Below are 122,206 nucleotides of genomic sequence, written 5' to 3'. Positions count from 1 at the left end.
TCTTTGTCTTTGGATGTGGCCACCTATTCCCAGAGAAAAACATCAGCGTTCTTACTCTGCAACCCCTTTGCTCGTTGTTAAATGAGCTTCAAACCTAAAAAAAAAAAACAACCCACTGAAAGTGCAGCGATGCCTGAATTGAGTTTTAAATGAGACACAGGTGTTGACTAGGTGAAGCGATGGGGACATCCCACTACCCAGAATTATAAGCAACTCTTGTTTCTCCACACAAATAGATGGGCCACCGCTGATTTCCTAAGGGAATTCTTTGTCCTTGCTTTGGAGTGAGATAAATCCGGCTTTGAATATCAACTCCACTACATCCTTATTTTGTCCTTGGGCAAGTCACATAACCCTGGGCATTCCAAGGTAGAGCCAAGATTAAAATGTTGGAAGCGTTTAGAAGGAAGTAAGAGCTGTTCAGTCTGGCTGGAGCAGAGAATGAGAGGGGCCAGAGCAAGACGGGGCAGGGACGCCGCACTAGGGAAGCCCACCAGAAGCTGCCGCCGGATCTTAAGCAAGGGTTAAATCCTATGATGACAGATGATGTTTTTCCAGTCTCTCAAGAGTTATAGCAAAAACCAACAACATGCATTGAAGGTTGTATGTATTTTACACATATGAAACTACACATATAGTCCATTGGCAGCATTGTGTCCTATTCGGGTGACCATTATTGGCTCCCATAGGCAGTTTGGCAGGCTTCCTACCCAACCCCACTCTGCATCCCAGTTGCACACATGAGATAATTCCAGTGAGGGTTGTCCCCACCCTCTTAAATGTGTTGTGGTCACATTCACAGCTCAGATGGTCTTTCTTTCTTTCTTTCTTTCTTTCTTTTCTTTTCTTTTTCTTTCTTTCCTTCCTTCCTTCCTACCTTCCTTTCTTTTTTCTTTCTTTTTTCTTTCTTTCTCTCCTTCCTATCTTTCTTTCTTCCTTCTTTCCTCTTTGTTTCTTTCTTCCTTTCCTCCTTTCTCTCTCTTTCTTTTTCTTCCTTCATTCCTTCCTTCCTTCCTTCTTTCTTTCTTCCTTTCCTCCTTTCTCTTTCTCTCTCTTTCTCTCTCTCTCTTTCTTTCTTTCTTTCTTTCTTTCTTTCTTTCTTTCTTTCTTTCTTTCTTTCTTTCTTTCTTTCTTTCTTTCTTTCTTTTTCTTTCCTCTAGATAGAGTTTCACTCTTGTTGCCCAGGCTGGAATGCAATGGTGCAATCTCAGTTCACTGCAACCCCTGCCTCCTGGGTTCAAGTGATTCTCCTGCCTCAGCCTCCTAAGTAGCTGAGATAACAGGTGCGTGCCACCACGCCTGGCTAATTTTGTATTTTTTGTAGAGACAGGGTTTCACCATGTTGGCCAGGCTAGTATCGAACTCCTGACCTCAGGTGATCCACCTGCCTCGGCCTCCCAAAGTGCTGGGATTACAGGTGTGAGCCGCCGCGCCTGGCCTCAGATGGTGTTTCTTAACCTCTGTCTGTCAATCATGCTTAAGCCTAGCCAAGTTGGGGTGAGTGGTAGGAAAGGAAAGAGGTCTTTTTAGCAGAGAGGGACATCTGGGTGCTCAGCAGAGAGGTAATATTCAGAGGTGAGGTCTTCTCGAGACTTGGCACTCCCAGGCATTCACGCTGACCCATCAGAATTCATCATGAAGTTGGAGCATGATATGGTTTGGCTTTGTGTCCCACCCAAATCTCATCTCAAAATGTGATCCCTACATGTCAAGGGAAAGAGATGATTGGATCATGGGGTTGATTTCCCCCATGCTGTTCTCGTGATAGAGAGTGAGTTCTCACGAGATCTCATGGTTTTATAAGTGTTTGGAAGTTCCTCCTTCATGCTTCTCTCTCCTGCTGCCTTGTGAAGAAGGTGCTTTGCTTCCCCTTCACCTTCTGCCATGATTGTAAGTTTCCTGAGGCCTCCCAAGCCATGCGGAACTGTGGGTCAGTTAAACCTCTTTCTTCATAAATTACCCAGTCTCGGGTAGTATCTTTACAGCAGTGTGAGAATGAAGTAACATAGAGCTTCCTTCTCAGACCTCTATTGTGGCAGCTTTTGTTTGTTTTATATATATAAAACAACCATGGTTGTTGCAAGGGTTAACTCCAGCAGGCCTGGAATTGACATAGGCTGATTTACCGAAATAAGAGCTATTCCTGCACAGCACTGAGCCCTGGTCAAGGCATTAAAGATACTCATTAACAGTGCTGTTTTGTAACCATGAGTCTGAGGGATTTCAACGTGGTTTGTACTGGCTTATCAGCAGTGTTTATTTTTATTTTTACTTTGTTCAGCATTGTGTATTGATAACAGTGAGATTGATGATTTGTTCCTGGTCTTGGTGAGACCCCTGGAGGACTGTGCTTTTGGGGCTGGTGACACAGCAAGAAACATGCCTACATGAGCAGAGGGGTATATGACACCCTGCTGGAAACTCCAGCTTGGGCTTCCCAGTTCTGAGGTGTTCTGTGACACACAGGTGACTCTAGAGAGAAGGTATGTCTTGCGTGGCTCTTCCAGAGGTGGAACAATTGGAGCTTGCACCTGCCCTCTCTGGATCCCTTGATGTCTTACTTAACTGCTGTTGCATTAAATGAATGGTTTGCTGCAATAAGCAGTAGCTTTGTAAGCACTGTCAACTTGAACTCTTTGAATCTTCTTTAGCAATCAAACCCTGCCTAATGACCATTGTTAGTGCACATAGGATGTAAGCAGCCCTGGTTTTCTTTTTTTAAAAAATAGAGACAGGGTTTTGCTACGTTGCCCTGGTTTTTAAAAGGTTTAGATCTACACAAATAGCCTGGATAAAGGTTCATAATCTAAGTGAAATGAGTAAGTCGCAAACTAAGATGTAAAACATGATTTCATCTTTATTTCTTTTAAATGTGTGATGCCGTGTGTGTGTGTGTGTGTCTATCTAAATATATTTGTAGAAAATTAAGGGAAAAAACAAAGAAGTGTAAAGAAGTGTGCACACTAAATCATAAATGAGGGTTACCTTGTTGGGAGGTATGTGAAATGAGGGAATAGAATGGACTGGAATGTCTACTTCTCCGATTTGAATGTTTTTGTCCTCTCCGAAATTCATGTTGAAATTTAATCCCAATGCAACAGTATTAAGAACTGTGGCCTTTAGGAGATGGTTGAGGCATGAGAGCTCTGCCCTCATGAATGGGATTAAATGCTCTCATAGAAGGGTGTGATAGAGGGAGTTTGCCCCCCTTCCACCAGCTCTGTCCCTTCCACCATGTGAGGACACAGCGTTTCTCTCCTCTGGTGGACAGAGCAACAAAGCGCCATCTTGGAAGCAGAGACAGGGCCCTCACCAGACACTGAAACTGCCGCCATCTTGGAAGCAGAGACAGGGCCTCACTAGACACTGAACCTGCCAGCACCTTGATCTTAGACTTTCCATCCTCCAGAAATGTGAGAAATAAATTTCTGTTCTTTATAAATTATGAAGTCTGTAGTATTCTGTTGCAGAGGTACAAACAGACTAAGAAATTGGTACCAGAGAAGTAGGCCTGCTGCTATAACCAGTATCTTGAAATATGGAAGTGGCTTTGGAACTGGGTAAGGGGTAGAGGATGGAATAGTTTTGAAGCATATGCTGGAAAAAGCCTGTATTGTCATGACCAGAATGTTAAAGGAGATTCCAATGAGGGCTGTGAAGAGGAAAGTTGTAGAGACAGCCTCAGTGTTAGGGATTATCTAAATGGTTGTGAACAGAAGGCTGGTATTCTAGAAAAAGCCAATCTGATGAAGTCTTAGATGAAAACGAGGAATGTCTTATCAGAAGTTGGAGGAAAGGCTATCCTTGTTATAAAGCAGCAAAAACTCGTCTGAATTGTATCTGTATCCTACTGCTTTGTGGAAAGCAGAATTTAAGATCAATGAACTGGCATATTTAGCAGAAGAAATACCAAAGCAAAGTGTTCAGGGTGTGGATGGCTTCTCTTAACTGCTCATGGTAACATGTGAGAAGAGAAATAATTTAAAGATGGATTTTTTTTTGATGGAATTTCCCTCTGTTGTCCAGGCTGGAGTGTAGTGGCACGATCTTGGCTCACTGCAACCTCTGCCTCCCGGGTTCAAGTGATTATTTTGCCTCAGCCTCCTGAGTAGCTGGGACTACAGGTGCGCGCCACCATGCCCGGCTAATTTTTGTATTTTCAGTAGAGACGGGGTTTCACCATATTGGCCAGGCTGGTCTCCAACTCCTGACCTTGTGATCTGCCCGCCTCGGCCTCCCAAAGTGCTGGGATTACAGGCGTGTGCCACCGCACCCGGCTTAGAGACGGAATTTTTAATTAAAAGGGAAGCAGAATGATTTGGAAAATTCTCAGCATGGCCATGTAAAGAATAAAAAAGCATGTTAGGAGAGAAAGCCAAGGGTGTGGCCAAGTGACCACAGATTAGTAAATCTGTTAATCTGTTGATAAACAGGTTAGTATAGACTGAAGGAAGCTGGATGCTGTTCACCAAGATGATGGAAGAATAACCCTGAAAGCATTTCTGAGATCTCAGAGACTGCCCTACCCATCACAGTCAGGGCATTGAGGGCAAAATAATTTCAAGGGAGGGGCCCAGGGCCCCTGTGGAACTTGGGGTCCCGGGGATCCCGGTCCAGGGCCTCCTCAAGTCTCTGCTAACTGTATTCTGGCATGGTGCTCCTTGGTAGCCCCAGCTGTTGCTCAGGTGGGCCCAGGTGCAGCTGAAGCCACCACTCCAGAGGACACAAGTGGTGAACCTTGGTGGCTTACATGTGGTGCTAACTCCACAGGCATGCAGTGACGAGCTGCAGAGGCAGGGCTACCTCCACCTGGATTTCAAGGGATGCCTCAGAGAGCCTCAGGGCCCAGGCAAAGAAATGGCACAGGGAAGGGGCTGCTGTGGAGAGTCCCCACCAGGGCAGTGCCTAGTGGAGTCCTGGCAGCGGGGCCACTCTTGAGACCCCAGGACAGTAGAGCCTCAGGAGTGCAACCCCAGCCCTGGAGCGCCAGTGGCAGGCTACTCACCCCCAAAAGGCGTCTCCACCTTGTTTTATGTGATTAAAAAGAAGAAATGGGGTCATAGGCCTTTAAAAAAATTAGTAGACTTTATTTATTTATTTATTGAGGCAGAGTCTCACTCTGTCACCCAGGCTAAAGTGCGGTGGCACGATCTCGGCTCACTGCAACCTCCATCTCCCAGATTCAAGTGATTCTCGTGCTTCAGATACCCAAATAGCTGGGACCACAGGCTCCCACCACCATGCCTAATTTTTGTATTTTTGATAGAGATGGGGTATTGTCATGTTGGCCAGGCTGCTCTCAAACTCCTGACCTCCAGTGATCCACTGTCCTTGGCCTCCCAGGGTGCTGGGATACAGGCGTGAGCCGCTGTGCCTGGCCAATAGATTTTAATTTTTAGTTTCACAGAAAAGTTGAGTATAGGTACAGTTTCTATATATTCCCTCTTCTCCACACTGCCTCACCCTGTGTACCGCCTCCCTGACAGTTTCCCCTATTGTTAATAACTTGCATTAGTGTAGTACACTTATTACAATTGATAAACCAAAAAGATACATTGTTATTTAAAAAAGTCTACAGTTTAAGGTTCATTCTTTGGTTGTATAGTTCTATGGGTTTTGACAGATGCATAATATCGTGTATCTATCATTAACAGTATCATAGGGCAACGTTTCACCACCCTCGTAATTCCTTGTGCTGCACCGTTTCTCCCTCTCTCCTCCCTGCAGCCCTGGCAACCGTAGATCTTTTGATGATCTCCCTCCTTTACCTTCTCCAGAATGTTACATAGTTGGAATCATGCAGTATGTCGCTTTTGCAGACTGGCTTCCTTCACTTAGCAAAATACATTTAAGGTTCCTCCCTGTCTTTTCATGGATTGACAGCTCATTTCTTTTCATCGCTAAATAATATTCCACCTTTTGAATATATCATAGTTTATCCATTCACCTATTGAAAGACATCTTGGTTTCTTCCAATTTGGGGTGATTATGAAAAAAGCTGCTATCAACTTTCGTGTGGACATAAGTTTTCAATTCATCTGGGTCAATACCAAGACATGTGCTTGCTGGATTACATGGTAAGAGTAAGTTTGGCTTCATGAGAAATTGCCAAACCGTCTTCCAAAGTGGTTGCACCAATTCTGCGTTTGCACCAGCAGTGAATGAGAGTTCCTTTTGCTCCACATCCTCGCCAGCATTTGGTGTTCTCCGTGTTTTGGATTTCAGCCACTCTAATAGGTGTGTGCAGGTAGCTCATTGTTTTAATTTATAATTCCCTAATGGCATATGATGTTGAGCATCTTTTCATGTGCTTATTTGCCATTTGCGTATCTTCGAGGTGTCAGTGCGGATCTTCTGCCCATGTTTTAATTGGTTTGTTTGCTTTCTTATTGTTGAGTTGTAAGAGTTCTTTGTATATTTTAGTTATAAGACCTTTATCAGATATGTGTTTTACAAATATTTTCTTCCAGTCTGTGGCTTTTCTTTCCAAAGGTCATTTTTAAAAACACTTCTGGGCTTTTCAAGTAAATGTTTAGATTTTAAAAATGAAGGTAAATACGAATGACTTCTCTTAGTTTAGCCACCCCTGCCTGGCTAGACTTCTAGTATAAATTTCCTAGTAAGGAGGAATTGGCTGCAAAATGAAATCCACACCTCTGTGTTATACTTGTGAACAGCTTTTCTATTTATGTAACTAATTTAGTAACTCTCATTGTTTATCTGTCAGTTTATGAGGAAAGAAAATCCCCCTTTTGGCAAATCCGAATGAAAGAACTGCAAGTCCTGTGTGTGGGAGGGGTAGAAACTCTAAGGCCCCACGTGGATCGTCTGCTCCTTGTGCAGGAGCCCAGTCAGGGATGGGGTTCAGCTGCAGGGGCCACCGACCCTCCCACCCACCTGAAGCAGAGCAGGGTCTGGCCCACTTGACCAGGCACCGACCCAAAAAGCCCTTCCCTAAGAAGCTGAATGTTTCACTCCTGCTTGTTTCATGAGCACCAGGAACTGTGACCTTGGACTCCCCTCACAGTTCCCTTCCTTTCTAATGAGGGAAGGGGTGTCTCTGGAGCCTGGGCTAGAGGCCGCTTTAGAAATGCAAAGGTTTCAGCTGCTTGAAGGGAATGCATTTGAGGGAAGTCTCTTCTGGTTTCTTCTGTGCCTTCAAAGAGGAACAGAGCTTTTTCAGTAACTCTGTATGAAGTCAGGGAGTTCAGACGCTCAAGTCCCTGGGCCCCAAGGAGATTTCTTCTCAGGTGGTGTTATGCAAATAGAAGGGTGGACTAAGTCTTTATTTCAAGAAAAGAAAGGCAGAGAAGGAGAATAATTATACGTTTCACATTTGGGCTATAAATACTGCAGTGAATAGGGCTAGAAGGGAAGGATTTGGGGGCTGGCGGGGAGCTGAATCTGCAAAGCCTGTGACTAGCTTTTCAGGATTTCTTCTTTCAGGAAGGGCAGTCAAGCTGGGATTGAGTGTAACGGCACCAATTAGAAAAGCCTCCCTGTGGCTGGGCACGGTGGCTCACACCTATAATCCCAGCACTCTGGGAGGCCAAGGCAGGCAGGTCACTTGAGGTCAGGAGTTCGAGACCAGCCTGGCCAACATGGCAAAAACTCCGTCTCTACTAAAAATACAAAAATTTAGCCAGGCGCAGCAGTGAGCGCCTGTAGTCCCAGCTACTGGGGAGGTTGAGGCAGGAGAATCGCTTGAACCCAGGAGGTGGAGGTTGCAGTGAGCCGAGATGGCACCACCGCACTCCAGCCTGGGCAACGGAGTGAGACCCTGTCTCAAAAAAAAAAAAAAAAAAAAAAGAGGCTCCCTTTGGATGAAGCCACCACTACAGGGATGGCCTCTTGGTCACCTGAAAGAGGCAACTATGAAATGGCCAAGAAGAAAGTGGTTCACGCATTGTTGAACTGACCACTGGGATTGGGGTGGGGGAGGCCAGGACTGCCATCAAAAGACAAAAATGTTGACATGCATGAGAGTGACCCTTGGGGGAACAGAATAAGATGGTCACCAAACCCCGAGGTACACCCAGCTGGAGTGGGGCTTTATTTCACCTTAGAAGGAAATTTACCCGAGCTTAGGTAGAAGTCTCTTGTCGCCCCAGACCTGCCCCAGTCCAGCACTGACCACAGGGACCGGTCTTCCTCCCCGAGAGACTGTGCCCTCCCTGAAGGCAGGGATTTTGTTGGGTCTATATTTGCTTTCCAGCCTGGAAAGAGCTCAGTTACTTTCGGTGAAGTCCAGTGGTGCCAGCTGTGTGATGTTGGACAAGTCTCTTATCTAAGCCTCAGTTTCTTCGACAGTAAATATTAATATAAGACTCGCCTCACAAGAACTCAGCATATGGTTGGTACTCAATAAAAACTAGTACCTGTCCCTTAGTTCCCAAGGAAGCCATCCTCTTAGCTGCAATTATGCAGTTTCTTTTTCACAGCCAGGTAATATGAGTCCATAAACCTTTATAATCATCATCTACCTTTTAGCCTAGAAAACAATGTATCAGGATATTAGAATTAAAGTGTTGTGGCTTTTGTTTGTTTGTTTGTTGAGATAGAGTCTCGCTCTGTGGCTCAGGCTGGAGTTCCGTGGCACGATCTCGGCTCGCTGCAACCTCCACTCCCTGGGTTCAAGTGATTCTCCTGCCTTAGCCTCAGCCTCCCCAGTAGCTGGGACTATAGGCACCTGCCACTATGCCCGGCTAATTTTTGTATTTTTTGTACAGGCAGGGTTTCACCACGTTGGCCAGGCTGGTCTCGAACTCCTGACCTCAAAGAATCCACCCACCTCAGCCTCCCAAAGTGTTGGAATTACAGGCGTGAGCCACAGTGCCCGGCCAAGAATTAAAGTATTGATGGAGACACCAAGGCTTAGATGTGAAGCCGGATCACCACTTGCAGACTGTACACATTTTAAAGAACTTTTTACATAATGATTGGACCCTTCTGCAGTTTGAGGAGATAAGAAGGGCTCCAAGCACAAAGGTCGGGGGGACATTTTTAGAGCAATTTCTTCGAGAGAACCTTGCGTTGCTGAGTCTCTGACTTCCTTCAGGCAGGAGGGAGGGGCTGCTGCCTCCTCTTCTTGAGCCCTGTGAGAAGGAGACCTCCATGGAACCATGTGAAGAAGTGGTTGTTCTGGGCTAAGTCTGTATATCCTGTATGTCTCTGGGCAAGGGACAGAAAATGGGATGTCAAGGGCTTCCCAAAGCCAGCGCTGGACTGTCCTGGGTTCTGTCCAGTAGCGCCACGTGGAGGATGCCGGGATGTACCAGCAAGATGCTAGAAGTGAGAGGCAGTCTCCTGGGACATACAGGAAAGAGGTTCCTGAACATAGAAGCCTCAGAAGAACTCACAAAGGTACCTATGAAAGAAAGGATCAGCTTTATATGTGCCAACTCCAGTGCACCCAAAGCCAGCTCAGAATCCCAACAGGTCAATGTCATGAGGCCATTCCTGCACCCTCGCCACTGCTCTCACCTCCTGCTCCATCCTTGGGAGGGGTCAGAAACTGGCCAGACAGCTTGGGAGGGAGGAAGGGAATAAGGGAGGAGGAGGAGATGGGCAAGGGGAGAAATAGAGAAGAGACAGTGGGTTCTCCCTGCCCCACTGCAGGCCACTAGCCTGCTGCAGGCCCAAGCTAGGGAGTGGGGAAGATTTGAACATTGAATAAAACCTGGGACTTTGAGTCTTAGACTGGAGCTTCTAATTAATAAATTATGCTTAGTATGGCGGAGGACTGTCTGCAGAAAAGCAGACAGAGTGAGCAGAAAAGTTGCTGGAACTTTCATCTGGGGCAAGAAAGGTGATCCTTATTGGGTACATTTCAAAGTGGGGAATGACATATAAAGTTTATTTTAATTTTTCGTGAGTTGTGCATTTGAAATAGCCAACCTTATGGACCATGGATGCCTCTAGCTCTACTGGGTCTTACAAGGTGTGAGTGGCAGAGCAGTTTGTACTGAAGCCTAGATCTGCTACAGAGCCCTTCCTTGCTCTAGGCCCCACTCAAAACTGGCAGGTTGGCCAGGCATGGTGGCTCATGCCTGTAACCCCAACACTTTGGGAAGCTGAGGAGGGAGGATCACTGGAGCCCGGGAGTTTAAGACCAGCCTGGGCAACATGGCAAGACCCTGTTTCTACAAAAAATATCAGCCAGGTGTGGTGGTGTCCTGTGGTTGCAGCTGCTCAGAAGGCTGAGGCAGGAGGATTACTTGAGCCCAGGAGGTCGAGGCTGCTGTGAGCCGGGTCTACACCATGGCACTCCAGCCTGGGCAACAGAGTGAGACCCTGTCTGAAAACAAAACAAAACAAAACACTGGCAGCTTTCCAAGGCACTGACAAATGGGTTAGAGGACCACTCCTTAGTGTGGTATATATGCTGCCTCCAAAATCCAGAGAGGTCCGCTGGGCCCGTGCCTCTTTCTTAGTGATAGGGAGTAAAGTGCAATAACCTGCCCTTTATTTGGAATGAGATGCTTCAGAATGCCTCAGACACTGCACCACTGTAAACATCCTCAGCGTGGCAGGCCCAGAATCCTCATGAGGCCTCCTTGCCCACATCACGTGCTCGTGCGCCACTAGGGCCTCTGGAGCGCTTGCAGCTGCTGCCCTGTAGGTCTGATTAGCACAATGCAGCACGCAATGGGAGCAGGATTCTGTGGAATGTCAAGGAGATCAAAGCTCCTGTGGATTACACAATGTGGGGCAGTAGAAGAGTTACAAATCCTCCACCTGGAGAATAAAAGGGAAAAACATTTATTCACTGTCTCTGCCTCCCACCTCTCAATTAGTCAAGGGAGACCCTACAGGCATTAACTCCCCAAATGTCCAGCTTTCCATATGGGCAAGTGCCAAGGAGGCGGCCACAGAGGCCCCCGAGGACAGGAAGTGGGAGGTACAGGGTGTGCACCTGTAGGGAGGCTTTGTCAGGTTACACCTGTGTAAAGTTGCTCACCTGTTCAGAACTGGTCATAGAACAGAGTCAGAGGATTTTAAGTGGATCAGAACAGGTGTCCAGTACTGACCACCCAGGGGTGTACCCTGCTTCAGAGAGGTAGAGGCTGACACGAACATGTAATTACTTCACAAATGTTCCAAAGCATTAGTAGTTGCTTCTTTAGGAATCACTCAAAGAGTCAGTTTACGAGCTAAACAAAAAAAAATCAGTCCCGGGCCAGGCACGGTGGCTTATGCCAGTAATCCTAGCACTTTGGGAGGCCGAGGCGGGTGGATCACCTGAGGTCAGGAGTTCGAGACCAGCCTGGCCAATATGGTGAAACCCTGTCTCTACTAAAAATACAAAAATTAGCCAGGCGTGGTGGCACATGGCTGCAGTCCCAGCTACTCGGGAGGCTGAGGCAGGAGAATCTCTTGAACCCAGGAGGCAGAGGTTGTGGTGAGCCAAGATCGTGCCACTGCACTCCAGCCTGGGCGACAGAGGGAGACTCCATCTAAAAAAAAAAAAAAAAAAAAAAAATCAGTCTCACAATATTTAGTTTTTAAAGCCAAAACAGTATGTGCACTTTACCTAACCTCCTTATTAACAATAAGTTAGCTATTTCCAAAGAACAAAGATATGCTAGTATGACGAACAAGCTGATTTCAGAATTTCAGAACTATAATATAAAGGAATAGGACCTGCATCAATCTCATTACTTTGCATTTAATGTGTGTCTGCTTGTATCTGTGAATACATGTATTTGTGTATCTACATGTGTATCTGTTTGTTGTGCATGTAACTATGCTTGTGTCTGTATCATGTCACACATCTGTGAGTTTGTGAGTCTGTAGATTATATGTCTGTGTATAGTGTGTGTTGACCTTCTGCTATGTGCCAGGCACCGTGACGGGCACTAGGGATGCACCACACAGGGACTCCATCCTCATGGCACTTACATGGGAAATAGCCTGTCTTGCCTAGTAGTGAGAAGGGTCATATTAGGTTGGTGCAAATGCAATTGCACCAACCTAATAGTTAAGAACCTCCAATTCTGAATATCCTGCTATGGCAGGCAGAATCATCTGCTCTCCAAGATGTCCACCTTCTAATCCCTGGAACCTGTGAATATGTCACGTGGCCAGGGGGAATTAAGGTTGCAGGTGGAATTAGGGTTGCTAATGAGCACACGTTAAAATAAGGAGATTATCTGGATTATCGGGGTAGACCCAATGTTGTCACAAGGGCCCTTAAAAGATGGAATAGGGAAGGTTGGGCACGGTGTCTCACGCCTGTAATCCCAGCACTTTGGGAGGCCGAGGCGGGTGGATCACCTGAGGTCAGGAGTTTGAGACCAGTCTGGCCAACATGGTGAAACCCCATCTCTACTAAAAAATACAAAGAATTAGCGGTTTGTGATGAGGGGCACCTGTAATCCCAGCTACTTGGGAGGCTGAGGCAGGAGAATCCCTTGAACCCGGGGGGCGGAGTTTGCAGTAAGCCGAGATCGTGCCATCGCAGTCCAGCCTGGGCAACAAGAGCGAAACTCTGTCTCAAAAAAAAAAAAAAAAAAAAAAAGGATGGAGAAGGTTGGGAAGAGGGAGGCAGGGAGTCAGCGTCATAGCAATGGGTGAGAAAGATGTGTGGCCATTGCTGGCTTTGAAGGTAGAATGCGGGCAGCCTCCAAAACCTGGAAAAAGCAAGAAAGTAGATTTTCCCCGAGAACCTCCAAAAAGAAAGCAGTCCTGCCAACACCTTGATTCTAGCCCAGTAAGAAGCATTTTGGGCTTTGGACATCCAGAAATGCAAGACAAAATCTGTGTTGTTTTAAGGGATTAAATCTGTGATAGTTTATTATGGCAGCAACAGAAAACGAATATACCTGTCAAAACTGGGTTCCCATCTTCAAAGGCTTCCCCTCTGCTTGCCTTCCAGTCCAGAGCTCCACTTGTAGGCGCAGTACAGTTGGCTTTCGAGCAGGGCTTGGATTGAAAAGTCAGCATGTAAGGAAGAAGTCTAGAGTCCAGATGAACCTTGAACACGCCTTAATTGCCCCTCCCGTAGAGAGCAGGGACCAGGATCCACTGAGTGTAGAGCAGAACAACATTCCTCAAGGTGTCCTCACCCCGGGGCACCCTCCCGCAGGGCTCAACCAGCTAACCTCTTTCCACCCTTTGAATTGTCTCTCTCTCTCCCTTCAGGCATATAATTAAATTTGCATAAATTCAAAGAGCATATGCTGCAATCCCATTGTAATTTCAGATTTGTTTTTATTTCCTGAGTTTGCTAAGGCAATAATAAAAACAAAACCTCCTATTTGTATTGTGGCTTGTTCTCTTTTATTGCAAAGAATATCAAATATACAGAGGAGTGTGGAGAAGATAGCCCACATCTGTGCACACATCACCCACCTCTGAAAAATCCTGTCATTCTACATTTGATGGGGATTTTAAAAAAATAAATGAAATGTTATGTGTATAGTTGAAGTTGAAGTCCAGCGTCCTACTTACCCTTGCAGTGGCATCCCTAGTTCCCTCCTCTCCGCGGCCCTCCCAGGAGCACTCCCTATGACTGATTGTGATATTGACAGCATTCTTGTGCAGGCTTTTATACCTCTATTACCCAGATGTGTGTGTAGCCATAAACAATAAAGTATCAACGTATACATTTAGTTAGAAATATGACATAAGTGGTATCCTTCCGCAGTTCACTCCCCTACCCTCCATCTCAACAGTAGGTTTCTGAGATTTATCCATATTGATACATATAGCTCTGGTTCATTCTTTTTTACCTGTTGAGTAATATTCAATTTTAGGAAAATACCACAATTTATTTGTTCTTATGCTGATCATCATTTAGGTTGTTTTCAACTTTTTAAAAATACAAACAAAGCCATCAGTGAACATTCTTGTACATTTCCTTTTGCCCCTGTGCTAGAGTTCCTCCCAAGACTAGGAGGAAAACTGCTAGGTCAAAGGATGCGTTTAGCTTTAGTTTTACTGGTTATTTCCAAATTGCTTTGCACAGTTTCTCACTGGCAGCATATCTAAGTTTCCTTTAATCCACATTTTTTTTGTTTTGTTTTTTTTGAGATGGAGTCTCGCTCTGTCACCCAGGCTGGAGTGCAGTGGCGCAATCTTGGCTCACTGCAACCTCCACCTCCCAGGTCCAAGTGATTCTCCTGCCTCAGCCTCCCGAGTAGCTGGGACTACAGGCACGTGCCACCATGCCCGGCTAATTTTTTGTATTATTAGTAGAGACAGGGTTTCACCGTGTTATCCAGGGTGGTCTCAATCTTCTGACCTCATGATCCACCCATCTTGGCCTCCCAACCTTTAATCCATATTCTTACCAACACATACTTGTTTCTGCCCATCTGATAGCTAAAGCGTCTTGTCTTTCTCAGGCCATGGTTGCATTCATCAACTCGATTGATTCTCATAGGAACCCTGGGCAGAGGTGGCACAGGTCTTATGTGTGACCACCTGGCAGGAGGGCACACTGAGGCCCAGGGAGGGAATGATGCATCCAGCATGGCTGGTTGTGACCAGTCAGGAGCTGAACAGATCCAGGAGTCTGCGATCCCAGGCATTCATCACACCATAGGGACCACGTACAGGGTCAGAACACAAACTTGGCAGCCCATCTTTACAGAATAAAACATATTTAAATAACCTGTACTATGTAGATATCAATAACTACCGACACTAACAGAGGACAAAATAATTACCATTTTAGGGAGCTTTTATTTCACAAAACACTTTGTATATCCATTCCTTTTTTGATCTTGATAACTCCATAAAAAGACTTGGATTATTACTGTTCCCACTTCACAGATAAGAAAAATGAGGTTCACAGCTAGTCAATAGAAGATTACATCATGAACCCGTTTGCCTTTAAGGTGTGTCTTCTGTGAACACCCTTGGAGATGGTTTGCCTGAGACTTGGGAATTCTTAACATGTACTGTGAGCACAGGTGGGTCTGTGCCATCTCTCCCGGCTTCCTGCACAAGTTCCCTGGCAACTGAGGTCACACCACAAACACATTTTTCCTCTCATGGGGAGGCTCAGCCTCAGGTTTTATGCACCTGAAGTCAGACTGACAATAACATCTTGGCTCTGCCACCTAACACCTGTGACCTTGGGCAGGTTACCTCTTCTGTGTGCCTCGGTTTTCTCATCTGTAATGTTGGAACGCTAGCACCTACCCCCCAGTCAGGGTGCACAAAGCAGTTGAGGTCACACATGCACAGTGGCAGGTGCCCAGAAGAAACTCAAATGCTGGCTCTTGCAATGAAGCCTATAATTGTGACTTCTAGCCACAGGAGCAGCCAGTGGTCCTGGTGAGGAAGGCTCCGCACAGCACAAGTCACTGGTGTGGTGACTTTGGAAGACAGCCCACCTGCACAGGCTAAGGAGGCTCTATTTTGGAGATGCCAGCTCCCGGTGGCCAAGCACAGGACCAGGGAAGCCACAGCCAGTGGCACACGGCAGTCCTGTAAGAACATCCACTAGGTCACTGGAGGGACCCTGGTAAGTCCACTTCATTTTTCTCATGGCTTGAAAAATATCAAAGGATTACAGCGCGAGGGGTTCCTGATGCAGAACTGACACTGCCTCACCTGCATCGTCCGGACCGACAGCCTCAAGACCCCCGAGACAGAAGGCAACCCGCTGCCACAACCTTCTGCCACAGCTGACAGTGAGAGGACCAGGTCCTGTTTCTAGGGCGGGGTGCAGGGGAGTCCACACCAAGTGTGTTGGGTGGAGGGAAACTGAGAGGAGTGAGCGAGGGAGGGATCACAGGTGTGTTAATCACCATTCTCCACTTCTGCCCATCCCAGAAGGCCTCGTCCACAATTTGGGAAGCAACCCAGGTTCACTGCTGTTCTTGACACGAAGTCATCACCAGCAACTAGTTATCCTAAGTCCAGGGATGGAGGAGAAAGAACACATGATTAGAATGCAGGAGTCAAGTTTAGTTGGGTAAACTGTAGCCTTTGCAAGCTTCAGTATACAAGGAAGCTAAAAACACCTCTCCCGCCTTCCTCATGCGTGACATGCCTTGAGAACTGCCGAGTGCCAGGTACACAGCAGGCACTGAGTGAATGCCACTGAGCTGCTCCGGCCCTGGGTGGCAGGGATTCAGCTGTCGAGGTGAGGGGGCAGAGAAGCCATCCACACCCTTCCCTGGGTCAGACACACATTGACCAGGGTAGTTGGTTCACTCTGTGATCATGGGACAACCTGGAACTCTATCCAGCCTTCCCAGAAACTAAATCTATAACTGTGGCCTCATAAGCTTCCTATTCAACCATGAGGACAATCATAGTGGGTTGGTGACAGGAGGAGAGTCACAGGCCTCTGGAGGGAGAGTTCAAACACCAGCTCTATCCCTTGCTAGCTGGGTTACCTTGGATAAGTCGCTTACCTTCTCTGAGCCTCAGTTAAACCATCTGTAAAATGAGAAGAATCGTGCCTAGTTTGTGCTCTTGTGAGAAGGGAAGAGACTATGTCTGCTTGTCACAAAATAAGTCTTCAACAAATGGTGTCTGCGAGTTTAATTCCCTGGACCTCTAATTCGCCATCTGTGAATTGGGGACAAGTGCTGTTCCCTGGCAAGGCTGCCATGAAGACGAAATGAGACAACTTATGGAGCAAGCACAGGATTCACTCCTTACTGGAGGCCCCACAAGGGCAAGACTTAGGTCTGTTTCATCCTCCAGTGAATTCTCAGGGCCTGGCACACACAACAGGCCCTCAGAAAACATCTGCAGAGTGAGCGAACACTCTGACTGCTCTCAAAATAGTAACTGCAGGTGGCTTAATGTCTCTGAGCCTTAGCTTCCTCATCTGTGAAATAGGAGAGCTGTTGTGAAAATGAACAGGCCTATAGCAGAGGCTCCAAACAGTCTCCGACCCTGAGAGGGCCTTGCACCCATTCCCCAGGCAGACACCACGCAAGGCGGCTATGTAAGTAAGAGCAATGTTTACTGAGCGATACAGGACTGAGTACTATGAAGGGTTTACAAGGATGGAAATGCACCCCGCCCCCGCCCTGGCCACCCCCGACACCCAGAGACTACAGTACTTAGGAGTTACACACAACGGCCGTAACTGGTGGCTATCTGTTCATAACAAACAAACCATAGCATATTTATACTGTATCACATCGAGTGATTATAGAAATCCATATATATATTGCTTGTATAAAATCTTTTTTTTTGTAAAAAATATTAAAAAAAAAAAAAAAAAGGAAAGTATAAAAAACATGTGCAGTTGAAAGCCCTGCCAGGACAGCCAGTCTGTAAACATTCGGTGAGTATGTGCTTTGGAAGGGCGCCCGCGCCTCAGTGCCCACAGCAAACTCCAGCAGGGCTGGCGAGGGTGCGCCCGGCTGCCGCCTCCTGGGCAGGGCCGCGCTGGACCGAGGTGGGTGGGGGCATCAGGGCCCCGCAGCACGCCCCTCTCCAGCTTCGCATCAGGGCGAGGGGCAGGGCTGGGGGCAGGTGGGTTGCAGTTTCATTCTGAGTTCCATCCTCAGCCGCGTTTTGGTTGCAACTCATGGCTTTTCCTGGCTGTTCGGAGGTTCCTTGGATGGGTGCCCTGGTGAAGAGGCCAGAGAAGAGCCCAGGGCTGCCTCGTTGGGCGTCTCCCTGGCCTCGGTGCCTCTGTCCTGCCTCCTTCAAGTGGGGCCCCAGGCAGGACAACCCTACCCGAGGGTCAACTTTGGTCTCAGCGCTTGGTCCCTCTGGGTTTCCTCAGCCCGCTCTTCCTCCTGGGTGGCTGATCTGAGTTTCACAAAAAAGCTCGGCTGATGCTGGCTGTGCTGAACCTCATTGTACAGTTTTTCATGCACCAAAGGAAGGGCCATCTGGGGCCCCCCTCCTCCTCTCTCTTCGTCACTTTTCCTTCTCCTCTTCCTCCTCCTCCACCTCCTCCCAGCCCATGGTCACTTCTTCTCGAGCTGCTCGAGCAGTGGGTTGCCTTCTGACTCGGGGGTCTTGACACTGTCGGTCCGGACGATGCAGGTGGGGCGGTGTCGGTTCAGCATCAGGATGAGCTGCTGCCGCTCCTGCTTCAGCTCCTCAATCTGGGTCTTCAGCTCTGCGTTCATGAGTTCCAGCCGCTCGGATTCCTGTATACCAACACAGAAGCACGCTGTGAGTTTCACGGGGACTGGCTCTGGGGAGAGGCTCTGCCTGTGGTTAGGCACAGGGCACGCTGGGCTGGCACTGGCCTGTTTTCTGCAGGAAGAAGCACAGACCCTGCTACTGAGCCCCTGGCTAACTGACTTTCTGCAGGCAGTGCCTGCCACAGCGGTGACACTGGCCTGTGTCATGTCCAGGTTATATTCTAGGGCCAGCCAGACTCACGTCCCACCTCTCTCCCCTCCCTCAATCCACCCCAGCTTCAGTGACCACCTTGCTGTTGCTCAAATATGCCAAATACTCTGCCGCCTCAGGGCCTTTGCACAAGAAAGAAAGGGTGGGCAAAGAAAGGAGGCCAGGTGGACCTAGAGCAGGTCTACGGAGCAAGCATGGGGGGGCCCAAGAGGGGACCCAGATGGCAGTGTAACGGCAACGTGCTTTGATGTGTGACAGACACATGTGGGAGATATCTTGGCCGGTGGGATCAGTGAGTGTAGTGTAGTCATGTCATTCCTCCTAAAACATGTGCTTCCTAGCTATTAGTCTATAATTATTTCAATAGCCTCTTCCTTATCCCTATAATCTGGAAGCTTTGCCCACAGACAGGGAATCAGCAGTCATCCTGCTGGATCCCAAATGAGGTTTCCAATAGACCTTGAGTGAGATTTCCAGGGAACTTCCGGCTCAGCTGGAGAGGTTCCAGGGGAAGGAAGGAATGTTGACGATTTGATTCGGGAGGTGGCGAGGGTTACATGTCCATCGTGTAGATGGGAGATGGGCATATCGATTCAAGGCTTGGGGGATTGAACAGTAAAACAGCATCTGAATGATTTTTCTTGGATTATGTCTGAAAACTTTGAGACTTGGCATTTATTCGAGGGCCAGCAAAGTTTCAGACCAGTGGTTCTCAACTAGGACTGATTTTTGCCTCCCAGGAGACATTTGGCAATGTCTGCAGACATTTTTGATTGTCACAACTCAGAGGGAGCTGTGCTACCAGCATCTAGCAGGTAGATGCCAGAGATGCTCTAAACACCCTTCAATGCACAGGCCAGCCCCACAAGTATTTAGTCCAAAATGGCGATAGCGTAAGAGATTGAGCAACTTGTATCAGTCAAAGAGCAAGCAGTAGTTGCAACTGCGTATGTGACAACCAGAGGGCCCGTAAGCCCATAAGCCTGCCAGTCCTCCTGGCAGGGTACAGGTGGAGCGGCCTCCCCAGGGGGTCCCCAGAACCCTCAGTGGGCCCAACCCTCTCCCTCCAGGGGTCCCGTCTTCCTCCCACAGCTGGTCTGACCGAACTGTTCCTTGGCTCATCTCTGAGGTGGCAGCATGAGTGCCCGGGAACTCTGAGACGGGCAGGCCTCGTGACCAGACGCTGAGAGAAAACAGCCTCACTAAAGGAAAAAAAAATGCTCGGGGAAAATATTAAAAACCAGCTCTGGTGGTTTTTGGTTCCACAGGCTGGGACGTGACTGGGAAGCTGGCCTGGTCCTCTGTTCTGAGAATTCCAAGAGAGGCGCATCTCGGAGGGCCAGGAGAGACCCCTCGTGAATCCATGGAAGCCTGTGAGCCCTCGGGCTGGGGCAGTTAGGTGCCAATGTCAGCCCCCTGCTCACTGGTGACTCTCTGGTGACCTTGGGAACTTCTCACAAACCCTCTGACCATCACGGTCTCCCCAGCCCAAGGGCTTAGTTCCATCTTCAAACTCTCCTGAGCCCCTGCCTCAAGGGGTGTCAGGGTAACCCACCCATCTGTGAGTGTTTGCTGAGGCCCTGCTATGTACAGTGAATGCCCTGGGGAATCCAAGAGCCATGAGCCCCCAACTGGCTCTTGTGGCCTTTCCACTGTAAGGGGAAGAAGCAATCTGTGCAACAAGGCAGAGCTTACTACTGTGTGACCAACAGCCACCCAGGGTTCAGAAGACCTTAGAGAGGGCTAAAGAGCGGGTCTGACCTTGGGCATGAAAGATGGGTTGACTCAGGCTGGGTTGAGAAGGGGAAGGAGGGACTTGCGGGTGGAGAACCCTGAGTGAACAAAGACCCAGGCATGGGAAAGCTTAGGATGGGTTTAGAAGGGAAAACTACTCCACTGTGATCATAGCTCGCTTTAGGACTTAGTAGGGTAGAAAGTGAGAAGGTGGGTTGAGAGCCAGCCTGTAGCTCTGGAAAGCTTGTGGGTTCAGAATCTGAGTCTAGAAGCAAGTTTCTTAACTTCTCTGAGCCTCAGTTATCTCCTCTGTAGACAGGTGAGGCTCTTGGGGATTAGATGAACTCACAGGGAAAAAGCACTCTGTAAACCAGAGAGGCTTACTGTAACTTATAAGCAAGAGAATAGCATAAAGAAGAAAGAGAGGAAGAGAAGGAAGACGTCTCAAAGAAAAATCAGCTGATCTTGGTGACTAGCTGGATTTGGAGAAGGAAGGAGATAGGGCAGAGAGCTGACTATGAACCCAATGGAGGGTCTGAGGAATGAAGCCTGGGAGGGCAGCTGTTCTGGAAAGCGGTGGGAAGGAAAAGGAGGAGTTTGTTTTGGGTACAGTGAGTTTGAAGTTAAAACTGGACATGCAAGGGGAAGCCTCTGACAGGCAGAATTCAACAGCACTGCACACATAGATCTGCCTCCTAGAAATTACCACGTGTCAAACCAACTCTATGTGGGAGCGTCTGTATCACACACAAAGATCAGTGCAGTGTAGGGTAACTTGCTTTACTCATGCAGCTATCATACAAAGAACATTATATTCTGTGGGTTTTAAATGTTAGGGTACATCATTGAATATCCTGAATTCTGACTGTCTGGCTGTCAGAATGTAACTAACTGCTTTTTTTCTTTTGAAACAGAGTCTCACTCTGTCACCCAGGCTGGAGTGCAGTGGCATGATCTTGGCTCACTGCAACCTCTGCCTCCAAGGTTCAAGCAATTCTCGTGCCTCAGCCACCCAAGTAGCTAGGATTACAGGCATGTGCCACCACGCCTGGCTAATTTTTGTATATTTAGTAGAGACAGGGTTTCACTATGTTAGCCAGGCTGGTCTCAAACTCTTGGCCTCAAGTGATCTGCCTGCCTCGGCCTCCCAAAGTGCTGGGATTACAGGCATGAGCCACCGCGCCCAGCCAGAATGTAACTAACTGCCTTTTAGTTTTACTGCCTTCCACACTCAAAGAGTTATTAGTTGGCTCTACATATTTATTTATTGTGTAAATATAAGTTGAGTTCAGAAGAATCTTTTTTTTTTAAACCATGATTGTAGAAGTGGTTTGTGACTTTATAACAACAATTATCTAATTTGTTTTCCTAATTAATGAAGGAACTGAGCGAAGATCTTTCTCACATTAATTATGAAGCATATACCTCCGGCTGCATTTTTGTTTATTGTTTTGACTTCTGTTAGATATTTATTGCCCCAGAGAAAATGAAACCATTTGTTGTTTTAGAATAGAATTAGTGCATATTAAGGTTCTGCCTCCTACACTGTGGTCGGCAAAGGCAGTAGAAAGAATACAAGGTGAAGGGCTGGGTGTCCTGGCTTTTAATCCTGGCTGTGTGAACTTGGCCACGTCACTTCCTCTCTCTGGGCCTCAGTTTCCTCCCAGAAAATATGATGATTGGCCCAGGGGACTTTAAGCATTAAGATTGTTTGAATTGGCTGGGCATGGTGGCTCACACCTGTAATCCCAGAACTTTGGGAGGCCGAGGTAGGAGGATCACTTGTGTCCAGGAGTTCAAGACCAGCCTAGGCAACACAGGGAGCCCCGGTCTCTACAAAAAAACAGAAAATTAGCCAGGCATGGTCGTGTGCTTGTAGTCCCAGCTACTCAGGAGGCTGAGGTGGGAGGATCACTTGAGCCTGGGAGTACAAGGCTGCAGTGAGCTATGACTATGCTACTGCACTCCAGCCTGGGTGACAAAGTGAGACTCTGTCTCAAAAACAGCAACAGCAACAACAAAAGACCATCTGAATCTATATTTTTTAAAAAGCTATTCTAAGGCATATAAAATAGATTTCCACTAAGTTTTTGTAAGAGCTGAGAAGCAGCCTGATATGCCCCTTTGAGCCTGAAAGACCTGTCTGGATTAAAATCCTGACTCTGCTACTTGCTAGCTATGCTTCCACAAACGAGTTTCCTAATTTCTTTTGAGTCTGGGCAACCTGAATATTGTGTGGGGCACAGAGGAAGCCCCAGGTTCTCGTCCTGACTCGGCCACTGGGTGACCTTGAACTTCATCAATGGATAGGACTGCCTTTCCTCTTCCCAGGGCCACTGTGACCATCAGGAGAGAGTGGCTATGAAGACCAGAGGGCACCACGGGAGTGTGAGATAGCATTATTGCTACTAACATCTAGAGAACCTGGGTTAGGACAGCAGAGAGACAGAAGCTGCCAGCATTATACAAGGCAGAAGCCTCAGGGCCACTGCTCCTGACCGCAGATGGAGGATGTACTGAGGCAGCCCCAGGGCCTGTGGGGTGTGGACCTGACCCCTCCCAAGGCCTGCCCCTTCCCCGGGGTTCAGGGCCTCGGCTAGTCTAGGCAGGCGAACTCTGAGATGCAGTTAAGAATCTTCCAGGTGTGGATCTGGTTGTCCAGGGGTCAAGGGTGGGACGGTGGCTTTTTACCTATGACATATATACAGTTGTCTCTCAGTAGCCATGGGCGACTGGTCCCAGGACTCCCCGAGGATACCAAAATCCGAGGATGCTCAAGTTTCTTACATAAAATGGCGTGTTATTTGGATATCACCTATACACATCTCCCGTATACTTTAAATCATCTCTAGGTTACTTATAATGACTAATACGATGTAAATGCTATGTAAATAGCTGCTATGCTGCATTGTTTAGGGAATAAACAGTACAGATGCTTTTTTTTCTGAATACTTTTGATCTACTGTTGGTCAAATCACAGCTGCAGAACCCTTGGCTATGAAAGGCCGCCTGTAGATATTTGTCCCAACTGTATATATCCCCTTACTTAAATAATTACTATTTATTAACAATTAACATATGTATCTCTGAGCCTTGTATTTTACCTATTAAAAATAAACTACAAGAGAATCCCCCAGGTCTGCAGGCACTGACTGTCAACACAGCCGCCTGCATTCATGCCCTAAACTTCACACCAAACCTCTGCTTCCAAGGCTGGGGAGGAGGAGGAGAACACAGGGGTGAGGGGAGGACTGGGCTTGGGCCCAGACAATGCTGCCCAAATCTCCTCCCAGACCCCAAGGCCGCGCACTTCTGTCTCACTGGAACAACATGACACTTCCAAAACTGATCCTTCTACCTCAATCTGTGCCCCACATTGCCGCCAGAGGGATCTTTTGAAGGTGTGCGTCTCCCCTCCTGCAGCCCTTCAGTGACTCTCCATGACCATATAATTCATCATCCTAGAGCAGCACTTGTGAGAGTGAAGGAAGGGGCTACTAATCATTAGGCCAGGACAACAGGCACAGAATGGGCATGCCTCAGGCAACCCAGCATCTAGCATCACCCTATTATGAGGGATCTGGGCCCTGCCTGCCTCTCCACCCCACTACTTGGTACTCTAAACTCCAGCTGGTATCCTTTTCAATGCCTTAAACACATCCTTAAACAGCACCTTTTGCCTTTGCTTGAACCCTTCCATTCCTCATAACCCCCTAGGGCCTCCATCTCACTGCTCCTACTCCTCTTTTATGTCTGAATTGAAGCAGCCTTTCCTTAGCCTAGACCAGGACAGGGCCCCTGCTGTGTGTTCTCACAGCTGGCTAGGCTTGCCCAACATAACGCTCGGCACACGTCACTTTCCTTGTTTCCTGCCTCCCATCCCACTGCCGACACCGCCTGCCTGCCCTCTGTGCCCTAGGCACTCACTAAACACCTACTAAATGGACGGGTGGATCAGCAAAGGATGAATACATCCAAGCCCACCACTCGCTAGCAGTGTGACCTTGGCCAAGTAACTTGACCTCTCTGAGCTACAGGTCAGTCTCTAAAATGGGGATAAATAATATTATCTCACTGGAATATTATAAGGATTAAATAAAACATGGGAAATGCCTGGCACACAGTAGGTGCTCAGCTAGTGTTCCTGGAATGTGATGGGCAGTGAGTGCCATTCATTGGGCACCAACTCTTTATTGCACTGGTGTGTCACTAACATGCTGTCCGCTAGGGCGTATCTTGCCTGGTAACTGGCTGACAAGCTCTTGAAGGCAGGGATCTCACGTGAAGCTTCTCTAGTCCCTGCTTTCTCATCCAGCTCTGCTCATGGCAGGCACTTGGTGCTGGAAATGAGGTATGTGGCACTTCATCCATCTTGAAGGCTCGTGTCTTAGAAACTTCCTGAAGATTCCCAGCCCAATGTTGTAGCACCATCTCTTCCAACGGGCTCCCAGATCCAGGAATCTAACTCTAATCTACAATAACCATTCCCTGCACTGGACACTCACAGCCTGGAGGTAGATACACGGCCCCATGCTGTCTACACCCATGACCACAGAATAGCTCTCTGCTTGTTGCAAGTGTGAGAAGATGCCCATAGACCCTCCAGAGTCCAAAAACACCAGGCCAATCTAGCCTTGTCTCTCCAGCTCCCACAGGAGGACCGTGTCTGCTGCTTCCTGTGTGCCCCCAGTGTACCCAACACACGGATGCACATTTAGTACATGCTTAAAAATACCCGTTGAATCAATTAATGAACAAAAGAGCAAACAAATGAATGAATGCCAATATAGCAGAGATGTGGGCAAATTACTCAGCCCCACACTTCCTTAGTTTCCTTATCTGTAGAAAGAGACTAATGAAGGTACCCACTTCATATGGTTATTATCCCAATAAAATGAGATAATGTACATACAGCATTCAGCACAGCACCCAACTTTACAAATAGTGGCAACTATTGTTAGTTACTGTGTACTTACAGAATAGGACCCGCCCCTATGTTATTATTATACATTATCGTTATTATTATTCAGCAAAGAACCAATGATTAGGGGTGGAAAGACCAGAGACTCCTGGCCTGCACTGATTAGCTTTCTGGTCATGTTCCCTCACTGCCAGCCACCATTTCTGAGATGCAGGGAAGCTCTGAGAGGCAGGACTTGGGAGAAAAAGAACAAACATCCTGCTTGGCACATTCCAAATGAAAGGGCAGGTAGGGCCAGGAGGAAAAGCAACCCCTGGCTGACCTCTACATGCAGAGCTGACCTCTTATTCCCAGAGGTAGCAGCAAAGAGCTTGGAGGTCACCTTCAGTGGAGCTGAGGGGCTGGCCAGATGGCATGCAGGGCTGGATAAGACACCTGCAGCTAAGGGAAGGAGCTTTTCTCTGTGCAAAGTTAGCCAGGCCAGAGGCTGTGTCCAGTGCCCACATGCAGGATGTTACTACCTAGCTTCATTGGCACCCACCCTAGACGACTTTGGTAGCCACCAGGGAACCAAAATAGATAGTGGCAGTCCTGGGCCATCTGGGTCAATCAGCACCAAGGGTCTAACCTCAGTGGAGGGGAATTTGGCTCCTCCTTCCTTCTTGGGCTTCCAGGGGTTGTGTGGGCAGGAACTGCTGAAGGCTGCCCTTGGTTGTCTTGGTTCAGAGATTGGGGAGGAAACAGGAGGTAGGAAAGAGCAGAGGGGCCAAGGCTGCTTTGGCAGCTGCCAGCAGATGCTCATTGACTACAGAGACATCTGATGGCCTCTCCTGGTCCAGAGTACACAAGCTCACTCCAAGGAATGGCAGGCCTCCCCACCCACCCGGTCAGCTCACCCGCTGCAGAAACTCCGTGCGCTCCTTCTTCTTGTTCCGGCATCGGGCTGCTGCGACTTTGTTCTTCTCCCGGCGCCTTTTCCTTCGCTCCTCTTCCTCATCTAGCTGTGAGGGCACAGAGCCACTGATTAGACACTGAGGCAGGCTTGGAGTACAGTTTCTGTCCTGACACATAGACAGAGGGACAACTTCGCCTTTCTAACCCACATCTCGGCAGTGAACAAGTGATCACTTCTGCCAGCCCACTGCCTGGAGAGTTGGAAATACCTCCCAGCCAGTCCAAGGATCCTCTCAGAGCATCCCAGGGAGGAGTCAGTAGCCCAAACGGGCAGGGATTCTGCTCTGGTTTGAATGTGTCTCCCAAACTTCAAGTGTTAGAAACTTAATCCCCAATGCAACAGTGTTGAGAGGTGACACCTTTAAGAGGTGGTTAGTAACAATATTAATGAATGGATTAATGTTGTTATTAGAAAAGGGGATTTGTTATAAAAGGAAATTTGGCCCTTTCTTGCTGTCTTGTACTCTCTTGCTTTCCCACCTTCTGCCCTAGGATGATGCAGCAAGAAGGCCCTCACAAGACACCAGTACCTTGATATTGGACTTCACAACCTCCAGAACTGTGAGAAATAAATTTCTTTTCTTTATAAATTACTCAGTTGGTGGTATTCTGTGATAGTAACACAAAATGGACTAAGACAGATATCCAGGTTCAGATGTCCTGAGGGAGAAGCAAGCCCAGAGACTCAGGAAGCCCCTCGCTTCTGCCCCCAGGGTCCCTCAGCTCTCCCACAGGTGGACATTCTGGGGGAAGAATATGCAAAAGCAGAGAAAAGGATTAAAGCCAGATGAGGAGTTCAGGAGGCCAGGAGCCTGGCAAATCTACTCACACAGAGGTGGCACCCAACGGGCGGTGACGACCTTTTCTTTTGCCCAGCCCAAGCCCTCTGGGTACAATTTTCCAGGCCAGTGGTTCCCAGGCACTTCCTTTAAAAACGTCTTGGGCATGGACACAGGTTCCACATTCCACTGCCACCTTCCCACCTCCTTGACTATCTTTGTCCTCTCCTCTTACCTTCTGTTGGGATTTAAGATCTTCCCCGCTCCTCCATACCCAATGTTCCTTTCTTGGCCCTTTCCAAATGCTGGGATCCATTTCCTCTTGTCACTAACAGTCTCCCCAGCCTCCTCATCTGGCTTTAATCCTTTCCCCCAGGATGCCCACCTGTGGGAGAGCTGAAGGACCCTGGGGAACAAGCAAGGGGCCTCCTGAGCCTCCGGGCTTGCTTCTCCCTCAGGACATGTTAATAAACTCACCATGCGTGAAATACGACCCCTGGAATGGGGGAGAAGGAGACTCACTGCCCACTAGCACAGACTTCGAATCAAAGTTGCTGTTGTTATTGCTCCATTAGTAATAATAACAAGAGGTGCCATTTGTTGCCTACTTTGATAAATGCTTTAAACACATGTCATTTAATCCTCACCATCAAAGTCTTATGAGGAAGTTACTATTACTGTACCATTTTACAGATGGTGAGACTGAGGCTCAATAGTTCAATTTGCCCAAGGCCATACAACTACAAAATAGCAGATTAGGATTCAAACTCAGATTTCTCTGGTTTCAAGCACCCTGCTCCTGACCACCAGCCCTTACAGCCCCAGTCCATCAGGAGCACTTTGATGTGGCACCTCTTGCTGCCTCTTGCCTACCTACCTGGTAGGTGATCTACCAGGAAAATCTGAAGGACACCCAGGACCAGCTGGGCTGGGGACAGACCAGAGTCATAGGCCATTAGAGAAGCCGTTGGATTGTCCTGGGCTTGCCAACTCTCTCACTTCTCCAGCCAGGGAGGAGGGTGTGGGGGGTGACTCTGGCAGCCCAAGGCCTGGAACAAGGTCTCAGCCCAAAGGGCTATAGGCCAGGAAAATAAACAGCCTCTCTCTGCACACTCCCAGCATGCTCTGGGGGCTCAGGACAGAGCGCCTGGGCCCGAGACCAGCACCATGGCCATCGGCACAGGCCTTGGCAGGGCAGCCCCCTTTCTGCCTCCTCACCACCTCTGAGCTTCTCCCTGCCCCACTCCCACCCCACCTGGGAGTCAGCTGCAGAGGCGCCTCGTCAACACCGCCACACCCAAGCACCTCCCAGTCCCTTGGCCTTCTTTGAAACTGAACCAGAAGTGACAGCTCCTCTGGCTGACCTGCATCTGGGAAAATAGAAACCTGGCTGAAATTGATTCCGCCCAACCTTAACCTCACCCCCAACAAGGCCAAGGTAACCGTGACGACAGGCAGAGGGAAGGAACTGGAGGAAGTGGCTGGCGGTGCAATCTCCCTTCGGCCAGGAGGGTTTGCCCACAAACTGCCAAGGTGATGTGTGCAGCCTGGGTACTGCAAGGCCTTGTGTCCTCCCCTGAGCAACCAACCTCTGCCCTCCAAGGCTTCAATCCCTACCCCCATCCTGCACAGGGCCTTATTCCACAGAAAGTCAGAAGCAGACAGAAGCTGCTTTAGCAGCAATGCAAAAAGATTCAGAGCTGGAAGAAAGTTTAAGAGATCAACTGGGCCAGGCTGAGGCCCAGGTCAGGGGCCGCTCCTCCTCCCCTCTCCAGCCACGTTCATCCCCTCCTGCATCACCCTCTAGTCCAAATGTCTCACCCTTCTCCAAGCCAGCCAGGCCCTCTCAGCCTTGAGTGAGATATCCTTCCTTTCCCACTTGGTAAACTCTTAACTGAACCTCGAGAGTAAACATCACCTCCTCCAGGAAGGGTCCTTTGACTCCCCAGATAGAATCAGCTGCTTTTAGCTAAAAACAGAAATACTATTCAATCCAGCAATCTCATTCCTGAGTATATACCCCAAGGAATATAAATCATTCTACCATAAAGACACAGGCATGTGTATTTTCATTGCAGCACTGTTCACAATAGCAAAGACACAGAATCAACCTGAATGCTCAATGATAGACTGGATAAAGAAAATGTGGTACATATTACACAATAGAATATTATGCAGCCATAAAAAGGAACAGGATCATGTCCTTTGCGGGAACATAGATGGAGCTCAGGTTATTATCCTTAGCAAACTACCACAGCAACAGAAAACCAAATACGGCATGTTCTCACTAATAAGTGGGAGCTAAATGATGAGAACACACGGACACACAGAGAGGAACAACACACACTGGGGCCTACTTGAGGGTGGAGGGTAGGAGGAGGGAGAGGATCAGAAAAAATAATTATTGGCTACTAGGCTTAGAACCTGGGTGATGAAATAATCTGTACAACAAACCCTCGTGACATGAATTTACCTATATAACAAATCTGCACACATACCCCTGAACTTAAAAGTTAAAAAAGAAAAAGAATCCGCTGCTTTTTTGGTGCTGCTACAGCACTGTAGGAGTCTCCATCGCATCCTACCACAAGCGTCGGTTTGTGTGGGTGCCTGTTTTCCCTGCTAGCCTGAAGAACCGGACCTGAGCATTCCCGGCACCTGGTACAGAGTGTGGCACTCAGGAGGGGCTCAACAAATGTCACTCAGATGAATGAATGGAATTCAGGATTCCAGAGAGAGATGCTACAGGCTTAGATTCTTTCATTACAAAGTGACTTATCACCCGTTTGCATCTGCATGGCCTTTTCCCCAGCGCTCACGGGAGCTTTCTCTGCCGGGGTGGCCTCTTCTCTCTGTTTGTAGTAGGCCAGCAAAGCTGGGAGCCTGCCTTCCCTAGAAGCACACTGGCTGAAGGCAGAGTTTAGATTTGGGGGCACAGGCCCCTGACAGCTATGGCAAGTCTGCATGAGCCCTAAGCAGGCCAGGAAAAAACTTAGGGTGTGTGCTGAGGCCTAGAGCCCCCAGTTCCACAGCCACCACCAGCTTCCAAGCCCAGCCCCAGGCCTTTCCTGCACCCATGCCCCCAACCTTGGCTGGTATCTCCCAATGAGGCAAGATGTGATCCCAAAGCCCCATCCTCATACCTTCCCCATTGAAACTGTGCTGCATCACCCCTAAATCCTCGCACTGCTATTTAAGAGCTGCCCAGAGGTGTAGAAAACAGCTGTTAAGGCCCTACCAGAAACAAGACAGGCATTTGGCAGATCCCCTCTGCCTTCATGCCCCACAGCTAACATGGCCTGTGCCATCTGTACCCCTAGACAGGGACCACTTGGAGACTCTCCCCAGCCCTTCTTGGGGCTCCTTCGTCCCCAGAGTCAGGGCTGCTGCCTCCTCCTTCCTGGTGCTTCTTGAATTCTCTAAAGCATTTGCCCATGTGTGGGAGAAAGACGGCAGAGAGTATTTGTACCACACATGGCTCTGACATCTGAAACCAGAACCCCAAACTGGGTGATAATGATTTGTTTCCGCAGATACAGCTGGAAGAACCAGGATGTTTGAAGAGGAGGCAGCTTGACGCTCAATACATTTAAAGAACCATGAGATGCGGGCTGAGGGTGGGAGGGGAGCATGCTTTTCCCTGTTCTCAAACTTAGTGTTGGCTCTGTTTTCCTGCAGTTTCCCAGGAAGGCCCAAGGGCAAGGCCATCCGGGTCCTGGCAGTGAGGGGTACTGCTGTGCCACACTTCACATTGGATGGAGAGACCTGGGGACTCAGGACCAAGAGGGCCCTCGTGCAGAGCAGCCCCGCCTCACCCAGACCCCTCCTCAGACAGCCTGCTCTCAAGCCCCTGCCACAGCTGACTGGACGAGGCATGAATGGCTGAGCCGAGCTGTACTCACTCTCCTGGAATTTTAAATTGGACAGGGAGATCCTGAGTGCTGGACTGAGGGGTCATGCAGGGCCGGGCAACCAACTTCACCCCCAGGCACAGGGAGGCAGGAAGATCGGGCTGTGAAGTTTAGGGTGAGCAGAGACCAGAGACCACGTACCAAGAGAGAAACAACCACTCAGCTCCAAGACGGGGTCAGGGAGACAAAGAAACAGGCAAAGAGAGGGAAAGGGGGATGGAGAGAAAAGCCGGGCCTGGAGCAGGGGAAAGCAGGTGGGGTGCCCAAGGCACACATTTAAGCAAGTGCAGGGTCAGCACCAAAGAGGAAGCACCTCCCTACATGCCACGCCCCCGGGCACCTCACCCAGGCTTGCTCACCTCACCAGGCCCTGAGACAGAGCACTCCCGACAAACAGGCAGACAGACAGAGACAGTGGGACAGAGAAACACACAGAACACGGAGATGAAGAAGGGGAGAGAGAGACACAGAGGCAGTGCCACAGGGAGAGAAACATGCAGAGATGTGGACAGAAGCCAACGGCACAGACAGAGGAACAATCAACAGAAGACACACAGAGAAAGACGCTGTCTTGGTCCTCTTGATGCCACCCTGGTGAGGACTGACTATGCTCCTTGTCATTGGGACTATGAATCTGTCAAAATTCCTCCCTTGGCTTGAAGGGAGTTTGAGAAGGTTTCTGCCACATGCCACTGAAAGATGCCTGGGACACCAAGCTTCTACCCTTGGAGGTCAGGTGATGCCAGGGGCTAATGGAGGAGCTGAAGATGGTCCCCAGTGACCAGGGGTGAAATCCCACCCTCAGCAACATTCCTAAAACCGCTGAGAAAGCAGCAGAGCCTGGATGCGGAAGGGCCCTTAAGCAGCCGCCAATAAAAGGCAGAGGTGGGTCACCTCGGTCGGTACCAAAGCCCCTGGACTAGGGGATCCCAGCAGGAAACAGGGGTTTATTTAAAGGAAATTAATGAGGGAACTACTTACAGGGGGTGGACAGAGCTTAGGGAACCCGGGACCAGCAGCAGTGGAGTCACGAACACCTCCGGCCTGAGGCTAGGGTCAGGAGTGATGATTGGAACCCAGGGAGAGCTGTCACTTAGCCATGGCAGAGGGTCACCAGACAGGAGCTGTGCTCTTTGGTAGAGGAACACACCACTGCCCAATGGGTGCCCAGCAGGGAGGGATCAGGGGAATGAATATCCCAAATTCTTTTCTAAGGCTGGTACCTCCTAATGGCCAAGTTCAACCAGAAGCCAGAGTGGAAGGACTCCTGGGTAATGTGGTCCATTGAGATGAGCCACCTGGGGCACAGAGCAGGGTAAAACGGGAATGGATCTGATAGGCAAACAAGACTATCTCGTGTATGAATCTATCTCTGTGATTTACATAAGTCCACCCCCAGTCCTGGACCCAGTCACGGCCTGCAGGCAGGAGTCAATGACAGCAACAGTTGAGAGATTCCTACAGGGCTCGTGGTCATCCCCACAGCGAGCACTTCCTGGACGTTTGCCAGGAGTCAGGCACTGTGGAGTGTGGTTGGCCAACAGCACAATCAGCCTCACCCAAGCTCTTGTTAGAAATGCAGTCTTGAAGGCCACCCAGACCTACTGAATCAGGATCTGTATGCAGTACATGCGCACGCAGATTTGTGTGCCCAGAGAAGTTTGCCCTGGAGCCGATTAAGGACTCACACAGTCCATTTAGCAGGTTGTCATGATTCCACCTGCAAAATACATCTCTAAGGTGTCCACCACATTCTCCATCCCTGCTGCCTCCAGCCTGGTCCAAGCCCTCGTCGCCTCTGCACTGGACGGCTGCAGTGGCTCCAAAGGGCTCTCCCTTGGCTAAAACACAAGTCAGCTCCTCTGCTTGCAACCCTCCAACAGCTTCCAACACATGTGGCCCACAGAACCGAGAAAACCTGGCTCCTCCTGCCTCTCTGACCTTCCACTACATCGCCCTCCTCTACCCCTCAACTCCAACAATGGGCCTTCTTCCTCTCCCTCAAAACGACAAGTTCTTCCCTGTCCCCCGGGTTTGTACTTGCTGCTCCTTCTTGACGTCTTTACTGACCACCCCAAACTAAAAGCCCTGTCCTGTTACTATCTCCCTGTGTATTTCCTTCAAGGTGCATTCACTAACAGCACTTATCTTTTTCACATGCATGTTTGCCTGCCCGTTGTCAGTTTCCCATGAGAACCTTAATCTATTCATAGTTAATCTATATAAATATCTCAGTCTATCATCACCTTCACCACTGTCACTCAGCCACCAGAGCTGAGCATGGCACAGAATGGGTGTTTATTAACTAAATTAACTACATTTAATTTGCCATCTCAGTAAGTCACCCAGCACAGCTCTATTCAGCTTCCCCACTTTTGCAGATGAGGAAACTAAGAACATCAAGGCTGCGTAGATGCTCAGTGACAGCGCAGGACTCGTATCCAGGTCTTTGGGCCGCAGGGCCTGAGCACGTCCTGCTCTTCAAGGGGTGGGTGGTCTGATCATGATCACTGCCTTTAGAGTTAGAAGTTTTTAACATGTTTTAAAAAACGTTATTGCACAATTTACATGAAGGTGTAACATTCAAGCTCCATGGTTTAAAGGAGGGGACGTCACCAGCTCCTCTCGGGCCTAACCCTCACCCATTTCCGTGTTTCTCAGGCCCCGTCTGCAGGTGGCGCGGCATTTCCACTGTGACAAACAGCAGCCCAGATGTGATTTTGAATTCTGACTTTTCATAAGCGTTTTCAAAAACATAGCTTGCAGGACCCACAGAGAGACAGAATGAGAAAGAGAAATTACATTCTCAACCCAAGGCGCTGAAAATACAGAAACTCTCACATGGACAAAGAAATAAAGGAAGTGATAAGCAAAAATGGACACAAAAGAAAAACCAAAACCCCCAGCACTAACCAGAGTAGCCCAAGTCTGAGGGTTCTGTCTCATACTAAGAATTGTTGCCTGGGCAGACAGAACCAGGCTAATCTGAGACTTGTGGCATCAGAGTTGACAGTGTGAGCTTTGGTTGGTGGGGTTGGGGGGTGGTCTTTAAGACCTGAGTTCCTCCAGAAGCTCTGCTGTAGACCAGCTGTGTGCTCCTGGGCAAGTTACTTGGCCTCTCTGAGCCTCCATTCCTCACTTGTACAGGAAGGTACTGAGCCCTGCCGCACATGGTAGTAATGAGGACTGAGTTCCAGCCCAGAGCCGGGAGCACAGGAAGAGTTCCGTGATGCCAGCTTCCCTGCCTTCCTTCGCAGGCAAGGCGGAGGTGGTGCTATTGCAGCAGCGGCACACTGGCCTGCCTCCGGGCAGAATGCGGCACAGAAAGGAGTACTGCGGAGAGGGAGGAGCAGGCTGGGGAGTTCAGGGCGTGCTGAGTTGTCAGTGAGCAGGCCTGGAGTAACAGCCCCGCAGCCTCCAAATCTAGCCTCAGGCCTCACACAGCCAGCCAGGCCCACCAGGGCCCCCCCTGCATGGAGGAGCCACATTTCAACACCAGGGACCCATGAGCACCCTGGGAAGTAAACACCCAAATACCAAACATACCAGACATTCCCCTACATAAACAGGGCTGCACTAAGCCAGGGGCTGCAGTCCCTCCCCACTCCCCCACCCCCCATCAACAAAGTAGGGCAATTCAGGGACAAGATCTCAGCCTGCCCAGCCGGCTAGGCCCATAGCCTCCTCCCACTCCAGGAGGGAGGAATGAGGAAACCCCAGGGGCCCTCAGCCAACTCCCTTGCTGACCCCCGGCAGCCTGCAGGGGCCAGGCCCTCCCAGCATCCCCCATGGGGCTGAGCTGTTGGAAACTCTCTGCCCTCCTGTCTCTCCCGTCATCTCTTGCCAGGCCTTCTTACTCAGTGGCCAAGGTCTGGGCCTCAGCTGTGAAATATTGAGCTGTTTCAGTGAACAGCGGGCAGGGCTTTAGGAGAAAATTCAAGACAAATGGTCAGTCTAAGGCTGGGGTTGCAGACTCACATCACCTCAGGGGTCAAGCAAGTAACTCACCATTAGTGAGGGGGGAGGGCTGGATGGGGCGGTGGCCACCCCTCCTGCCATGGGAGGGGACACTAGCCCCAGTGGGATGCAGGCTCAGTGCTGCTAATTCTTCCAAGTTTTCAAGAAAATATAAATTTTTGAAGTAAAATCTCCCACTTTTGAATGTCAGCAACAAATTCCATTTTGAAAGGAACACCGCATGAGCCAAACAAAACACATCTGTGGGCTGCACTGGCCCACGGCTGCTGATTTATGACCTCTGGCAGTCAGCTGACCCTAGTGGGCTTGTCCTCAGAAGCCTGGGCTCTGGTCACCACAGTGCCCTGCTCTGTGACCTCGAGTCAATCAGGTCACCTCTCCGGTCCTGGGGCTCATCTTTAATAAGCACAAGTAGCTCCCATTTCTCACTGACCTTCAAACACATCTGCAAGGTGGGTCTCAGGGGCCTTATTTTACAAGTGAGAAAACTGAGGCTCAGCGAGGTGGAGTGTCTGCCCGAGGCTGCCAAGCTGGGAAAAGACAGGGATTGACTCCATTCCATCAGGCTACCTTCCACACGGTGGGCTGGACTAAAATCTCCGCAAAGTCCTTTCCAGCTCTGACTTCTCTGGGTTTTCATTCATCCAGCCTTCAAGGGCAGCGTGGGCCTGATTGAGGGATGTAGGAAGGGTGCCCCCTAATTTCTTATAAGAAGTTTCTTAGCTGGGCACAGTGGTGTACACCAGTAGTCCCAGCCACTCAGGAGGCTGAGGCTGGAGGATTGCTTGAGCCCAGGATGTTGAGACTGCAGTAAGCCATGATTGTGCCACTGCACTCCGGCCTGGGCAACAGAGCAAGACTCTGTCTCGAAAAAAAGAAAAAAGAAGTTTCTGCTTTTACAGACGCTTAGTGCCAGGGGCTCTTGGAAGCACCAAGGCTAATCCCTAGATTTTAGATGAGGAAACTGAGTCCCAGAGAAGGAAATGGCTTGCTCTTCAAGACAGGGATTGGGTCTTCACAGACCAGCCCAGAGGACACTGCTTGGTCCATCCTCCTGGGAGGCTCTGCCTGACTGTGCATCATCCCTCTTTCCTGAATTTTCCATGCCCTGGACCCACTCCCCTGCACCTGCCCATCCTCTGACCTTGCCTTTCCAGTCTCCTGCTATTTCCCATCCCTTCCGGGCTGTTTTCCAGGTCCCATCCTTGGCCTGCTACTCTCCTCACTCGATACGCACGGCCTGTGGATCTCCGTTTGCATCTACTCACGTGGTTTCAGCCACCACCCATACACTAATGCCAACCAAATCTGGATTTGCAGACCCAAATATCCAAGTGCCAGCTGGGCCAGACGCTCAACGTGGATGTCCCTGAGGGCTCACTACCTGCCTCCCCACACCCCCGTCCCTCTTGTTATCTCCAATTTTGATCACGCCAGCCATCCAATTCTAGATTTTAAATCTTCGTCAGATTTGCTCCCCCCATCCACCCCCACTGTCACTTTCCAGGCCCACTGTCTCTCCTTGACCACTGCCCCAGTCCCCCAGGAGGCCTCCAGATCCTGCACAACCATCCTCCATCCCAGCCATCGGAAGGATCTTTCTAAAATGCAAATCTGGCCCAGTTACTGTGCACCTTACCCTCCGGATGAGGCCCAAGCTCCTATGTCAAATGAGGTTGCTGGGACTTGGCCCCACCTGCTGTGGTCTTACCACCTGTTGATCCCAGGGTTCCGCTCTATGCTCCTGAAACACTGAGGTGCCATATACCATACACTTCCCTGGCCTTCATGCCTTTGCCCTGCTGTCCCCTTGGCTTACTTCTCATGTCTCCTGTACATGCAGCTGGAGCATCACCTCCCACTGGAAGCCCTCCCTGATTTTCACACCCTGTAGGCTGAGGAGGTGTCCCTCTGCTCTGAGCGTATCCTGGCCCCTACTGTATTATATTCTATTCACAGTTTCTGACTCCTCCATTAAACTGGGAGTTCCACGAGGGCAAAGTCTGCATCTTGTTGACTTTTTGTGTGCTCAGCACCTTGCGTGGTTAGGGAGGAAGGGAGGCCTGATCCACAGAGCTGGTGACCTGGGCAAGAACCCAGACACTCCTGACTCCAAGTCCAAGGTTCTTTCCACTTCACTTCAGCTGCCCCCAACAGCAGGATGTAATCAAGCACATTCACCTGTGAACAAACCCACACACTGGACGCTGTGCTCACTCAAATCAGCTCAGCCAACCACCAGGTGAAGGCTCTGAACAAGAGCTGGCAGAGGCAATGGCTCCACCTGCCAAGATGAGTCACTCGGCTCCCATGGCTGGGGGCACGGGTGGATAAGCCATTGCCCTGTGTGCACAGCATCTGCAGGAAACAGTGTGGGAAGCAGGGCTGCAAACTAAGCTCCAGCCTTAGATTCTGCAACTGAGAAGACCCAGAGACCCTAGATCCTGGCTGCATCCTCAGGCCAGGAACTCAAGGTCAGAGAAGGGGAATGAGTGTGCCCCGGTCCTGGGTCGGACAGTGACAGGACCAACTGGAAGGCTACTGCTTTCTGGGAAGAGGCAGGGGACACCTTCTGTATGAACTGAAAGCCTGACACCCTACAATCTTTGTGGGGCATCAGAGCCCACAGGTGGATCCTTCCAAACTGACTCCTCAGTCTCCTCGTATCTCAGCCAGATGCAGCATGTCTCTGACCAGGGCCCTCCCAACTCCCCTTGTCCATAGTAAAAACCTTCTTTTGCATTAAGAGAACCCCAAAAACAACAGGCCGCCGAGGTGTGAGGCTGGTTTATATGAACAGAATAGGAAAAGGCCATTCTCTCAAAAACCAGTGGAGAACAGCCCCATTTCCACGGCTAAGAAAAGACAGCATTGTGTTTGGAACAAAGCCTGAGAAAGCCAGCTAGGCAGGGTGACACCCATTTACAGCCGGTTTTGCTAAGGAAAGAGCAAACACTGTTATTACAAAAGTGAGAAAGAATCCAGGAGACACAGGAAAAATCACCTTGGCACAGACAGAAAACCTAACACTGAAGAGAAAAAGAGATGATGATTGCTAGGAAATCCTTTTGCTAGAGAAGAGCTATTTGGGGAAGGATGTCTTTTGCTGAAATATGTCTATTTCAGGCCCATTTCATATTTATGACTTAGTGGGGTCTAGTTTCCCACTAGGCAATCAATCTGTTTTCTTGTCCAATTGACAGTCACTTCAAAAGATGAGAAAAGGAGAGAAATGGTGGCCCCCACAAGACCCTCATCACCCCCAAAAGACTGGTGAGAAGCAGAATGCATCTGGCAGGGAAAAATCTGTCTTCTTCTCAAAGAGTTAATAATACAGCTGAAACTGACTCTTTAACAACAACAAATGGTGTAATATGCCTTGATTACACTGGGTCAAAAATGGAGACAAGAGCTCCTGCAAAATGACTCTATCTACAATTAAATGAAAATGCAGTCGTTGCACAGAATATTTATGAACAAGGCTGTTCTGAAAGTCCCAAGCTGGCCAAAGTAGGAGAACATTTCAAGTTCCATCTTATTAAAGCCTTTGGAAGTCATTTGTCTTTCATCATGAAGGTGAAAAACAAGGTCCTTGGCTTAATTATTCTCTACCAAGGCAGTTCCATTTAATCTGTATGCAGGGTGTGTGGCTAAAACATGCATTTCATCCAATTTCTTTCAAGCACAAGGCACAGATAACAGACAAATCTCCCGGCAAAGGCAACCTCCCCATCAAGAATACTGAACACCAGCTAATATAAACCCTACCGAGGTGAAAGGGCCAAACCGTTCACAGCCAGGGATATCTGGCCCGGAGGATGGAAGAGGGGTTTTACCAAGAGTGATTTATTTAAGGAGATGGATGCAATTTAGGTGCAGAGAGAAGGTATGGAAGGGCTTTGCCACACTGAGGCAGATAGAGTGGGACACAGAGCTCCCCATTGCCAGGGCTATGGAGTGGATCCTCAGTTATCAGACCAGAACTGCTGAGAACTCTGGGTCAGTGGCAGCAAATGAGGGTTCCTTTGGCATGAGAACAGCTTCTCTGATTCTTCCTTCTAAAACAATGAAGGAACCAGCCTATTGACAAGCTCGGCAGCGTAATTAATTGGGAAGTCCCTTAGGGCGTGGACGTGGCAATGTTGAGCATCTCAAGACATGGAAATAACTGGTTTGGAAACGCTAAGGTATTTGCTGATTCAGAAAGCAACCCCTGCCTTACACAGATTCGGGGAACCATAAGCATTAATGAGTATCCAATGGCAGGTGGATCCATCTAGGAAGCTTGAGATAGGTGTTGAGAAAAATGTGGTTTTAGATCCTTTAACCATTCTCAGATAGAATCATGGCCAGTCAGAGCTGGAAGGGGTGACCATGGAGACATGCTCTACATGTGCAGAGAGCATCAGAATCCCCTGGGGGGCTTATTGCATCATGGATTTCTGGGCCCCACCCTTCAGAGAGTGTGCTTCAGTATGTTTAGGGTAAGACCCAAGAATCTGCACTTCTAACAAGCTCCCAGATGCTGACCCCACTTTAAGTAGCATCTATTGGTTTCAGCAACAGAAACATCTTGTTCAAATGATACCACAAAATACTCAACAGGTTAAGGCGGTATATATTTTACTTAAGGGCTTACAATTGCATCATATCCTTATTATAGTCATTCAATGAGAACAAAAAGATGTTTTGGCTGGTGCAAAACCTTTAACTCAGAGGTTATCTGAGATAGTTGCAGGTTTCTGATAATCTCGTATCCAAATTATTCCTGTCTTTTGTTTTTCTTGCGCATTCAGTTTAGTAGTTAGTTACAAATGGTAGGTAGGTGATAGCTAGCTAACTAGCTAGCCGGGCACAGTGGCTCACGCCTGTAATCCCAGCACTTTGGGAGGCCAAGGCAGGTGGATCACTTTGAGCTCAGGAGTTCGAGACCAGCCTGGGCAACATGGCAAAACCCCATCTCTACTAAAAATACAAAAATTAGCCAGGCATGGTGGTACACACCTGTAATCCCAGCTATTCAGGAGGCTGAGCCAGGAGAATCACTTGAACCCCAGAGGCAGAGGTTGCAGTGAGCCGAGATCACGCCACTGCACTCCAGCCTGGGCAATAGTGAGACTCCAACTCAAAAAAAATAAAAAACATAGACAGATAATAGATAGTGCCTCATCAGCTTGCTTTCCACTCTCAGGATGCTCATCAGTTAATGCGAAGTAGCAGGAAGAGCTTTGTGCTGAAGTCTATGTAAAATAGATTAACCTGGCACCAGCTGTCACCTTGGCAGTGCTCTCCAAGGTGTTAGGTCTGATAACTAATAGGTATGAGCATGTGTGTGGATCTTGCCTTTTTTTAATAATAGATAAAATTATGCTTTAAAAAATGAGACCCTGGCAAGTGACTTAATCTTCTGAGCGTCAGCTCTCTAACAACTCATACTACTAACACCACCTCATAGGGTTGTTGGAACAGATCAGAGATGACGTCTACAAAAGAAGTTTGCAAACTATAAAGTGCATTGCTTGTGTATGACTTCTGACCTGAACACAGATGTCCTCGCTCCTTCAAAGAACTGGGCTGGTTTCTTAACTGGATTACCAGGTTTTCAGCTAATGGCTACAGGTTAGAACACCTGCCAGCCCCACTCAGACCAGCTGAATCAGGATCAATATTTTTGAAAGACTTTCCGGGGAATTCTAATCAGTAGTCAGAGTTAGAAACTGCTATTCTATACCATATATCCTCCCTAGTTCTATATTAAATCCTATCAGATTGTTCTCCTTGCTCCTGGATAGATACTAGCAATAAAAAGGAAAAAAGGCTTCTTCACTGCCGCTGGTCTAAAAGGGGGTTTTAATAACCCTAGCTACTAATTCTGGAACATTGTTACATACTGGGGGATTTGTATACATTATTCCTTTTCAGCCTCCCCACAACCCTGTAAGGCAGATATTATTATTCTCCATTTTTAAAAGCACTTTATTGAGATCAAACTCACACATACCATACAATTTGTCCATTAAAGTATACAATTCACCAACTTGTATTATATCCAGAGTTGTGCAACTATCACTACAATTTTAGAACACTTTCATCACCCCCAAAAGAAACCTCATATCCCTTGGCCATCACTCCCCACTCCTCCCATCTCCCCACCCCTAGGTAACCACAGTACTGGCTCTACTTCCTGTCTCTATGAATTTGCCTATTCTGGACATTTCATCTAAATGGACCCACACACTCTGTGGTCTCTTGTGGCTGGCTTCTTTTACCCAGCATAATGTTTCCAAGGTTCATCCATATTACAGCATGTATCAGTTCTTCATTCCTTTTTATGGCTAAATAATAATCCATTGTATGGATAGACCATGTTTTATTTATTCATGCACCAATTCATGGACATTTGAGCTGCTTCCACTTTGGAGCTATTATGAATAATGCCACTGTAAACTCTCATGTATGTTTTTGTGTGGACATGTTTTCCTTTCTGTTGGGAAAGGAAATATATGTAGGAGTGAAATGGCTGGATCGCATGGGAACTCTGTTTAGCCATTTGAGGAACTGCCAGACTGTTTTCCAAAGTGGCTGCATCATTTTACATTCCCACGATCAATTCATGACGACAGCTTCTCCACATGCTCACCAATACTTGTTATTATCTCTTTTTTTTCACTATAGTCATCCTAGTGGGTGCAAAGTAGTATCTCATTGTGGTTTTTGACTTGTATTTCCTTGATGGCTATGATGTTGAGCATTTTTTCATGTGCTTAGTTGCCATTTATATATTTTCTTTGGAGAAATTAATATTGAGATCTTTTGCCCATTTTTCTACTGGGTTATTTGTCTTATTATTGAGCTGTAATCATTCTTTATATATTCTAGATACAAGTCCCTTATTGGATCTACGATTTGCAAACATTTTCTCTCATTCTGTGGATTTTCTTTTTACTTTGTGTCCTTTGAAGTACCAAAGTTTTTAATTTTGAAGATGTCCAATTTATTTTTTTTATTTTGTTGCTTTTATTTTTGGCATAAAATCTAAGAAACCACTACCTAATCCAAGGTCACAAAGATTTACAGCTGTTTTCTTCTAAGAGTTTTCTAGTTTTCACTCTTACATTTAGGCCTTCGATCCATTTTGAGATAATATATGTATATGGTACTAGGTACTAGGTAGGGGTCTATTTCCCCTATTTTTACAAGGGACGAAACTGAATTTCAAACATCTAGTGAACTCTCCAGAGCCAAACTATTCCAATGCAGCAGTCCTGCTTTGCTACATTGCCTCCAAAAAGGCAAGGGTTTTTATTCGCGGGGACTGGGGAGTTGGTAGGGTGTAGGGAGGACTACAGAGGCAAACCACGGAGGAGTTTGTCAGAGCATACACATGCACTACGCTCAGTAAAAGGGGATCCTGTAGCCACAGAGCAGAGCACAGTCAATGAGCCCCAGCATATGGCAGGTTGTACACAACCTGGAAGGGTGGCTAAACCCAGAGGAGGCCCAGGCCCTCACTCCCAGCACTTTCACATCCCGCCTGAATCCATCCATGAGTTCCTCTAGATCTCCATGCTCCAACCTCAGGCCAGGTTGCCTTGTGCCTTTTGGGCACAGTAGAAGGAAAACAGACTTAAATGGCTTCATAGTTGTTCAGCCAGATGAGCCTCACCCAGGAGAGGACTCAGTTTCCCAACTCTGAGTCCATGTTGCCGGTGGACCTGGAAACATCAAAGTAAGATGGTAGGATTGACAGAAGACTTGACAGCCCTTCTTAAGGCTGCTAAAAGATTGTTGGTTGATGGGAATACAACGATGACATTAACACCACAGGAAACAAGATAAGGGGTCACAGAAGGCAGCTTAGGGGAAAACAGAGGCTTGAAAAGCCTTCTCATTTATAGTTTGTTATGATAATTAAAACTCCAGCTGCGTCTAAACTGCATAAACAACCAGAAACTGGAAAGTCTGCTTGCTTCCCTGAAACCCAGGTCATAGGCTAATACTTCAGAAAGGTTAGTGCTGTCAGAATAGGTAGTTCACTACACATGGAATCAGTCTCTAACAAAGGTAATTTACGGACATACTGCACTGCAGTCAAGGTCATCTTTCACACAGCACCTCACTTAATCTTCGCGATGAAGCTCTGTGATGAGGATGTGGATCCAGTCACCATGTGCAGTATGTGCAGGAAACTGTACTACTTTGGAAAGGGCAGTTTGGATTTTCTCCTGTTACAGATGAGGAAACGAGCTAACTTTCCCAAGGTTGTGCTGGGAATGAGCGAGAGAGCCAGACTTTGAACCCAGAACTTGCACCCAAGCCCAGAACTCTTCCCAGGCCCCAGAAGTAGCCCCTCTGGTTAGGAAGCCTGGATGTGCCCTGCTCCTGCAACGCCTCAGACCACCCACCATCTCCGAGGACAAAATACCCTCAGGTCAATACAAGCCCAAGAAACAGGTTTTTGATTCAATTATAAAAACTACTTTGCACGATCAACACATTTGAAAAGTGAGTCACAAGCCTACCTTATATCTGTGTCTTACTAAGTGCCAGGCATCATGTGAAACCTTTAGCAGCATTAGTTCATTTCATTATCATAGCAGCAACAGGGGTTGGTGGCTCACGCCTGTAATCCCAGCACTTTGGGAGGCCAAGATGGGAGGATCGCTTGAGCCCAGGAGTCCAAAAACAGCCTGGGCAACATGGCAAAACCCCCATCTCTACAAAAAATACAAAAATTAGCCAGGCATGGTGACATGTGCCTGTAGTCCCAGCTACTCAGGAGGCTGAGGTGAGAGGATTTCTTGAGCTCAAGAGGTCAAGGCTGCAGTGAGCCAAGATCATGCCATTGCACTCCAGCCTGGGCAACAGAGTGAGAATCTGTCTCAAAAAAAAAAATTCATAACAACACTAAGAGGTAGGTATTATTATTATCCTCACTTTAAGATATTAATAGAAAACCTAAGAAGCTGTAAGACTTCCTGAGCTTTTCAGAGGTGTCTGATTTCTGCTAAGGACATAGAGATCCAGCCACGTCCTCACCACCACCTCTCCAAGGGACCCTGTGCTAGGATAACAGTGGGTGTGACCGACTTCTGATTTTAAATAAAAGCTTCAGAACCCTTGTGAATGCTCTGGATATGGTATCAAATAAGACTCAACACCACAGGGGCCAATGTTAAACACACTCATAGCTGCCTTTAACTATCACTCATTCTCCCTCAAATTTAATTTTTTTTTTTAAGCTAACAGCTTTCGAAAATGTGCTAACAAAGTAACGGAACTAAAGTGGAAATTACGGATTTCAAAGATGAGTTGGGAGATTCTGTTCCAAGAGAGGACAGATTGGACCTCTCTGCCAAACAAGTATGAGACAAAAAAAGCATCTGAGTCAGGGGGAAGAAGGCCAATGCTATTCCAAAGAGCCACAATTAAAAACCAATTATGCAAAGCTTGCTAAAAAATGTCAGTGGGCTGCCTTTACGTTTCAAATCACTAAAAACACAAGCATGCTTAGGCCAACATTTACCCAGCACATCAGCTGGTTTGGGGCAACTTTTTCTGCTCAGGCTAAACATGGATGCACGTCTTGGTCTCTGTTATGAACAAAGTCTGGGAAGACCACCTGGGGCTGAGTGAACATGGCTTCCAAGGCCGCTCTCTGGTCCATGGATTCCTATTCACACTTCATCCAAAACGGGAAAACCCTCTCAATGTTCTCCAGGGACCCTGGAGAAGATGGGAAATCGCCAATGTGAAATCCACAGACAGTTAAGTCTCCTCTCCAGCTCTGAAAATGATGAGGACACGGATCCGGTCCCCATGTGGAATACACACAGGAAACTGCCCTACGTTGGAAAGGGCAGTCCACAATGATACGTATGCACCGATTCCTCGGGGTGACACCCCCAGAAAGCTCCCTGACAAGGATCAGAAGAGCCTGAGGAGAGGAAGAAACCGCAAAGAGTCACATTCCCAAAAGTAGCTGAGTCATCTCTGAGCCTACTAGCTATACAGCTTCCCAGGACTCTACCCTCAGATATTCTGATTCCATGGACCTTGGGTGAGGTCTAGAAATTTATACTTTTTAAGAAGTTTCCCAAGGTGTTTTGATGACCAGCCACGTTTGGGAATGATTGGTTTGATTTTTGTTGTATTTTGTTTTTTTCTGCCTGAAGTCAACGAAATTTGGAAATAGCAAAACCTAATGAACAATGGCTGGAGATAAGAATTGGGAGGTAGAGCGATCAAGGAATAAAGTTTAAGTGACTTGCCAAGTTGACACAGCTCATAATGTTCAAACAAACAAGCAAGGTCTGTGGGACATAAACATGGGACACAGACTCAAAATCAGGCTGGCAACACAGATGGTATGAAGCGGGCTGGGGGTAAGACATCAGTGAGTAGTGGGGAATGCGGTGAACTCAAGGCTGTATACAAATACAGCAGGCATCTGCCCCTCAGCTCCAACCTCTTGTTGTGTATAAGGGTGTGGCCTTAAGTGGGTAGATATTCTGGTTTTTTAAAAGAAGCCAGAGAGTCCACATTTCCCGGCTTTTAAATATGGCAATTCATTCAATTTTTTAAAAAAGAAAAAGAAAACCACACTGTGATTTTGTTAAAAAAGAAAGAAAAAGCAAACCACCCTGTGAACAAGATTCATCTGTAGGCCGACTCCTGCCCCTTAACGACAGTGTGCAGCCTCTTTCCTGAAAGGTCATCCAGTTTAGCCTCCCTTGAACTCTTGAGTCCCCTCTAGAGCACCGAGACGTGGCGAGAGGGTGAGGGGTCCTGTCTAGCAGGTTGATTAGTAAGTGTCTGGTGTGTCTATGTGTGTGTGCAAGGGTGGGGCTTCAGGCCTCCCTCCCCTCCCAACTGAAAATGCATTCCAGACCCAGAGGCAGGGTGTGACCACCACAGCCACAGCTCGCTGGGAGATGACCTGGGAAGGGCCAAGATCTTCAGGCCAATAGGGACTGGTTGGTGGAGGAGTCCAGCTGTGAGGGGCTACAGAGGAAAAGTCAAGGAAGGAAAGCTCTGGAGAAAGCCAGAGAGCAAAGCTGTCCTGAAAGCGAATACTAGAAAAGAAAGGAGAAAGAAGCAACAGCTTTAAAAATCCCACAACCCAGGAAATGACGTTCCCAGGGTCCCTGGCCAACCATCAGAATGAGCAGTCCTACCACTGCCACGTCCTTGGTCTGCTTAATTTTTCTTCGTGGTGCTGACCACTAACTCACCTTATATATCGTGTATTAATTTGCTTACTTTTGGATGCCGTCACTGCAATATACGGTGCCGAGAGATGTAAGGCTTTGACTGCTTTATCTGTAGCTCTGTTCCCAGTGCCTGGTGCAGTGCTCAGCACATAGTAGATGCTTAACAAATATGGCTTGAACAAAGGGACTGCAGGCAAGCAGTTGGCACCAAAACAGTTTAACGTCATGTGTTGACCATGTAATAATAATGACATCAGCACAAAGCACTTTATAATTCACAAAACCTGTCGTTGAACTTAATTCCTCCCATTTTCTTTTACTGAATTGCTCCATGCGTTTGGACAGAGCCCAGGAGACTGCTGGCCTCTGCAAGGCAAACAACCCAAGAACCAGCTCTGACAGAGCTGCCCGCACAGCGGCTCAGCCGGCTCGCTCTCTCGCTCTCTCTCTCTCTCTCCCTCTCTCTCTCTCTCGGAACTAGGAGACAGTAAGGCTGCAGGACTGCAGGGCTCAGCACTCATCAGACAATGTCATCAAAATGATCGAACATTCTGCGGCCAGGTTCATCCAGCCTCCCCAGCTCAACAGAGCTCTGGTTAGAAGCCTGGAAGGGGTATAGAGGCATGGGAGGCCACACGGCATGTGGTTAAAGCTTGGGCTCAAGGCAGACTGCCTGAGCTCATTTCCCAGCCAGTGACCTTGGACCTCCCTCAGCCTTGTTGACCTCATCTGTAATGTGGGTATAACAACAGCAACAACACTAGTTACTTCAGAGGGTACTTGTGCAGGGTAAACAAGGTACTTCACAAAGAGACCTAGTACCGTGCCTAGGGCTTAGCTCAGCACAAGTGAGACCCGGCTGTAACGGCAGCCATCGTCCACCACACCAGGCCCCAGCGCTATCACTTCCCAGCAGTGTGACCCTGAGTGACTGAACCCCCTCCCTAGACCTCAAACTCTTCTCTACTATGGGGGTAACCTGGACTCCAGGACTGAATAAGGAATGAATGAAGTCATGCATGTTAAGCACTTTGTGCAGGTCCTGGGACATATTAAATGCTTAATGAGCTAGTATCTGATTATTATTAAAGAAACTTTTACTAGTCTAAAATGCCAATATGAAAATCCGCTCAAGGCAGTTTGCCATATGCAAATAGATCTTCAGACCATAGATTCTTCAGCTGCAAGTTTCTTTCCCCACCCCGCTTTAGGTTTTAGTTACTCCAAGAATTAGCTCTTCCCGCCCCTGGGGTCTGACCTAGGAAGCATTTGGAGGTCGGTTCGCAGTGCAGGGCTGGCATCTCTCTACATCGGTACAATCTCGCAGCTCCATCTGCCTCTTCGCCCCCACAACACTGCAGTCTGACAGCGAGGGAGAGGACATGCAAATATGCCCTAAAAACGGCTTGTTATTTTTGCGGCCTGGATGGTGCACGTCTGTGGGTGCCTGTGAGGACAGCACGTCACTGTCGGGTACAGGGCAGATGCCACCAATTTGGGGGTGGCTGTAAAATGTAAAAATACCCAACCCAAATAAAAGTGGCTTTTCCAAAAATAAAAAATAAAAAAAGGGAAGAGTTCCTCCAGTGCCTTTTGCAGAGGAGAGAGGTGTTAACTCAGCCCCCCAGGCGAATCCCAGCTTGACGACCTCTGCCCAAGACACCTGGCTCTTCATCAACCCCATGCGCAGCCTTAGTGCCCCCATGAAACTGCTCAGCTACTGGCTCTAAATGGCAATTTTACTGTGGAATGATCCAGAAACAGATGCTCTCAAGTTACAGACCTGGGAAGGTGAGGAGCAGAGGGCCAAAAGACAAGGACCCTCCATCGTGAAGACAGAACACTATATAAGCCGGGATGTGCCCCAACGACACATTGGCTTACAAGATCAATTCAGAAGAATGTAATCACCATCAACTCACAGCTTGTAATCCACAGTCTTTAGTAGGCACCTATGATGGACCTTATCCACGTGTCTTGAGCACAAATGGCTAACAGGGACCAGGCAGTAGAGGTAAATGAAGGCAGATGGTAGTAGCAAAAGCAAAACCAACAATGTAAGTAGGATCACGAATAACAGGGAGGTGCAGGGGCCTGTGGCCCACTGGAAAGAGGAAACAGTGAAGTGCCTCTGTCCACCCCACTTAGCCATTACCATGCCAGAACAGGGTAGTGTATGATGAGATCTTACAATTTTTTAATCAAAATTTTCAAATGAAATGGGGGTTCGCGTTTCTTTTAAAACACTGAGCCGGCCAAACAAAATACATCTGAGAGCCAGGTCCAGCCTGCAAATGGCCAGTTTGCCACCACGGCCAGTTTGCCACCACAGCCAAGCCCCCAGCAGTCCTCTGCAGTTTTTAGGTACCTATCAGGAGAAGGGGAGCTGAGAGATAGTTGCCTAATATCCCCAGCTCTCCCCTACGGGTACCCAGACACCCTTCTCCACGAAGAAAGTCCTCTCTCCAGCACTTCCAGCACTTCAGCCCTCCGAGCTCCCCCCAGGCTCATCTTTGCCTGTGAACTCTCCCTCCAAGCAGAGCTACCATTCCCAGATGCTCAGCTGCTTCCTGCGCCCTCCCGATCCCAGCCTCTTCCCCACCTCCCACCACAGGCTCCTCCTTTCCAGGGGGCAGCTACTCTGGCAGGCCTCTGAAGAAACGGCGCTGCTGGGAACCTTGCTGGGACAGGCCTTCAGAGAAACGGCCAGCCCTGGGCAAGTCGCCGGGGGCATGCCCTGCACAGATCCTCAGCCATGCCGGGGACTGCTGCTGCTCACCAGTGCCCCGAGAAAAAGGGCTCATGAGAGCTGCAGGTGCAAGGGACCTGAGGAGGAATTCCTTGCAAATGCCACATGTGGGTGCTCCACGTGTGGGTCCCGGGCAAACGCCATCTAAGGCGGACACTGCTGGCTGACCGAGGCCATGCCTAGCTCTGGCAGCTGCTTGGGAAGGGAGGCCACGCTACTCTTCCTCCAAGTTCCCTGGTTCAGCTGCAGAAAGGGCCAAGAGGGGTGGAGGTCACGATGTGACTAATGATAACAATTTTAAAAGATAACCTAATATTGGCATTCTCTTGTCTACTTTTCAAAACATGTACACATTCCCATTCCCATTATCTCCCCAATCCTCCCACCACCCCAGAGAGATGGCCAAGATATTACTATTCATTACTGTCATTATTATCACTCTTCCACCGCCCCCCAGAGAACCAGAGACAGGTTAAACATCCTCCCCTGGCCCAGTGCTTCTCAAGTGTTAATACGTCCACGAATCCCTGGGGGATCTTGTTAAGATGCAGATTCTGATACAGAAGGCCTGGGGCGAGGCCTGGGATTCCACATTTCTGATAACCCCAGGGTGGTACGGATGATACTGGTCCTCAGACCACACTTTGAACAGCAAGGTTAAGGTCCCATGGTGGGTTTAAGGCCAGACCTGGAATCTGCCAGGGGTAAAAGGCTCGCTCACCTCACTTTTCACGGGCTGGGGCCTCTTGCCCAGTTTCACCTCCAGGAAGTGCAAGGGTGCAATCATGGCCCCGAGGTTGCGGATGTCAGCGTATTTCAGCTCCTCCACAGTCAGGGCCGAGCTGGGGAGCCCGGTCAGGGGGCCAAGCCCTGGCAGGGAGCCTGTGGTCACCGAAGGGTCCGGGATCTGCCCAGGCATCATAGCAGGAGGAGTGGCAGGCCAGCCTGGAGTGGGCAGGAAAAGAGCAGGACAGTCAGCCAGGTTGGGGGCTCCAGGAGGGCTCAAGTCCCTCGTCTTGCCAGGACTGTGGCTTCTTTCACCAATGTTCCCCTGAATCCCTTTCCCACCCAGCTGCTCTTCCTGCCGTAAAGTCCTTCCTGTTATAGAGGAAAAGTTGCTCAATTAACTCACACCAAGGTCACCCTTGGCACTGCCAGAAGTGTCTGCCTTTTTTATTTTGAAGGCAATGCTTGACCCAATCATAGGCAACATGTATTCAGCCTTTGGTATGTGCCAGGCCCCATGGTAATCCTGCAGTCCCATTAGGCTGGATCAGAGGTCATTACACAGAGGAAGTAGCCAAGCTTAGAATGATAATTCGCTTAAGGTTGTACACAGTTAAAATTGGTGGAGCTGGGATTTCAATGGCAGCATACAGTCTCTGAAGAGAGCGAATTATAACGGCAGAACCTCAAGCACCTTCACACCTGTTTCAGAGGAAGCTATTTTTGGTCTGGCATGGTGCCTCCCCTCCAATCACACATCCTATTCTGCATATTTGTTAAGACACCCTGAGTAGGAGATGAAGCAAATCTAAGTTAAAGGTGAGTGTGTGTGCTATCTATGAGGAAGGGACTGAGGCAAAGCAGGTGGAATTAATTAGCATGTGCTTTCCCTGTGGAACCCAGTACCAGAAAACTCCTCCATGCTTTTTTTTTTTTTTTTTTTTGCCCAGGCTGGAGTGCAGTGGCACGATCTCAGCTCACTGCAACCTCCGCCTCCTGGGTTCAAGCAATTCTCCTGTCTCAGCCTCACGAGTAGCTGGAATTACAGGCACCTGCCACCACGCCCAGCTAATTTTTGTATTTTTAGTAGATACAGGAGTTCATCATGTTAGCCAGGCTGGTGTTGAACTCCTGGCTTCAAATGATCTGCCCACCTTGGCCTCCCAAAGTGCTGGGATTATAGGCGTGAGCCACTGCGCCCGGCTACCTCCATGTTCTCTTCATTCTCAGAGCAAACACATATTCCAGCTCTGCCCAACCAAAAAGGTGTACAAGGGAAGACAGATTCAGACATGGAAGAAGGATGTAAATTAGACAGGTCAACACCAAGGGAATTCTTCCTTCCCTTTACTGGGGGAAGCTCATGGGTAAGAAATGGTCATTTCAAGGCACAGATGGCAGTGAAGAAAGCTGGTCTGCCAATAAAGCCAGTCCCTTAAAGGGCTCCTCCTACCTACCCATCCATCCAGTTACTGACCACCTACTATAGGCCAGCAGGCACTAGGAATATGGAGGTCAGATGTGCAGTCTTAGCTTTGAAGCAGCCTTTTAAGTAGCATGTTAGTACAAAACTGCTCTTAGATTCTAGTCCTGGAAAGGAAATCATTTCTCCCTCTTTTCACCTTTCTGCCCAGGGCCATAAAATCAAAATATTCGCTGGCTTAGCACTCCTGAGGGAAAATCTTTGGCCTATCCTTCCATCTTTACCTGTCTCTTCCCATGGAGAGAGATGTATTTGGCAGAAGAGGGAAGATCTGATGTCCATCGGACAATACTTCTCCGTTGGGCAGTTAATGTACTCAGATGGCCACATGGTTCTTGGGCTCTCTGTCTCCTGCAGGAGTGGCCTTGGAGGGTGACCCACAACCACCTGCCCCCATTCAGCTTCCCAGGTCTAGATCATTCCAGAGAGGGGCATTTGTGAACCTGTTTTGGCCAAGAGTGCAAGCCATATTCTCCATCTACATTTCACTTTTGAAGGTGAAATTTGGTTCCCTGTCCAAGTCCAGAGTCTATTTCCCAATAAGTTCTATTTCTCTAAGAGAAAAAGCATGTGAGTAACTTGCACCCTCAAGCACAAAGGTTTCCACTGGCCATCACTTTGTCTAAAGCAAGGTGTCTAAAGCGAGGTGCCTGGGAATGGGAAGTGGACCCGCCATTTCATCCTCAGCATGCCTGCTGCATCTGTCATAAAGCCTCTGCCCATAGCTCCCTGGCTTGCCCCAGAGTTTTTATTTGGTGTCCTCAGGCTCCTCTAACTGTGCTCTACCTACTGTGCCTCCCATACCCGGTCCTCTTAGCACTCCTTCCCACTCACATCCTTTCTCTCCTTCCTTCACCCCGTGTCCCCTGGGCCATCAGAAAAAGATCTGAGGCTCAATCACATTGAGTTACAGTTTTAGAGCTGAAGGAGGCCCTGTGCTCATCTAAACCACATCCTCATTTTGACAGGAGGAAACTAAAGCTCAGAGAGGCTAAATGGCCTCCCCAAGGTCACACAGCTGGAGAGGATTGGAGCCAGGGCTCGACTCCTGGTCCCAGGGTTCTAGACCAAAGCTTTCTCACCCTTCCTTCTTTGTTTCCCTTTCTGGGGTCCAATAGGTAACGACGCCTTCAGCAGAAGGAATGACTTTCTCACGGTGGGCTTTCAGACACCAGCCCACAGTAGAGGGTCATTGTCTTGCACAGAGGACCCTCCACCCCCCATGGAGATCCAGGTTTAGGAAGTTCCCTGAATAACTCCACGGTAGCCTGCATGGGAGCCCAGACACAGAAATAGCCCCTGAGACCTCTCGCATGTGGGTGTTCAATGTTCTCTGATCCCCCAAACTCTGAGCTGGACTGGAGCCTAGTGGCAGTAAGAGAGCTCCCTCTCAGCCCTCTGGAATGGAACCTGCAATGCAGAGAGGGCTGCAGCCTGCCACGCTAGGAGGCCGCTCCAGGGCCCTGTAGATGAGCTGCACGTCTCCCCTGGCCTCCTCTAAGGAGAACAGGGAAGGGGCCAGCAGGAAGACCTATTCCTTGTAGCAAAACTGTGCCGGGAACAAACCATGTGGCCACGCGGCCAGCAGCGCTGTGATTCCAGGTGGTAAGCAGCAGTCAGGGCTGGTTGTTGCCCGGGTGACCCCAGTGCTTAGCATCATTTCTGGCGCAGAAAGCATCATCAATAATACTTGTTGAAATAATAACTAAGTGAATAAATGAATGAACAAATGACAGCAAATTCACAGCAGAGCAAAATTCAGCAAATGGTGTAAGAATCCATCTCTGGAAGCTTAGATGCTCGTTATCAGGCTGTAATTTCACCTCCAAGTTATTCATTCCCACAGTAGACCCCAAGAAAAACACTCCAGAGGCTTCTGTGTATTTCCCTGCCTAAGCCTTCCATCTCTGGGAGATGGAAGCCAGACCCCATTCTGTTCCGGGAATGATAGGCTCTGTTTGCAGCTTCTGTTTATTCTCATACAGATGGTAGAAATGAGACACTAACAAATGATCCCAAAATATAATGCATTTTCTGCTACTGTGGAACCCCCTGAAGGAGCGGCCACCCCCTGGGAGCACGGGCCCCATAAATTTTGCCATTTCTGCTCGCCTGTGAATCCATCCCAATGACAAGCCTCACCCAGGAGACAAGGCACTAGTCTTTCCTTTGTAGAAGCAAAAGTCCCCCTGTCTTTCCTCCCCCTGCAAAAGAGCCCCTAACTGCTCAGATATAAACCACAAAGCCCTCAGCCATGCCATTCCTAGGAGACAACCACAACAGCTGATATTCACCAGCCAGAAGTCATCCTAAACATTTCTGGGGGTGGGGGATAGAAGATGGAGGAGCTGAGCAGCTGCCTTTCATAATTGGATCCTCATTAACTGCAAAGAGCTGGCTGACGATCTAAGGCAGAAAGGCAACTTTAGTGATTTGAAAAATAAAACAATTTGATGTGATTTAGGGATCTATAAAAAAGGGGGAGTGGGGGGCAGTGGAGGTGGCAGCACCAAGGAACCAGTAACAGCCAGAAGGAACTTACCCACTTCAAGGAAGACTTAGGAAAGATGACAAGAGGTGAAATCATCTCCCACACTGGTTGTTCCATACGGAAACAATTTAGTAGGAAAAGAAGAACTACGCACTAAAAGCTTCAGAAGAACCCAGAGTTTTTTCCCTTCAGGGCCCAGGAGGTCTGAAAGGCAGATAAACATCCTCAGTGTCTCCATGAGTAACTAGGGGGCATAAATAAGGATTAAGTTCTATCCATTGGCAGAACACCAACATTGGGAAAAGGGGCTTATGCCTCAAAATATAGGCCTGGAATCCAAGAAGACTGGCAATGCGGGACACTGACCAGGAATAAGTTGGAAGCCAGCCAATGAAGGAAAGCTGGGTGAAGCACACATCCAAGATGGCGACTGACTAGCAAGGCATGAATCAGACAGACGAGGTTCAGAAGGTCACCGTGGACCCTAAGCTGTTGTTGATCCTAAGATTATGATGCAGCTCCCTGAAAGCCAACTTGAAGAAAATGGGGACCAGATGGATCCAAGAGGAAAGAACTTGAAAAAAAAAAAAAAAAAGGTCTGAGAGCTGTACTCCCTACTCTTCCTCAGTGACCTGTGGGCACACAGTTAGGACACTGCATTGTACAAGCAGAAGAAAAGCCACAAAACATGTCAAGTCTAGAAAATAGACCCTCCTGGGAGATACTAACATGAAGTGTCATTTCAGAGAAAAGAAAAGCTAAAGGTAACTTATTAAGCTTTTTCCTCTGGTTTTCCTCTCTCATTTTTTGTGTGTAAATCTGTAAAATATTAGGTTGGTGCAAAAGTAATCACGGTTTTTGCCATTGAGCATAATGGCAAAACCCGCGATTACTTTTGCACCAACCTAACCCCTTACATTTTTTTTTTTTTTTTTTTTTTTTTTTTTGAGACGGAGTTTCACTCTTGTTGCCCAGGCTGGAGTGCGGTGGTGCAATCTCAGCTCACCGCAACCTCCGCCTCCCGGGTTCAAGTGATTCTCCTGCCTCAGCTTCTTGAGTAGCTGGGATTACAGGCATGCGCCACCATGCCTGGCTAATTTTTTAGTAGAGACGGGGTTTCTCCATGTTGGTCAGGCTGGTCTCGAACTCCCAACCTCAGGTGATCCACCCGCCTCAGCCTCCCAAAGTGCTGGGATTACGGGCGTGAGCCACCGTGCCCGGTCCTTAAATCTTTTTTTAATGGAAGTGTCTATAAATGATAACAGTCTTGTTTTATGGGTCAAAGGTACAAGGGCCGTTCTTGCTAGAAAGTGCCCAACGATCAGCATTTTCATCCAGAATGGCAAAGGTAAATAAAAAGAAACAGGTTAAGAGAAACTTAGCATCTGCATCATGAACTTTCTGTCCATAGAAACAAAGGTTTCAAGGAGGCTATAAAACTCCTGGGCCTCTTTGAGAAGGTAAGCTCCCCTCCGGGCCAGCAGCTGGCTTGGGCTGCCACGAGGAATAGGAATGGGTGTGCACGTGGGTGCGGTCTAAGGTTCAAGGTTTGGTGCTGGGAGAATGCGGAGGTGAGAGTGACAAGCCAAGGAGGGAGGGAGTTTACAGGGGCAAGCCCCATGAGAAATAAGGGGTTGGAAGTCGACGGCAGGGCATGGGCAATGGCGACTGAGACTCAACAAGAGAAGTGGGGGACCTTGGGAGCCAGAGCCTGGGAAGATTCCCAGGACAGAACCGGATGCGGAGGGCAGGAGTCCACAGAGAAGGTCAGAAAGGTGCCAGGCCAGGGGTCATGGCGCATAGTACCTGCTACCATGAATCTTGGAGAATCAACCACCAAGCCTCTTCTTGGAGCTAAGGAATCACCCAGGATGACCTCTCTCTTGGAATCTGAATGACGTAGGTCACGCGGCTTCCAAAAGTCGAGGAGATCCAGAAGGCGAGAAGCAAGATGATGGGGAAGGCCCCAAGACTGAGAGTGAAGGCGAGCAGCAAAAGGCCCTCTTCAGATGGCTGTCCCCAGCTCTGCAGGCCAAGAGGAAGGGGGGGTTAAGAGTGGCGGTTTTGGAGCCAGATCACCTGAGTGTGAATCCTAGCTCTGTCCCTTCTTACTAGCTGTGTGCCCTTGGGCAAGTTCCCTAACCTCTCTGTGCCTCTCTTTCCTCAGCTGTAAAGAATAACAATGTTATTTGCCCTGTATGGCTGTCAAGAGGATTAAATTAGTTAATACTTGGAAAGTACCTGGAACAGTGCCTGCACATAGTAAGAGTGAAGTCAGTGTGGCCACCAGGGCCTTCCTTCCTGGAGGGGCACTAGTGCCAGATGACCCCTCAAGGTCCCTTCTGGACTAGTCTCTGTTTCCTGCAGCCATGAAGAGGATTCTCCCCAGAGGATTCTCCGCTCTCCCACTTTCCAGCTCTAAACCCCAAGGGGGCAGGACCATCTTGCATCCTGGCAGTTGACTGCAGAACAGAAACAAAGGGTGCCAGGTCAGGGCTGGGTAGAAGGTGCAGAAATGGGGCCCAGCACCTGCCCTCGGCCTCGGTTTCCTCTAAGGTCTCCTCCACCCTGCAGGCCAGAACACAGCTGCACAGACACTGGCAACAAGGTGCCATCAAGAACTAGGTTTCCATTTCTGCCCCAAGGCAGACAGCCAGCATCTCCTGTGCCCTCTACTCCATCCCTGCACTGCTTCATAAGAAGACAAGGAGCGGTAGCTGGGTTCAAGAGAAGCCACTGAACACTGGCAGCCGTGATCCCTGCACAGCCATCCCAGCCATAGAAGAACCTGGAACCAACCCCCAGGGAACTCCTGCTCTTCCCTGGAGACCAGAGAAATGCTTCCAAGGCCTTGCCTATAACATCGCTTTGTCCTCTGCCTAATGTAGGCGCTCAATAAATACATATGAAGTTATCTCTGCCAGGAATCTTTAACCCAGGCAGCAAGAGGAAGCTGGGAGCGTACAACCATTGGACAAGCTTTCTATTTTCCCTTCTACTTCACGCCAGCTCTGGTCCTTGGTGGCTGGCAGGGGTTAACACTACCACACCTAATACAGACACACACACAAGGTGTGATAATCGCCCTGGTCTTTTTTTTAAAAAATGCCACTGGCCAGCTGAAGCTTTGCAAATGGAGCTCTGCAACTAAATCCCGTGGGCTGCAGCAAGAAAACAGACTAAAAAACAACAACAACTAAGAATGGTGGGCTCTGGCCAGGCCTCCCACAGCCAGCAATAAGTAAAGAAACACAGTCTGAAAATTCCAAGACTGGGTCGCTAAGGCATTTGTCTCTGCTGAGTTCCGAGAGGCCAAACCACACACACACACAAGAACGCATGTGCACACACATGCACACGCACACACACATACACAGGCACATGGAGCTTGGCAGCCCCTAAGTTCCAGAGCTGGTAATACAAGCCACGGAACCGACTGCCAAGACAAGCAACAGAATGAGCCAGGCCCGGTTTCATTGGCCACCATACGCTGCATATGGCCCGGGACGCAGCCAAAACAGTGTTCTCACCCTCCTCAAAGGCATAGGAGACCCTCTGTTTTCAAACACACCTCCACAGAGCCTTAATTAAAGGAAAATGGAAAAATAATGTGCCTGCTGCCCTCCCCTGCCTATATAGGTATGCACACACACATACCCATATACACTCACTCCATTTTTCTCTTCCTCCCATTTCGGTTTCAAACATAATTCATTCGCATGGAAAAAAAGCAAACTGCATCCTGCAGCAGAAAGGCAGAAAAGAATGTAGCTTGCCCTCAACCCTGGCTCTGATTGCTCAAGTTGAGCTGGAGCTGAATGAATACAGAGCAGGCCGGCCTAGAGTCGGCGTTGGCCCCTTTCTTTCCAGAGTGGAGCTGGAAACAGACACTCGAGAGAGACAGCCCATTGCAACACCAGTAGCCCCACGACAAACAAGGCCCAGAGAGCCTATTCCTGCCAGGGATTCTGCAGGTTGGAAAAAAATGCCCACACATCCTACAAACAGGTAGGGAGATGACAACAAACCCAGGGAGTCAGGAGGAGCATTCCCTGGTAGCTGCAAAAGTTAGGCAGTGGATGAGTGGGGAGACCCTTATCCAAACCCTTCCTAGGGGGCATTGTCACCACTTTGCAACACATCTCCTTGGAGGTGGCTGCAGCCAACCTAGGAGAAAAGCCAGAGGTCTACACACCCATGACTTCCTGCAGCCCACCTAGGAGAAAAGCCAGAGGTCTACACACCCATGACTTCCTGCAGCCCTTCAAATCACACAGCACCCAGCTCTTCAGGAAGATTCTGGAGCTGCCTGCAGCTCTGAACCAAAGCCAAAGTAGAAGGGAACAGAAGAGTCTTTGAGAAATCCATCCTCCCTGCTCTAAACAAGGCAAAACCTTAACCACCCAGAGGTGTGAGAATAGATTTTGCTTCTCTTCCTCGATCCTCAGGTTTATACAAAATCAGAGCCATGCTCACACCTGATACCTGGTTAAACTCTCCCCTAGAAACCTGCAAAGGAAGATAAGCTATCCATCCAAGCTGCAGCCAGATTTGCTGGAAAGGTAAAAGCAATGGGAAGTGTTTTTTAAAACCCTCAGGGAAGGAAGGTTGGGGGGAAGGGAGATGATACGCGAATGCAGTTTCTACCAAGGGCTTAAAGGACGTTTGGGTACAAATGTACCCAAACATGGTTCAAAGCTTCCCAATTCCTGATGCTCCTCCAATTAAGACCCTAGGGAGAGACCACCAAGATTTAAGCCTGGGTACACACGCCTAAGCAGGCTGCAAGCCCTTTCTGAGATATAGACCTGAGCACATTTGCCCTGAGCACACGTGGTCGGGCCATAGCCCCATGCCCTGGATTCCAACAGGGAGGGCAGCACCCTGGGCAAGGGCCACGCCATCTTGCAACTGGAGATGACCCAAGGGGGTCGGCTGATTTCTCCTTCCACCAGCCTCTCCATCCCTGCAAAAGAGCCAGGACCTCCCCATCTTCCCCAGCCTCCTCATCTTCCCTGCTCCTCCTACTGACCCAGGCAAAGCCTGGCTCTGCCATCCCAGGGTCCAGGGATCCAGGTGGAAGGCCCAATCCACCCCTACACTCTCCCACCCCCCACTGCACCCCTACCCCTCGACAACCTCCTTTGAAGGGAGGAGCAGAGGAGAGCCTTCTAAGCTGGGCTGGGCAAGGGAGAGGCTGGTTACCTACAGGAGCCTGCTTGCCTCCTTATATAACCTGGCGTGGGAGACAGGAGAGCCCAAAGGGGACCCCGGCCACCCCTAGATCCCCTCCCAGCCCAGAGCTCCGAAGCAATGGCCATGAGAGAAGCTGCCTTCATTGGATGGAAATCCCGAGCCCTTCTCAATACTCTCCTCCGGGTCCGGGTCCTCCGGGAGTCGCGCTTCCTCACTGCCAGGAGGTCCTTGTCATCCCTCCACAATCTAACCCCGACCCCAACCCCGCACCTCCCTGGCCCTTCACCCTCCACCTCCACCCGCACAGCCCATCTCCGCGGGCACTTTTCTCCCCACTCACCCCGCCTTCCCCGCCGCCCGAGGAGAGCACCTCCCTGCAAACGGACGGGGGAGGAGAGCGCGGGAGGGAGAAGGAGGGAGCACCCCGGCTGTCCAGGGAGCGGACGGAGCCTCCCGTCCCGGGGCGGGAACCAAAAGGAAGCCTCAGGCTGCCGGGCGCCTCGCGGGAGGGGCCCGGCTGCAGCGCCCGGCGCGGGGAAAGCTCGAGGTCCCTGGGCTGCGGGAGCCTCCCCGCGGGGCTGGGCTGGGGCTCCTCGCGCTCCGCCCGTGCGGGGGCGGCCGTCCCAGGTGCCCGCGCCGCGCCCTGCCCCGCCCCGCCCGTCCCGGCGCCCCCAGCGCGCGCCCTCGCACCCACCGTGCAGAAGGTGCGGGGGGAGGCGGCGCCCCCGGGGCCGGGGCCCGGCTGCAGGCGCCGTGCCCGCTCCGCGCCGCTGCCGCCCGGCCGCGGAGCTCCGCCCGGTGCCCAGGCCTGTCCCGGCCCGGGAGCCGCCGCGGCGCCAGCCCCGCCGCCGCTGCAGCGTCCGCCGCCGCCAGCGCCCCCCGTCGCGGCCGCCGAGCGTCCCTCCCGCAGGCTGTGGCGGGCGGCGGGACGGGTTGCATCAGCCCCGGCTATATAGCGGCCCCTGGGCGGCGGGGAGGGGTCGGGAATGCGGAACCGGCCGAGCTGCCAGCTCCAGACGTCAGAGGGGGACGGAGAGGAAGGGAAGGAGGGGACCGGGGAGGAGGGGGTGTGGAGCCGGCGCTTCACACCCACTGACCTTAACCTCCCCCGCCGCCTTGGGCGCCCTCCTCCCGCGGCCGCTCGCGCTCCTCTCCCCGCGGGGGCGTCCCGGGTTCCATGCAGTCCCCCGGCTCCGCCACCCCACGGTGCAGGAGCGCTCGAGAAAGCAGGACGCGGCGAGCGGTTATGTAAGCGCACCCCCCGCGCACCGCCGCCCGGCTTGTGCCCGCCAGGCAGCAGCAGCCGCAGCCCTAGGAGAGAGACGCGAGAGGCCGGAGCCGGGGGAAAAGTCAAAAGCCCCTTCACGCACAGCCTGTGTTAACCATGTACCTCAGTCCCGGCGCTTCCCCCACAAACTGAGAGCGACAGGGAGAATTTCCGCACAGTTTCATCCTTGGACACTTCAGGACTGAGCGGGTGAGGAGGCGATCTCGCCAGCCTGCTTTATTTTTCGGTGGAGAAGGATGGGCTGAGATGAAGGCATTTGGGGACTCCTACCCCTACCCACCGGCCCCCGCCAGCGCCCTTAGGCCCCGAGACGGCTGGCTGCACCAGCCTGACCTCTGCTAGGGCTGCAGCCTGAGACCGCGGCTTGCTCTACTGCTGGCGCAGTTTGACCCTTGGGCTTGTACCCTGCTCCAGCGGGCTTCTCCTTTCCACTCCGGACACAGCAGTGAGCAGACCCAGCCCTCAGCAGACCCCAAGTGGCCTTCTTCCCCGTTCCAGCTTCAATAGCCAACCCCACTCCCACCTTCCATCCTTCTAGAGAGGAAATGGTGAAGGGGACTCCAGAGGGAAGGCGACATCCATGGTGCCCTCCAGTATACAAAGGCAGAGACACAGAGCCCTCAGGTAGAACGGGGTTCCCTAGATGGCATCTCCTACCTCCAGAGCTCCTGGGTACCCATCGAGCCCCCTACCTTCTGCCTAAGCCAGATAGGAGTGACGATTTTTATACTCAGCGACTTTCGGCCTCCTTCTGAGAGTGATGTCAGGTCATCACCCATAGAAGAAAGGAAGTGAAAGAAAAAGTTCATGCCTTCTTGGAGTGCAGATGCTCAGAGTGAAAGAAACAACAAGACTTGAGACAGATGGGTGCCATTGAGCAAACCCGAACATGCATGTCTCTCTCATGTGAGTGAGTGCATGAGACTTTATTCTCCTTATTTCCCCAGTGCAGTGAAATCTTTCTGGATAAAAGAAGTGGGCTAATGGAAGGAGAGACAGACCAAGTCCCAATGACATTGCCTGACCATTTTCACCTTCGCCATCAGCAGTCTCCCTCACAGCATTGGTGTGGGCAGGTAAGAAGAAAGCAAGGCCCTGAAAGAATATACATTGGAAAATGAGCAGTAATTTGATACTCTTGTGGAAGAGCATGACTCTTCGCCCCAGAAAGGCCAATGACACCTTTACTACAGCGTAAAGATCAAAGCCAGGGACTGTGAAACTGCCTCATGATGTTTCTCCCATGAGACCTGTGTCTGGATGTTTATATGGAACAAAACATGGAACAGAGGCAATAGTACTTGATGTGTCTTCAGCTGGGGCTTTGGATAAACTAAACTGATCTATATTCAGGGACTAATAATTAGGGTGTGTGGTTAGAGCGCGTCCTCTCTAGGGCCTGTTTTGGACTGTGGCTGGGCCACCAGCAGTCCTACTGGGCCTTTGCTTCCCCCACAAATTAAATATGTTACAGGGGTGGCACCAAGGGGTGACTTGGGAGGCCTTTAGTCCCCTCTACCTCTCTATAATCTCCATTAGATCTTCTCTGTTATTTGCTATTGATGCTTTTCAGTTTCATATAGGACGCTATAAGAACACAGCTTCAAGGCCTCCCTTCCGCCACATACTCCCTACTAGGCCCCTCTACGTAGTCACTGCCTCTGGGAGTGGCTAGAGGGAGAAGCCATAAACTGGGTCCTTTATGCAGACATTGGATGCTGGATGGAGCTGATTTACCACTGGCTCTTAGGGACAGACAAGTGACTCAGCCTAAGGCAGTTTGAATTTAAGTTTCCTATCACAACTAGAAAAGTCCTGATTAACACGCCCAGCCCTAGTCAATGGGCTGATTGAGAGATCGTCACATATCCCAAGAAAATCTCACAAGACTGGGAATTTTGTGGATCTGCTGGAAAGAGAAGCTGCCAGAAGCCCCACGTGAAAGGGAACTACTGAGAGTGAAGCTAATGGGAGGAAAAGTAGAGCCAAGCCACGGAGGGAAAGACAGATCAAGTTCCAATGACATTGCCTGAGTTCCTGAATTCAGTCATGCCTGACATCATCCTGACCTCTGCAGGTTTTAGCTATAGGAATCAGTAAATTATGTCTTACCCAAGGCAGTTTGAATTTGGGTTTCCTATTACTTGCAATTAGAAAAGTCCTAATTAATACAGTGGGTTTTGCATCTCTGACTTATGTGGACTATTTCATTTTGAAGTTTAATGGAGATTGATGAATCCCGAGCTCTTTGTAAAGAGGGGAAAACTGAAATGGTGAGGTAAAATAATGAATTCCCCAGACCTGCTCCTCCAAAATCAAAGGAGAAAGTGATAGTTCTGAGTAATCAGCCAATCAATTAGTCTTTATCCTAGTATATACTGAAAACCTATTGTGCACCTTTAAGGTACACAAAGTTTAAGACATGATTTCTCACCTGTTCTATGTCCCATCTAATTAGGAAAAATGATTTACAAACTAATGAATAGCAAGACAAAGAGTAGCTAAGAGCTAATGATGCGACACAGGCTATAAGCACTGTAGGAGTTCAGACAGGATTGCTGCTCCAGTCTCTACTCAAATTGTATAGACCAAAATTGCAAACGCGTAGCTGGCAGGCTGAAAATCTGGCTTTTCTGGCTTCAACCTTAAATTTGTTTTTCTAAAAAAGACAGGCATGGTGGTGCTCACCTGTAGTCCCAGCTACTCAGGAGACTGAAGCAGAAGGATCATTTGAGCCCAGGAGTTCAAGTCTGGCCTAGGCAACATAGCAAGACCCCCATCTCAAAAAAATAATTGTAGAAAAAAATATTTTTTTAATATAGCAAAGATTTCATATAAAAAAATCTAGATTTCAAACTTCTCTTTTAAAAATATCAAAGTCAGGCAACATTGGGCATATGTAATAGTCAGGATAAGCTAGGTTTTGCTGCAGTAACAAATATCCCCCCAAACTCATTGGCTTAACAAAAGAAAGGCTACTTCCCACTCACACAAGACAACTGTGGATTGAGGTGATTCTCCAGGGCAGCTGTCTTATAGATGATGCCTCAGTATTTATACCTTCATATCAACAAGTGCATTTACAGCCACCATGGCAGAGAAAAAGAAGTAGAGAGGGCCGAACACTAGCAGTGAAATCTTTCCTCCTGAAGTGACATACATCACTTTAGCTTACGTTTCATTGGCCAAAGCAAGTCACATGGCCATCCTTAATTTCAAAGATGCAAGGAATCTCAGTCCTCCCATGGACCATGGAGGAGAAAGGAACCAGAAAATAGCAAACAATTAATATCTGCCACGGCACGCGCTTCCTTATGGCAACAATAGGCTGGAGCCCATTAGAAGCTGCCCCTTGAAATGGGACTTAAACACCCAGTTTGACAGTCTCCACCCAGCCTGCCTAGCCCTTGGGGGCATTTGATTTTGCAAGTCCTGGTAAAGATAAAGCCAATCTCAATATCAGTCTTTCAGATGTCCCTGGTGATCCGTGGAGTTATCACACAGTTTTCAAAAACAAATGTTTTGCTCTGCTTGAGACAAAAACTTATGACATGCAGAATTCTTACAATGAAAAGCAGGATGGTATCATGAAATCAAACATGAAGTTGAAACTAGCTGTTATTGTAGTCTGCAAATTACATAAACCTGTTTATGGTGATTTCTTCCTGTTGCTCTTCCCTCCATCAATCAAACACCCACCAGGAGAAACAAGCCTCCCAAGCTCTTCCCTGGAGTGGTAGTGACTTGGGAAGGGGGGCGGGGGGATGTCTAATTTAACATTTTGAAGCATTTATATATATATATGAATATACATATATATAGATGTGTGTGTCTATATAAATATTCAAGGCTAAAATATTTGAGAAGAAAACTTGTGAGCTAGGAATGGGAAGGCTTCTCTTCCAATGACCACCAATGAGAATGTTATAAAATATGTCTAAAGGTTTAAGAATAAATCAGCATCCATACAAATGCAGCCATCTCTTGGAAAAGCCTAGTGTCTTCTCTTTAATCTCCTAACACAATAAAGTTTTTGGAGGATGAAGAAATGGTAACTTCTCTGGTTAAAATGCTGGAGCAGGCTGAGTGTGGTGGCTCACACTTGTATCTAGCACTTTAGCTGGCCAAGGTAGGAAGCCAGCCTAGGAAACATAGCAACACCCTGTCTCTACAAAAACAAAAACAAAACAAAACAAAACTTATTAAAAACAAAAAACAAAAAAATGGGGCATGGTGACATGTGCCCATAGTCCAGCTATTTGGGAAGGTGAGGCAGGAGGATGGCTTGAGCCCAGGAGTCTGAAGGTCTGAAGTTACAGTGAGCTGTGACCACTCCACAGCACTCCAACCTAGGTGACAGAGTGAGACCACCCTGTCTCAAAAAAAAAAAAAAAAAAAAAAAAGACCAGGTATGGTGGCTTATACCTGTAACCCTAGCACTTTGGGAGGCTGAGGCAGGAGGATTGTTTGAGCTCAGGAGTTCAAGAGCAACCCGGGCAATACAGTGAGATCCCATCTCTATTAAAAAAAATGCTGGGGCAGGTGGATTTAGGGAGAGGAGGAGTATAGTTGATATATGTTGTTCTCAGCATTCCTTTCTTTGGAGAACCACTTCTCTCCCTCTTCCCTGTGGCCCTGGAGGGGCGTCATTGCCCCCATCCAGATGTGAGGGGTGCAACCTGAATTGGCCAATTACAGTAGTCCATATCCAAAGCCATAGTGATTGGTTCAGGGATGAGCACATGACTCAAACAGGGCCAATTAGAGTGTTCCTTGAGATTTGACATCTAAATACCAAGGAAGAGAGGGGTTCCTTTCCTTTAAAATACCAGTGTATGAAGGTAGTTTGTGGCTGTGGATGGCCATTTTTTCTGTCATGTGACAAAAGCCTACCTGAGAAAGAAACCAACACAGAGAGTAAAAGAGAGCCAAGACATGGAAAAAGAGAAATAGGCATGAGATTATCATTTGAGTTCCTGAATCTCTAATATGCCATGAAAACATGCTGAATTGGTCTTAGAACTTCACAGTATTGGAGTTAATATAGCGCCTTTCTCTTTCTTGCTAAGGTGGTTTGAGTCAGGTTTTCTGACAATGGTCAATAAAAGAATGCTGAAGAATACGTGAATAAAATGACCCAAAGTCAAGCTTATAAAGGAGTGCTCAACTGACACCATGGAATTTTATCGGTTTGCTATTCTTGCCTCATCTATCACATGCCACTCAACCTCTGCGAGACTAAATACAGAACTGTACTGAGTGCCTTCTCACCGCTCAGGATTCAGTTAGTCATTTAAATGACTTAGTCAGACAATCTTGTTTGAAGTTTGCTATGAGCCATGCACCACGTGCCACCCTATTTGAGGAGGCCAAGCAAAAACGAAGAGATCATCCCTGCCCATAAAGGATGACAGACTAGAGGCCCAAGAAGATGAATAATATTCATAAAAAATGGGGAAATGAGGACACGAGTGATTTAGGGAAAACCCGATGCATATGCATTCTGCTTCCAGAATATTATGTTTTAAAATGTGTCCTGAAAACACATGGAGAGAGGATAAAAGGCCCAGGTTGAGGATGTCATTGTGTAGGTCATCCATATATAGGGGGTTCCTGAAGTTGACACCAGGATCGTAAATCCTGATCAAACTTTTTTAGATGAAAGATGATGTTTTAGTCATATTAAATTTTAAATCATAGGTGATTAACAAATAAATCTTGGGTTAATAAATGAATGAATGAGTGAGGCCAGGCACAGTGGGTCATGCCTGTAATCCCAGCACTTCAAGAGGCCACGGTAGGAGAATCGCTTGAGGCCAGGAAATTGAGGTATGCCTGGGCAAGATAGCAAGATTCCATTTCTACGAAAATAAAATAGCCCATCGTGGCTGGGAGCGGTGGCTCACGCCTATAATCCCAACACGTTGGGAGGCCTAGGCAGGTGGATCACCTGAAGTCAGGAGTTTGAGACTAGCCTGGCCAACATGGTGAAACCCTGGCTCTACCAAAAAATACAAAAATTAGCTGGGCATTGTGCCACGCACCTGTAATCCCAGCTTCTGGGAAGGCTGAGGTGGGTGAATCACTTGAACCCAGGAGGCGGAGGTTGCAGTGAACCAAGATTTTATCACTGCACTGCAGACTGGATGACAGAGTGAGACCCTGTCTCAAAAAACAAAAACAAAAACAAGCCAGGTGTGGTGGCACACACCTGTAGTTGCAGCGACTTGGGAAGCTGAGACAGGAGGTTCATCTGAACCCAGGAGTTTGAGGCTGCAGGGAGCTATGATTGCACCACTGCACTCCAGCCTGGTCTACAGAGCAAGACCCTATGCTTTAAATAAATAAGTAAATAAATATATAAATAAATAAACAGAAGCTAGTCTAGAACTCAGTCTTAGGAGATAAAGGAGTTAGGAGACAAAAGGTGTCCTAGAAGATCAAAGAAAGAAAGGCACAATCACAAAATCGCAAGTCTCCTCAAATCCCTTCTCCTTTAACACAGGCTTCCCAACTATCATGAAGGTCAAACCAGGTTGTCAGAGATAAGATCTGAGATGAGTTTGTGGTATTTGCTCAGATCTGAAAGAGTACATTATAGCTATAAAAATGTACAGTCTAGAGAGGCCTCAAGTTATTTTTAAGAGAGGGTTTAATCTGAAAATACATGCATTAGATATTATACTACAAAGATGTTTTCACTTTGCACTCACACAATGCTGCTTCTAGGAAAACCGAAGACCCTTCTCCACTTTTTTCTTTCTTCTTCATCCCCGTCTCCCACTCCCAGAAGATGTTGCTATATAGGTTGGTTAGATTCTTCCATAAAATGTTTGGGGCTGGGTGTGGTGGCTCACACCTGTAATCCCAGCACTTTTGGAGGCTGGGGTGGATGGATCACCTGAGGTCGGGAATTTGAGGCCAGCCTGATCAACATGGTGAAACCCCATCTCTACTAAAAATACCAAAAATATTAGCCAGACATGGTGGCAGGTGCCTGTAATCTCAGCTACTCGGGAGGCTGAGGCAGGAGAATAGCTTGAACCCAGGAGGCGAAGGTTGCAGTGGGATGAGATCACGCCATTGCACTCCAGCCTGGGCCACAAGAGCGAAACTCCATCTCAAAAAAAATAAAAAAGAGTTTGGGCCTCAGTTTCCTCAACAGTTAAATGTGGACAATAATGGTGCCTACATTAGAGGGTTTATGTGAAGATTAAATACGATCTTATGAAGCACCATATCAATACCTGCCACAAGCCCAATACATTTGGCTGTGTTCGTCACCACCACCACCATCACCATCATAACCATCAACATTATGGTTCAGTCAGCTCAAGTCCCCTACTTTGTCACCTTCTCAGATGGGTCAAACCCACAGGGATTTCTCCCTCTTCTGACCTTAACTAGCATTTCCCTTCTAACATCTAATCATATGCCATTTAAAATTTTTCTCCTTATTTCACATATGCATTATCATTCCAACATGCTTGAAGTTATCAGTAGGGACAGTATCTTAAAATTTTTAAACTCCTATAGCACCTACCATGTGCTGAGCTTATGTTTGGCACTCAATGTGCCAAATATATGATTGCATTTATTTAAATAAAAATGGAAGGAAATCATTTCTTTTGTGTCCCTGATAATGTTGAAAGCAGTCTGGGCTCTTGGCACTTAAAGAATACTTGTTGAACAGATGCTTGTTGAGCAGAGATGTAATTATCAGTCACACCTTATGCAGCACAAACTTGTAGAATATTAAAGCAAGGAAGAGGCCATATTTTACAGATGAGGAAATTGAGGTCCCCACTGATGACACAGATCTCATTGAACAAAAGTTATGGTGGAAATAATTCTCAGGACTCTTTTTCTGCTATGCATTTTAAAACAACCACCAATAAAAAGTTATTTCAGCAAATGTTTATTGAAGGGGAAAAAAAGTCCCTTTAGGTTTTCTGCGGGAGGTAGCGTTTCCTCTTACACTCAACAATTTGGTGGTGTGGTAGAGAGAGGTGTAGGGAGGAGCCAAGGAGGCCCCTATGACTGGGCTGTTGTGTGGGCCTAGGCGGGGGAGGGGTGGGATTTTCACTTCTTGGAAGGCTCTTCCAGCTCCAGGCAATCCGGGCCAGGTTTTGACACCTGCATGTCTCAGCACCCTGCCCTAAGTCAGCCAAAGTGTACCTTCTAGAGAGCCGCCCTCCCCGCTGAGTCCCTGGGCTCCTGGAAACTCACCCCCTGAGACCAGAATAGGTCCCCATAGACCAGAAAAGGCCCCCACACTCGGAACTGGAGGAATTGGCTCTCCTTAAAAAACGAGGATATGATTTTGCAATTAGAATGCACTCCTGTAAGAGGAGACACCTCTGCGCTGGCCTCAGGGGTGAGCTGGAGGTGGGAGGTGGGCGCTGAGGGCGGTCAGAAGGCCTCTGGAGGGGACCTTGGGACAAGGGCTTCTTTGGTAGCCCTGGCCAGGTTCACAGGCTTCCTTTCAGGTTTTGTGCCCACGATTCCCCCACCCATCTCCTCCCGCCAGCGTTTCTCTATCTCTTAAATACACCTTCCTAATCCTCTCCTTCCTCCTTTTTAAAGCCAGCCTTTCCTTTCAAATACTTCCTCAAATGCCAGCTTGTTATGTTTGTGCCCTGCCGTGTACGAGAGTATATTTCAGACCACAGAGTTGGATTTTTATTCATTCCTTCATTCAGTCATTCATTCATTCATTCATTCAATAAATATTTGATTATTTCTATGTGCAGGGCTCACAGCATCATGAAATGATGAGAAAGACTGGCCCAGTCCTTAGGTGGATGAATAATTAGCTAATTAACTAAATAATTATAAGCATAAAAGGGAGTTTTGAGAGGTGTTAAGAGACAGGTAGAAAAACAATTGGATCATTGGAAACTTGAAAAGAAAAATTAAAAAATAATAGTTAAAAATAAATAAATAAAAACCATTGGAACCAGCCTTCCTCCCTTTGTCGGAAACTCTTAATCAAATCAGCTTGGTGCCCTGGGACTATCCCACTCCACTGGCACAGGAGCAGTTACCCTTTTAAAAGCTCTTCCTACATGGCCTGGCACAGTGGCTCACACCTGTAATTTCAGCACTTTGGGAAGTCAAGGTGGGAGGGTCATTTGAGGTCAGGAGTTGGAGACTAACCTAGGCAACATAGCAAGACTCTGTCTCCACAAAAAATAAACTTTAAAAAGTTAGGGGGCAAAAAAAGAATAAAAAGTCATCCTAAGTAACTTGTTTTGGGGCAAAGAAATTCCTTCTACCTTTCCTTCTTCCCACAGGTCAGAGTTTCAGAGCTAGAGGGGGTCTTTTCAGACTCCACTGCCCAGCCATAATTCTTCCAGACCCACTGGCCCTGTTGGTGTCTCAGATTGGCCATTTACACAGTTTTCGCATGTCTGGTCTTTTAAGATTAATGTATCATACAAGGCAGTAGGATACAGTGGCAAATAAAGAGTGTGGACTCTGGGACTAGACTGCCTCTGTGTGCATCCTGTCTCCGATGCTTACTAGCTGTGTGGCCTTGGGCAAGTTACTTAACCTCTACATGCTCAATTTCATCATCATTAAAATGGAGTGTGTATGATAATACCCAATCCATAGGAGTGTCATGAAGGTTTAATGAGTTCCTGCCCACTTGGAACAGTGCTTACCACATAGTAAGGGCTCAGGAAGGCAGCTCTTGGATGCTGTGGTTTGGCCCTCCCCCAGCAAGATGTCCAGCCATGGCTCCTAAAACTCAGCCTGGCTCAGAGTCTCAGGCTGCTGCTTGCCTAGGAGGAGAGGCTGAAACTTTTTTCAAGGGACAAGCTGCTGGCAGTAAGACTGCCTGGATGCTAAATAAACAAAGGCACTGAAAGATATGTTGTCTCTAACACCAGGCGCCTCCCCAACTGTCCATTGCTCAATGAGAAGGGAGCCCAGAGACCTAGTTTTAACCCATTTATGCCAGAAGTTGCAATTTTTTTGTGTGAAAAATTAGAACTTAGCAATGACTTTGAGCAGTAGAATATAAATAACTCCCATAAGCTTAGTGTTCCAGTAATGGAACACTAGGCATAAATGGGGTAAGCAGGGCTCTCACTTACACCTGACTTCTTCTGTGACTCTATAAACAAAGATCATTTCTATGCTTCAATTCCATTTTTTAATGGCAGAGAATAATATTTGTAGAATCATGGAGTTTGAATGAACATTGGTCTTAGACATTCCATATTACAACATCCTAATTTTCTTTCTTTTTTTTTTTCACCCTGTTGACCAGGACCCTTAATTTTCCATCTAGGAAACTGAGAGCCATAAAAGTCATATAACATAGGCAGCCTGGGGTGGTGGAAAGAGTGCTAGATTTAAATCCCAGGGCCACGGGTTCTTCTCTGAGATTCATTATCCCCTTTGGTAAAGGGGAGGGTAGTGATTCCTACCGTGTAGGGTCACCGTCAGGACTAAATAAGATCAAACATAGATGTGCCTAACCCCAGGGCTACTTGTGGTTGGGTAGGGACTGAATAAAGGCATTTCCCAATGTTGCTTGACTGGTTGGTAATCCCTTCCTTACCTTTTTCACAAGGTTTCCAAAAGAATAAGGCAAAGCAAAGAAGAAAGACTTCTTTGAGGTCCATGTGTAAAAACTTAGTTTCTGGTTCTTGGAGGTTTCTCTTTTGGGACTAGGCCTCTCCAAGAAGAAAGGGCTACCATTTTCAGTGGAAAGTGAGATGACACCACTAGACCTTCTGTCAGAAGAAGTCTTTGGAGTTGCCTTTTGGGGACATCCATTCCTTGGGTTTGTTGTTGTTGTTGTTTGAGACAGGATCTCACTCTATTGCCCAGGCTGGAGTGAAGTAGCGTGATCTTGGCTCACAGCAACCTCCGCCTCCCAGGTTCAAGGGATTCTCCCACCTCAGCCTCCCAAGTAGCTGGAGCTACAGGCACGCGCCACCATGCCCAGCTGATTTTTGTACTTCTTGGTAGAGATGGGTTTCACCATGTTGGCCAGGCTGGTCTTGAACACCTGACCTCAGATGATCCGCCTGCCTCGGCCTCCAAAAGTGTTGGGATTACAAGCGTGAGCTGCCATGCCTGGCCACTCCTTGGGTTTTTACAGGTTGTGGCCAAATGAATCTTAGTTCAAGTATGACTTCTTGGTCTTTTGGGTCAAGGTCGACTGTAATACCTGCTCTTAATTATATTAATACCTGGTTCTTTATCTGAAAACAGCATATCTCAATTTAGGTTCTTGGGGCCTAGAAAGTATGTGTGCTTTAAAAGGAAACCCTAAATCACCCATGCAAACTACTTGTATTGATATGCATATGTATAAATCCCAAGCACAATTACGGCATTAGAGCTATTTGGGAAAATGTTCCATCAATATTAGATGCATTTAAAGTAAGCAACAGAACATCAGAGTTCATCGAGGGTTCTCAACTAATATCTCAGAGGCAGTGGTGCCCCTGGGAAGGTGATTCCCTGATGATATGATCCCCTGAAGACTGAACACCCATCTTGGCCTAGTCTAGGACTGAGCTTTCTTCCCCACAGGGACATCAGAAGCAGCACAATGCTTGACTACTTAAGAGAAGAAGGGGAATTGGGGTCTCTACCAAGGCACTCAATCAAATAAGACATGGGTATATCACTGTTTTTCCTGCCTAGTCTGTTGTCATGGGCCCATCAAGAGGTATTTTCTCTGAGCCTCAGAACGTGGGTAGATTTGAAAGCTCTGACTCTGAAAAAGGTCTTCCACCTCAACACAGTGGAGAGAATTAGTCCTTGTCTGGTGTCTGACTGTCCATCCTGAGTGCAAGGGATTGCTCTGTCCAAAAGGTAGTGACAGCCAATCAATTGGAATCAGCTCTTCAAAAGGTCCACTTGTTAAATGATAACTAATACTGGTTGACTGCTTAGCACTATGCTACATGCTTTAGATTTATTAATTCACTTAATCCTCACAGAAACTTGCAGCGCAGGCACTATTATTATCCCTATTTTACAGATGAGGAAACTGAGGCACAGAATGTTTAGCTAACTTGTTGATGGTCACAGCTAGTTATAAGTCAGAGCCAGGACTCAAACCCAGGGAGTGTAGCCCCAAAGCCTGTGCTCTTGATCGCACATAATACAGCATTTTTGGTTGCTTGTTTGTTTTATTTTAAATTGACATTGTTTCTTAGAGCAATTTTAAAGCAAAATTGAATGGAAGGTATAGAGATTTCCCACATACCCCTGTCTCCCCCATTACCAACATCCCCCACCACAGTGGTAACATTTGTTACAACAGATAAACCTACATGAACACATCATCACTCAAAGCTCACAGTTTCATTAGGGTTCATTCTTTGTGTTACCTTGTATGGGTTTAGGCAAATGTATAATGACACGTATCCACCACTGTAGCATCATACAGAATAATTTCATTGCCAAAAAACAATCCTCTGTTCTCTGCCAGTTCATCCCTTCCTTTCTCCTAACCATGGCAACCACACTGATCCTTTTACTTCTCCTTTTACTGCCTTTTCTAGAATGTCACACAGTTGGAATTATACAGTTTGTAGCCTTTACAAACTGGCTTTTGTCACTTAGTAATATGCATTTACAGCTCCTCTATGTCTTTTTTTTTTTTTTTCTTAAGACGGAGTCTCGCTCTGTCACCCAGGCTGGAGTGCAGTGGCGTGATCTTGGCTCACTGCAAGCTCCACCTCACGGGTTCACGCCATTCTCCTACCTCAGCCTCCCAAGTAGCTGGTACTACAGGCATCCGCCACCACGCCCAGCTAATTTTTTGTATTTTTAGTAGAGACGGGGTTTCACTGTGTTAGCCAGGATGGTCTCGATCTCCTGACCTCATGATCCACCTGCCTCGGCATCCCCTCTATGTCTTTTCATGGCTAGATACCTCATTTATTTCTTAGCACAAATAATAGTTCATTGTCTGGATGTACCACAGTTTATTTATGTACTCACCTACTAAAGGATATCTTGGTTGCTTGTGAGTTTTTGGTAATTGTAAAGAAAGCTGCTATAAGCATCCGTGTGCAGGTTTTTGTGTGGATCTAAGTTTTCACTCCCTTTGGGTAAATACCAAGGAGCACAACTGCTGTATCATAGGTTTAGTTTGGCAAAAACTTGCCAAATCATCTTCCAAAGTAAGTGACCATATCAGCTTGCATTCCCACCCGCAATGAATGGTGAGTTCCTGTTGCTCCATGTCCTTACCAGCATTTGGTGCTGTCAGTGTTCTGTATTTTGACCATTGTAATAGATGTGTAGTGGTATCTCACTGTTATTTTAATATTCATTTCCCTGATGACATATGATGTTGAGCATCTTTTTATATGCTCATTTGCCATCTATATACCTTCTTTGGTGAGGTGTCTGTTCAGGCCTTTTGCCCATTTTTTAACTGAATTGTTCATTTTCTGATCATTGAGTTTTACAGTACAGTGTTTTTAGGGGCGTGCTTATGGAAGTCATAGAATATCATGGATGAGAGGACTCCAAAACCATCCAGTCCATTTCCCTCATTTTACATATGTGAAAAATAAGCCTCAGAAACACAGAGGTAAAGCTGATACCAACGCCCACGAGTTCTGTGCCCCTTCAGCAGAGTGCATGTGATGGGGCCATTTGCTTGGTGAGCAGTTAGTGCCCGGGTACAGGAGTCACACCTGGCCGTCTGTCTGTCCTTCCCCCACACAGTGCCTGGCACACGTTCAGTGAGTGTGTGGGGGAGGAAGGAAGGAAGGAATGACCTTCCTCTGCCATCTATGTTCCCTTTCCAAACATCTGGCCCTTCTGACCTCTGCTCTAACCAGTGAGAGGAGAGAAGAGAATTAACATTCTAGATGTTCCACGGTGCAATGGTGGGGGCAGAAGCCAGGTCAGTGTAATTTTTTTTTTTTTTCTGAAACTGAGTCTCGCTCTATCGCCCAGGCTGGAGTGTTGTGGCATGATCTTGGCTCACTGCAACCTCCACCTCCCGGGTTCAGTTGATTCTTGTGCCTCTGCCTCCTGAGTAGCTGGGATTACAGGCACCCACCACCACACCTGGCTAATTTTTGTGTTTTTAGTAGAGACAGGGTGTCACCATATTGGCCAGGCTGGTCTTGAATGCCAGACCTCAAGTGGTCTGCCCACCTCGGCCTCCCAAAGTGCTGGGATTACAGGCGTGCACCACTGCGCCTGGCCTCGTGTAATTCTTAACCTTGCTGTGCACCAGCATCACCTATGGACCTTGTTAAAAACTGGATGCCAGAGCCCATCTCTAGGCATTCTGATTCCATACATCATTTTCATGTTTGCTGTGTCCCAGGTCCTGGGCTAAGCCCTTTAAACATGTTATCCTAGTTAATCCCTTCTCATGCAATTCTTTGATATGACCTTGTTATCACCCTCACTCTGCAAATGAGGAAACTGGAGTTCAGAAAGGTTAAGGAACTCGTCCAGGGTTACACACCTAGTTTCTGTTGGAGCCAAGATATAAATAAAAACAACCCAACTGCTGTTAGAGTTGCTGGCCGGCCTCTCTCCTGCACATGCACACACACTGAGATCTTTACACTCAACCCTGTGCAACCCTGCATTGTGAGCCCCTGAGCAGCAAATGGCAGGGAGCACCAGATCATTCTACAGGGGCCCTGAGAGCTCGACATGAACACCAGCCCCTGCATTCTAATTTGCAACCATTCAGAGAAAGCCCTCATTCTTTTATTTTAAAAAATATTTAAGTCAATTTCCAAATTGAAGTATAATATACAAACCAAAAAGCACACAAATCTCAAGTGTATAGCTCAATGAATTTTCACAAAGTGGACACACCTGGTATGTTAGTCCGTTCAGGCTGCCATAACAGAATACCATGGACTCAGTGGCTTATAAACAACGGAAATGTATTTCTCATCATTCTGGAGGCTGGGAAGTCCAAGATCAAAGTGCCAGAAGATTTGGTGTCTGGTGAGAGCCCACTTCCTGGCTCATAGTTGGCCATCTTCTCCCTGTGTCCTCACATGGTAGAAGGAGAGAGCTCTCCAGGGTCTCTCTCTCTCTCTCTCTTTTTTTTTTTTTTTTTTGAGACAGAGTCTTGCTCTGTCACCCAGACTGGAGTGCAGTGGCCCGATCTTGGCTCACTGTAACCTCCACCATATTGGTCAGGCTGGTCTTGAACTCCTGACCTCAAGTGATCTGCCCACCTCGACCTCCCAAAGTGCTGGGATTATAGGCATGAGCCACTGCACCCGGGCTGTGGTCTCTTTTAAAAGGGCATTAATCCCATTCATGAGGACGGAGCCCTCATGAGCCAGTCACCTACCAAAGGCCCTACTTCCTAATACCATCACTTTGGGGGTTAAGATTTCAACATGGGAATTTGGGGAAACAAACATTCAGTCTCTAGCACCTGGTAACCCACGCCACTTCTTTTTGGTACGATGTTATCACTGTGATTGGGTGGCATCTCCAGTTATCTTAAGGGGTTCCATTGAAGAATTTAAAGCAAACACTTTTTAAATTGAATTTCATGTCACGGATAACTGTCCTTTTACAGAAAGGATATTACAAAAACAAAAGAAAAAGCAAGTAGCAATAACAACAAAAGCAACAGAGCATTGCAAGTCTAAAAAGACTGGAAATCACTACATTCCTATTTTAAATAAAATGTGAACTTTTTAGGTGTCAGGTTGATATTCATTCCCATACTTAGACCAGGCATGGTGGCTCACACCTAAAATCCTAGCACTTTGGGAGGCCAAGGCAGGAGAATCACTTGAACCCAGGAGATCAAGACCAGCAACACAGGAAGACCTCATCTCTACAAATAACTTTTTAAAAATTATCCAGGTGTGGCAGCACGTGCCTGTGGTCCCAGATAGTTGGGAGGCTGAGTCAGGAGGATCACTTGAGCCAGGGAGGTTGAGGATGCAGTGGACCACAATCAAGCAACTGCACTCCAGCCTGAGCAACAGAGCGAGACCCTGCCTCCAAATTAATTAATTAATTAAAATTTAAAAATATATTCCAAATACTTAAATTATGGAAGGGGTGCCTCTTCACCTTTAAACAAATTGGTTTTCTTCCCAGGTCATTCAATGCAGAAGTGGCAGTGAAGGGGAAGACCCCACCACCTGGAGCCTTGTTTAAATTTCCTATGGTTAAGTTTATCCATATCACCATGTATGAGTGGCTCTGCTCGCAGAGGTCAGCCAGAAAGGCAGGATGCTAATGGTTCCAGCCCAGGCTCAACAATCAGACAAGCTGGGCTCAAGTCCAGGTTCTACCACAGCCCAGCTCAGTGACCCTGGGCAGGCCACTTCATTTCCACGAACATCAGTGCCCTCGTGTGTGAAATGAGTCCTTGTGTGTACCCTCTGTGATCGTAGTGAGGATAAATGAGGCATGTCAAGTGTTTATTACAACGCCCGGCAGGTTGATGAACTACTCCCTAGTCGCTATTATGATTCCTGCGTCCTATATCATGGAAAATATGCAGGAAAAGAGGGTAGTCCATGTGGATTCAGCATCAAGGCAGGGTGGAAGGGAGACAGTGAAGGGAAATTCATGGAATAAATTCCTACCTACAGGAGATGTTTGTCACTTGCCTTCAGGCCCTGAGTCAGATATCACTGATGCTTGGAAAATATTGAAGGGGCAAGTTTATTACTGCAGGTCAGCAAAGAGGTTTCCGTGTTGAGTCAGAAATAAAAATGTTGATTCCTGGGTTGAATCCTGGAAGCCTACAGTGTCAAAGCCAGTAATAGGGTGGTCCCTTAATCTAGAGGGTCTCTCAACCCAGTCTAAATCAACACTGTCAGCCAGGAAGTTACAGCTTGTCTTCAGAAACACTCAGATCAGCATAAGATTGGCTCAAGGACGGGTTGCCATGACAACCAGGGGTCAGTTTGAACCTCCCCTCCCTGCCACACACACACACACACACACACACACACACACACACACCACTACTCAGGCCTATCTTGCCAAGTGCCTGGCTCTCAGAGCCACAGAAGCTGGGGTCCTGTAGGTAGAAGAGAGCACGTGTCCCTACCCATTCTGCCACTCTGCACAGCACTTGAAGCTCACAGCTCCCCAGGAGCCTTATTAAACTGTACTTGATGGAGCTGAAGGCACTCTCAGGATAATTGCTCTCTCAAAATAGCTCGCTGGAAATGATCAGCTGTGGGGCCCCCGGGAACCAGGTGGGAAGCTAAACTTGGGCTCATCAAAGCACCAGGGAGAAGGGGTCCTCAGTGAATCAAACACCTTCATTCTACCCCTGTCTGTCCTGTCCCCTCAATGTCCTCCCGTAGAACTGGCCTACTAAACTCTCCCCACTCTGGTGTTAGAAAATAAAAGTTTAGGGGATTCTATTTCCCAGGGGTTTTGCAGACTAATGGCTCTTGAAAATTAAAATACTTTCAGCCTCAAGGAAGAAATCTCTTAATAGGGGAATTTCAGACTCCTGGAAATGGTGACAGACAGGGGTGGGAGTAGGAAGCAGGTGGGGAATGGTTCAGGGACACAGTGAGAAACCCCTTTACCCAGAAGACTACAGTTCAGGTTTAAAAGTCCAGCGGGTCTGGGTTTGAGTCCTTCCTATGTGACTTTGACTAGGAACCTCAGTTCTCATGTCTGTAAAATGGGGCCATAACACTTAACTTGTACGGCTGTTAGTACGAAGTCTGACACAGTATCTCAAGGCCTCAAGGCAGGACCAGCCAAGAACACTATTGTGGACCCCCAGCCAAGGACCACAGTTGGTCTGACAGTCGGGGCCCGGACCAGGCTGTTCATCAGTAGAACTACGTCCTGCTACAGGAGTAGACAATGGTGGAGAGAGGGGCCTGAAAGAGGAGCAAATTAAATAGCCAATGCAGGGATGCAATTATAAGTTGTTGGTGTTTTTTTCTCCCAATGGAGGAGGCTGAGAAAACTTGAGAGCACTGAACACTCAGAGTAGAAAGAACGAGAGGAGGCGCCAAAGAGGGCAGAGACAGGGAAGAGGGAGGACACCTGCCCAGTCAGTCACTCCCTGGCCTGGGACTCCCAAGACAGAACCACTGCCAAGTAAAATGGGTCAAGGGAAGAGAAGGCAGCTGACAAAAGACTTGCTGTCTCAGCAGGATGTCTCAGGCATGGCAGTGGCCAGTTTTAATATGAATGATGTATGGCCGCCCATACCACAAAGCTATCGACTGCTGCTCTAGCTAAAATGGGCTGGCTCTTATAAAACCAGTGTAGCTGCTAGTCACAGGGGTTGCTGAGCTAGGAAGAAGAATCCCAGTCAATCTGGGGGAGATCTAGATTTGAGACCAGCCCCCTAGGCCCCCCACTCCACCACTTGGTAGGGCCATTAAATCATGGTCTGCTAATCCCTTCCCAGGGAGGAGTCAAGGCACAGCAGCCTCTTTAACACAAAGGTTTCAGGAGAAGCAGAAAGGCCTAGAGCACTATGGGGTTGCTGTCATGGGCAAAATCAGCTACCTCCCAGCAGGGAGAGGAGAGACCCCAGGCCCCACAGGCCAGGCCCTGCAGCCAGACAGGGTCCCTGCCTTCCATAATTGTTTGTGGGAGGCCTTTGCACCCTCTGCCTAGATTTCTCTTCCTCTGAGTCCTCACTCTTCACCTCTACCCCCTTTAGTCTGGCTAACTCCTCACCCTTCAGATTTCAGTTCTGGAGGCACTTCCTCAGAGAGACCTTTTCTGACCACCACCCACCGTGACATTCGTCAATTCATGGACACTCTGTACACCGGGGATCTCCACTCTGTGGCTGTTGCCACAGTTGGAATTCTTTGTGTAGATTTTTTTTTTTTTGAGACGGAGTCTCACTCTGTCACCCAGGCTGGAGTGCAGTGGCGTGATCTTGGCTCACTGCAAGCTCCACCTCCCGGGTTCACGCCATTCTCCTGCCTCAGCCTCTCAAGTAGCTGGGACTACAGGCACCCGCCACCACGCCTGGCTAATTTTTTGTATTTTTAGTAGAGACGGGGTTTCACCGTGTTAGCCAGGATGTTTTCGATCTCCTGACCTCGTGATCTGCCAGCCTTGGCCTCCCAAAGTGCTGGGATTACAGGCATGAGCCACCGCGCCCGGCTAGATTTTTTTTTTAAATTATTGACTATCTTTCATGGCAAACCATGAGCTCCTTGAGAGCAGGAGCCTAGGCTGGTTTTGCTCCCTGCCCCACCCCCAGTACCTAGCTTTGTGCCTCATACATAATGGGAGCTTGACAAATAGTAAGAGCTAGACCATGTCAAACTGACAATATTCAGCTGTTTTTGACCTATAAAATGGCCATTTCATAGGATTCATCCTAACATTAATTGAATGAATGAATCGATCAATCCATTAGATTTTTCCTGAGCACCATCCCCTGCAGCACGGATCTCAGTACGAGGAGGGTCGACTTTGGGCCTGTTCAAAAGGGCAGTTTTCCCGAAATTATAAAGAACTGAGTATCTGCAAGAAGCCAACAACATATGAAGAAATGCTCACCACTCATCATCAGAGAAATGCAAATTAAAGTCACAATGAGACACCATCTCACACCAGTCGGAATGGCCATTATTCATTATTTTTAAAAGTCAAAAAACAACAGATATTGGCAAAGATGCAGAGAAAAGGGGATGCTTTTTTTTTTTTTTTTTTTTTTTTGAGACAGAGTCTCGCTCTGTCGTTCAGGCTGGAGTGCAGTGGCGCGATCTCCACTCACTGCAAGCTCCGCCTCCCTGGTTCACGCCATTCTCCTGCCTCAGCCTCCCGAGTAGCTGGGACTACAGGCGCCCGCCAACACGCTTGGCTAATTTTTTGTATTTTTAGTAGAGACGGGGTTTCACCGTGTTAGCCAGGATGGTCTCGATCTCCTGACCTCACAATCCGCCCTACTCGGCCTCCCAAAGTGCTGGGATTACAGGCTTGAGCCACCACGCCCGGCCTGAAAAGGGGATGCTTTTATACTGTTGGTGGCAGGGTAAATTAGTACCACCTCTACGGAAAAAGCATGGAGATTTCTGAAAGAACTAAAAATAGAACTACAATTTGGTCCAGCAATCCCACTACTGGTATATACACAAAGGAAAAAAAAAAAGGCATTATATAAAAAAGACACCTGCACTCATGTGTTCGTTGCAGCACTATTCACAATAGCAAAGACATGGAATCACCCTAAGTGTCCATCAGTGGATGACTGGATAAAGAAAATGTATCTATACATGGTATTCCATGGAGTACTACTCAGCCATAAGAAATAAATAAAATCATGTCTTTTGCAGCAACATGGATGAAACTAAAGGCCATTATCTTAAGTGAAATAACCCAGAAACAAAAAGCCAAATACCATATGTTCTCACGTGTAAGTGGGAGCTAAATAATGTGTACAAATTGATATAGAAAGTAGAATAATAGACACTGGAGACTTGGCAAAATGGGAGGGTGGGAGGAGGGCAAGAGATGAGAAATTACGTAATGGGTACAATATACACTGTTTGGGTGATGGTTACACTCAAAGCCCAGATTTCACCACTGTACAATATATCAATGTAATAAAACTGCACTTGTACTTCCTAAATCTATTTTAAAAAGAAAAAGAACTGAGTATCTGGTCCCTAGTCATAGTCTAGTCTTAAGCAATGCTTCTCACACTTCAGTGTGCATTCAGAGCACGCTACGGTTTGAATGTGTGTCCCCTCCAAAACTCCCCAATGTGGCCATATTGAGAGGTGGGGCCTTTAAGAGGTGATTGGGTAATGAGGGCTCTGCCCTCATGAATGTATTAATTTATTCATAGCTTAATGGATTAATTGGTTAATAGATTAGTAGGTTATCATGAGAATGGGACTGGTGGCTTTCTAAGAGAAGGAGAAAACCAGGCACAGTGGCAAGCATCTGTAAACCTAGCTACTTGGGAAGTTGAGGTGGGAGAATTGCTTCAGGCCAGGAATTCAAGACCAGCCTGGGGAACATAATGAGACCCTGTCTTAAAAAACAGAGAGAGAAAAGGAAGAAAGGCCTGTCTATCACACGCAGTCCCCCTGCCATGTGACGCCTTGTGCTGCCTTAGGACTCTGCAGAGTCCCCAACAGCAAGAAGGCCCTCACCAGATGCAGCCCCTTGACCTTAGACTTTTCAGCCTTCATACCTGTAAAACAAATGTCTTTTATTTATAAATTAACAAGTTTCAGGTATTCTGTTATAAGCAACATTAAAGGGGCTAAGACAGAGTCCCCAGGGATCTTATTAATTTGCAGATTCTGATTCAGCAGATCCAGGGTAGGGCTTGAGAATCTGCATTTCAAACCAGCTCTCAGGTGACTCCGATAAGGAAGCAGCCAGAGGGAGGGAGGCCAAAATGCAGACTTTGAGCTGGCTGGCGAAGGTCCTCAGTGTCATACCATGGAGCTTCCATAAGGGCTCCTCTCTCTTTTTTTCAGGATTTGGAAATTTGTTTGAAAAGAGATGAGACTCCAGGTTCTGGTGTCTCCACTGTATGGGAAAGCAGCTGAGACACAGTCACATTTAAATAAACTTTCCAGAAACTGCAACTTAGCCCTCCAAGTGCCAAAATGGTTTTTCTGATTATTGTTTTTGGTAGAAAGATTTCTAATGTTATTAAATACTATTTTGCCTTCTTAAATGGAGTACATTAAACAGAACCTGACTCTTGGTTTTTTTCTCCTTCTTTTAAAAAAATTGTTGGTGAAGTATATCTCATACATGAATAAAACATGGATGCACGGTATAAATAATATAAATAAAATACCAACAGACCCATGCTCCAGTGAAGAAAAAAATATCACAATGGTACCTGATAAGCCTCCTCCTTCTCTGTTAGAAGTAACCACACTCCAGCAGACTATACATTGTGTCCTTGCTTCTCTTTACCACACATGAATGTAGCCCCAAACAATATAATTTGTTTTGCCTGTTCTTGAATTTTATGTAAATCAAATTGCTATTTTTATATTTTCTTGTGATTAGTTCCTTTTGCTGAACATTGTGTTTTTAATTTTCATTTATTTGTTTATTTTTTTTGAGACAGGGTCTTACTCTGTCACCCAGGCTGGAGTGCAATGGCCCAGTCACAGCTCACTGCAGCCCTGACCTCCTGGGTTCAGGTGATCCTCCTGCCTCAGACTCCCAAGTAGCTGGAACCATAGGCTCACACTGCCATGCTCAGCTAACTCTTTCTTAAATTTATTTGTAGAGACAGGGTCTCATCATGTTGCTCAGGCTCATCTCCAACTCCTGGGCTCAAACAATCCTTTTGCTTCTGCCTCCCGAAGTCCTGGGATTACAGGCATGAGCCACCACACCCGGCCGAATGTTGTATTTCTAGATTCATCCATGTTGCTGTGTGTAGCTTTAGTGTGCTCATTTTCCCGGCTGTATTATATCCCATTGTAGAGCATACCACAATGCACTCATTTGTTTTCCTGTTTGGTGGATATCTGAGGAATTTTGAGTACTGTTACAAACAGTGCTGCCATGGATTTTCTGGTACATGTCTCCTGTGACCATTGCAAGAGTTTCTCTCTGCACACGTTTAGGAATGAAACTCCTGGATCAAGGACTCTGCACATGCTCAGCTCTCCAAGGTGCTGCCAAACCAGATTCTCAAGTGGTTGTTCTTCTACCAGTGATTGGGGAACTGCTCATTGCTCCGCATGTTCACCAGCACTGGATAATGTCCTGTGGTTTAACTTTTCTAACTTTTCATGACACCCAGGATTTTCATGACCCCCTTCCCTGTTTGTGTATTGGGCTATAACACAGACTCGATACTGTTACACCCAATCGGCTCTGATGCTAGGCTCTCCTGACTGCTTTGTCTCTGAGTTTAACACAAGCTAACACCCATCTTATAATTGCTGGTAGACTGTCAGTCCACGGCAGCCTTTCCCCTCTCCCGTCCACATTCAAATCTGCTATGGAATGGGACGTTCCTCATCCAAATTGTTCCTCAAACTTTGTCTACACAAACAGTAAATATGCTCTGAAGGAGGGTCAAGATGGTGCACCTGTGAATAAATACATAAAATCTAGGCAGTGGATCCTGTGACATTTATTTTGGCTGTGAATAGTGTTTTTTGTCTTGTTTTGCTTTGAGAGTTGTTGTTTGTCTGTTCATTGGTTTTGGGGGTTGTATTGATTTCTGCTCATTTTCTGGTTCCTGGCAGTGTTCCAAATAGCTGGGGTTGCCGCATAAATCACTTCTGAACAAGTGAAGTGCTGTACCCTTTGAATGTACTTCTAATTTAATTTTGTATTCATTTAATTAAATTTGTATTTAATTTTTGTTGTTGGTATTCCCCCAAAAATATCATGTTTCACCTCGTAGATGGCACATATCCCTATGCCAAGAGACACTGAATATTCCAAAGAACCCAATTTTGCCCCCATCAACAGCACCCTCAGAAACAAGAATTGTTAGGACTGTCTGACTTTAAATGGAATTCATGCCTCACGTTGAGTTTGAGATTATTCCATGGACTCATCTAATGGCAAAACCAACAATCTTGGTAAAATCTTATTGTTAAAAAGTAGTTTGACAGGGGCTAAGACTGGGTTACTGACCAACTCTGGCAGATGTAAGCAGAATGGGAATTTATTAACAGGATGTTGGATATTCACAAAATCATCAGGTGGACTGGAGGACCAGGGTTGAGGCCATATAGCCAAAAACAGTGCCCAAAATCATAAAATCACATGGCAGAACCTGTTCAGTAAGGAGCCACCACTGCCACCAAGCACTGGGCACCTCATCTTGCCTCACACATGCCCCTGGTACTGAACACCGGGGGCAACCACTGCTGCCCAGGTCTCGAGCCTATTGCTGAGGCTGCCTGGACCAGAGAGCCTGCCCTTCGTGGAGCCTGGTTACAGGCTGTGACCTAGCTACAAGAGAGTCTGGGAAGACAAATGTGTTATTTTGGCTTGAGTTCTATCTATTTAGATAGAAGACTCAAAATAATTATGGTCTAAACAACATAGAACTTTATTTTTTGGCCAGGCATGGCGGCTCACATCTGTAATCCCAGCACCCTGGGAGGCCAAGGCAGGTGGATCACTTGAGCCCAGGAGCTTGAGATCAGCCTAGGCAACACGGCAAGACCCTATCTTTGCAAAAATACAAAAATTAGCCAGGTGTGGTGGTGCACGCCTGTAGTCCCAGCTACTCAAGAGGCTGGGGTGGGAGGATCACTTGAGCCTGGGAGATCGAGGCTGCAGTGAGTTATGATCACGCCACCACACTCCAGCCTAGGCAAAAAAGCGAGACCCCTTTCTCAAAAAAAAAAAAAAAAAAAAAAGAAAGAGTTTTTTTTTTTCTCTATGTAAAAAAGTTTGAAGGCAAACAAAGTTGGAGCGAGACCACTCTGGAGCTCCTTCTGCACTGCCTTTGCACACTGCCTTATGGACCAATAAGGCTGCTTGGGAGCCTGCCATCAAGTCCACATTCCAGATATCAGGAAGGAGAAAAGGGTAAGAAGCAGGCCCCCTCCCTCCCTTTACAACCACTTCCTGGAAATTGCCCATATCACTTCTGTCTCAATGGTTGAAACTTGGTCGCTTGGCAACATCTGGCAGAAAAGAGTCTGGGAAATGTAGTCTTTGGCCCAGGCAGCCATGTGCCCAGCTAAACATTGAGGGTTCTCTTATTAAAGGAGAAGGGGAGAGTGGACATCTGGGGAAGCCACTGGTAGTGTTGGCCACGACAAGTTCTTAGCAATGTTTGCTTTGTGTTCTGGGATGTGAGCTCTGTTCCCCACCATGGCTCAGAAAAGTGTGTGTGTGTGAGTGGGATACTCCCCAAACACAGAAAGGGGGTTCAGAAGCTAGACCACATATATATATATGTGTGTGTGTGTGTGTGAAAATAAATTGAGAACACAAAATGGCCACTACCATTTCTTCTACTCAGTGGTAGGCTGATTTACAGACTCACACAGGATGAGAGCATTCAAATGAAGGCATTTGGCAGAGAAAGACTGGAACATGGAGCAGAAGAGATTTGGAAATAGAGTCGTTTCCATCACGCAAATCTTCATTTTATCACAGGTTTGTGGGACCAGGGCAAGAATTCAAACAACAATTCACATACCATGTATCTAAATATTTAAAAGCTATAAGTCAAGATAAGAAATTATTCAATAAAACCTGTCTTCTTCTCCTGTCTTCACAAATGAACCTCCATAACATTCTGGAAGGCCAGGTATGACTTTAGAATCCTCAGACTCTTCAGACCAGAATGCAGCAGCAGAAGGAAAGGCAGCCCCGCTCAGGGCCTGCCTGCCGTTTGTTCCAACCCTCAGCCAGGGCCCCTTCTCAAGTGCACATGCTTGACACCAGCCTGCACCTCCGGGTTCTGCCCACTGCCCAGTCCCAAGCAGCTATCCCTTGGCCACTGGCTGCACAGGCTACCTTGAGAGGGTGGACCATGGAAACAGGCCCACCCAGAACCTGGAAGTGGGCTTGGGCCATTCGGGCAGAGATTCTGGGGTCCTGAGTATGGAGCATGGGCTGGAAGGGGTGGGTGTGGGCATAGACTCTGTCTGGGCATCACCCTCAGCCCTGAGGACCCCCTCGCCCCAGGGACAAAGGGAGGCCTGCGGGGAAGGGATCTCCAAAGGGCAGGGCTTGCCTGGTCTCAGAGTGGTACTGGGTCACTTTGTCACACTGACTGGGCAGGCTTGTCCATAAAGTGAATTGAGAATAACTGGAAGCTTTTTTGAGAGTTTTCCCTATTCCATCTGGGATCTAAAGATTGCCCCTGGATTACTGACGATGCGAGAGGGATTTCTTTAGCCATGACTCTATGTTGGGGGAGATTCAGCACTAAGTACATTTCTCTTCATCTCTGGAAACAAATCCAAACTATAAAACCAAAACCAAAATAGAACAACGAAAAACAAATCCCTCTTCCTTCCCTTGACACACTCAGCCCATTTCTCTGTCGGTTTCCTTCAGCTCTGACACCCTCCAATCAGGCTCTCTCCCATCGTTCTTCTGCCTTTCCGTGCTCACTTTCCTCCCCCCGCCCTTCTTCCCTGGCTCCTGTCTTAATCCCTGCCATAGCGACAGGGAAAAAAACAACATAACACTGGGGCAGATGAGAGCTGAGTTTCAGAGCCCTACTGAGGAGCGCAGGCTAGCGGGGAACCAGGAGTTTCCATAACGAAACTGACAAGAGGAAAACCTTGAAATCTTGGAGGAGTAATGAGGAAAACCTTGGGGTTAGAGAAAGAAGAGGCCTTCCAAAAGCCCAGAGGAGGCCGAGATAAAAAGAACAAGGAAGGGCCAGGCGCAGTGGCTCACGCCTGTAATCTCAGCACTTTGGTAGGCCGAGGTGGGTGGATCATGAGGTCAGGAGTTTGAGACCAGCCTGGCCAACATGGCAAAACCCCATCTCTACTAAAAATACAGAAATTATCTGGGCGTGGTGGCATGCGCCTGTAGTCCCAGCTACTCAGGAGGCTGAGGCAGGAGAATCACTTGAACCTGGGAGGCGGAAGTTGCAATGAGATGAGATCATGCTGCTGCACTCCAGCCTGGGTGACAGAGTGAGACTCCATCTCAAAAAAACAAAAACAAAAAAGAACAAGGAGGAAGGGCTTTGGAAAGTTGGTAAAAGGTTAATCTATTTGCCCTCCATGCCACTTAGCCCCTGACCATCCCAAAACACAGAAGTCAACATCCTTGGGATGAATTATGAGCAGAGGGAGAAATTCCAGGGCAGGGGAGCAGACATCAGGAAAACTGAGATCCTTCTTCTGAAAGGACATAAAAAGTTAATATTTTTGTAAATTGGAACCCAAGCATTTCAGGCCTGGTGGGATGATAAGGGGTTAAAGCTTCCACGGAGCAAACCTAAAGTAGCTTGGAAGGGTGTGGCCCCCAATTTGATTTATTTTAGAAGCATGGAAAGCCAATGAATGTGCTTCTGGCCACAAGACAGGACAGGTGAGAAAAAAGAAAGGAAAGAGGCCTGGTTTGTGTTTCCTGGAAAGGGAGTGTCGTTACAGCTCTCCTGGGGAGCACACACACGCCTCTCGTAAATGTATATGAGCCCTGATTAGTTGGCTCCTGCTCACCACCCTAGCATGTTCCCAGTGGCTGGCTCCCTGGCGTTCTGGCACTCAGGGCTGCCAACACCTGCCAACAACAAGGAAGCTGGGTATTGGGGCTGCAGCTTTTGGAAGCTGCTTATGAAACAGATGACTAAGCCCTGGGGGCAGGGGGAGGGTGCAGCTCATGCCTAGCTCAGCGAGAACTCAATCCAAGTCAGCCTTGACCCGGTGCCAACCATGTGCCAGGCTAGTCCCTGGGGATGTGAAGATGACGAGGCATGGTCCCTGCTCCAAAGGACCAGGCATGCCCATAAAGAATTGTAATCAGAGGCATGAATCTGCAGAAGAGGAGAATACAGGGTTTGGCAGTGGACATGATTTCCCAGGGGGACAGTGATAGAGGCAAAAGAAGGGGGAAGGGGAGTTTCTCCATTCATGTAGTCAGGCTAAGAGTTTTAGCCTCTTCCTAAAGCACACACCCTCTTCCTCATGCCCTCTTAATCCAGTTAGTCTGGCTTCTGTCACCCAAGTGGCTCTCAGACTCTTTCCTCTTCTCCTGTCTTGGCTCAGGTCCTCATTTCTGGCTTTGGCCCAGGCTCTTTGCACTCAGCACTGCAGACAACTTCCTACAATTCAGGTCCAGTGGGCTTGCCCCCCTCCTTGAAGCTGTCTATTGTTTCCCATTGCCCCAGAATAAAAGCTAAGCCCCAAGGTCCTTCACATTGCAGCCCCAAGCTGCCTAAAGCCGAGGGCTCAAGGAGGCTTCAGTGTAGGTTTGACTCAATAGCACCACAATGTCATCAAAACCCCTTCTTCTTCTTGGTGTTTTCCTCTCTGCCCTCCATGGTGTTGTCTTCATGCTCAGGCAGGCTTTTCTCATGGTGAGAAAACGGCTGCCACAATTCCTGTTTTCACACCTATGCTCCATGCTGTATAGAAGGAGAAAGGGAGAGAGCTTCTTTCCCTGAACCTGCCAGCAAAGTCTTCTCCAGTCTCTCAGGTCAGAATTGGGTCATTTGCCCATCTGCAGGCAAGAAGGGATTTTGCTGATTAGTCTATACTGGGGCTATTTACCCCAAGCCTAGGCCAGGGTGGAGTCGACTTCCTCCAAAAAATATGGGAAGTGTAGGGAGGGTGGATACCCCAAGGAAAATGGGGTAGTTACTGAGAGAGAATGGATGCTGAAGAGGCCACCCTTCCAGCATCTCCTCCCGACAAGCCCCACCCAGCTACTTCTTTTTCCCAAACACGTCATGTTCTTTGGTGTCTCCCAAGCCTTTGCACATGCCTTCCCTTCACCTGGGATGGCTTTTCATTCCTCTTGCTCAGTGAATGCCTACTCATTTCTCAAATGCTTGCCCATCACTTTCCCTATTCTTTAGATACTGCAGTCAACTTAAGGACAGGTTCTTATTCACTCCTAGCATAATGCAATACCTGGCAAAAAGTAGGTGCTCAATAAATGTTTATCAAGTTAATGAACACTGCTGATGAGACAATAGCAAATCCCAAGTTCACAACAAAGAGCTAGTATGTCTTCAAAATCTCTTCCCAACATCTAAAATGTAACAAATATAAGTAGAATTGTAGTGTATAAAGCTAGGATGGGTTCAGGTAAAGAAATGTTGAGGGGCCAGAGTTTGTCCAAGCATCTCTAGCATCATCCCAGAAAAAGGGCTCCCTCCCAGGCTGGCAGGAATGTTTTAGTTCTCCTGGCAGGTTTGTAGGTCCTGAAATGGAAAGGGACCTATCAGGCTCTCATAGTCCGATCCATTAATCTTCTAACCATTTAGACTAGCCTACTGGGAAGAGATTGAAATGGTCAGCCAACTCAGGCACTCTCATCTGGCTGACAATTATAGTCTTACTGTTCTTGAATAACTTGGCCTTCTGGTTTACCAGAGAATCTGCATTTCATTAGCATGGTTTGGTCTCTGAGACCAACACTATCAGTTGCTTCCTCGCTATTTTCTTCCTTAGTCACAGAATCCCTGAATTTTAGCCAGCGACTTGGTCACCTAGAACACAGAGTACATTTCTCAGCCTCCCTTGCAGCTAGATAGGGCCATATGACTAAATCCCGACAAATGGATGTAAATAAAAGTAATATGTGTGTAACTTTTTGGAAGTGCCATGAAAAGGTGGTAGTGTGTCCTTCTTCCCTTTTCCTTTTCTGCAGGCTGGAAGGTGGTCGCACTGGCTGGAGCTGGAGCAGTCATCTTGGACTGTTGTGGAATTTGGAAATATAGCCCATGCATGGTGGACCAACAGATAGAAGGAACTTGGGTTAAATATTGCACAAAGAGCCATATCAGTAGCCCTCAAGACCTACCTAAGCATTTACATAAGAGAAATGCATTTCTCTCTCTCTCTCTCTCTTTTTTTTTTTTTTTTTTTTTTAGAGATGACGTCTCGCTTGTCTCTTAAAGTTGGGCAACATAACAAGATACCATTTCTAAAAAAAAAAATTAGCTGGCACAGTGATGTGTACCCATAGTCCAAGGTACTTGGGAGACTGAGGTGGGAGGATCACCTGAAGCCAGGAGGTTGAGGCTGCAATGAGCTATGATCACGCCACTGTACTCCAGCCTGGGCAACAGAGCAAGACTCTGTCTCTCTTAAAAAAATTATATTAATTACATGTTGAAATAATAATGGTTTAGCTATATTGGGTTAACATATGCTTTTTACTTTTTAAAATGTTACTACTAGAAAATTTTAAGTTACATTTATGGCTCACACTATATTTCTGTTGGACAGTGCTTCCCTGGGCCTTGTCCCCTCTGTCTGAACTGATAATATCAGATTACTGAGCCATGTAAAGCTGAGAGATGATTAGAAACTGAGCTCACACTCACCCACCAAGGTCTAGACTCTAACTCTGCCTCTGGCTCTGTCTGTCTGTCTGTCTGTCTTTTGCTCACTGGAATCTCTCACCTTATTTGTTAAATTACCTTATCTGCAACCAGAATAGGTATAAAGCTCAGCACAGAGCATGGGTCAGCCCAGAAGGAATGAGAACAGGAATCAGGAGGTGCTCAGGAAGTCTGAAAGGAATGTCTCTGGGATCCAGGCTTCAGTACCTAGCTAAGGCAGCAGACCACCCACAGGTACATGATCACTTTTATCAGCAGCAGAGAACCACATTTCAGCCATACCAAGCCTTCTTGAAAGGCTTCAGAGAGGGGTTTTGTATTTGGACCTCCAGGAGAAATACAATACATACACTTTCAAATTGTCCATTGATCTGAAGGAGAAAAAGGAGAATGTCCACCTGCTTGGGGTGCAGTTCTCCGTGAAGATTTTCCGATAGGGCTGTGTTAACCCATGCCTTAGTCAGCAGAAGCCATCTTGAACTTGTTCAGGCAATACCAAAGAAAGCTTCCTGGAAGAATCCTGGGATATCCATGGAAGCCAGGGCCAGCAGGCTTTCTCCAGGAATAGAAGCCCAAGAACTGGAAAGGCACTGGGAACCAGGCAGTATCTCTGCATTTTGAATCTGCAGCTCTGTTTTTTTCTCCTCTCTGCAAACCAAGCTGCTTTTCTTCTCAGTCCCCCAACCTCACCCCACCTACACACTCACACATGCACTTTCTTTCTTTTTTTTTTTTTTTTAAGACAGAGTCTTGCTCTGTCGCCCAGGCTGGAATGTGGAGTGCAGTGGCGCCATCTTGGCTGACTGCAACCTCTGCCTCCTGGGTTCAAGCAATTCTCGTGCCTCAGCTTCCTAAGGAGCTGGGACTCAGGCACGCGCCACCAAGCCTGGCTAATTTTTTTGTATTTTTAGTAGAGACGGGGTTTCGCCATATTGGCCAGACTGATCTCTAACTCCTGGGCTCAAGTGATCCACCCACCTCGGCCTCCCAAAGTGCTGGGATTACAGGTGCGAGCCACTGTGCCTGGCCCAACACTTCCTCATTTGTATCTCTTCCACTCAGGGCACCATATCAAACCAACTGGCTATCTCTTGGTCATCAAAATTCTAATAATCTGATTGACCAAGCCTTGGGCAACTGTTCACCTTGGTTTATGGAAACCAGGTGGCAAGGTCACATACTTTACACAGGCTGTCGGAGACTCATCTCTTTGGGTGACTTCCCATGCTACCTATGAGCTGGGTGGGTAGCATCAGAAGTATCCATCAACAACCTGGGGGCAATCACTGATGTGCCTTATGCCAAAGGACATGGTCAGCATCACCGTCATCCCCATCATCTGTCCTAATCACAGCCAACACGTTACTTCATTCAGTCCTCTCAACAGCTCTATTTTACAGTTGTAAAATTGTGATTGTTCCTATTTTACAGATTTAGAAATTGAGGCATCACATGACCAAGGTCACACAGTTAGTTAAGGGCACAGCTAGGAATCAACCGCAGGAGATCTGCCTCCAGTCTGGGCTCGTAACCACTGGATTCTACTCCCTGGAAGTACCCAGATGCTCTACTGTCCCCAGGGAAGCCCAGGAAGGGTGACATCACCTTCTCCCTCTGTGGCATGAGCTCTGTTCCTCCCTGCCCTCCGTCCCTGCCACTCAGGCTCATGCACAGCCCTCAGCCACACACACGTGACATCTGCTTTCCAACATTCCTTCCACCTTTCCTGATGCTGTTCCTCTGCCCAGAACCCTTTTCTCCCCACTCCCCCTCTATGTGACTGGCTCCTTCATGTCTCAGCTTAAATGTCACAGCCTCAGGGAGGCCTCGTGACACCCCAAGCCCCAGGCAGACCCTTCTTTTGTGATCTCACCACTCCTTGACCCTATCCTTTGGACCACGTTTCACCATTTGCGATCAGACACCTTTGGTGTGTTGTCTGTTTCACATCTGTCTCCTGACCAGACCGTAAGCCCCAGCAGCGTGAAACCCAGGTCTGGCTGGTTTACTGCCTTATCCTGAGCCCCATCTGAGTGGGGGCTCGATAAATGTTTGTCGAATGAATTAATGAAATGGAAAGGTACCAGGACACCAACAATATGAAATGAAACAGAACAGCCCTGGAAGCAAAGGGAGAAGGGTGCACAGAATGTGCAATAATAGCCGATAACAGACAGAACAGGACACTCGGGAACATGCGGCAAGGGCACCAGGACCAGAACTCCCCCTGGCCATTCTAGAATGTTCGCAGCTCAAGTGGTCTCCTCTGAGAGGATGCTGACCAGAGCTCCGGGTGGATTATAGTACTCAGGGGGACCAACCTCATACTCCCGTGCAGGAGCCCTGCTCCCAGTCTTGCTTGGAAAAAGATGCTACACAAAGGAGCCCTTCTCTCGCTTACATGGAAACTCCTGTCTGGAATAGTTCTAGTCGCAGCCTTCATTGCTGGGTCCCTGCTTCTCTGTCTATAAAATTATAGCTGAGCAAAATCAGATTCTTGTTGAAAATTAACATTTTAATCCCCAGGTGTCGACTCAGCATTCGGGAAGTTTCAAGAGTCCAACACAGTGTGGCAAAAAGAGCAAGGAGACAAAGAGCTTGACTTCGCCTCACTGGGCTTCCAATTCCTCTTCTGCAGAAACCAGAGGGCTGGATTCATAACTATGGGACCCTCTCCACTGCCAAAACTCTGTAATTCCTTGGATAAATCTTTTAGAAACTGAAGCTGCCTTTAAGGGCCCTAAAGTAATGGTAAAATATAATAGTAAACCGTACTAACTGACTCTTACAAAGTAATTCTTAGGTTTCAAGCCCCATGCCTAGCTCTCTTCACAAATTACTTCATTTACCTTGGTGGACTCAAGACCCAGAGATGGTAAGTAATTTACCCAGGGCCACACAGCTGGTAGGTAATGGACTTGGAATCTGAGCCCAAGCCAAACATATATGTTTAATTATTACCATCTTCTGCCTAACCCAGTGGCTCTAACAGCTGGGGATTCATTTAGACACTCAGGTACTTGAGTCAACTTTATGAATCAAAAGTAATAATACTGACCTGTCCTGCTGAGGGACAGTGAAAAATGGGCTGCTGACTTCCTGCAGTAGAACTCAGTATAAAACAAGCAAGAGGTGAAAAATCAAATAAGGCTAGGCACGGTGGCTCATGTCTATAATCCCAGCACTTTGGGAGGCTGAGGTGGGAGGATTGCTTGAGCTCAGGAGTTGGAGACCAGCCTGGGCAATATGGCCAAACCCCATCTCTACAAAAAATACAAAAATTAGCCAGGCGTGGTGGTGCATGCCTGTAGCTCAGCTAGCATGCCTGTAGCTCAGCTACTCAAGCAGCTGAGGTGGGAAGATCACTTGAGCCTGGGAGGTTGAGTCTGCAGTGAGTGCCACTGCACTCCGGTTTGGGTGACAGAGTGAGACCCTGTCTCAAAAAAATAAAATAAGCAACAACAGGCTACCCCAGGTACATAAAGCCTCAGTGATCTAGGGAGATTCTGATTCTGTCAACAGCATGTAGTTCTCACAGCATGGTGGGGAGAAAAGATGGGGATGGAAGGATTTGTTCATTACTGCACCACAGAACACGAGAATCAGGTTCACCCCCGCTCCGTCTAAATACTCCCCTAGGGCAGCCCGAGATCAGAGCTGAGTGGACCCAGAGTGCAGGCTGCGTTGTCAGCTGCCTGAGGGACACCCTCAACTCTCCCAGCCTCCCATCCGCCGCACCTGCTGGTTATAAGCCCTTTAGTGTAGGGACCATGAACTCAGGTGCGATGAGAGGCAGGCAGATAACAGAACTGGGCAAAAGGGGAGGCTGGGGATGACAGCTGATTGTTGTCTTGCCCTGTTATCAGACACTCCGCTTTAAGATAAATAGATAACAGACTTTATTCCACCTTTATGTGAAATGTGTTGATTTTTAAATACTAGAAACTTACTTTTAAAAATGTCTTAAAACCATGGCAAGGTGAACAATATGCAGGAATGGGCCAGATACGGCCTGGGGATCCCTTTGCCATCCTGTTTTCTGTGTCATGGAGGGGAGGCTTTTCATTAGTAGACTAAATATTAGAATGCCACATGCTTTCTTCTCTAATACTGCAGCCACCGCTCCTGCAAAGAATACTAAATCATAAATATTCCAGTTCTTAACCCATCTGCTGTGCCTAAGCCATGTCAGGGCCCATTTGGTCTCCTCTGTGAGACACGCGGCAGGGCTCTTACAGACGACTCCACAGGGACAGGGCAGGGAGCCCTGGAGGGAAGCTCTGAAAGAGGCGTCCACCAGGGGTTTTTGAGGATCCTGGCTACCCTTGGGGGTATGAGGGGATCTGCTCCTACAAGGTGACCCTGGTCAGAGCATCAGACTCTAGTTAAGTGAGCCAAGCAGAAGGGAGAAGCTATCCCTCTCCCCACATCCTCTGCGGAGGCCTCAAGGTCAACTCGCTGGCTCCGACCCCCTAGCCTACCAGTTTCAGGCCTCCAGGAAAGAGCAAACTGCTAAAGCTGGCCATGCATCAGGAGGAAACTGGCTCTCTCTAGGCCTAAGACTGAGTAAGGTTCTTCTCTGTGCTCTAGGGAGAGCCCTGGAGTTGCCAATGCCTCACAGGGTGAAGGGGAAATCAAGCTCCTTCCTCACTATCCCAAGCAGCACTCCAATCTCTGTGTTTCTAAGACCAAAACCAAAACAAAACAGGCCCCTAACGCCCCAAAAACTGCAAGCAGATATTTGAAAGAATGTGACATTGTTTCAGACTCTTTAGTTCTTTTAAAAGCAAATGGATGCACCTCACCTGTGTGAAACTCGGCCACGTGGCAACTTTCCAGGTCTCTATGACCTGAGCTGCTCAATTATCCTGTCCCAATGTCACTGCCTCCATCTAGAAAATGAGGATAAAATGCCTGCCCAGCCTACCAGACAGAATTGCTGTGAGGTGCCAATGAAATCATGTATGAGAAGCACTTCCAAACCAAGAAATGCTTTATAAATGTAAATTGTGATTATTTTAAATGTTTACATACCTGAGAATAAAGACTTAAAATGCAAAAGTCCTAAGAAAGCCAAATGTTGTCATTTGTTAATGACATGTGTTAATATACATCATTTATAGGCGAACACTTCAGGCTCTCACTTTGTGCCTATTTATTCTTGTTTTACACACAATTTGAACAAACTTGATTTCTAGGTAGGCAGATTGATTACAAAGTGGGGAGGAGGTGCCTGAAGTACCCAGATAGCAGTCTGAAAACAAATTACCCAATAATTATATACATCTATATGTATATAGTTATGTATATATACAAGTAGATAGTTATATATATAGTTCTATAACTATGTACGTACATTGTCATATGTATATTAAATTAACTAAAATCCACACTTTACTCAGATTTCCTTAGTTTTCTTTTTCATTTTATTTTTTTGTTTTGTTTTTAGTATAGAGATGAGGTCTCGCTTTGTTGCCCAGGCTGGTCTCAGACTCCTGGGCTCAAGCGATCCTCCCAGCTGGGTGTCCCCAAGTGCTGGGATTACAGGTGTGAGCCACCGCACCCGGCCCAGTTTCCTTAGTTTTTGCCCAATATCTCTTTTCGGTTCTGGGCTCCCAACCTGGATGCCATATCACATTTAATTGTCTCGTCTCCCCAGGCTGCCTCTGTCCAGACTGTACTCTTCGGAGGAAAGTCACTATGCTCAGCCCACACTTAAACAATGGGGAGTTTTGCTCCACCTCCTTGAGGACAGAGATTCTGCATAAGTTATTTGCAATTCTTCTGCATGGGAGATTTCTCTCTTCTGTATTTATTGACTTAATTATCTACTTATATCAGTATGGACTCCTGGATATTTATTTTATACTTTGGGTTATAATCCAATACTAGTGTGTTTATTTTGTTGTTCAAATTGTTCCCGTTTTGGTCGTTGGGAACTCTTTTCGTTGGTTTCTGTGATCTTTGACAAACTTCCCGAATATGGAGGGTTTTCTTAAAGTACTTTCTTACTTTTTGGCACTACAAAATCATTCAGGCTCACTGCATGTATTTTCTGCCCTGGTCCTAGAAGCAGCCATTTCTTAAAGGGATCCTGATTCTTTTTATTAGATAATAGTTAGAAACTAAGATCTGGGTACTAGGTATAATCATTGCTACTGGGGTGTCATTGCTTCTAGGGCCTCTCAGCTGGCAAAGCAAGGAAATACATGTGTGCATACTAATCTGTGGACAAACAGAAATCTATAAATATTTTTCTTTTTTTTGAGACAGGGTCTTACTCCCGTTACCCACACTGGAGTGCAGTAGCACAATCATGGCTCACTGCAGCCTTGACCTCCTGGGCTCAGGTGATCCTCCCACCTCAGCTTCCCAAGTAGCTGGGACTACAGACGCATGCTACCACACCCGTCTAATTTTTTTTTTTTTTAGTAGAGACGAGGTTTCACCATGTTGCCCAGGCTGATCTCAAACTCCTGGGCTAAAGCTATCCACCCACCCCACTTCAGCCTCCCAAAGTACTGGGATTACAGGTGTGAGCCACCATGTCTGGCCTATAAATATTTCTATATGTAACAATCTGCATCTGTATGAACGGTTTAGGCATGAGTACTGGGATTACAGGCATGAGCCACCATGCCCAGCCAATAAATATTTCTACATGTAACAATCTGCATCTATATGAACGGTTTAGGCATGAGTGCTGGGATTACAGGCATGAGCCTCCATGCTCAGCCAATAAGTATTTCTATATGTAACAATCTGCATCTATATGAACGGTTTAGGCATGAGTGCTGGGATTACAGGCATGAGCCTCCATGCTCAGCCAATAAGTATTTCTATAGGTAACAATCTGCATCTATATGAACAGTTTAGGTGTGAGTGCTGGGATTACAGGCATGAGCCACCATGGCTGGCCAGTAAGTATTTCTATATGTAACAGTCTGCATCTATGAACGGTTTAGGTGTGAGAGCTGTAGTTACAGGCATGAGCCACCATGCCCGGCCAATAAATATTTCTATATGTAACAATCTGCATCTATGTGAATGGTTTAGGTTCTTCAACTCTAATCTATTACCACATGGATCGTTCTAGCCTCATCCCTGGCTTATCGGCAAACTTGCATTCCAACAGTGAGAAACCTGGCTTCCATCATCTGCCATCAATTTACTTAATTGTTCAATTCATGTATATTTGTATAGTAGTGTCAGAATTGTAAACACGTGCCTCCTTTATAAACAACTTTCTCAGCTATAGCACGGTACTTACGTGCAGTTCCCTTTGCTTTTAGTCTCACTTAAGTCCACTAATTTCCTAAATTACTTAGGTCAGCACCTTTTTCTCCCATTCCCTTCACTTAGGTGTTTCATGAATTCATAATATAGTTAGATTCCTTTGTCACAATCTGCATTTCATGCTGCAGATGATGAATGATGATGTCTGGCCTCCTACATGATTTTTTTAAAGTTTGCACACATTAATGTTCACTCTTCATGCTGTAAAGTTCTATGGGGTTTGACAAATGCATAATGTCATGTATCCACCAATACAGTATCATACAGCATGATTCCACCACCCTAAAAAAATCACCTGTACTTCACCGATCCAACCCTCTCCCCTCTATCCAAATCCCTGGCAACCACTGATCTTTTTACTGTCTCTATAGTTTTGCCTTTTCCAGAATGTCATACGATTGGAATAATACATTATGTAGCCTTTCCACACCAGCTTTTTCCACTTAGCAATGTGCACATAAGGTTCCTTCATGTCTTTTCATTACTTGATAGTTCACTTCTTTTTATCGCTGGATCACATTCCATTGTATTGATGTGTCACAGTTTGTTTATCCATTCACCACTGAAGGACATCTTGGTTGCTTCCAATATTTAGTGACTATGAATAAAGCTGCTATAAACATTCACATGCAGGCTTTTGTATGGACATATGTTTTCAGTTCATTCAGGTAAATACCTGTGTGTGCAGCTACTGGATCATATGGTAATACTATGTTTAGCTTCGTAAGAAGCTGTTAAACTGTCTCCCAAAGTAGCTGTACCACTTTGCCATTTCCACCAGCAGTGAATGAGAGCTCCTGTTGCTCCACATCTTTGCCAGCATTTGGTATTGTCAGGTTTTTGTTTTGTTTTGTTTTGTTTTGTTTTGTTTTGAGGTTTTGTTTTTTGCCATTCTAATAAGTTATCACATAACTATGTAGTCATATCCCATTGCTATTTTAATTTGCAATTCCCTAATGATAAATAATGTTACACATCTTTTCATATGCTTATTTGCCATTTGTATATCTTCTTTGGTGAAATGTCTACGCATGTCTTTAGCCCTTTTATTAATTTTCTGCTTTTTTCTTTTATTGCCAAACCCAACATCACCTAGATTTTCTTCTGTTTTCTTCTTCTAATCCATGAACATAGAATAGCTCTTTAGAAGTGTTATAGTTTTCCATTTCATATTTAGGTCTGTGATCCATTTTGAGCTAATTTTTGCAAAAGGTGTATATTCTGTATCCGGATTCATTTTTTGCCTATGGACATCCAATTGTTCCAGTGCTGTTTGTTGAAAAGACTATCCATTCTCCACTGCATTGTCTTTGCTCCTTTTTCAAAGACAATTTGACTATATTTGTGTGATTGTTTTCTAATAGAGCTTTTTATTCTATCCCATTGATCTATGTGTCTATTCTTTCATTGATACCATAGCCCTGATTACTATAGCTTTATAGTAAATCTTGAAATCAGATATTGTGAGTATTAGCCAATGCAATACTGAAGAAGAATAACAAAGTGGTTGCCAGGGATTTGGGTGGGTCTTTTGCCTTTACATGTACATTTTAGAATCAATTTGTTGATATCTACAAAATAGCTCCCTGGGATTATGTCAAATCTAGCAATCAAGTTAGAATAATTGACATTTTAACAATATTGAGTCTTGTGATCCATGAACATAGAATAGCTCTCCATTTTTTTAGATCTTCTTTGATTTATTTGTTTCACAGTTTCCACATATTGATTCTGTACATATTTTATTAGACTTATACCCAAGTGTTTCATTTTTTCTATGCTATTGTAAATGATATATTTTTAAATTTTCAACTGTTCATTGCTGGTATACAGAAAAACAGTTGGCATTTGTATTAGGTTGGTGCAAAAGTAATTGCAGTTTTTACCACTACAAGTAATATATTGACCTTGTAGACTGCAACCTTGCTATAATTGCTAAATAATTCCAAGTTTCTCATGGGTTTATTTTTTGGTTTTGTTTTCTTTTGTTTTGCTTTTGCTATTGTTTTTGTCAATTCTTTGCATTTTTTCTACACAATCAAGTCAACTATGAACAAAGACAGTTTTAGTTCTTCCTTCCCAACCTGCATATATTTTATCTCATTTTCTTTTGTTTTTTAATTATAATACTAGCTAGGATTCCCTGTACAGTGCTCAATAAGAGGGGTGATAGGGGACATACTTGCCTTGTTCCAGTCATAGGAAGAAAGCATCCAGTTTCTCACTGTTAAGTATGATGCTAGTTGTAGGCCTTTTGTAGATGTTCTTTATTAAGTTGAGGAAGAATCCGCTATTCCTAAGTTGTTGAGAGTTTTTATAATGAATGGTGATGGATTTTATCAAACGCTTTTTTTGAATCAATTGATGTAATTATATGATTTTCTTCTTTATCTTGTTGATGTGAATTACATTGATTGATTTTTAAATGTTGAAACAGTCTTGCATTCCTGGAATAAATCCCACTTGGTCATGCTCTATAATTATTTGTATACATTATTTGATTTGATTTGTTAATATTTTGTTGAGGATTCTTGAATTTATGTACATGAAAAATAATAGTCTTTACTTTTCCTTTCTTGTAATGTGTTTTCTGATTTTGGTTTTAGAGTAATGCTGGCCTCACAGAATGAGTTAGGAAATGTTCTTTGTGCTTCTATTTTCTGAAAGAAATGTTCCTTAAATGTCTGGTAAAACTCACCAGTGAAATCATCTGGGCCTCGTGCTTTCTTTCGTGGAATACTATGAATTATTGATTCAATTTCTTTGATAGATGTAGAACTATTCAAACTATCTCTTTCTCCTTGTGTGAGTTTTAGTAGTTTGTGCCTTTTGAGGAACTGATCCATTCATCATAGTTATCAAATTTGTGGGTATAAAGTTGTTCATAGTATTCTTTTATTATCCTTTTAGTGTCCCTGTGATCAGTAGTGATAGCCTCTCCTTCATCTCTGATATTGATAATTTGTGTCTTCTCTCTTTTTTTCTTGATTAGCATGTGTAGAGGTTTATCAATTTCATTGATCTTTTCAAGGTACTAGTTTTTGGTTTTGTTGATTTTCTCTACTGTTCTCCTGTTTTCAAATTTATTGGTTTCTTCTATAATTTTTATTATTATTTTCTGCTGCTTGCTTCGAACTTAAATTAGTGTTCTTATTCCAGTTTCCAAGGTGAAAGCTTAGATTGTTGATTTTAGATATTTCTTCTTTTCTAATATATGCATTCAATGCTATAGATTGCCCTCAAATTTCTACTTTCACTGCATCCCACATACATTGATAAGTTGTATTTTCATTTTCATTTAATTCAAATATTTTAAAATTTCTCTTGAGACTTTTTTGGCCCTTGTGTTCTTTAAATGTATGTTGTTAAATCTCTAAATATTTTTGGATTTTCCAGCCACCTTTCTGTTACTGATTTTTAGTTTAATTCCATTGTGGTCTGAGAACATACGTTGTATGATTTCTATTCTCTTAAGTGTGTTAAGGTGTGTTTTATGGCTCAGAATGTGGTCTGTCTTGGTGAATGTTCCATGTGAGTTTGGGAAGAATGTATACTCTGCTCTTGCTGCTTTGAATATTCTATAAATGTCAATGAAATCAAGTTGATTGGTAATTCTGATCAGGTCAACTATATCCTTACTGATTTTCTCCCTGCTTGATTTATCAATGACTGAAAGAGAGGTGTTGAAGTCTCCAATTATAGTAGTGCACTTGCCTAACTCTCCCATCAGCTCTGTCAATTTTTTTTTTTAAGATGGAGTTTTATTTGTTGCCCAGGCTGGAGTGCAGTGGCATGCTCTCAGTTCACTTCCACCTCCACCACCTGGGTTCAAGCGATTCTCCTGCCTCAGCCTCCTGAGTAGCTGGGATTACAGGCACCCACCACAACCCCCGCTAATTTGTGTATTTTTAGTAGAGATGGGGTTTCACCATGTTGGCCAGGCTAGTCTCCAACTCCTGACCTCAGGTGATCCATCCCTGTCAGCCTCCCAAAGTGCTGGGATTACAAGCGTGAACCATTGCGCCCATCCAGTTCTGTAAATTTTTGCATCACACATTTTGATGCTCTGTTGTTAGGTGCATACACATTATGGATTGTTATGTCCTTTTGGACAATTGGCCCGTTTATCAATGTGTGATTCCTCTGTTTAGTCCTGAGAATTTTCATTTTCCAAAGTCAGCTTTGTCTGAAGTTAATGGAACTACTCCAGCTTTGTTTTCTTAGTGTTACCATGGTGTGTCTTTCTCCACTCATTTACTTTTAACTTATCTGAATCATGATATTTAAGATGGGTTTCTTATAAGCAAAATATAGCTGTGTCTTGTTGTGTTATTTAGCCACTCTGATAATCTCTGTCTTTTAATTTGTATACTTAGACCAGTCACATTTAAAGTGATTATTGATATAGTTGGGTTAAATCTATCATGTTTGTAACTGTTTTCTATTCATTGTACTTATTCTTTGCTTCTTTTTCTTCTTCCCTGTTTTTCTTGCCTTCTCTGAGCATTATTTAATTGAGCATTTTATATGATTTCATTTTATCTGTTAGCATATCAATTATATTTCCTTTAAAATTTCTTTTAGTAGTTAGCCTAGAATTTGCAATATACAATTACAACTAATTTAAGTCACTTCAAATAAAACTATACTAATTCACATGTATTGTAGGTACCTTATAACAGAATTTCCAATTCCTCCTCTTCTCCCTTATAACATTGCTGTCATTCATTTCACTTATTCATATTCTATAATTTACCCAATAACTTATTATTTTGCTTTAAACAGTTATCTTTTAGATCAATTAAGAATAAAAATAATTTTTTTTTTGAGATGGAATCTCACTCTGTCGCCCAGGCTGGAGTACAGTGGCACAATCTCAGCTCACTGCAACCTCTGCCTCCTGGGTTCAAGCGATTCTCCTGCCTCAGCCTCCTGAGTAGCTGGGATTACAGGTGCATGCCACCACACCCGGCTAATTTTTGTATTTTTAGTAGAGATGGGGTTTCACCACGTTGGTCAGGCTGGTCTCGAACTCCTGACCTTGTGATCCACCCACCTCAGCCTCCCAAAGTGCTGGGATTACAGGCGTGAGCTACCACACCCGGCAAAAAAATAAACTTTTGTTTTACCTCCATTAATTTCTTCTCCAGTGCTCTTTCCTTCTTTATGTGGATCTGATCTTATATCACTAACCTTCTCCCTGGATTATTTTTTTAAAATTTCTTTCAGGGCAAATCTGCTGGCAATGATATCTTGTTTTTGTTTGAAAAGTCTTTATTTCTTCTTTATTTTTGAAGGATAATTTCACTGGATATAGAATTCTAGGTTGGTAGGGGTTCTTTCTCCAACATTTTAATATTTTACTACACTCTCCTCTTGCTTGCATGGTTTTTGACAAAAGATTCTCTGTAGGTATTATCCTTGTTTGTCTATAGGTAAAGGGGCTTTCCCCTCCAGGTTCTTTTAGGATTTTTCTCTTTGTCTTTGGTTTTCTGAAATTTGAATACAATTTTCCTAAGTGTAGATATTTTTGATATTTATCCTGCTTGATGTTCTCTCAACTCCCTGGATCTGAGGTTTGGTGTCTGTCACTAATTTGGACAGTTCTTGACCATTATTATTTCAAATATTTCTTTTGCTGTGTAATCTCCTTTAATTTCTGGCATTCCAATTATGTGTATGTTATATCTCTTGAAGTTATCCCACAGTTCTGGGGTTTCTGTTTTGTTTTGTTTGTTTCTCTTTTTTTCCTCTTCACATTTCAGTTTGAGAAATTTCTATTGACATATCTTTAAGCTCACTGATTCTTCCCTTAGCCAATTCATTCTACTAATGAGCCCATCAAAGGCATTCTTCATTTCTGTTGCAGTGTTTCTGATTTCTAGCTTTTCCTTTTAATTCTTTCTTAGAGTTTTCAGCTCTCTGCTTACATTACCATCTGCTCTACCATGTCGTATGCTTTTTCCAGTAGAGTTCCTAACATATTAGCTATTTTAAATCCCCTGTATGATAAATCCAAAATCTGTGTCATATCTGAATCTGTTTCTGCTGCTTACTTTGTCTTTTCAGACTGTACTTTTATTACCTTTAGCATGCCTTATAATTTTTTGTTGAAAGCCTGCCACAAAGGCAACCAAAGCAAAAATGGACAAATGGGATCACATCAAATTAAAAAGCTTCTGCACAGCAAAAGAAACAGTCAACAAAGTGAAGAGACAATGCACAGAATGGGAGAAAATATTTACAGTATTTCGGAGAAAATATAGAAACAGCTCAAGCAACTCAATAAGAAAGAAATCTAATAATGTGATTTAAGAATAAGCAAAAGATCTGAATAGACATTCCTCAAAATAAGACATACAAATGGCCAAGTATATAAAAAAATGCTCAACATCATTAATCATCAAGAAATGCAAATCAAAACCACAGTGAGATATCATCTCACCCCAGTTAGAACAGCTTCTATCCAAAAGACAGACAATAATGAAAGCTGACAAGGATGTGGAGAAAGGGGAACCCTCACACGCTGTTGGTGAGAATGTAAATTAGCATAGCCACTATGGGGAACAGTATGAAGGTTCCTCAAAAAACTAAAAATAGAGCTACCATGTGATCCAGCAATCCCCAATATACTTTTGGGTATATACCCAAAAGAAAGTAAATCAGTATATCAAAGAGGTATCTGCACTCCCATGTTTATTGCAGCACTATTCACAGTGCCAAGATTTGGAATCAACCTAAGTCTCCATCAACAGATGGATAAAGAAAATGTGGTGCATATACACAATGAAACATTATTCAGCCATAAAAAAGAATGAAATCCTGCCGTCTCCAACAATGCAGATGGAACTGGAAGACATTCCATTAAGTGAAATAAGTCAGGTACAGAAAGACAAGTTTCACATGTTCTCATTCACATGTGGGAGCTAAAAATGGAAACAATCGAACTCATGAAAATAGGGTAGAATGATGGTTACCAGAGGATGGGAAAAGCAGAAGCAGGGAGTAGGGGAAGTGAGGATGGTTAATTGGTGCAAAAGCATAGTTAAGGCCAGGCGCAGTGGCTCACGCCTGTAATCCTAGCACTTTGGGAGGCTGAGGCGGGCGGATCACAAGGTCAGGAGATCGAGACCATCTTGGCTAACAGGTGAAACCTCGTCTCTACTAAAAATACAAAAAATTAGCCGGGCATGGTGGCGGGCGCCCATAGTCCCAGCTACTTGGGAGGCCAAGGCAGAAGAATGGCGTGAACCTGGGAGGCGGAGCTTGCAGTGAGCCGAGATCCTGCCACTGCGCTCCAGCCTGGGTGACAGAGTGAGACTCTGTCTCAAAAAAAAAAAAAAGTGAAATAGAATGAATAAGATCTAATATTTGATAGCACAACAGGGTGACTGTACTCAACAATAATTATGTATGTTAGAATAACTAAAGGAGTAGAATTGGAATGTTCCTAACACAAAGAAATTATAAATGCTTGAGGTGATGCATACTCCAATTATCCTGAGGTGGTTATTACACATCGTATGCCTGTATCAAAACATCATATGTGTTCTACACATATATTCACCTACTATGTACCTATAAAAATTAAAAAATTTAAAAAACCAAAAGCTGGCCATGATGTATAGGGTAATAGCAACTGAGTTAAAAAGTGTTTAGTATGGCTGGGTGTGGTGGCACACACCTGTAATCCCAGCACTTTGGGAGGCTGAGGCAGGAGGATCACTTGAGGCCAGGAGTCCAAATTTACAGTGAGCTATGATCATGCCACTGCACTGCAGCCTGGGTGACAGAGTGTGACCCTGACTCTAAATATATATATTGTATTATATATATATAACATGTATAATATATATACGCTGGGCGCGGTGGCTCACACCTGTGATCCTAACACTTTAGGAGGCCGAGACAGGCAGATCACTTGAGGTCAGGAGTTTGAGACCAGCCTGGCCAACATGGTGAAACCCTGTCTCTACTAAAAATACAAAAATTAGCCAGGCATAGTGGCAGGCGCCTGTAGTCCCAGCTACTAGGGAGGCTGAGGCAGGAGAATCACTTGAATCCAGGAGGCGGAGGTCGCAGTGAGCCGAGATGGCACCACTGCACTCCAGCCTGGGTGACAGAGCAACACTGCCTCAAAAAAAAAAAAAAAATTATTTAGCATAAATCTTAATGTTAATCTGGCTAAGAGCTGGGTGTGTTTAATGTTTTGCCCTTCAGATGTAGGTGCCAGAGGCTTCAAATGTATCTGGTGTCCTTGTTTTTGTCTCCTCCATTGTCTTTGGGCTTCCCTAAGAGCTCCTCCTTTAATAGAGGCTGCTCCTTGTGGCTCTTTGAGCTGTAATCTGCTGTTATTATACTGGAGCCTTGTTGATGTGGTGGTATAATGTGAGGAGGGAAAATGTTATATAATCATAGGATTTAATCTCAGTCTTTTTGTGGGCCTTTGTCCTGGGCTGGGGTCTTTACAACTGTTTCTTAGCTTCCCTCATCCCTTTAGGTGAGACAGGAAGACTAAAGGGAGCTGGAGTTGGGTAACTACCCTTCCCCCAGGGGGGCTAAGGCTCTGGGAAAGTTTCCTCCCCTGAAGAGTAGGTCTTTGTTATAGAGAACATTCTGGGTAGATTTTTAAATGGTTGCTTTTCCTCTACCCCTGCTAGAGCCACAGGGAACTCTTTCTTGGCTCTCATTGTGAGAACTTACAGAGTTCCTGGAGGTAAAACCCTCAAGAGTGTGGGTGGTACCTAAGGTTGTGGCCCTCCTAGACTTTTTCACTCTCCTGGTGGTCCACGCTCAACCTCCAGCGATTCATCAAATTAGCATTTAAGCGTTCCTACCAATTTATGGCTCCAGCAGCTTCTGCTCCGGATAAGCTCATCTGAGCTGTGTTTTTCTGTATTTGTCTGTCTCTCCATATTTCAAGGTAGTGATTTGTCCTGAAACCTCAATTCTTTGATGGGTCCAAGAAAAGTCACTGATTTTCCATTGTCCGTTTTTTTTCTTGTTATAAGGACAGAAATGACAATGTCCAAGTTCTTTACATGCTAGAGCTGAATCCAGAAGTCTATTGTTTTCTTTTATGTTTCAGTAAAATTATACAAAATTCAAAATACACAGCCATCTGAACCCACTTAGTGTGAGGTCAAGGCATCCTATATACAAGATTATAAGGGCAACAGAATACTATAGTAGGCACCCTAACTCATCAAGAAAAGGCTAAATCACGTTCCAAATACTTTACTAAACAAAGCAAAGAAGTATGTATACATTTTCTAAAGCTCATCAAAATGATTTAACTTTAAGTTTGAGCACCCAAGGATTAAACCTTTTAATCCTTTGGCACAACTCATCCTTTTGGAGTTCCAAAAAGCTGAAGTTTTACCACACAGGCTCAAAATAGCTGAGTAAAAATATTCTAAATCAGGCTGTAGTCGTCTTTTCTTTTCTCAGTTATTAAGAAAACAGCTACACTTTAGAAATTTATAGATAAATCGGCCTCCATGTAAATGGACTCTGGGCCAGATTCCTTCCAGTGTCATGAGGTCAGGGCCACAGTACATTCCCAAAGGGAGAGGCATTCAGCTCTGCTGTGACCTGGAAATCTCCACTTGGCTCCTTCTGTCTCTAGCAAGAAAAGCTGGACTCTCAGAATACCCCCAGCTACCCTGAAAGCTGGGATGGCTGAAATAAAGGTGCCATACTCATGTGCTAATGAATAAATGAAGCTGCCTAGTGGAATGAGGTTGTAGGGGGTGCTGAAAAAGCTTCTTTCTCTCTTCTCTTAAAAAAGTTGGTCTTTCTTTTTGTGAGTGGGTGCACGCGCACGCACACACACACACACGCACCAGGCCTCTAACCTAAAAAAAACTCTTTACTTTCCAACTGTCTCAAATTACTCAAGATAATATTCCCTTCTCTGAGATCTCAGAATATTCAGGTTCTATCTTGATTTCTGCTCTTCGCCTTCTGGAATCCAACCCCCTTTCTCAAAACTCAGGTTCTTTATGGGTCTCACTTCTGTGGCATTCCTCACTTTTGGCCTGTCACAATTTGTCCTAACCTGTCGTGTGCTGCTATAACAGAATACCACAGACTAGGTAATTTATAAGAAACATAGCCTTATATTTTACAGTTCTGGAGTCTGAGAAGTCCAAGATCAAGGGGCCTACATCTGGTAAGGTGTATGGTGGGCGCACCTGAGAGCAATAATGTCACTTAAGCATAACCTGAAGACAACCTGTGGTCTGAGAAGAATGTGTGTTCAGAGTTCTGAGCTGAAGAATCCAGGAGTGGCCAATGCAGAGATTTGCTCCTTATCTGAGGAGGACATCTGAGCCTCTGGCCCATCCCTTGGAACACAGGCCATACAGGGGATTGAGGCCCTGTGCTTTGGGTCAGATGGAGGTTGCTAGGTGGAGGTTGATAAGTGAAAATGCCATATAAACTGCATTCTTTCTACAAACTGTAGCAGCCTTCCCATCCAGCCTGCCACCACTGGACTGCCCCATATGTAAGTCCCCCCAGTAAACCCTCATTTGCTGGCTCCAGGACTTTTTTTTTTTTTTTTCCTCTCAGACAAAGTGCCATCCCTATTGGAATCAACAGGGGTCCGGCACTACACAAAGGAGCTTCATGAAGCATCACCTAATGGCAGAAGGCAGAAGGGCAAAAGAGCACATATGCATGAGAGAGAGAGGGAGAGGGAGAGAAAGAAGTGGGAGAAACTCATCCTTTTATCAGAAACCCATTCCTGAAATAACTAACCCATTCTCAAAGATAACTGTGTTAATCCATTAGTGAGGGCAGAGTCCTGCGGGCTGGAGCTGTATGCCAGTGGCCCTAGAGTTCTGGGATCTCAGGGCTGCCCACTCTGCAGTTCCACTGAGCATTGCCCTGAGGTCCCCAGCAGCCTTGCTCCTAAGGATTCACTGAGCATTGCCCTAGCGGGGGCTCTGCAGTGGCTCCGCCCTGCACTGAGTCCCTGCCTGGGCCCTCATACTGTCTAAAACATCCTTTGAAGTCTAGATGGAGACTGCTATGGGCCCATAGCTCTTGCATTCTGCACACCTGCAGAATCAGCTGCCACCAAGGTTTACAGTTTGTATGTTTCAGAGCAGTGGTTGAGCCACATCTGGGGCCACCACTTGATTCACAGCTGGAGCAGCTGAGCACTGCACCAGAGTATGGGAAGCAGAGACTCAAGGTGGTACAGGGTAGCAAATGCTTTGGAAAACTTGCCCTCAAGGTTGTACCTTGCTCTCTCTCACCACTTCTTCACCATTCTGCCATGGGATGATGCAGTGAGAAGGCCCTCACCAGATACCAGCCCCTCAGTCTTGGACTTCTCAGCCTCAGGAACAATGAGCCAATGAGTTCTTCTTTATTATAAATTTCCCAGTCTCGGGTATAGCCACACAAAATATATTAAGACAGAAAACTGGTACTGAGAAGCAGGGTGTTGCTATAACAAATACCTAAAAATATAGAAGCAGCTTTAGAAGAAGCCCCATATGTGGCTCAACCACTGCTCTGAAATGCCTTCAGGGTCATTCTCCCACTGTCTCGATAAATAGAACCTGGCTTCCCTCTACCCATATTAATCTCTTTAGAAAATGCTTGCTTGGCCATATCCTTCATATTCTCTCCCAGACACACTTTTTAATTCTTTACCTGGCCAGCTTGACAGTTTCCCAAATCTTTCCATTCTGTTGCCCTTTTAATTATGCATTCTGTCTAAATCATTTCTCCCTTCTCTCGTTTTATTGTAAGCAGCCAAAAGAAGCCCTGCAACACCCTGGACACTTTGCTGCTTGGGTATTTCTTCTGCCGGGTATCCTAGTTCATTGCTCTTAATTTCTGCCTTCCTCAAAGTCCTAGGACACTGACACAATTCAGCCAAGTTTGGTTTTTTTTTTTCAACTGTATAACAAGAATGGCCTTTATTCCAGTTTCCAACACCTTGTCCCTCATTTCCATCAGAGACCCCATCAGGATGGCCTTTATTGTCCATACTTCTAGCAACATTCTGATCACAACCACTTAAGTAAAATCCCTAAGGATATTTAGGCTCTCCCTGCAGCTCTCCTCTTCTGAGCCCTCATGAGAATCACCCTTAAAGCTCCGTTCGTGGCAATCTAGGCTTTTTCTAGACCATTCCTTCCAATTATTTCAGCCTCTACTCATTACGCACTTCTAAAGCTGCTTCTATATTTTTAGGTATTTGTTATAGCAACACCCTGCTTCTCAGTACCAGTTTTCTGTCTTAATATATTTTGTATGGCTATACCTGAGACTGGGTAATTTATAGTAAAGAGGAACTTACTGGCTCATTGTTCCTGAGGCTGAGGGCTGGTATCTGGTGAGGGCCTTCTCACTGCATCATCCCATGGCAGAAGGGCGAAAAAAGGGGCGAGAGAGAGCAAGAGATTGAATTCACAGTCTCAAGCCCTTTTATGATCAGTATTAACACATTCATGAAGGCAAAGTCCTCATGACCTAATCACCTCTTAAAAGTCCCACCTCTCGACACTGTTGCATTGGGGATTAAGTTTCCAACACATAAACTCTGGGGGACACATTCAAACCATAGCAATATTTTCTCTCTTCTAGACTAAAGGACCTTAAGAGCAGGGCCCATGTCTTATTCCTCTTAACTCTTCCATCTCCCAAGATCCTGATATGTACGATGCCTCACCCAAACACACTTGGCAAGTGCTTATTGTGTTCACTTATTGTTCTAATAATAATAAACAGATAACACATATTGAGTTCTTACCATGTGACAGACACTCTTCTAGGTACTTCACATGTATTAATTCATTTAATCCTCCTAATATCCCTAATATTGTCCCCATTTTACAGATGAGGAAACTGGTACACAATTTGGTAACTTTCCCCAGGTCACAAAGCCAATACCTCATGGCAGAGCTAATATTTGAATCTGGGTCTATATCTGGTTCCATTGACTATCTTCTAAATCACTTGGCTGTATTGCTTTCCCGATGCACATAAGACCCTGAAATGATTTATCAACTTAGTCCATGCAAAGCTATCCTTTAGTGTCTTAGCAACAGAATATTGGCAGTGATATAAGACAGTTTTCACTTTCCAACAGGTTTTTGTTTGTAACTACAACTGCATTAAAAATGAGTTCTATAGTTTTTGTTCCCACCCAAGCAGTCCTTGCACCATCTTTGTAGTTGCACTCAGGCACGTGTGGAAGAGATAACAGAGGTGGGGAGTTTCATTTGACTCCTTTTCAAATTTGAGATCCAGGAGGAATAGTGTAGACTTACGACACTGGTGAAAAGCAAAAATATTGTGTTAGTCTGTTGGCATTGCCATAAAGAAGTACCTGAGGCTGGGTAATTCATAAAGAAAAGAGGCCAGGCGCAGTGGCTCACACCTGTAATCCCAGCTCTTTGGGAGGCCAAGGCAGGCGGATCACCCGAGGTCAGAAGTTCAAGACCAGCCTGACCAACATGGTAAAACCTCATCTCTACTAAAAATACAAAAATTAGCTAGGGATGGTGGCATGCACCTGTAATCCCAGCTACTTGGGAAGTGGAGGCACGAGAATTGTTTGAACCTGGGAGGTGGAGGTTGCAGTGAGCCGAGATCTCGCCATTGCACTCCAGCCTGGGTGACAGAGTGAGACTCTGTCTCAAACGAAAGAAAGAAGGAAAGGAAGGAAGGAAGGAAGAGAGAGAGAGAGAAAGAAAGAGAGAAAGAAGAAAGAAAGAAAGAAAGAGAGAAAGAAGAAAGAAAGAAAGGAAGAAAGAAAGAAAAAAAGACAGAAAGAAAAGAAAAGAAAGAAAAGAGTTTTAATTGGCTCACAGTTCTGCAGGCTATACAGGCACAGTGCCAGCATTTGCTTGGCTTCTCATGAGACCTCAGGAAGCTTACAATCATGGTGGAAGGTGAAGAGGGAGGGGGCATATCACATGACGAGAGGGAGTGCAAGAGAGAGAGGGAGAAGTTGCCAGGCTCTTTCAAACAACCAGCTTTCACATGCAGTACCAGTATCATGGGGGTGGTCCCAAGCCATTCATAAGGGGTCCATGCCCATGACCCAAACACCTCCACCAGGCCCACCTCCAACATTAGAGGTTATATTTCAACATGAGATTTGGAGGGAACACACATCCAAACCATATCAAACATCATCCTAACCTGTGACTCAGAACACTTCTCATCTCACTTTCTAGCTGTCGAGACATGGGCCCCATGGCGGTTTCTCTTTGTGTGGGCCTCTGAGTCCTAATCTATCCAAAGGCCCTGAAAGTCACTATCTGGAGCACACCAAAGCAACATTCCTTGGGGCTGCTCTTTGTCTTCTACTACAGGACTAGGAGAGGGGATTGGCAGCCAGGGCGAACAAGCCACACTAGAGGAGGCTCTAGCTTACCACTGTCTCCTCTAGGAGTCCTGTAGGTTTCCAAGCCCTGCTCTAGAGTGGCGCTTCTCAGACTTCAACATGCATGTGAACTACTTGGGTATCTTGTTAAGATGGAAATTATGTAGGTCTGGGGTAATGACTAAGATTCTACCTTTCTAACGAGCTCCCAGGGGATGCCAGTGCTACTGGTCCATGAACCACACTTTGAGCAACAAGACCCTGGATTATCTGAATCTGTTCTAGCCACTTAGCACTTTAATAAGCACATTGAGGCTTCAGGTATAGAAACAGCCTCAAGTTTTAGCTTTGATGGTGTTAGCAGCAATGGTGATAATGGAGGATTTGGGGGAGAAAATTCTGTCTCAGGCACCTCGCTCCTCCACTCCTCTTCCACTCAGGCATTGGCAATGGCAGTGGTGGTGGTGGTGGCATGGTGATGATAATGGTGCTGATGATGGTGGAGATGGTAGTTATGGTATAGGTGTTGATGGTGGTGGTGGTGATGGTGATGGTAGTAGTAATGGTTGTGATGGTGATGGTGATAGTGATGGCGTTTGTGGCAATGGCAGTGCTAGAGGTAGAAGCAGTGGTGATAATAATTAGTATGTTATATCATGTATGGCCTTAAAGTTATCAAAGCATTTTTCCACATTTTTTTCATGGTAGAAAAGAAAAAGAACAGGATTCACAGTCAGAAGACATGCGTTTGAGATACAGCTCTACCACCTTCTGGTTTTGTGATCCTTGGCAAATAACATTATCTCTCTGCATTTCCCTTATCTATAAAGTGGGGTAATAATATCTCCCAGTATTGTTCTGAGGCTTACATGAGCTAGCTCTTAGCAAGGGTTTCTATACCACAAATATGCAGAGTTTCCAGATTCTGATCTTGATCAGGTGCCTGGCTAAGGAGAAAGGGGCTCTCAGGGCAAGAAAACATGACATGCAAGCAAAGCCTGTGGTGGAAGGTGGGCAGAACCAGGTGTATTAGTCAGGGTTCTCCAGAGGGACAGAACTAATAGGAAAGATGTATATATGAGGAGGGATTTATTAAGGGTATTGACTCACATAATCATAAGACCCACAATAGGCCGTCTGTAAGCTGAAGAGCAAGAAAGTTAGTCCAAGTCCCAAGCCCGTGAGCTCCTGGAAAACCACTGGTATAAGTTCCAAAGTCCAAAAGCTAAAGAACTTAGACATTTGAGGGCAGAAAGTATCCAGCATGGGAGAAAGATGAAGGCCAGAAGACTCCACAAGTCTGCTCTTTTCTTCTGCCTACTTTATTCTAGCCACGCTGGCAGTTGATTAGATGGTGCCCACCCAGATTGAGGGTGGGTCTGCCTCTCCCAGTCCACTGACTCAACTGTTAATCTCCTTTGGCAACACCCTCACAGACACACCGGGAACAATACTTTGCATCCTTCAAACCAATCAAGTTGACACTCAATATTAGCCATCACACCAGGATGGCCCCTGACCTACAGGCTGATCACTTTGTTTTAAGCTGCGCCATCATCAGTTGGCTCTGTGGAGCTAATTGCTGCCTTCCTTTTGTCCTTTTATTGAAGGCTGCACATTTCCAGAAAGAAAGGCCATGGCTGGTGTAAGGAAAAGGATCTCTGAATGTGGAGGGGGAGGTCTGGAGTCTAGCCTCAGCGCAGCCACTATCTCTGTAGATAATAGGGGCCAATATCCTCCCCCTTCCTCCTCCCCACTCCCACTCCAGTGAAATAAAAGGGTTGGACTGGCTATCTCTGATGACCCTTCCATTGCAAAAACTTGTGGGGGTGGGTGGGCTCCCTGGACAGCCTTCCTCCAGGATAGGGGAGACAGCACAAAATTCTAATTAGAAGGTTGGGGTCCCAAGACCCTATAGCCTGTCTTGGTTCACTCCAACGCTGGATCTGGCCAGGGATAAAGAGAACCTAGTCTGTGGGCAATGCCAGGCTTCAGGCAGTACCCACAGCCCCTCAGCCCCACAGTGTCACATTGGCAATGCTTGATTTTGAAAAGGTCCAGGGAGAAACTTATTGATAGAGGCTGGAAGTTGGTTGGCCACATTAAGAACTCAGCCTCCCCTTCACTTCATCCTACTAGCTACAAAAGGAGCTTTGTCTGCCATTGGGCAGCCAGTCCAGGATGTGACCACCAGATGGAACTCAGTCTGTAATAGGCAGCAATGGCTGCACAGAAACACGTGACTCCAAGCACTGCATCCCCAGTGCTGGAAGCCCTCTGCATCCATCCAGGTCTGGGTAGCTGGGGCTAGCTTGGCTCTGAAGAGCCAGGGGCCTGGGATGAGCACAAGCTCAGGCCACCCTTCTTTTCCCATGACTCCTATGCTCATCCTGAAAATGAACAGAAATTGCTAGGAATGCAGCTGGGTGAGCTAAGGGATTTTCCTTTTCCTGTGATTCCCTCTCACATAATATTCAAGGAGCTGTCCAGGTTATTACCTGGGTTAGGAGAGAATATGTCTAAGAATATTGTCCTTTGAGTGATAGGGCAGAACCTTGGATTCAGAGCCTGCATCATCTCCCCTTCTTCCCTCTCCCCAACTTCCTGCCTAGCCTGGTGGCTGACCAGGCTCCATCATACCTGAGGGCTAAACTGTGAGGCAGAGAAAATTCTGTCTCAGACACCTCACTGCTCCGCGGGCCCTCTTCAACTAGACTTCCAGGACCATCTCAATCTCCTCCTATACCATTCCCACCTACACACCCAGCTGCTCACTCTTTCTAGCCTCAGAGGCTCCTGCCTCCTGCTCTCAGCAGGACCTCATGGTTGAAAAGTGATCTGTATGCCAATATAAACTAGTTGTGATTTCCTCATGGGCAGGGATTATGCCTTTCCTCTCTGTGTCCCCAAGCCCTCCACGGTGCCTGGCACCCCAGAGTCATGTAATAAGTTTGTAGAATCTCTGATAGAATGAATAAACACTGAGTGAGTAAGTGAATGAATGCTAGTGTTAAAAATAAGTTATATGGGCCGGGCGTGGAGGCTCATGCCTGTAATCCCAGCACTTTGGGAGCCCAAGGCAGGTTGATCACCTGAGGTCAGGAGTTCAAGACCACAACATAGCAAAATGCCATTTCTATTAAAAATGCAAAAATTAGCCGGGCATGGTGGTGCACATCTGTAGTCCCAACTACTCCGGAGGCTGAGGCAGGAGAATTGCTTGAACTGGGGAGGCAGAGGTTGCAGTGAGCAGAGATCGTGCCACTGCACTCCAGCCTTCCAGCCTGGATGACAGAGCGAGACTCTGTCTCAAAAAAGAAAAAAAAAAAGTTATAAAGAGGAGGAGAGGCAGAAAGAAAAAAAAATCATACTTAATGAGATACTTCTCCCAGCGGTATGTGCAATTTGTTCCTTTAACTTAATCCCAATGGCACAGCATTTTCCCAGTGGTTGTAAGAGCTCACCAAGTAGGTGACTTCCCTAAAAGTAAATTTTCCTTTACTTCCCTGTGTGGGGTAAGCGTAGGGGGCTGTTTCTGGGAGAGGAAAGCTGCACAGGCAAGACAGGAAGGAAGCAGTAATTTTTTGGCCCTCTGGAAACGTTGCCTAAAGGCATCTTGGATTCAGCCCAGCCTGCAAAAAGAGAATCATTCAACACTGTGGGCGCCCCAGCTGCAGAGAAGCATTGAAAGAGTTTGGTCCATCCACAGGCAAGCGGCCAGGTCTGTGGCCGCAGCAAATGAAATACTCAGTAGAGAGGATAAAAGCCAGAGGAGAGATGGAAAGTGCTCATACCTGGAGATCAGAGAAGGGCGTACCATGGAGGGAGCAGGTGAGAAGGGAAATAGAGTTTGGATACACACATATTACGGGAAAGCCTTTCCAGGCAGGGGAAACAGAGAGAATCAAGGCCTGGACAACCAGAAGATACAGATGTGCTGGGCGAAGAGTTTGGCAGGGCACAAGGTACCTGAAGTAATAGGAAACAAATCCGGAAAGGTCAGGTGGGATCCAATTATGGAGGGCTTTGGGTCATGCCAAAGAATTTGAACTTTATTCCATAGGCAATGGGAGCATTCTTTATTTATTTTATTATTATTATTATTATTATTATTATTATTATTATTATTATTATTATTATTTTAGACTGGGTCTTGCTCTGTTGCCCAGGCTGGGATGCAGTGGCACGATCTTGGCTCACTGCAACCTTCACCTCTCACGTTCAAGCGATTCTCCTGCCTCAGCCTCCCGAGTAGCTGGGATTACAGGCACCCACCACCACACCTGGCTAATTTTTGTATTTTTGGTAGAGATGGGGTTTTGCCATGTTGCCCAGGTTGCAATGGGAGCATTCTAAGATCTCTTAGCAGAAGAGTGGCTTAATTAGGGAAATAAATCAAAATTTGCTCAACACCAAGGGCTAGGCACTCTACAAATGTTATCAAATGTAATTTTCACAGTACTCCATGAGCCAGGTGACATAATTCCCATTTTTCAGTGGAGGAAATTGAAGAGTAAAGAGATTAGGAACTTGCCCAAGTCACACAGCTGGTAAGTCCTCTTGTAAGTATGCGATAGCTATCTCTTGCGCATGCCTCATGGAGAAGCTGAACAAGAACACACTCCAGCAAAACTGGAGTGAGCATCAAAGGAACAAAAGGGTAATGTGAGAATACATGAAATGGTAGAATTAACCCAAGATCCCAGTGAAAAGAAATTACAGGGTGACAACTGTTTAGTGAGCCTCAGAATAAATTGGTGTTCAGTAAAATGGCAGTGAGTCTCAAGAAGAATGTCTTCCAGAAGAATAGAATGGATTTCAAGCAATACAAGAAATGAGTAAGAAGCTAAACAATAATTGGGGCATGATGGCAAAGACCTAGTTTTCTTTACCCAAGCAGAAAAAAAGAAAGTAATCAAAAACCCTGGGAAAAACAAACCATTAAACAAGAAAGTCACAGTCCAAAAACAAAGCAATGTAAGAGGTAAGATGCATTTGAGCAAATGGTGGCACATAAAACAAGAAAGTCTGTTTGATCCAGTGGCTAAGAATATCATCCTTTGAGTGACAGAGGCATCTGCCCTTGATATGTAGGGAAGGAAATATTATCACAGCCCATTACCAGAAATTGTGCTCATTTATCCGCACAAAATACTCTACTTGAAGTGCCGTTTGATAGTTTTCAACTTTTAGAATGGACCATAGACAATGAAGAGAAGAGCTCACTATGGTTTTGGGACAGGATGTAATGTTACCACACTTGACAATGTAAAAATCAATAGCTGATAGAAGAGATGAGACAGGAGGAGGAGAGGAAAGGACAAGGGAGGTGATTCTAATACCTTACCATACAGAGTAAGGAGCCAAGTACTACTTGGAGCTGATGAAACAAAGCTATGGATAGAGGAACTAGAAATAATGACTGCATCAGTGAGGATTCAAGAAAAAGGGAACTATTGTAAGGATTAGACTTTATGCAGTTATGGGACCTGACTAAACACTCTACATGAGTATTGCCTCTGTGTCTGGTATTGGGCTTGAGGTCAGCAGAACTGGGAGCTGGGAAGAAAGATTGGAGTGGGGAAGGGAAAGGACAACCTGAAACCCACAAGGACCTGAAACCAACAAGGACCTGAAACCAACAAGGACAAACAAATTTGCATCTGCCTCTTTCTGCCTTCACTCTCCAGGGTGTGGGTGATCTTCTGGATAAGCTGGTGTTCCCATCATGGAACTACAGACACATCTGGCCCAGGACACAGAGGAGCTGAAGGAGGAGAATGGGAACAGCTGGAGGAGCCATAAACAGCATGCCAGCAAGGTGACACTCATGCTAACTTCAACAGTACCTGGCCTGCACCAACCTTCAGACAGTAAAAATGGCTGTTGCTTCACTTCTGCCTTCCAAATTTGCACAAACTTCCCTCATGGCTAACCCTAAGTTGGAACCACACAGGGGAGGTAATTTGGGGAAATGTAGTCCCTGCTTAGTTAATTTGACACAATACAAATTAATATGTTCTGAAAAACTTGAAGAGGGACAAAGGTGATTGTTGCAGGTTGGGTTCCTTGGAAGCAGGTACTGAGAGTTTGGCACACATAATATATGGTAGGACAACACCTGTGAAAAGAAGGGGAAGGAGGAAGTTTGGGCAGATGGAGAAGCTGAATTGTGATGCAGACCCAACAAAACCTTCACCAACCCTACCCAGAGCACTGAAGTGAGTATTGACCCTTAAAGTGTCCACGTTTGAACTAAAATAGCCTGGCCTTTATACCCTCACCTTGCTCAGTCACTGGATATGGGCTGCCCCAGGAACAGCATGACCTTGGGCAAGGTGGCTCTGTGCAGCTGAGGCAGACCCTGAAAGAGCCAGCAGCTGATGGCCATCTGCTGACTACACTCCCTGCTGCTGGGCAGCAAGCCCATTTGTGAAGAGAGGTCTGTGTCATGCATCTCTGTGTCTACCAGAGTATATGGATGACTTAAGTCCTGCTTGCTAGGGGTTGAATGTCCCTTCCAAAACTCATGTTAAAATGTAATTGCCATTGTAACAATGTAGAGAGGCAGAACCTTTAGGGAGGTGATTAGCAGGCTGAGCATGGTGGTTCATGCCTTTAATCCCAGCACTTTGGGAGGCTGACATAGGCAGATCACAAGGTCAGGAGTTTGAGACCAGCCTGGCCAACATAGTGAAACCCTGTCTCTACTAAAAATACAAAAATCAGCCGGGCATGGTGGCGCACACCTGTAATCCCAGCAACTTGGGAGGCTGAGGCAGGGGAATAGCTTGAACCCAGGAGGCAGAGGTTGCAATGAGCCAAAATTGCACCACTGCACTCCAGCTTGGGTGACACAGCGAGACTTCATCTCAAAAAAAATAAAAAATAAAAAAAGATGACGATTAGGTCATGAGGGCTCATCTATCATGAATGCATTAATGCCATTAGCATGGGAGTCCGTTCCTGATTTAAAAAAAAAAAGAATGAATTCAACCCATTTTCTCTCACTGTCTCTTACCCTCTCTTGCCATGTGATGCCTTCTACCATGTTATGACACAGCAAGAAGGCCCTCACCAAATGCAACCCCTCAGTCTTGGACTTCCCAGCCTCCAGAATCATGAGCCAAATTGAGCCTTTATCAATTATATAGTCTGTGATATTCTGCTATAGCAGCAGAAAACAGACTAAGACACCACTTTATCAGAGCAGGGAGACAATAGATAATGTCCCCAGCTGACCTACTGGAACAGAGAAGAATTATCATATTGCTTAGAGATATGAAGGCAAACTGGCATAACCAGAAATTGAGACAGTTAAAAGCTACTGCCTCCAGGAGGCAAGATTGAATCCAAGGAGTGGGATGGAGGCCTATTTTTAACTTAAGTCCTTCTGTGCCATTTATCTTTCTAACTGTGTGCATGTAGATCTTCAATTAAATGTTTGTAAATTTTTAAAAATTCAGATCTGTCTGATTCCAAAGCTGCATCCCAGAGTTATGCCCCAGGCAGGCTAATCGGAAATTCATGGACAAGTCTGTTTGGAGTAGGCAGACAGAACTGTTGCTTACTTCATAGGAATCAAGCACAGCAGTGAGTGTCTTAGGCTTGGTTTGGCAGCAGTGCCTGGTGCATACATTCCTAAGGTAAGAAGCTGGCCAAGCCCTTCATCTCATACCCCAAATAGATGGACACACAGATTCTGAGAGTCAGGGGAAATACCAGCCCCCATACTGTGTTGGACTGGAGGCCTCTTCATTTCCACTAGATTGCTGCTGAACTTGCCATCACCAAGAATAGGGATTCACTTTTGACTTTCTGGGCCCCTCCCAGACTTTAATATCTATGATTGAGACTCTCAGCAGCAGGGACCTGCTAACTGGAGAATGTCAGCAATTGGGTTGGCACAGGAGAAGGAGCTTCTCCATTGTGAAGTTCTTCTCAAAGGCTACTGTGGCAGGGTGGTTAATATGGGAGGGTCAGTTGGTTGGATAATGCCCCTTCTTATTTAAGAAAAAACAACAACACTTTTTTTAGACTTACGAATGCAATACGACTACAGTACTGAAAGTTTGGGAAATTCAGAAAGGTTGCCCCAAAACCCCACCACCCTAACACAATCAATCATTACTTTTTGCCATAGTTTCTCACTTCATTCTCCTCTGCATCTGTTTTTTTCAGTCTGTCATCACAGTGTACACTAATTTGACCCTCGTATCTTCTGCTAAATTTATATCATAAGCATTTTCCATGTTGTTATGTAAGCTTCATAACTATCATTTTAAATAGTGCATAATATGAAGTGCAGGATTTTGTCCCTGAACCTAGGAACACTGGAACCTGGTGTACGGTAGACAATATGTGTTTTTAAATGAATGGAATGAGTAATTGGGCCATAATTTATTATTCTTCTACTGTGAGATATTTAAGAAATTTGTTCCCAATCTTCCAACACATTGTCTTATTTCTTGCCTGAACGCCCTTCCTTTTTTTCCTTCTTCATTCAATTTCCCCAAGACATTCTCAAACTGCTCTTTGCCCCTCTTTCCCAGATCCCACTGGCTCTATCCTTCATGTATCACAAATCAAACAGGTGTGTGTTAAGCACAGGACAGGGTTGCATAAGAAAAGCCAAATCCTGTTCATGGTGGCTTAGCCGAGTGGGAAACATCTACAAGCCACGTGCAGATCCTGCCTGAGCTGAAACCCCACCATGTCCTTCAGAGTCAATGTGTTCTGTCAACACTGCTAACACCATCAGGTAGCCGTCTGCCTAAAATAGTGGCCCAGACCCTGCCAGTTATTGCGTCTCATTGCTTACATTTTTCATGTGAATTTAAACATTCAAACATCACGAACATGAAACATGAACACTCAACCCACTGTGGCATTTTAATGAGGTTCAACTGGGTTCAGCACATTCCACTACTTACAATTGTGTAAAAGCTTTTCGACCCGGATCACTTCCTTAGGTCTGACCCCTTACAGCCAAGACAAACTTTGTGTTTTCTGAGCACTTGAAAGGCTGGGGAGAATTGTGTCTGGGGAGATGGTGAACCACCACAGGGCCTACCTTGGCTCTGATTAGCTGGACCAGACATTTAACTGAGCTAATCAAAAGCCCCTGAAGAGGAAATGGCTGCATGATAAACTCTGATGGGAGATTCTCACTCACTCACCCTGAAAACCCTCCCCACACACTTTACCTTGCTTTCTACTCTTTGCAAATCATAGCACATCTGCAGTTCCTAGAAGTTTCCCATGGAGAGAGTAAAGAGTTATTAATATTCCCATCTGACAGATGTGGCAATTGAGGCCTGGAAAAATAGGGTGACTTTTGTGAGACTGCAGGACAAAGCACTAGTCATCTAAGGTTCCTTCTACTAAACAGATTTTGGTACAAACTAAGCTGTAAGAAAGAGGCTTAAAATACACAAGCCGGCTGGCATGGTGGCTCACGCCTGTAATCCCAGCACTTTGGGAGGCCAAGACAGGAGGATCACTGGAGGCTAGGAATTTGAGACCAGCCTGGTCAATAAAGAGAGACCCTGTCTCTACAAAAAAAAATTTTTTATAAAAGAAATACACCAGCCCACAGGTAGGTGGTCCAGGCTATTAGGGTGGCTCTGCCATCTTCAATGCAGGCTTCCATTGCTGCATCCAAGGTGGCTTCTCCAGTGGTCCTCATCCCCCCAGTAAGAACGAGAAATGGGAAGAGAAGCAGCCATACACTCCTTTTTTGGGCCACACTCAAACGTGTGTTTCTTCTGATCCCTCAGTGGCTGAGACATTGTCACATGGACAGACCCAATAACAAAGGAGGTTGGGTGGCCTTCTGTCCAGCTCCCACTCTGGAGTTCTGTTATCAAATGGAGGGGGAAATGGATATCAGTGGACAACCAGCCCACTGCAGCACATAAGTCATGACAACTCCACAGCTGGTAGATGAGGAAGCCCAAGGTGCTTGGTTTTAGCAGCCTCTGAGTGTCCCAGCATCTGCTCCCTAGTCACTCAGCAGAGCTTGCAGCCGTGATCTCCCTTTGACACACCTGGACCACAGCAGTGCAGGGAATCTGCTTAAGATCCGTGTTGTACTGGGCTCAGAACAACAATAAAAAAAGAAAACAAACAAACAAAAAAGCATGGAAACTAGCCTTGCCCACTAGGAGCTTACATCTTAAAAAGCAACAGGCTTCCTTGTAGAACAAAGTGTGAAACCAACAGATGACTGGATGGCAAAACACAGACACCTACACCAGGCAAAGATTTCCATTCCAAGAGACCAGGGCATCAAAAGATAAAGTGAAAAACTGCTTGACTGGTTTTTAAGCTTAGCCTCCTTCCCACCACCTCCCCCAGTGAGCCACCTCTCCCCACTCCAAACAGTTCCCCTTTCACGTTCTAAGCAAGCCATGTACACACTTACCTTTTTCCTTTGCTCTGCTAATCTAGTTCAGATAACATCTCTTTCTCAAGAGTGCCCTGTGTTTCCCAAACAAAAAGTAGTCGTTCTATCTCCCTAATCCCCAAACACTTTTTTATATGCAGATCAAATCACTATCACTTTGTATTAGGATCAATTGGGCATAAATCTGGGTCATCTCCTACAACCTAGAATAAGAATTTCACCTAATCTTGTATACCCAGTGCTTAACACAGTAAGTACCTGGGAGATAATGGGGGCTTAATGAATGAGTTGCCCTTAGAACGGCAGAAATTGTGTCTTACTTATCTCCATATCCCTGGAGCATAGCACAATGCCTGGCATGTAGTTGGTTGTTCAAAAAGTGGAGTTTGATTGACTTGAATTTAATTAAAATGCAAATAGTACATCTACCCAGAGAAGCAGAGTCAGATACAGCAAAGACAGGAACCACAAAGTAGGGCATATCTGGT

General features: G+C 46.5%; 1 protein-coding gene and 1 long non-coding RNA gene across 10 annotated transcripts, besides 21 other annotated features; one reads left to right on the top strand and one right to left on the bottom strand.

The window, feature by feature from the left end:
* Nucleotides 6,366-7,256: an enhancer, noted in NCBI's record as "NANOG-H3K27ac-H3K4me1 hESC enhancer chr14:75946817-75947707 (GRCh37/hg19 assembly coordinates)". NCBI's record gives its function as "activates a minimal SCP1, AML or CMV promoter by ChIP-STARR-seq in naive H9 embryonic stem cells {active_cell/tissue: H9 hESC(naive)}" and the evidence as "EXISTENCE:reporter gene assay evidence [ECO:0000049][PMID:30033119]".
* Nucleotides 7,054-7,103: an enhancer, noted in NCBI's record as "active region_8749". NCBI's record gives its function as "activates an Ori minimal core promoter by ATAC-STARR-seq in GM12878 lymphoblastoid cells {active_cell/tissue: GM12878}" and the evidence as "EXISTENCE:reporter gene assay evidence [ECO:0000049][PMID:35858748]".
* Nucleotides 12,555-13,056: an enhancer, noted in NCBI's record as "H3K4me1 hESC enhancer chr14:75941017-75941518 (GRCh37/hg19 assembly coordinates)". NCBI's record gives its function as "activates a minimal SCP1, AML or CMV promoter by ChIP-STARR-seq in naive H9 embryonic stem cells {active_cell/tissue: H9 hESC(naive)}" and the evidence as "EXISTENCE:reporter gene assay evidence [ECO:0000049][PMID:30033119]".
* On the bottom strand, nucleotides 13,263-60,427 carry JDP2 (Jun dimerization protein 2). 9 transcript variants are annotated; one of them, XM_047430942.1, is made up of 6 exons: nucleotides 59,118-59,348; nucleotides 55,469-55,689; nucleotides 50,961-51,179; nucleotides 49,249-49,472; nucleotides 25,840-25,944; nucleotides 13,263-18,080 (listed from the first exon to the last, which is right to left on the bottom strand). In XM_047430942.1, the coding sequence occupies exons 3-6, from the start codon at nucleotides 51,064-51,066 to the stop codon at nucleotides 17,895-17,897; spliced, it is 621 nt and encodes a 206-aa protein (XP_047286898.1). In that variant the 5' UTR covers nucleotides 51,067-51,179; nucleotides 55,469-55,689; nucleotides 59,118-59,348; the 3' UTR covers nucleotides 13,263-17,894. The 9 variants fall into 9 exon arrangements, with proteins under 9 accessions (XP_047286898.1, XP_047286900.1, XP_047286899.1 ...); XM_047430944.1 differs by lacking the exons at nucleotides 50,961-51,179; nucleotides 55,469-55,689 and adding an exon at nucleotides 55,034-55,252; XM_047430943.1 differs by lacking the exons at nucleotides 50,961-51,179; nucleotides 59,118-59,348 and adding an exon at nucleotides 55,034-55,252 and having other exon boundaries at nucleotides 55,469-58,280.
* Nucleotides 27,932-28,480: an enhancer, noted in NCBI's record as "H3K4me1 hESC enhancer chr14:75925593-75926141 (GRCh37/hg19 assembly coordinates)". NCBI's record gives its function as "activates a minimal SCP1, AML or CMV promoter by ChIP-STARR-seq in naive and primed H9 embryonic stem cells {active_cell/tissue: H9 hESC(naive and primed)}" and the evidence as "EXISTENCE:reporter gene assay evidence [ECO:0000049][PMID:30033119]".
* Nucleotides 33,829-34,342: an enhancer, noted in NCBI's record as "NANOG-H3K27ac-H3K4me1 hESC enhancer chr14:75919731-75920244 (GRCh37/hg19 assembly coordinates)". NCBI's record gives its function as "activates a minimal SCP1, AML or CMV promoter by ChIP-STARR-seq in primed H9 embryonic stem cells {active_cell/tissue: H9 hESC(primed)}" and the evidence as "EXISTENCE:reporter gene assay evidence [ECO:0000049][PMID:30033119]".
* Nucleotides 34,343-34,858: an enhancer, noted in NCBI's record as "NANOG-H3K27ac-H3K4me1 hESC enhancer chr14:75919215-75919730 (GRCh37/hg19 assembly coordinates)". NCBI's record gives its function as "activates a minimal SCP1, AML or CMV promoter by ChIP-STARR-seq in naive and primed H9 embryonic stem cells {active_cell/tissue: H9 hESC(naive and primed)}" and the evidence as "EXISTENCE:reporter gene assay evidence [ECO:0000049][PMID:30033119]".
* Nucleotides 34,859-35,373: an enhancer, noted in NCBI's record as "H3K27ac-H3K4me1 hESC enhancer chr14:75918700-75919214 (GRCh37/hg19 assembly coordinates)". NCBI's record gives its function as "activates a minimal SCP1, AML or CMV promoter by ChIP-STARR-seq in naive H9 embryonic stem cells {active_cell/tissue: H9 hESC(naive)}" and the evidence as "EXISTENCE:reporter gene assay evidence [ECO:0000049][PMID:30033119]".
* Nucleotides 45,727-46,710: an enhancer, noted in NCBI's record as "H3K27ac-H3K4me1 hESC enhancer chr14:75907363-75908346 (GRCh37/hg19 assembly coordinates)". NCBI's record gives its function as "activates a minimal SCP1, AML or CMV promoter by ChIP-STARR-seq in naive H9 embryonic stem cells {active_cell/tissue: H9 hESC(naive)}" and the evidence as "EXISTENCE:reporter gene assay evidence [ECO:0000049][PMID:30033119]".
* Nucleotides 46,625-46,674: a silencer, noted in NCBI's record as "silent region_5948". NCBI's record gives its function as "represses an Ori minimal core promoter by ATAC-STARR-seq in GM12878 lymphoblastoid cells {active_cell/tissue: GM12878}" and the evidence as "EXISTENCE:reporter gene assay evidence [ECO:0000049][PMID:35858748]".
* Nucleotides 46,865-47,074: an enhancer, noted in NCBI's record as "active region_8748". NCBI's record gives its function as "activates an Ori minimal core promoter by ATAC-STARR-seq in GM12878 lymphoblastoid cells {active_cell/tissue: GM12878}" and the evidence as "EXISTENCE:reporter gene assay evidence [ECO:0000049][PMID:35858748]".
* Nucleotides 47,914-48,416: an enhancer, noted in NCBI's record as "H3K4me1 hESC enhancer chr14:75905657-75906159 (GRCh37/hg19 assembly coordinates)". NCBI's record gives its function as "activates a minimal SCP1, AML or CMV promoter by ChIP-STARR-seq in primed H9 embryonic stem cells {active_cell/tissue: H9 hESC(primed)}" and the evidence as "EXISTENCE:reporter gene assay evidence [ECO:0000049][PMID:30033119]".
* Nucleotides 49,424-49,927: an enhancer, noted in NCBI's record as "H3K27ac-H3K4me1 hESC enhancer chr14:75904146-75904649 (GRCh37/hg19 assembly coordinates)". NCBI's record gives its function as "activates a minimal SCP1, AML or CMV promoter by ChIP-STARR-seq in naive H9 embryonic stem cells {active_cell/tissue: H9 hESC(naive)}" and the evidence as "EXISTENCE:reporter gene assay evidence [ECO:0000049][PMID:30033119]".
* Nucleotides 58,700-58,869: a silencer, noted in NCBI's record as "silent region_5947". NCBI's record gives its function as "represses an Ori minimal core promoter by ATAC-STARR-seq in GM12878 lymphoblastoid cells {active_cell/tissue: GM12878}" and the evidence as "EXISTENCE:reporter gene assay evidence [ECO:0000049][PMID:35858748]".
* Nucleotides 58,930-59,109: a silencer, noted in NCBI's record as "silent region_5946". NCBI's record gives its function as "represses an Ori minimal core promoter by ATAC-STARR-seq in GM12878 lymphoblastoid cells {active_cell/tissue: GM12878}" and the evidence as "EXISTENCE:reporter gene assay evidence [ECO:0000049][PMID:35858748]".
* Nucleotides 59,295-59,852: an enhancer, noted in NCBI's record as "H3K27ac hESC enhancer chr14:75894221-75894778 (GRCh37/hg19 assembly coordinates)". NCBI's record gives its function as "activates a minimal SCP1, AML or CMV promoter by ChIP-STARR-seq in primed H9 embryonic stem cells {active_cell/tissue: H9 hESC(primed)}" and the evidence as "EXISTENCE:reporter gene assay evidence [ECO:0000049][PMID:30033119]".
* Nucleotides 59,295-59,879: a biological region, named in NCBI's record as "H3K27ac hESC enhancer GRCh37_chr14:75894221-75894778".
* Nucleotides 59,360-59,629: a silencer, noted in NCBI's record as "silent region_5945". NCBI's record gives its function as "represses an Ori minimal core promoter by ATAC-STARR-seq in GM12878 lymphoblastoid cells {active_cell/tissue: GM12878}" and the evidence as "EXISTENCE:reporter gene assay evidence [ECO:0000049][PMID:35858748]".
* On the top strand, nucleotides 59,715-63,703 carry JDP2-AS1 (JDP2 antisense RNA 1). The gene is made up of 2 exons (NR_184172.1): nucleotides 59,715-59,900; nucleotides 60,659-63,703. It is a non-coding gene; the product is annotated as a JDP2 antisense RNA 1 (long non-coding RNA).
* Nucleotides 59,820-59,879: an enhancer, noted in NCBI's record as "active region_8747". NCBI's record gives its function as "activates an Ori minimal core promoter by ATAC-STARR-seq in GM12878 lymphoblastoid cells {active_cell/tissue: GM12878}" and the evidence as "EXISTENCE:reporter gene assay evidence [ECO:0000049][PMID:35858748]".
* Nucleotides 59,900-60,229: an enhancer, noted in NCBI's record as "active region_8746". NCBI's record gives its function as "activates an Ori minimal core promoter by ATAC-STARR-seq in GM12878 lymphoblastoid cells {active_cell/tissue: GM12878}" and the evidence as "EXISTENCE:reporter gene assay evidence [ECO:0000049][PMID:35858748]".
* Nucleotides 60,480-60,579: an enhancer, noted in NCBI's record as "active region_8745". NCBI's record gives its function as "activates an Ori minimal core promoter by ATAC-STARR-seq in GM12878 lymphoblastoid cells {active_cell/tissue: GM12878}" and the evidence as "EXISTENCE:reporter gene assay evidence [ECO:0000049][PMID:35858748]".
* Nucleotides 68,114-68,163: an enhancer, noted in NCBI's record as "active region_8744". NCBI's record gives its function as "activates an Ori minimal core promoter by ATAC-STARR-seq in GM12878 lymphoblastoid cells {active_cell/tissue: GM12878}" and the evidence as "EXISTENCE:reporter gene assay evidence [ECO:0000049][PMID:35858748]".

Source organism: Homo sapiens, chromosome 14 (genome assembly GCF_000001405.40).
Source record: "Homo sapiens chromosome 14, GRCh38.p14 Primary Assembly".
In the NCBI taxonomy this organism is placed as follows: Eukaryota; Metazoa; Chordata; class Mammalia; order Primates; family Hominidae; genus Homo; species Homo sapiens.
Note: the sequence above shows the minus strand (reverse complement) of the source record. Positions and strands in the feature narration are given on the sequence as shown.

Coding starts and splice junctions, on each gene's coding strand:
- JDP2 (XM_047430942.1), bottom strand. CDS start 51,066: ATGTGGCCATCTGAGTACATTAACTGCCCAACGGAGAAGTATTGTCCG. Junction 49,473..50,960: donor CTCTCCATGGGAAGAGACAG/GTAAAGATGGAA, acceptor TGCCCACTCCAG/GCTGGCCTGCCACTCCTCCT. Junction 25,945..49,248: donor CCCAGCCCGTGAAAAGTGAG/GTGAGCGAGCCT, acceptor GTGCCCTCACAG/CTAGATGAGGAAGAGGAGCG.